Source organism: Leucopleurus acutus (assembly GCF_964270905.1).
Source record: "Leucopleurus acutus genome assembly, chromosome: 6".
Taxonomy (NCBI): Eukaryota; Metazoa; Chordata; class Mammalia; order Artiodactyla; family Delphinidae; genus Leucopleurus; species Leucopleurus acutus.
In genome coordinates this window covers 53,440,999-53,585,177 of record NC_139149.1, presented here as the reverse complement: position 1 = coordinate 53,585,177, position 144,179 = coordinate 53,440,999, and the positions used below count along the sequence as shown (strand labels likewise).

General features: G+C 35.9%; 1 protein-coding gene across 1 annotated transcript; it reads left to right on the top strand.

Annotated features, from left to right (window-relative positions):
• Nucleotides 1–26,764: 26,764 nt before the first annotated feature.
• On the top strand, nucleotides 26,765–114,614 carry SCN7A (sodium voltage-gated channel alpha subunit 7; the record flags this gene model as incomplete). The annotated part of the gene is made up of 25 exons (XM_082841362.1): nucleotides 26,765–26,840; nucleotides 51,738–51,976; nucleotides 57,761–57,873; nucleotides 58,375–58,464; nucleotides 58,834–58,962; nucleotides 60,350–60,441; nucleotides 63,495–63,701; nucleotides 66,023–66,092; nucleotides 68,523–68,664; nucleotides 72,224–72,430; nucleotides 78,411–78,507; nucleotides 79,534–79,772; nucleotides 80,849–81,022; nucleotides 82,792–83,148; nucleotides 86,480–86,917; nucleotides 89,406–89,511; nucleotides 91,053–91,207; nucleotides 93,529–93,702; nucleotides 96,955–97,062; nucleotides 106,675–106,953; nucleotides 107,713–107,766; nucleotides 108,526–108,667; nucleotides 110,202–110,299; nucleotides 110,616–110,886; nucleotides 113,560–114,614. Exons 1-25 carry the CDS (start codon nucleotides 26,831–26,833, stop codon nucleotides 114,612–114,614), a joined length of 5,046 nt encoding a protein of 1,681 aa, XP_082697488.1. The 5' UTR covers nucleotides 26,765–26,830.
• Between the last annotated feature and the right edge of the window lie 29,565 nt (nucleotides 114,615–144,179).

The window sequence follows — 144,179 nt, the reverse complement described above, 5'->3', positions numbered from 1 at the left end:
AAGATAGTGTTCTGTCTGCTTCAGTAGCATTTACAAACCTGAGTCTAAATTTAATGTGGTCCAGGGAAGAGAAAGAAAGTAATACAGATGAAAAAAGAAAAAGACCTCTTTGGAAACAGTTTAAGTTCCTTCCTTATCACTAAAACTATAATACAATGAAAGAGGTTAATATAATCCCTATGGGATATTAAATAGGAAATAAGTTCTGTTAAGGCAGAAGCTGGTCTTTTCTTGGAGAGTAATTTTTAAAATTTGGACCGTAATGTATTTAAACAATTTATAGATTATTTCCCCATTATCTGCCTTATCTGTCCTTCTGCAGATATGTAAATGGAAGTTAGAGAAAAAAATAGAAAAAAACCCTTCATTTTCAAGAAATTTTATAAAAAGTATCTATCTGACCAGCTTCATGATTATATTCTAGTCCAAGTCCTACCATTTCCTATGTAAATTATTATAAGTGTCTAGTTACTGGTGTTTCTTCAAGGCTGTTTCCTACAATCTATCCTACAGATTATTCTTCTTAACACAAGCTGCTTGTACATCATTTTGTTGCTTCAACACCTTAAGTCATACCACTTGACAGACTGATTCATTGGTTAATCATTCTTTCATTCATTAGTTCATTCTACTGATATTTTATTGGCCATTTTCTAGAGTTTATGCTAGACACTGGATGGGGGTGTGTGTGTGTGTGACAAGCACAAAACAATATAAATGCGTGAGTTTTTACAGCCTTTTCCAAGCTCACCACCACTGAGAATTATTTTGTTACTTGAGGGAGACAGTAGCCTACTGCTTACTGATAGACAGTGGACTCAGATTTTCTAAGTTCAGACAGGGCTCAACCATTTATCATCCCTCTGATCTTGATAGATTACTAACTCCTTTGTGCCTCATATCTTTTCCAATAAAATGAGAATTGTTTTAGCCTTTACATAGTGGGGTTTTTGAAGTTTGAGCCAATCCATGTAAAGTACTGAAATCAGCACCTGACACATTAAGAAGCCCTTAGTAGATGTTAACCATTAATATTTCCCAGCCCTCGCTTATTTCTTTAAGGATTTCCTACTAACCAGAGATCCCCATACTTATCCTAATAGTGAGTAAAAGGAAAAGCTGGAGAAGAAGAGTGGCTAGTGGGATTTGCTTTGGCTAAATCACAGGATTTCTCTTGGGAGAGAAAACAGGAAAGAGAAAAGAAACAGAGATGACTAGGAGGTATAAGAAATATTGAAAGTGAAAAAAAATGGGGAAATGATTTTTAAGAACATGCCTTAGTAAGATACTGAGATTTGAGAATTTTTAAGAGAATATAGTAGAGACTAAAATTGCTTTTATTCAGGGTTGCCAGATCATTTTTTCATTCATTTCCATTCAACAAATTATTAATGAGCCAACACTATGTGTCATATCCTGTGCTAGATGGTCATGATAGTCATGAAGAGAAAAAAACAAACTAGGTTTCTGTCTGCATTTAGTTTTTGTAGAAGCAGGATGACAAACATTGAATAATCAGACATGCAGATGTTAAATTTTTAACGTTGTAATTGCTACAATTGTAAAAGTAGAGCAGCTTAATATACTCAGGATTGTCAACGAAGCTTTCCCTGGAATCTGAAGGATGAGTAAGTGAAGTAGTATAGCCTTTTCTAGGAACTAAAGGAAGAAGTGCGGCTGAGGTACATTCAGTGAGGTGGTGCTTGGAGTGAAAGGAGACTGAATGGGTAGAAAGATGTCAGACCATGTGGGGTCCTGAGGATCTTAATAATGATTTTGATCTTGTCTTTAGGAGAAATGGGTTGATATAATCACTTTTACATTGTGAGAGGGTTTTTCTTCAGAGACTGCTTGGAATAGAAGAGGATATATGAATGGGCCAGTAGGTGGCTATTGCATTAGCACTGGTGAGAGCTGATAGTGGCTAGGAACAGCATAGTGATGTCATAAATGTGGAGAGTATATGGATTTAAAAGCTGTTTAAAAGTGTATCAATAGGTTTCACTAATAATGAAGGAGTGGGTGGAGGATCAATAAGAAAGTGCCACGGATGACTCCTAATTTCTGGCTTGGGTAACTAGTTGGACAGACAGCAGCTGTTTCCTGGGAAGACTGGAGGGGACTAGAAACTGTGTAAGATTTATTTTTGACTCATTGAAAACTCTCTCCTCAAAATGAAAGCAGAGTTCATCTAGAATTAAAATCATCACCCTAGAGATGAGTCAAGAGTACTGATTAACTACGAACATATGATATTGAAATTTACTGTTGAAAGGCATGCAAGTTGACCAGACTAGAGTTGTGATTTGGAGGAAAAAGTTTATCCAATCAGAAGATATAAAATATTCTTCACAATGGTTTTTTTCTTTTTTTTTTGGTTTGTTTGTTTTCATTTCACAGAGAAATCCAGGGAAACTTCTCTGTAAGATTGCAAACTAAACAATATTTTCAACCCAACCTGCATGAAAACCCAATTTCTAAACAGTAGGACTCTTCTTGGCTGGAAGGTGATGGTCATTATTATACATGCCTGAATGAATTTAAATCCCTTGCACTGCCTTTCTGGCTGAGGCTGAAGACTTTGGCTACTGCTATAAAATTTGAAAATAGTAAGGGTTGTTTTCTACCAGAAACTGAAGAAGTTCTGTGCAAAGAAGAGGAGAATATGACTTTGTTTAAAAGAACAATATTCTCTTGTTACAGATGAGAGATGGAAACCATTGAAGAAACACAAAAATGCTGTCAATTGTGTGAAGGGTCAGGCACTAGTAGACAATAGTTCAGCAGAGGATGACCTCATTACACTAGAGGTAGTGCAGTAACTTGGATTCATATGCAGAATTTATAACAACTCTTTTAACAAGAAGGGTAGAAATAATCTGCCTATGGGTTTAAAGCGAAGAAGTTCTACTCTGAGTGACAAGTCAAGGAGCCAGTATTTGGAAGATCACTACAAGTTGAACAAGATATGAAGGAATCTTTCTTCAAGAAGAGGTCTGTCTTAATCACACATCTAGCACACGTCTTGATTACTTGGTAAAGTCAGTGAAGAGCGAAGAGAAAAAGGAAGATAATTGTGGCAGGATTCTAGGACTTAGAAAAAAGAAGCAGGCAGATTTGAGGAACTAGATGTCATGCAGGTGAACCTTAACTTCTTGAAGAAAGACATCCCAAGCCCCTCATGGGCTATTTTGCCAATCCCCTCTAAGATCACCAGAGCAAGCCTAAGGCAGAGCTGAAGAAAACATTACTTACAATATTTGTTTCTGAAATCAAGGTTGATTACAAAATGGATTACTATGACCACTTAAAGACCCATGCCCTTACATTTCCCAGAACCCTCCTTGAAAAATGAATGATTTTATTATTAATCTGCTGAGTACACTTGCACATTTCAATTTGGTAGCTATGTGAGTGTTCAAAAACATATGAGTAATGTGTTATGAGCACAAAGGAGTGATTCACCCTGTCTGGACAACTTGTACAAGTTAGCCCCAAGGCTAACTTTAAAAAAAAAAAATTTTAATTGTGGTAAAAAAACCACAAAATTTTTAATTTTTTTTAAATTTTAAATTAAAAAAAATTTAATTGTGGTAAAAAACATAAAATTTACTATCTTAATTTTTAAGTGTATAGGTCAGTAGTGTTAAGTATATTCACATTGTTGCACAAACAGATCTCTGGAACATTTTCATCTTGCAAAACTCAAGCTCTATAACTCATTAAACAACAACTCTCCATTTCCCCCTTCCCTCAGCCCCTGGCAACCACCATTCTACTTTCTGTTTTTATGAATTTAATTACTTTAGGTACTCATGTAAGTGGAATCATACAGTATCTGTCTTTTTGTGACTGGCTTATTTCACTTAGCATAATGTCCTTAGGATTCATCCATGTTGTAGCATGCTTAAGGATTTCCTTCCTTTTTAAGGCTGAATAATATTCCATAGTATATATGTACAACATTTGGTTTATCCTTTTATCTGTTGATGAACATTTGGGTTGCTTCCACTTCTTGGCTATTGTGAATAGTGCTGCAGTGAACACAGGAGTGCAAATACCTTTTTAAGATCCTGCTTTCGATTCTTTTGGATACATACCAAGAAATGGGATTGCTGGATCATATGGCAGTTCTATTTTTAATTTTTTGAGGAACCACCATACTGTTTTCCGTAGCAGTTGAACCACTTTACAATCTCACCGACAGTGCAAAAGGATTCCAATTTCTCCAAGGAGTGTTTTTAAAACTAGATTTTTATTTTTTATTTATTAAAGGTTAATATATATATTAATATTGCACATATATTAATATATCTATAGAAGAGTATATATGTAAGTGTATACCTCAGTGAATTTTCATAACATGGTTATAGTACGACCATACAATCAACACATAGATAAAAATATAGAAAATACCAGCACCCAAGAAGTTCCCTCTGTGCCCCATCTCTGCCACTTTCCCCCAAAGAAACCATTATCCTGACTTTTATCACCATAAATTATTTTGGCAGATTGCAGTGTTTTATAGCAATAGAATCCTAAAGCATGTACTCTTTTGTATATATCATCTTTAGCTGAATATTATGATTTTGAGATTTCATCCAAATTGCTGTATACAGCAGTGATTGGAATATACCATAATATGTATCCATTTGTACTACCTTGATAAAGTATTAATTTAAGGTAGAGACTCAATAAATCAAGGATCCACTGTGTAATCTCTGGGAAATTCATCCTTCCTCCTCCCAAAATAATAACACAATCTATAGTTAATAAAAGGGAAAATAGAAATATTAAAAATGCATTTGATTAATTCATAACAAGTCAAGAAAGAAGAAAAAGGAAATGAGCAAAAGGGAAAAATGGAAAAAAGTAAGCTGATAGATCTAGATCCAAATATACCAGTGATACCATTAAAAGATGAAGATGTTCATTCTGGATCAAAATAGATCTATTTTCTGATTATAATAAACATACTTTAAATGTAAGAAAGGTTGAAAGTAAAATGATATAAAAGATTATGCCATGCAATATCAACCAAAAGAAAGAATGTGTAGTTTTACTAAGGTAATACAAAAATACTAAAAAGCATCACTAGAAATCAAGATGATATTTCATAATGATAAAAGGTTGAACATACTGAGGAGATATCACAATATTATATCTTTGTATACCCAAAATATAGCTTTAAAATATAGAGAGCAAATATTGACAACATCATATGAAAAATACACAAATCCACAATCATAATAGGATATTTTGCCATACCTCTTTCACTAGCTCATAAAAGAAAGCCACAAAAATCAGGAAGCATATAACATATTTGAACAACACTGTTAACAAAAATGACTGACATATAGAACATTCTACCTATTAACAACAGAATACACTTTTCCTCCAAGCGCACATGAAGCATTTAACAAAATAGACCATGTCTTGAATCATAAAGCCCAAGGTTTAAATATCATACAGAATATTTATCTGACCACAATGAAATTAAGCAAGTAGAAAATAAGAAATAACAACAACACAACAACAAAAAGAGATCTCTAACTTTAGTGATTAAATAACACACTTCTAAATAGCCCATTGGACAAATTGTGAAGAAAATCAGGCAATATTTTGAGCTAAATGAAAATGAAAAGAAAACAAACAGAAATTTATAGAATGCAGCTAAAGTGGTGCTATGTGAAATTTATAGACTTAAATGCACATTGTGGAAAGAAGAAAGGCTAAACATTAAGAATTGGAGAGGGCTTCCCTGGTGGCATAGTGGTTGAGAGTCCGCCTGCTGATGCAGGGGACACGGGTTCGTGCCCTGGTCCGGGAGGATCCCACATGCCACGGAGCGGCTGGGCCCGTGAGCCATGGCTGCTGAGCCTGCGCATCCGGAGCCTGTGCTCCGCAGCGGGAGAGGCCACAGCAGTGAGAGGCCTGCGCTATGGCAAAAAAAAAAAAAAAAAAAAGAATTGGAGAATCCATCTAAAGAAGCTAGGAAATAACAGCAAATCAAACCAAAATACAAGAGAAGAAAATAAAGATAAGATGCACAAACAATGAAATAGAAAACGAATTAACAATAGAGGACTCAACAGAACTAAATTTAGTTCTTTAAAAAGACTAAGAAAAAAAATCTTTTTAAATAACAAAACTGATCAAGAAAAAATGAAATTACCAAATCAAGAATTTTAAAAATGGAACATCATTACATATTCTAGTATACAAAGATAAGAGCGAGTATAATGGACAACTCTGTTCCAGTAAGTTAAACATTTAGATGAAGTAGACAAATTTCTTAAAAATGTAATTTTCCAAATTTGTCTTGGGAAGAAATGGAAAATGTGAATAATTCTCTACTTATTTAAAAATTTGAATAAGGCTTTAAAGCCATGGTTTCTCATGTGAACTTTTCTAGATATATACATAAACTCTTTCAGAAAATAGAAAAGTGATTGCTGGTATAAGGTCAGCATAACCATGGATCCAATATCTGACAAGGATATTATAAGAAGGACAAGTTGTATACTAATGTCTCTCATGATCATAGATGCAAAAACCCTAAACAAAATATTAGCGTATCAAATCCAATAATAAGTAAAAAGGATAATATACCATGATCATATATCTTCAAGAATGGAAAGCTGGTGGGACATTAGTAAAGCATTTTATTCTAGACTCCCTTTTCCAAGCCGGGGCTCCTTCTCAGCTGAATTCTGAATGATTTGCCTCTTTTGCTTCTTGATTTTTCCAATTTCCTTTTTTTATATTATCATATTTCCTTTCCCTTGCCTTTCAGAAGTCTTCTTAATCTTAAAGTCTGTAACTGTGCCTACCAACCACAATTCCAAATCTCCTTTAGGAATACTCAGGCAGCCTTGAGTAAACAGTTTCGGGCATACAACTCTCCCTGTTAGAGCAATTTCTGAGTTCCCTAACTCAGCCTGTTCTAGTGAAGTATATTTCTGTATGGCTTCCTATGTTCCCTCCAACTGGAGCTGAACAAACTCATAAACCTTTTGAAACTGGCATTAGGACTGAAATTATGTTATAAACACTGCCCAGCCAGCTACATTGTCTTCAGTAGGTTTACATAGAAAACAGAATCTGAAGTAAAAGCTTATGTGCCTGCTTTTTATTGGTGATTGCAACACCACAGGAGCTGAGGTCTGAGGGACCACAGTCACCCTAAAGCAACTATACTCCGATAAAAATTTTTTTAAAAAAAGCATAAGCAAATAGCTTTTGCTTCAGGTTCTGAGGTTTTAAAGGGGGAGAACAGATATACAGGAGTGAGGCAGCCACAGCTTTGTAACAAGGATAAGTTTTTGTTTTGGCTTGCTGGATGTTTTCATAGAAGCAGTATGGAGCTGCTGCATCTCAAATAGTCCAAACCAGGAGGACATTGAGAGAAAATTTATTCTGGTTCCTTCTGACCCCTTATCTCTCATTGGTCAAAGTTTTCCCCATGGGGGATTAATTTGCCTTCACTTCTAGGTGTCTCACCTGAGTGTCTCAGCTCCCATCAGGAAGCCAAATTCCTCCACCTGTTGCATGGAACTTTTTTTGAGTCAGAGGTAGTGGGATGATTAAGCATCACAAAATTTAGCATTAGATTGTTCTGCTATAGTTGGGACAAGGTCCACCTAAAATCAGTGGATTTACAGTAGCTGGGACCAAAGAATTGGTCTAGGAACTGTAGGTGAGCTTGAGATCTGTGGTGACAGTAAGCGGTGCCCCATATATGCATATAGCCTGACTCTGCCTGTTAAACTCCAGAAGTACATTCCATGCTTCCAGTGTTGCCTTTCTAATGAACAAAATTATTTGCTGGTCTATAATTTGATGCTCAAGAACACTGTTAGATAGACTATCTGATTTTTTGCCTATTCCATACTACTACATTTTTAAAATCTGGGACATACCTCCTAGCAGAGCACCTTCAAGTTAATATCCCCAAGTAATTTATCATTCAAAAAATAAATCACACATTGAAATTCAGAATATATTAATAAGACCAATGCAAATAGCAAGATTTATCAAAACCAGAAATTCTACCCCAACACATTTTGTTTCATATTTTATAGCACTTCTTAGAGTACACTGGCTAGTTGTATTAACCTATCTTGAGTGCCCTATGCACTTCTCAGACACTATAAAACTTGGTGTGGTGACTAAAACTGGATAAAGTTTATAAGATTATAAATAATAGTCTCTGTAAAATGAAATACCTTTAAAAAAGAGTGGAAGCAGAGAATCGGTAGTTAGAAGTAAGGAATAAAAATGATCAATATGCTAGTTGGTTTTCATGTTGTTTAACGCTTCTCTTTTACAGACAAGTTACAATGGAACTGGAAATTATGTTATTACATAAGAGATGGCTACTTCTGTTCCTTTTAGCATCTCCATTAACTGTGTTTAGAAAATGGATTAGAATTTAACTTGTCACTAATGGCTCTTAGTAAAGCTGGGAAAGAGTTGCTTTTTAACACTTTCCATGCAGCAGTCCCAGTGGGCCTGTGAAGAGTATTATATTTTTCCAACGCTTGGCATAATATTCTAAGAAGATGCCAGTGCTTAGCCAAAACAGTTACATTAGGAAAAGTGAATGTCTGAAAGAAGACAGGGCCACTTTTCTTGGGTAAACAGAGCACCCCTAGAAGGGAGCTTGCCTGGTGCTGGGCAGTGATGTGTGTGGGTAGCTGACGGTGAGTGAAGGGTACTGAGTAAAGAAGCTGGCTCCTCCAAGACGGTGCCACTTTTCTTGGGTAAACAGAGCACCCCTAGAAGGGAGGTTGCCTGGTGCTGGGCAGTGATGTGTGTGGGCAGCTGATGGTGAGTGAAGGGTACTTAGTAAAGAAGCTGGCTCCTCCAACTTTTACAAACCACATGTACAAAATAACTCCATTTTTATATTCATGATCCCTGCCAAACTAGTATATCCCACTACTTTAGTATATCTACACTTGTCATCTGGGCTGCAGTTAAAATGTTGATCCCTAGACCTCACTCCATATCTATTAAATTTGCAATAGTTTCTTTAAGCTATTTTTTTTCATGTAAACCAAAGTTTGGGGACTATAAATTGGCTTAGAATATAGAGGTTAAGAGGTTATCCCCTAGGGGTTAAGAACATGGACGCTGGATTAAGTCTACCTGGACTCATTATGTATGTTGAGATGATAATCTTACTTCCTTTATGAGCCTTTAGCTCAGCATATAATGTGTGCTGAATGATGCTGGCTGTAACGACAATTGTCAAAGCATAGCTCCATACTGTCAGTGCCTTTGCCCCTTGTGTGTTACCTTTTAATAAATTTGTTTCCACTTTAATAATACCCTGAATGACCATTTTAAATGGTTTCAAACCTGCAGAATTGGGAGTGTTTTTAACTGAAAAAAAAATTAGTATTCTGCATTTTTCTGGAGTCAAGGGCCTATTTATTACAGTCTAGTTACATCTCTACACATGGGAAAGCATAGAATTACTTAAATAGAAACATCATTGTTCAGCTCTGTTAAATGTCAGTGGAACATAGACTGAGTTGTCCCCAAATAACTGGGACTCAGTAAGCAATTCAGGATTCTTTGAAGTTTCAAAACAAGTGAAGAATAACTTAGGTGGAAGGAAACTGGGTGAGGAATGAGGAGCCCTACTAAAAAGAGAATCTGGGCTATTTTCAAGCAAACAAATTATTGGAGAGTACGATATACTACATTATTCACAAACTCCATTATGCCTCTGACTTCAATAAATAATTGACCCTCCATAAAATGAATACCTACCATAAGTTTCAGTCTGAGCTGAAGAATGTATTGTATATAATGTTCTCAATAAAATTTTCAACTCTAAATGATTTTAACTGATTTAAAGTAAAATGAAACCATGGTGTTTTAGATGCAATTGTGAGTTCTCAGATAATCACAATATTCTTAGTCTCAAGGTTCCCAAAACACCAAGAAATGCCTAAGCAGTAATATATTTCTTACTTATCTTCACACTGTAAATGCATTTTGTTTTCCTTCCCTGCTCTTGGACTATTGAAAATCATTACCATTGCAGCAAAACTAATTTTTGTGCCATTACAAATACTGACATTTATTCTTAATGACTACAAGGGTGGAAGCCAAAAAGCAATTGCAATAGATTATACACAGAAAGTTCTTTTAGTCACAATTATGGTATTTGTGTAAATTCTAAAATCCGTAATTGTGGATGTCTCAAAAGACAAATTCTCAATGATCATTAAAATACAAATAATTTCCTAAAACAAATGTTTTTCTAAAACAGGATCTGGAACTTGCAACTAATTCTGGCCCTCAAAATGTTGTTCTTTTTTCCTAGATCCCAATGTAAATGGTCACCTTTTAGCAGCTACCCTCCCCCAAAATGTAGCAAAAATTTCCTTGCATTCTGAGTCCTTGAAACAAATTATCTTATTAAAATAAAGTTTGAGCACTGATTTCATATAAACTCCCTATGGTCTACCTAGAATTTCAAATGTGGTTCTCTTCTGAAGCACTTTGGTGCTATTATGTTTTACTGAACTGATTGTAAAATCTTCTAATGGCCTTCCTGCCAGCTTACTTGTTTCTCTCTCTTCTTTCCTTACCTTTCCCTTTGCCTGGGTTACGGGAGACTCAGGTATTTAATCAGGAAGAGAATGGGTTCTGAGTTTGTTTTTGTTTTGTCTTTATAAATCAATCCCTATTTCTGAACAAACTTAGCCTGTAGAAAGATAAGCTCCTTGCTCTTATACCTCATGGCCAAATTTCTTATAGAAATTGACAAAGTGACTACTATGGGGTTATTGGAATCGCAACATTGGTCAAAGCTTAGCCACCACTTCTGATGGGAAGTGTTTTTGATCCTTGCCATCTAGATTCGGAACAATTTTTCTTGATCCTCCATAGTACCTTGTATTTGTTCTTTTAATGCAGTTGTATCACATTGTACTGTAAATCCTAACTATTTATCTGTAGTCTCTATTAGGCTATAATTTTCATAAGGGAAAGAAGGGTCTGCCTTGCGCTTAGCACAAAATCTGGCACAAAATTTACCAATATTTGTGTATAAAATTAATAATGCCCTCCCTGTCTGCTTGACTTTAAGGCAATTGAGAAGGAAACTAAGAAGGAAACAGAAGGAAAAGTCCTGAGTGGTGGGCAGGACATTTAGCATCATTATTTACACTGTTATCTTAAATGTCCCTTGTGAAATACATCTTAACTTCTACAATGAGAGATTTGAACTAGAGATCATTGTCAGCTCTGAATGTCTAATAATAATTTTTCTGTTCCTTACAGTTAATTTGAACAAGAGGGGCAAAGGCAAGCTAAATGAATGTGCAGCCTTGCAAATGTGCATGGATGTATTATTAATGAGAGGAAGGGAGGAGGAAAGGAGCAGGGGAAGCAAGGAGAAGAGAGAGCAGACACAGACTTTGAAATTTAGATTTGGGGCAGGAATTATTTCATATATAGCAATTGAATCAGATCAGACATGCCAGGTATAATTATTAATCTCACAAAAATCACAGCTGAAATGAAAATAGATCTGAACCAACACCCTACCTCTGATAAAAAAAAAAAAAGCTTGAATAAAACAATGGGAAAGTTGGGTAGGAGGTAGACTGTGTAGCGTATAAGGCTTAATTTGACCACCAGGGGGCAACAGGGTATTTTCTTATTTAAAATATAATGTATCTAAAGGAAAAACTTAATTTAAAATTGTTTTTCAATCAGTCACTTTTATTCAATGCCCACTGTGTGCAGACCCTTGAAAAATATGTTGAGGAAATCCTTAAGAAATAATGTACACAGTTCATAGGCATTTAAATTGGAATAATTATTAAATCCATCATCAGTTCTATGTTACCTCATTTAAGTCAATGACTCCTAATTCAATTTAAACCAATATGAATGCCTCTTATAACAGCAATCCATAATTTATTTTTTTTAAATTGAGATATCATTGACATATAACATTATGTTAGTTCCAGGTGTACAACAATGATTCAATATATGTATATATTGTGAAATGTTTACCACAATAAATCTAGTTAACATCCATCACCACACACAGTTACAATTCTTTTTCTTCATGAGAACTTTCATGATCTACTCTCTTAGCAACTAAACTATAATTCCTTAAGTGACATTCTACTTTCTTTGTGCAAATGCTCCCTGAATAAATGCCAATAACTAAGGGCTAATTTTCTTCTCCAGTATTCAAACTGCTTCTGCTTCAAATCATAAAAAGGAAAATCTTTGGGGTTTATGTTTTCAGGAAATCATGATCTTTTTCATGTGGAGGAGCACAATCAAAATTTAGACCTGGAAGTAGAAAGAATCATTGAAACCAGCTGTTCTGACCCCCCTTTTTTTCAAATGAAGCAACTGAGAAGAAAAATGTCTTCTCCAAGATCACACTATTTTCTAGCACTGTACTGCCCGGTGTGGTAGCCACTAGCCACGCATCATTCTTTGAGTTTAAATCAATTTTAAGAGAATAAAATTTTGTAAAGCCATTCCTCAGTTTCACCAGCCGTATTTCAAATGCTCAATAGCTCCATATAGCTGATGACTATTGTATTAGGCAGATACGGAACATTTCTATCACTGCAGAGAATTCTTTTGGAGAGCCCTGGATTACAGAAAGAGCTGGAATAAAACCAGGTCTCTTGAGATGATGGGCCAGAGAAATTGAATTAGAAAAGTGTGGGGTGAGCAAACACAAAGAAAACTATAGCTTCCAGAAGGAAATAATACAGCAGAGGTGTTAGGCAGATGGAAACTGAAAAGGGTCCATTAATTCTGACATTTAGCAAATCATTTTTCACAGTTTTATACAGTGCCTGCTAACTTCCCAGAATCCTAATGTAACATGATTTTCCAGAAAGGGAAGACAACTGTCACAAAATGAAATTACTGAAATATAAGACATGATAATACATAATTTCAGTTAATCGGCATTGAAACGTACAATTTTAATTTTTGTAGTGTAAACTTTGCAAAATGCTTGTGAAAATATACACTGAAAGAAAGGTAAACTAATAGAGCAACTTATGGGGACAGCCACCACAGCCTGTGTGTCCTTTGCACAGTACTTTATTCATATAAGAAACTCTAATAGTGACTCTGACAAGAGTATGTCAGTGGGAAATTCCAGAGTAGAATGAAAAAACGAATGGGGAGGAAGTGAGACATCACGTAGAAGCTGTTTTTTAAGGTGATAGAGAAAAGAAAGAAAGAACGGTAGCCTATGGAAGACCAGGAGTTTGTTTCCCTGCACTGTCTACTTTAAGATTAACAAATGACCTTCAGACTGGTTCACAAATCTTATGAAACTAAGTGCAAAACTTTCTAGGTTTATGCATATGTACTTTTTTCTGTAAATGGAGTGTGTAGCATATCTACTGTTTAGTCTAATGAGAGAATTTGAGGATAAAGAAAAAGCAGAAAACTGAGCAAAGTCCCTGAGGAAGGAGGTAACAAAAGGAATCGGGAAGAGAGGGGAAAAGTAGATCTTAAGGAAGAGTAAAAAGTCTCAATTTGGTCATCTTAGGGAAGAAAGGCTGTATATGCAGAGACAGTCTTGAATAATCGTATTGAGAAGTCCTGCAAAACTGTTTACAGAGCTTTAAATTTCTTCTTGGTTTCACCTAGGGGTTCTCCAAATATTTTTGCCTCTACATAGAGAAATGTTTCTGTTAAACAATGTATTACATTTCATGGCAAATGTCTAAAAACACTAATTGTAAACTAATTTATCAACAAATACTAATTAAGCACTTAATATAAGCTGATTACACTCAGTACTATGTTTTAATTTCTTACATATGTTTACTTGTACCAAGGCCAGAACTATGCAAAGAAAGACCACATGCAGTATGACTTTAATAATTTATACATTTAATACACTTGGGAATCTTACCTTTCTTTCCTACTCATCTTGTATAATTTATTTTCTGCCTTTAGCGTGTCCAAAATCCTCATTATACTTTACGTTAAGTAGCCACAGTTCCTAGGAAGCCTGTCTACTTACAATGTGATACTATTTCCTTTAACCTCTCTATATTTATTCTATTCTAAAGTAGGTGTCTGGAAATTGCGTTCTTGTTGTTATTGTTCTGATTGTTCCTTAATAATCTGTAATAAAAAATCTAATAACAATAAAACATAACATTTATTAAGTAGTAACTGTAAGTCAATGAGCTTTATATACATTGTATCATTTAATCACCCCAATGACTTTAGACATTGGTACATTATTATTTTGTTTTACAGATAACATATAGGACAGTTCTTGAATCTCCAGAGCTCATACTGAGACACTGTGGTAAGAACAATACATTCACTGACCCCTTGGGTGTTACATTCTGAGAAGAAGATATAAATTAAACAAGTAGTGACATAATTAATCACTAAATTAGAACCCCATAGCTGGGGTAATTAACTTGATCTGGTAGAAGGCAGCAGAGGGTTTCCTAAGGATTTTTAAAATGAGGGATAAACCATTGAAGGGAAAATAAAGCAAGAGACAAAATGGCTTGACAAACACTGGAGAAGAATCTGACTCAGAAAGAAGAATGAAACAGTAGTTAACTCTTTCAGTTTTCTATAACATGGTTGAAGGAAAAAAAAGTTAATTTATTTGCCATTCATGAACATTTCAGAATGTTGGATTTAGATGATTAGGTATTTACCTTAGCTGATGTTTGTTATGCATTAGAAGAGATGGTGTTGGCAAGATATGAACCCTCCTGTACTATTGGTTCATTCAAGATTTGTTTCCTCCATCACCTGTAATACTGGGGGCATGGGGAGGTCAGGGTCCTGAAGGACAATTACATTCTGTTTCTGGAAGGGATGCAGTTACTTCTGGAAGAGAGTTGCCAGCAGAGGGGATGTTGACTCAAAGTAAAACACACAACTTAAGAGTTGTGAGTTTAAGTTTTATTCAGGGATCTTAGGGAGGACGATAGCCCAGGAGACAACTACTCAGTAGCTCTGAGGAAATTGCTCCCAAGAGGTAGAGAAGAAGCCAGTTTACATATGATTTTTGGCTAGGGAATACATGCAGTCAAGCACACATTTTGGTAAAAGATTACTGCTAGTCACAAAGAACAGATATCTCAAGTTAATGATTTTAGGGCTTTTTGATGTATGGGAAGATGCAAGAATCTGGGTTCATTAAAATTCTTCCTGAGATATACATCTAACTACCTGTGGGACCTGTTTACCCAAAGCACAGAGTGCCTCATCCTGGTTTTCACCCTGAATTCCTCTCAGGGTGTGTTGTTGGTCAGAGACTGCAGTGGCTAACAACTTAATCCTTGTAGAACCTGGTGGTGAACAACACACTTTGTTTTTCTTTGTTTACAGGGGTTTACAAGATGGAGCCTGCAGGTAGACTTCCTTGAATGTGAGAATGGAGTTTGGAAGGATGTGTAGGTGAATTTCTCAGGCTATCGCTATAAATGCAGTATTCACTTAAGAGAAGAGCCAATTGAATATTGGGTGGCTATGTGGAAATTTCTCTCATTTCAGGTGATGTGAAAAGATAGGGATGCCAGCCATCTCTTTGCAGAGTCATCTCTTGAATAGTTGTTTTGTGAAATCTCTCGCTCCAAGTCTGTCTTTTCTTCAGATGGGATAAAGGGATAAAGCAGCAGTCAGGGGGAGAGGTGGGACATTATTTATATCTTCATATTGGTATGATGACTTCCTGGGAAATTATGTATTAACTTTATTTTCAATTAATTTTGTGTTTTATTAAAGTAAAACATAAACATGGATTAAAAAGTTAAATATTCCTAAAAGTCATGTATCAAAACTCTCTCATTTTCTTGACTTTAGACAGGCAACCCTTTAAATCGTTTTAGCTGTTTCATCTATAATCTTCTTCCAAATTTACAAATAGTATGTGGATACTGCTTTTTTTTTTATTCATCAATTTTAGATATTATGTATCACATTTCTACTATGGGAAATTAGCATTTTCCCTCTCTTTCACGCCCTGCCCATGCAAACATCCTGCCAATGTTGCTATATGACATTGATTAGACCCACATTGGTTGCTTTGATAATAAGATTCTGCTAAGTCAAGGAGAGTACCATGATCGTATTTCCTTATATATATGTGATTTTGTTTTTTCTTGGGTTAATATTTAAGTAACTTTTAAATTTTCTTATTTCTTTAACTGTTGACTAAATGTTCTCATACTCGTCAAAATTTCTGTAAACTACCACATGTACCTCCACCTCCAGTCTGAACTGGTCCTCTTGGGGCCTCCAGTGTATCTCTCATTCTGGCACTTTGTTCTATTTTGAAACCCTGTTTATTAGATCCCAGGAACATTTTTGTATTGTTCTCTCCTTGGAAAAATCACATTTTCCAATAATTTCTTAAGTAAGAATACATAGATGGAAAAGTACATGGAAAATAAAGTTTTGAGAACTCCCATGTCTGAAAATTATTTATATAGTTTCTTATATTTACTGATGGCTTAGCTGTGTCTAAAATACTAGATTGGAGTTCATTCTTCTCTAGACATTTGAAACTTACCACCCATTGCCTTCTGGATTCCAATGCAGCAACTGATAAATCCTATATAATTTATAGCCCAATTCTTTGTTGTGTTGTGGTTTTAATCTACAGATTTTATTAGAATTTCAGTAGTTTTTCCACCAATGTCACATTTCTGATTCAGGATACAATCCAGAATTCCACATTATACATACTTGTCAAGCCTCCTTGGTCTCTATATTCTATGACAATCCCTTGGTCTTTCTTTGCCTTTAGTGACTTTGACACCTTTGATGAGTATGGACCAGTTATCTTGTAGATTACCCCTCTATTTGAGTTTTGTGTGTTCTCCTGACTAAATTGAATTTATGAATTTGGGGGCAAAATATTGCATGTCTTATTATTGGTGATATTAATTTTGATCATTTCATTATGTTGGCCTCTGTCAGGATACTCCACTGTAAAGTTGCTAGTTTTTCTTTTGTAATTAATGCCTATTTTGTGGCTAGATTCTTTGAGAATATGGGAATATCCTGTTTCTCATTATAATAATACTTTATTTCTTATACAGCACTTGGGGATTTATAAACAATTTTTTGAAAAGATAATACAGAGAGTCCTATATACCTTCCCCCAGCCCCACAAACATACACACACACACAGTTGCCCCTACTATTTACATCTTACATTAGTATGGCACATTTGTTACCATTAATGAACAAATGTTGATATAATTATTAACTAAAGTCCATAGTTAATTCAAATGTCTTTAGTTTTTAACTTAATATCCTTTTTTTCTGTTCCAGGATCTCACCCAACTTACCATATTTACGTTTAGTTGTCATATCCTTAGGCTTCTTTTGGATGTGACAGTTTCTTAGACTTTTCCTTGTTTTGATGTCCTAAACAGTTTTGAGGAGTACTGGTCAGGTAAATTGTAGGTTGTTCCTCTATTGGAATTTGTCTGATGTTTTCCTCTTAGTCTGTAGGTATGAGATTTGGGAGGAAGATCACAGAGATAAAGTGCTATTTCCATCAAGTCATTTCAAGAGTGCCTACTATCAGCATGATTTATGACGGTTGATGTTGACCTTGATCACCTGGCTGAGGTAGGATTGTCAGGTTTCTACACTGTAAAGTTACTCTTTTTCCCCTTTTCCATACTGTACACTTTGAAAGGAAGAATCTATGTGTAACCCATACTTAAGGGGTAAGGAATAATGCTCCCTCTCCTTCAGTATGGAGAATCTATATAAATTATTTAAAATTCTTCTGCATGGGAGATTTGTCTCTTCTCCCACATTTATTAATTTATTGAATCATCATGAGTATGGGCTCATGGATATTTTATACTTTGGGTTATAATCCAGCACTACTTTACTTATTTTGTTGCTCAAATTGTTCCAGCTTCGGTCATTATTAGCTTTCAGTTGGCTCTCATGTCCCTTTGTTTTGACATGCCCCCATTACTGTGAAGTTTTTTTGAGCTTTCTTACTTTCTGGCACTGCAAGATGCTCCAGACTCATCTTATATTTTTCCTGCCCCAGACCTACAATCAACCATCTCTCAAAGGAATCCTGGTTGATTTTATTGGAGAATGATATTACACCCAAGATTTGGGCAAAAGGTATGTATGTAACTCAATTTTCTTCAGTCTGGGAGCTTTAAAATCTTATCTTTATCTGAAAATTCTAACATTTCATGGTGATTTTCTTTGTCGAGGACCTATTTCCACTTAAACTGCTTGGCCCTTTCTGGGCCCATTCACTTGGGAGACTTGGGTCCTTCAATTCTGAGAAATTTTCTTGTATTATTTATTTGATGATTTACTCTCACTTGCTCTCTATTCTCTCTTTCTGGAAACTGAAGGTTGGACCTTTGGAATTTAGTCTCTTATTTTATCTTTAATATGCTGTTGTCTCTTTCTTTGTGTATACTTGGTCATTTCCACAATTTTATTATACAGACTTTTCCATCATCATCGTCATCATCATCATCATCTATCATAGGTTAAGATTCCAAGAGCTCTTTCATATATTGTTCCTTTAAAAGAGTACATCCTATCTTTGTTCCATGGATATATCACTCACTCTTATTTCCCACGTTAATTATATTTTCTTTGAATTTTCTTCTGTGCCTTACTCTGTCTCTACCTTCACAAAGTTACTCTGTTCAATAGACTTGTTTCAGTTCCTCTCTCCCATGATGAAATCATTCCTCAAATGTCCAGTGATTCTTGTTTAGTGATCACTAAGTAAATAACCAGATACACTATACATTTATACATGTGTTTGAGGGTTGGGGAAGTAAATCTTGTGGACTAGAAGACTTTATTCTAGGATGATCCAGTAATCAGTTAACTATTTTGTTGAAGACATGAATATACCAGTATCAATGGGTCTGTCCTGGGATAGGTCAGATTTTCCAGGAGAAGATCCTAGAATCTCCCTTCTGAAATATAAAATCTGACTACCAGAATACTGGGTGTTGATTAAGGGAAATTACCTGGAGCAAAGGGGAGAGAGTCTCATCATTTAGAATACAAACTTTTATTAAAGGTCTTCTTTTCAGTCTAGCACCTCTCTGTATTCTTCTCTGTGTTTAATATTCCAGATTTCAAGACTTTACAATCCAAATTTTCTAGAGAATGTATTTCCTACCAGGAGTTGAGGAAGGGGCAGTTAGCAGGGTGGGCTAGATTTAGACCTCTGGTGGCCTACAGATTTTCAAACAACTTCCTGTTTTCAGCACACAACCTAGCCCAGTTGCAAGATAACCAGGTCTCCCTAATTCCTGAGATTTTCCTAGCTGCCTGAAGAGATGATTATCTCGACTTTCACCAGTATTACTCTTGATAGGCAAGAAATCTAATGCATTTGAGGAAACAAATTAGAATCTAATACTGTAACTGTTCAAATGGTTGTTCTTCAATCTGAATTTCTTGCCTGGTAATTCTAATTTAGGTGGGGAGAAATGTTTATTGATAAATTTAGTTTTGCTTTTGTAAGTTCTTAAATCTTTAGAAGTTACACATTTTTCTTCTAATTTGCTGTGTGGTGAGGGCATCCAGTCTAATTAGAATGTCAATTGCAGATGCAGACAGGGCATGGCAGAAGTTGCTGATCATCCCCCAATATTCATTCTTACTTTTCTACATTAGTAGAAACCTCAACTTTTGGCTCACAGAATAGACATCAGAATAAACTCGACATTCCCCAGCCTTCCTTGCAGCCAGTTGTGTCTATGGGGTTAAGTTTTGGCCAACACGATATGAACTCAAGAATGTGTAAAGTAAAACTTTTGGATTGTAACCTTTATGGAATGGGCATGAACTCCATTTTCTCTATGCCCTTTTACTGCTACCTGGACTACAAATGTGTTGGTGAGCCATCTTGAATCATGCAAACAATTGTATAATACGGTAGAGATGGCAGATCAACAAAATTGAAAGAGCCTGATTTGGTGATATTTTGTAGCCCTGAACTCCTTATGCCTAGGTTATTAGGTTTGAGAGAAATAAATTTCTACCATGCTTAAGCTACAATTTTTTTAGCTTTTTGTTACAGCAGTCAAATCCTACTTTTACATATGGCATGCATATGTTCAACTGTTTCACATGTGGGCACACAAATTATAATGGAACATTCAGATAAATGGCAACAAATTGTGATTTTGTATTTTTCTCTGTTTTGTGTTTTATTATTTCACTTGAAAATATTCTGGATTTCTGCCAAGACTGGTTAGAAATTACTTGATAGATGAATGTTGGATTCAAAATGCAATGCATTGTGATCAGGAACATTTTGAACACAAACTCCAGATGTGTCTATGATTTGTCTAATCTGATTCTTGGTACCACAGAAAACTATGAAATAAATATAGGCACAAAAGGGTCCACCTTATACTATATGAATGTGTTTTCCAAATGAGAAGTTTGACATATGTTTCCTTGCTGAGTTCCTATATTTAATTTGGCTTTTCACTGATAGTCTTTGTTGACTATGCCTACCTTTGGAATATTTTGGGGAAGAGTCAAACTGGGACATTATGTACATATGCATGTATTCCAAGGAATCTGAGAAATTGGAACTGGTTTAGTAATTTATCAACTGATAATTAAAGCTCTAAAAGAACTTTTGTCCACTTTTTTATAGAGGACCCCAATTGACTCTTACCATCTATGGCCTGTTCCTTCAATTCTGAGAATCCTTAAGAATCAAGACATTTATTTGGTTCCTCTGCAACTGTTTAAACAACTTTTTACAGTTTTATTCACTGTCCAAATTCTTATAGTTCTGGAACTTGGGACAGAATTGAAGACTGTGGCAAGGTTTTCTTGGAACAGTTCTAGGTAATTCAAACATATAGTCAGAACCATAAGTAGAATACTATACAAATAAAAATAATGATAAGAAACTGATATTGGCTTTGCAGCACTGTCTTTTTTTTTCTGGCTGCATTGGTCTTCGTTGCTGCTCATGGGCTTTCTCTAGTGTGGCGAGTGGGGGCTTCTCTTCTTTGCAGTGCACAGGATTCTCATTGCGGTGGCTTTTCTTGTTGCAGAGCACGGGCTCTAGGCTCACAGACTTCAGTAGTTGCAGCACACGGCCTCAGTAGTTACGGCACGTGGGCTCTAGGGCATGTGGGCTTCAGTAGTTGTGGTGTGCAGGCTCAGTAGTTGTGGCTCACGGGCTCTAGATCACAGGCTCAGTAGTTGTGGAGCACAGGCTTAGTTGCTCCATGGCATGTGGGATCTTCCCAGACCAGGGATCAAACCCGTGTCCCCTGCATTGGCAGGTGGGTTCTTAACCACTGCGCCACCAGGGAAGTCCCTGAAATCCTGTTTTGATGTAGGTAGGTGAGGATGATAAAAACTGAAAAGAAAGTATTATTGATGGAATGTTCGTGTCCTCCTCCAAAAAAAAAAAAAATCATATGTTGAAACCCTACTCCCCAATGTGATAGCATTAGGAGACAGGGCCTTTGGGAAGTGATTAGGATTAGATGAGGTCGTAAGGGTGAGCCCTCATGAATGGGTTTAGTGACTTTATAAGAATCATAAGAGACTTTTCTTCTTCTCTCAGTTCTTCACCATGGGAAGATACAATGATAAACCTGCAATCTGCAATCCAACCTGACTACGCTGTCACCTTCCAGCCGCCAAAATTGTGAGAAATAATTTTCTGTTATTTATAAGCCACCAAGTTTCTGTTATTTATAAGCCACCAGTTAGCAGCCCTAACTGACTAAGACAAAAAGGATCATAAGCATTTGCCTGTGATATTATACATGACATGTGGAAAGTTAACTAGCATTTGCTAAAGAAGATATGGTCTTTAAAAAAAACTTTTTTTTCCTTGTGATGAGAACTCTTAGGATTTACTCTTTTTTTAAATTTATTTATTTAGTTTTGGCTGTGTTGGGTCTTCGTTGCTGTGTGTGGGCTTTCTCTAGTTGGAGCGAGCAGGGGCTACTCTTTGTTGCATTGTGCGGACTTTTCACTGCAGTGGCTTCTCTTGTTGCAGAACGTGGGCTCTAGGTGCACGGGCTTCAGTAGTTGTGGCACACGGGTTCAGTAGTTGTGGCTTGCGGGCTCCAGAGTGCAGGCTCAGTAGTTGTGGCACACGGGCTTAGTTCCTCCACAGCATGTGGTATCTTCCTGGACCAGGGCTCGAACCTGTGTCCCCTGCATTAGCAGGTGGATTCTCAACCACTGCACCACCAGGGACGTCCCAATATGAAGTCTTAAAAATCATAAAATTCAAGTGATTCAGAAACATGTTTCTACAATACATTTTATTTTATATTCATCCTTAAAAATATCTAGGCCTGGGGCTTCCCTGGTGGCGCAGTGGTTGAGAGTCCGCCTGCCAATGCAGGGGACACGGGTTCGTGCCCCGGTCCGGGAAGATCCCACATGCCGCGGAGCGGCTGGGCCCGTGAGCCATGGCTGCTGAGCCTGCGCGTCCGGAGCCTGTGCTCCACAACGGGAGAGGCCACAACAGTGAGAGGCCTGCGTACCGCAAAAAAAAAAAAAAAATCTAGGCCTGGATTTTGACAACGATCCCACACCAATGTCTATTTCTTAGTATTGTAGAATAAGATTATAGTTTTTTGGTTGTTTCTTGTTTTGTTTTAATGCTGAGTGTTTTATTTCGCTGAGTGCCTTGGCATTCCCCATAGACAAAATTGGACTTTCTTATTTGTACCACTTCTTTTCAGACAGACCTGTGCTTTGTATCAAGATTCTGTAGCCAGAGGAAATTTTCACATCTGTGTATACAGAAGCATTAAAGTATATAAGTATCATAGATGAAGCAGAATAAAAGCAGATCAACAAACAATTTTCATGTTCTTCATATTACATGTGCCCTATGATCCGTTTCTTTTTTTTTTTTAGAAGATGTTGGGGGTAGGAGTTAATTAATTAATTTATTTATTTTTGCTGTGTTGGGTCTTCGTTTCTGTGCAAGGGCTTTCTCTAGTTGTTGCAAGCGGGGTCCACTCTTCATCGCAGTGCGCGAGCCTCACTATTGCAGCCTCTCTTGCTGTGGAGCACAGGCTCCAGATGCGCAGGCTCAGTAGTTGTGGTTCACGGGCCTAGTTGCTCCGCGGCATGTGGGATCCTCCCAGACCAGGGCTCGAACCCGTGTCCCCTGCATTAACAGGCAGATTCTCAACCACTGCGCTACCAGGGAAGCCCCCTATGATCTGTTTCTATGGTGAATCACCACATTCTTCCAAGAAGCACACAGTGGACTGGGGGCATGCTTGGTGTTCATTCCTTTAACAAATTTACTGGGTACCTACTATATTACAACCTCTGTTCTAAGCACCTTATAACAGGCGATAAACAAGTCTCCCTTGTCATGTAGCATGCATTCTGGTGGTACAAGACAGAAAAAAAAAAAAAGAACAACTGACGTTTAGCAGGTCAGATAAACGTTACAGAGAAAAACAAGCAGTTGCTAGCTATGACAAGATTCAAAATGTGAGTGTGGGAATTAGTAGCTGAGGTAGAGTGGAAAAAAATCATCTATTAGGGAGGAAAGTAGAAACTAGGTTACTGAAATGCTTATCGGTATCCAAATGGATGAGAAAGTTGTTAAGAGTAGAAAGTAGAAAGTTGTAAGAGTCCAGATGGAAGGGAAGACTGTCGACCAGAAAATAAATCCTTAATAAATAAGAATATTTATAAAGTCAGAAGATGAATGCTAGACCAGTAGAAGGAAAGGATGATACAGCTAGTGGACATATGTTCAAAGGAAGGTATGTTTTGATTTGTTTGTATTTTGGGAGAATTGTTTTAAGGTTTTACTGACCTCTGATGTGGTGATATGGAGTCAGAATCAAAACACCAGACCCGTCCACACACCTGACACTGATATATTTGAGGTTAGAAATAAACAACCTCTACTTAAGCAGGCTGCAAGGGAAATAATTCCTCCAGGGGCTTATCTGGTTCAAGTGTAGTGTGATAGAAAAGGTTTCTCTTGATGAGGTAGAGCAAGCAGGTCTAGAGCTTCTGCCTCCTGGGTACATACTTAGGAAACACAGCTTAAAATACATGATTATAAGGTTCTTAAGGCAGAAGCATGGAAAACAAACAGCAAGTGACCCCTCCTACCCACACACTTCCCCAGCCGGGCAACCCAAAAGGGTCTCATAAGCTCTTATTAGGATCATAATAATTGCTAAAATTTGTCAGATTAATTTAGTAATATTATCTAATAGTAGTGACAAAATATTTGCTCCAGAATAAAAACAACAAAAAATTATTGTCCAACTCAGAAGATAAATCCAATATCATTGGTTTCCCTTCCATTTACCACTTGTTTCTATTTTTGGTTTGCACAATGTCTTGGGATTAGTTGCCTGTTATATTTGTTCATTATACAAAGCAGAATTTCTCTTTATTTATGTCAGATATCTTATTTAAACTTTAAAATATTTGATATTTTTAAGTTTGTTAACTTTATATTATGTTATTTCTATTATGTTTGTACAGAAAGATGCATAGAATTTTACTGGGTATGAAGGAATACTCCAAGAAAAGTCCAATGCAATAGACAATCCACTTGTAGGGTTACCTCAAAGTGTGAGCAAGAGAAGCTGGAAATCCACACATTGTCTATTAAAAATAGATCAAGGAGGGGCTTCTCTGGTAGCGCAGTAGTTAAGAGTCTGCTTGCCAATGCAGGGGACACAGGTTCGAGCCCTGGTCTGGGAAGATCCCACATGCTGCGGAGTAACTAAGCCCGTGCGCCACAGCTACTGAGCCTGCTCTCTAGAGCCTGTGAGCCACAACTACTGAGCCTGCGTGCCACAGCTACTGAAGCCTGTGCGCCTAGAGCCCATGCTCTGCAACAAAGAGAAGCCACCACAATGAGAAGCCCGTGCACCACAACAAAGAGTAGCCCCCGCTCGCCGCAACTAGAGAAAGCCCGTGCACAGCAATGAAGACACAGCACAGCCAAAAATAAAAATAAATAAATAAATTTATTAAAAAAAATAGATCAAGTTGATGTTTGACTACAAAATAACGATTATTAATTTTTAGGTATGATAATTGAATTGGGTTGTATTTTTTAGAAGTTCTTATCATTCAGAGACATATATGCTGATTTTTTTTTTGGATAAAATGATATGATATCTGAACTAGTTTTAAATTAACCCAAGGTGAAAGGGTGGGTATAGACAAAATAAAATTGGCTACATGTTGACAATAGTTGAGGCTGAGTGATGAGTACATGGGAGTTTATTATAGTTTCTTTGTATTTTTGTATATGTTTGAAAATTTTCATAACAAATGTTATGATTTAAACAAACAAACAAAATACATGTAACAAGACCTTTTCTGTGAATCATGGATGAAACATGCTGTTTCTGACATGGTTTGCACAGAACTAATGTTAGCTTAGTTCTACTTTATTCTTCTGTCCGATGCCTTGGAATGTAAAATTTGAGCCTTTTATAAATATACATGATTTCTTTTCCCTTTTCCTCATTTTTATTGTCTTTCTGACATGTGTTGTAGGGATCCTTTTTTTTTTTTTTTTGCGGTGCGCGGGCCTCTCACTGTTGTGGTCTCTCCCGTTGCGGAGCACAGGCTCCGGACGCGCAGGCTCAGCAGCCATGGCTCACGGGCCCAGCCGCTCCGCGGCATGTGGGATCTTCCCGGACCGGGGCACGAACCCGTCCGTGTCCCCTGCATCGGCAGGCGGACTCTCAACCACTGCGCCATCAGGGAAGCCCAGGGATCCTTATTTCTGAACAGAATCGGGTTATAAAATGAATGTTCTATGATGTAACAAAATTTTCCAAACTCCCTTTGGGAAAGAAGGTCAAACACTTCCTTCTTTCACCCCCAAACCACCCTGTCGTGCACTAGTTTTCCAAGATATGCATAACTGTTCCTCTGTCTTTGTGTCTCAAATCGCCAGAGTGGGAAAGAAATCCCGAGTGAGAAGGTATAGTGGCTCCAATCCATTCTTTCCTAAACATCTGCACCCCCACCCACCCACACACACCCACACACACGCACCTACAGCACTGTTCAGATTTGAATGCTGCAGGCTAATAATTGCCTCTCACGGCCTCCATGGGGGCAACTAGGCAAGGAGGGAGAGCGAGCTCCTAGACCTAAAGACCTGAGTTTGCTGCCTTGTTCTCTTCCTCTCCCGCTCCTGTCCCTCCTGTTTACGACTCTTCCCCCACCGCCAGCTGCATCCCATCTGCATCCCCGCTCTTCCTCTATTCTCCATTCCTTCCCGCTCCTGCAGTCCTCTCCCCGCTCCCCTCCTCCCCCATCCCGCTCCTCTCGCCCCCTCCCTTCCCAGGCAGCTAGTAGAGGGGACACCGCAGCCGCCGCTGTCTCTGTCAACATCACCCCGCCCACGCCCGGTCTGGAGGCCGAAGTCGCGCACCATCCTGGGGAGGAGGGCGGGGGACAAGGTGGCGTGGCTGGGAGAGGGGAGGGAGGAGTGAGAAGGACTCAGAAATAGCTTCCAGGCGGCGGGCGGAGCTCCACTGCGCACCTGGGCAGGAGGGGTGTTTGGGTCAGCGGCTGAGCAGCCGCCCCAGAAACTCTTTCCAGCCGACAATTCGGTGGGGTCCGTTTACTGCTGAGCTGTCGTGGCCTGGGTGGCATCCGCTGGTGAGGGCCGACGCCAGCCTAGCAACACCTGCTGAGCAACCAGAGCTCAGGAGACCAGAGATCCTGGAGGAAAGAGAAGCCCAGGAGGAGAAAGGGGCTGCAAGGAAGCCCAGCTTCCCTTTAGGTGCTGGTGGAGACCCGTCACATGGTAGCAAGTAAGTGCCTTTTTCTTGCTGAGTGCCCAGTCCTGGGATGGTGATAGCTGTCACCTGCTGCCAGCCTTTCCCACCCACCCTGCCTGCCTCACCCCATACACACCCTTAGGGTCCCCAGTAGGAGATTCTGGACTTGAATTAAGAGAGCTACTTCAAGAGCAGCAACTGTCTGTGAATGTTTGCTCTGCACTGTATGTATGTGTGGTCAGTTTTCTCATCCCACCAGGTAAGCTTATGAAAGCAAGATGCTCTGTTAGTGTAAAATTTCTAAAAACTCTATATGGCAATGACTTTTAGGTTACATGACACAATGATAGAACAGAAGGAATAAAAGCTTATGCAAGATGGAGTATACTTCTTCTAAGGAATCTTATCTTCTACGCCAAGTAACTTAGTGATTTCAAGATTGATGCTTTTCATGTAAGAATCAACAGATAAAATTAGCAGCACAGATGTGATGGGAAATGGTGTGCCAGTTTAAACAGTTGGGCATTTTGGTATTGTTTGGATAACAGGTTTTTGTTTTTGTTTTTCCATTGTTTCGTTCTGTAATATGCATACTTTCTGAAGGTTTTCTTTTAAAAGTGATGATGATGTGATCATTGTGACCGTAGTTTTATGTTGCTTCCAATACTTAGGATATCGGTCTAAGAAGGACAAATGATGAACACATGTGGAATGACACACTAATGGGTTCCTTTCATTAATGGAAATGATGGAGTCAAGTTTGGATACTGGCCAGAAAAATCTCTTGAAATGAGGAGGAGTTTGGGTGGTGCTTTTTGTGGATATTTTTTTCCTGGCTATTGGGTACTCTCTAGCAAAATATAAGGAAGCTGGGCCCTATGATAAACAGAGTCCTGAGCACCATACCTGCTATAACCAGCCCTAATTAAAGTTTCTATAATCCAGCCTCTAGTTTTACAAGTAAAGAAGATAAGGCCCACGAGGAATAATTTGATGATGGTACCTGGCTAATCAATGATGAGCTGGAATTCCAATGAAGAAAACTTTGAATTTTATATGATAAAATGATTTCTGTTTTTGTGAAATTGCAGTTATTGAACTTTTGATTAAGCTTTATTTTTCTTATCTGTAAATGACATAAAAAACTTACAGATCCTGACAAGGACCAAATGACAGAGATTACATGAAGGGTTTTGTAAAGGTAATACCATGTGTAACTATTGCTTATATAAGGAATTGTTCTGTATTTTTATCCACTTCACTCTCTAGCTCTCATTTAAAGTCCACTTCATTATAAGAATAAAAGAGATTTTGACAGACCTCACTAGAATGCACTAGAGGAAGTGAAATTCAAATCCATGTCATGATCTACTGCCACCAGTACAATTTAAAGTATATTCTAACCTGTGAGCCTCCATCCTCACAAAATTGTGTACTTTGGTTAACAATTCATATTTAAACCTTTTGAATATTCTCAAAATATACTTTACTCTCTTTCTCTTTTTAGTTTTAAATTTTGTTTTAGGTATATGCTCTTACTTCCTTGGGATGAAACCATCAGTATATTGGATATTGCTGAATTTATTTGATCCACTAATTAACATAGGAGAAATCAAAGTTTAGGCATAAATATGCTACTCTTGTCTTCTGGGATTTATTAAAATTCTGCACTGAGAGGAGAGGTACTGTGAGCTCCCTTTTTACCATCAATGTATATAAAGCAATAAGAGAAGAATCTAAAATTGGATGTAGGCTCAGGAAAAGGAACCAACAGATTCCAAAGGACATGATACGCATGTTGCTGTGTGTCAGTCTCTACTGCAGAGGGGGCCGAAGAGCTAAGCACCTAGGAACTGGGCATTCTGTCTCACAGCCTCCTGTGGGAAAGGCTCTGGGAGGGTAGTTGATTTACACGCCCACTAATTTTGCACAGGTAGGATGAATACAGGTCTAAAGCACACTGAAAATGGAAACAACAGTATTGTGCTCAATCCCTCACTTAGGGAAGAAGTATCTCAATATGCCCCAGGCCTAGATCTCATTATGACAGTATCTGTAACACAACTGGGGTATTCAGAGACTGACCCACAACCCTAAACTTACCACCATAGACTCTTTCTTGAAAGCTTAAGGTAGAGGCATTAACATAAGAGAGACAGTCTTGATACCTGGAAGTCTGGTCCCATTATTTCTACTAACCCATATCGTGACTGGTCCATTGTAAGAGGACATCTGTAAACTCTGCCCACCCTGACTAGCTATCAGCAATGCACAGTCACCCACCATCATATGATACTAACTTGTATGGACAGGTCTCATTTTTCCCTGAGTTGGTCCCCTTCTCTTCTATTAATGTGGGCTAACCAAGGCCATGCAAGCAAGGTCTCACCTCTGCAACACTGAAAAAGGAAACCTTTAAGGCTGAAGAGAAAGTTTTCATTGGAGAGCTTCTAGGGATGTTTCTTTAGCTCGTCTGTATCTCTTTGCCCAGCTGGGATCATGATTTCCATGTGTTTGTTCATTTATTGTTATTTATAAACCAGGCTTATTCTGGTCATGTGCTATGCTGATAGGGGAACCCCCGTGTCTGGCTAACAGATATCCCTGTTGTATACACAGCACTTCTGACTGGATTGACTCAGCTTTTGCTGACTGAGGATAGCCAACTTTGTTGACAGTTTTGATTGTGGTGACAGCCAGGTGCCAGACTGACTGTATCAGCATCAAACAGGAGCTTGACGAAAATGTTGAAGCCCCACCCAAGGAAATTCTGATTTTAAAAGTCAGAGATTAGTCCAGGGCACTTGGTTTTAAACTGGAACGTAAGAGGATGCTGATTTGAGGGCCATAGTCCCTGGTTGAATATATAGTGTTGAATGGAATATTCCTTCCCTTCTGCTTTAAATGCCAGAGTGAGGCTTCCCATCCACCAGCTTCTCATTCTCTGAGTTCTCCCAGAGGCTGCATGGTCTAAGAACCTAATTATAGGCTATAATGTTGGCACTGGTCCATATCCTGCCTCACCCTAATATGTTTAAAGGCTCCTCTCTAGTTGCTCTTACTCTCCAATTTGAGAAAAACCTGGTGTCTGTGTATTTAGTTCCACATTTGAAAAGCTAGAGTAGTTTTGGGGGTGGTACAAGTAGATCCTGGAAAAACAGACCAACTGTTTAGCTGATCGGGAGCAGAGGTAAATAGCCAATTCTGAGAGGCGTCTAGGGTTCCAGTGAATATGCCAGTCCCGGAATTTTTTTTTAATTTAGCATTCCACAGATTCAGTGTCGTCTAAAGCCATAGGCCAGAAGGTCTCAGGATTGCTGATGAGTATAGAAGTTACATGCATAACAAGCTCCCTTTTGTGTTACTCTAGCAGAGGCAAGAATACATTCCTCCGTCTCGAGCTCTTAAATGGCTTCTGGCCAGATTCCTCCGGTCAAGGGTCTGACTGACTTGGGTCACAAGAATAGTTAGTTCTGGAAAGATTCTGGCCTTTCCCCAACATGCTTATTTTGGTGGGCTGGACAGGCACAGCTTGGAAGTTATTATCATATCCATAGAAACAAGGGACCCTGCTTGTGAACCATAAGGTTGCCATAGGGAAGCTCAAGTGGGCATACTTAAAACTCAGGCAACTTTCCTTCATGTTCTAGAAGCCTTCTCTGCCTCCATTGCCAGTCATAATGGTTCACCCTAGTGAGACTCCATCTCCCATAGACACTTACCATCCTGCATCTTGTCAAAGCATTCAAACATGAACTGACCTTTCCTTGGGCTCATTCTTCGAAATGAATGTGAAAAGAGACCAGGTGTTAAGACTTTGTCACGTGACACTCTTGTCCAGATTTCTTCTCCTCAGTATAAGTCGTACTACTCTGAATGTGTGACATGAACTCCTCCCCCCTAGAAATATGACACAAAGACCTCAGATCCTGATTATGTTAATGAACCATCACTAGAATTTGAGTTTACCAGATTTGGGGGGAGTTCAGTTCTCAAAGGATAACTTTTTACTTGGGGAGAGATAGCACCTGTCCCTTTGGATTTTTGCTGATACTTGTTTATTTCGAAGGCTACTTTCTGAGTTTTTGAATATAGAAGAATGCCTGGAATAAAAAAATTATTAAGGAATAAAATCAAAGTAAAATGGCAATGCATACTTATGTTTTTGAGAAAATTATTAATTTACAGTTTTCTTCTGCAGAATGACATATTCTAGGAACATGTTGGCTGAAATTGTCACAGTGAGGGAGTTGAGTCCAGAATTAAGTGGATATATAGAAGCCAAAATTGGCTGACCTGGTTGCAGAACACAGCTGCAGGCCGAATCCAGGTCCAGGGACAAAGGAGAAAAAGTCAATTAAGCCAGGTGAGATAAACTGTATACCAGAGAGAAGTAAAAGTGTAGGAGTCAGATAATCAAAGCTAAACAGGAAGTAAGCAGTTGAAGTGAAAAAATAATCCAGAAGCAGAAAACCAGGTAGGTTGAAGTCAAGGGGAACAGACACTGCAAAATTCCAGGTGGATTGGCATTATTCTGGTCAATGTGTCCTTTATTCCCAAGCCTTCAGTATGTAAATTTTCTATTTTTGGATTTTAGTAATACAGATACATGGTAAATTATGTTCAAGTAGTATAGAAATACTAACCAGAAAGCAACAGAGTCCTCTGACACCTTTTCAATCCCTCTGTCTAGATATAGCAGTTTACTTCCTTTCAGAGGGAAAACGCCATGCATGTGCTAGCATATAGGCCACTGTGTGTATAATCCTCATAAAACATTTTATTCAAAGCCGCTCTTTGAATGCAATGCAAGATGTTCTCAACATTTTGTTTTTCACTAAATAATTTATTTGGAGAATCATTCCATATGAACACAGAACTCAAACTTTAGCAAAATATTCATAGGGCAGTTTAATTGCAGGGTGAAAGAGTTCATGCAACTTTATTTTAGGAAGTATTGCCAAGCAGTCCTTCAGAAAAAATGCACTTATTTACACTCTTTCCTGAACTATGAGAGAGGGCCCATTACTTCCATATCCTAGCCTGCCAAAGACTGCATCCATTGAGAAGAGTCTGAAGTATGTCTCTAGAGATTTACTGTTAAGATTATTGGTTGTTTTAATCTTATTTATATCTTTCAAAATTTCATGAGACATCTTTCCTTATGCTTCCTAAAAGAAAATGATAATATTTTTGTATCCTTCATAAGAAAAAAGCAATACATCTAATATCATTTGAGTTCTAAACCCTGGAGAAGAAAAAATTATAGAGAACTCTTGGTGAAAAGGCTTTGCATCAGAGAATTTAGCTGTGAGTCGTTACAGAATTGGGTAAGATGAAATATAAGCCATAATATATCTATGTAGTGCAGTCAAGAGGCTCCAATGAACAAAAATATAATCTAAATTGGTTACTTCACTAAAGCAGGTATGGTTCCTACATTCTCAACAATATAGATTCCAGTTAATCATCACATTAGCTCTGTCTCTGTCAGTTATGCATCCAGTACCTTCTAGTCTCCAAATGTTTATCAGCCTTGTTATTACTATCATTACTTTTTTTTTTTTGCAATTATCTGAATGTAATTGGTACAAGAGGCTTGTTGCATTGTCCATGTCCGATAGACAGCATAATTGTTTCAAAATAGCTTGGAAACTAAGTAAGAAGTCATTTTACCCTTTATTTCCTATTTCCTGTCAGAGTGAAATTGACATTTGCTAAGTTATCCTTACTCTATGGATCTACTGTCCTAATTTTTGCTTCATTTTTCTTAACTTATATTATCTTGCTCTATGGCCTACACCTTTGTATACTACCCCAAACCTTTTGGTAAATGTATTAAGAGAATAAATATTTATTATCTGTTATAATAAGTGAACATTTCATAATTCTCTTTGGCAAAGCTACACTAGCATCTGTTTCTCACATCTAAGATCAACTCCAGCTTCCCAGAATGCATATAGGTTGATTATTTAGATGCTGTAGTTTTAATTCCCTAAGGTGCGAAAAATGAAAGTGAGAAGGTGGTGACTGCTCTGGGCAGTCACCTCCTACATGTGCAGAATCTATCTGCACAGTTTGACTGCATTACTGGCAGGCTGTGCTCTGGGAATCAAACTGAGGGGCAAGGGAAGCAATAAGGAATGGGAGAAAGAGGGAGAGGAAAAACATCGACTTCCGGCATCCCCTTTCTTCCCTGACCTTCGTCATCTCTAAGAAATACAGCTGCAGTTGCTGATAGAGAATGCTATCTATACACACAGCCTCTTCCCGGAAACTAAACTACAGAGAGGCCGAGCACTGGCCCACTGATTGAGTGGCTGTCATTCATCATCTAACACAGAAGTTTTTGAAAAGGAAAGAGAATGCCGTTAATAATTAATTCTCAGCAACAGGCATAAACCCAAATTGTCCCCCAGAATGCTGTGACTTATGGTCATGCTACTTAACTATGAGATTGAGTGGGTTGGAAACAAAAGGAAAGAGTGGAAGGAAAAAGCTAGATTCATTATCTTGAGGGAACTGGGAGCAACAGGATAAGGTGGATATCCCAGTTGCATTTTTCATTTCAAATTTTAGACCTGTTTTGCACCAGAACCTCTGTGGCAGAATGGCAACATCTGGTAAGGTCAAGGCACCCACGGAATAAGGAAAATTGTAGAGCTGAGGCAGATAAGGTGCCCAGAGAGGTGAAAAGAATGTGATCTTTTGGAGAAGTGATATTCTAAAGCAAGTATTTGCAATTCTGGTATAAGCTTCGTCTCTCATACTTAGGATATCAGATAAGAGAAACAACGAAAGAAAATGTAATGATGTCTCTGCTTGCTTTTTGAAGGTGGTTGAATGAAACATGGCTATCAGCCAAAGGAATCTTTCTGTCTAGCAGGCTGCATTAGATTTATCCCAAGGGACCCCAGCCCAAGATACTCTGAAATTGTCTGTCTGGGTTGGGCTGCTGACTCCTAGATATTCAACATTAGCGCCAGGAGATTTCTAATATGCAGTCAAGAGCTGGTATAATTCAAATCAGGTGTACTGAGAGGGTTGTCTTTCCCTACAACTCTCAGTACCAGGATATTGATCAGGGGGCCACACCCTATTCCCTTCTCCCTCCTCTCAGAGGCCCCAGGATTCATAAACTGCAGATTTGACGCTATCACATCTAGTCAGCTGCCCAAGGTCTAGTACAATGTCGAAGGTTTTGTGCCCATCTCAAGCTAACCCAGAGCCAGAGTAGGTGCTAATGGTTGGTCTTTTATGACAACTGGTTCAGAGCTCTTCCATCGGACTGAAGATTTAGGAAATGGTTTGTGGTTCTATGAGCTTAGCTCCACTGCTCAGAAGCTGGGCAACAGTAAAGGTCTGAGAAAACTCACAGTCTCTCTGCAGATTAAGAGGATGCTTAAGGAGGTCACCTCTTTGTGAATGGTCCCCAAGAGCTCCAAGGTATAGTTCCAGTTCTGGATTTTTTAAACAGATGTTGAGATCAGGTCTTACATCTCAGGGGAACCAGTTGCATCAAGGACATTAGGACTGAAGATAACTTGTAGAATCTCGTTGAGTGACAGAGCCCCTTTGCATTCCTCTGGGAAGTAGCAATGAGTACTTTTCTTTCACTTGTTAACCCCAAATGAGGCCACTGGCCAGAAATTTTTGGCCAAAGATCTGACAGATTCTTGGGTTCATGAGAAATACAATTCTAGGAAGATCCTGGCTCCTTTAAAACTTGTTCATTTTTTTCAGAGTAACAGGGATAATTCAGAACTCCTAGAGGCCAATTTCACAAAGCAGTAGAAGTTTTGAGAACATCTAGAGAAACTGGGAACATTGAGAGGTTTGGAATGTTGAGTTAGACCACTTTCCCAGACTCACCAGTAGGGAATCAACACATTTGTTGTCTTAGAAGATTCAAGTAGGACTATTTAAGGCAGAATCAGCTTTACCTTTTGTGTTCCTGGCAACCTGGCTTTCTACTGTCTTTATCACTGTCATAGTGGCATTTGTTAGTCAGGTGGGAGACACTCATTGGGATCCTATCCCCAGTGATCTGCATCCCTTCCTAATATTTCAACTGCCACTAAGCTTCCTGTTCATTGTTCTTAGAAAATTTGCAATCAGATGCAGATAGACTTTGTTATCTGACACTGGTTATGATCTTCTAATCCTATTGTGTATGTTGACCGTGTCATTCTGAATCTTACTGTCCTGACTGCTCCCTCCCTCAAGAAGAGGAGGGAAAATCTGACTAACACTGTAGAATCCAGACCCACCAGTGTTGGAAATGATTTTAATTTCAGTCTCTGTTGATCTTGAAACTTAATAATTTTCAGAGATGACCAAGATAACTTGGTTCTTATTTGTTTACAAGTCTGTCTCCCATTGTCCTTAAATCCAGTGACTATGTTTTATTACTATTTCCAGCACTGATACCTAGCACAGTGCTTGACACTTAATATATGCTCCACAAATGATTGCTAAATAAATGAATGTCAAAAGCAAAAACCATGGTTAAACTTATTGCCCTATATTATATATCAAACTGCAATATTTATATATATTTTAAAAATATATCTGAAATTAAAATGCTAAAATATAGAATTATAAATAAAAATAAGTGTATATGATTATAAATATATTTTTGAGAAACTCACTTATTTTATAACCACTTTCTGCAAGATAGCATATTCCAGTAATGTGTTCCAAGGGGTCTCAGATGGGTTAGGACATCTCAGGAAGGATAGAGTTGAGCAATCAGGAAATCTGAAGCCACCAGAAAGTCCAGAACTGGGACCCAAAGTAGGTCAATCCTAAGTTAGTCACACATAGTGAGGAGTGTTAGCCAAAACTGGCTAAACCCTGGGCAGAATACAATTGCAGAAAATGTAAAGACAAGAGCCCAAAATCAAAAGTCATTTAAGTCAGAAAGAGTAAAACAATCTCAGGGGCAAGAAAAAGAGTTGGAATAAAGAAAATGTTAGCACACTGGAGTAAAGAGATGCAAATACAAGAAGAATCCAAGAATATATATTAGTTATGTAGTAAATGGAGTGAAGCCTGAGCCAGTTTTTGGAGGCTAGAACTTATATACCCACAGGAGTACGATGGCTATTTTCATCAGATGTTTGATCTGTCCCGATAGCTGCCTTTCAATCAGTCCTCCCACGTAGAAATATTTCTACCTGTGGGACTTTAAATGGTCAGGCGATAAATGTGACTTGTTTTGAATTATACTTATAATATAAAGAAATATCATCAGCTTCTTCTAAACCTGACAGGAATCTTGGAATCTAAGAGAAGTACATTCTGCCTATTAACCCGGGAGTCATTATTCATCAATCTCAACCCTTTAAGATATATCTCAGGACAAGAAAATAATGGTTGATTATTTTTTTTCATTGAAGGTCTTGGACTGCCACTCATGGCCTATTATTATGGTGTTTACACTTAGCAAGTTAGAGGCAGTTGTTAGAAGAAGAAGCAGATAGAAGCAAGAAACTTGAAAGTAGTAAAAATAAAATCTAAAAATCTGATGATACCATGGACATTTTACAAATGTGACAATCAACAAAAGCTTCTCAAGGGGGGATCTCTTTATAGATCCCTTTGTGGAATGAACTTGCACTTTGGCTCAGAAGGTCCCTGGGTCCTGCAATGCCTGTCCAGGACTCCTGTGCCCATGAGAAAACTATGCCAGGCATTTTCTCAAAGCATCAGGCCTCTGCATGCTCTTCTCAGCAAGTTTCATGGCAATCACTGCAGTCCTTACCAAGTATCTCTGATATGACATTGTAAATTATAAGGAATCAATATACTGGGTACATGTAAAAATTTTTTTTTCCTGGGAATCAAGGTGGATGTGTGGGACAAAATTGAGGCAATGCAAAGGTGGGTATCACTGTAATTATTGCAGTAATGATTTTAATATTATTCAATTTCAATAAACTATCCTGTTTTAGATAGTTGAAAATAAATAAATAAATAAAAGTCTGGGGCTTCCCTGGTGGCGCAGTGGTTGAGAGTCCGCCTGCCGATGCAGGGGACGCGGGTTCGTGCCCCCGTCCGGGAAGATCCCACATGCTGCGGAGCGGCTGGGCCCGTGAGCCATGGCCGCTGAGCCTGCGCGTCCGGAGCCTGTGCTCCGCAACGGGAGAGGCCACAACAGTGAGAGGCCCGCGTACCGCAAAAAAACAAAAACAAAAGTCTGATGATAAATGAGACACAAATAAATAAAGCAGAAGAAAATGTAAAAAGCAGAACTCTTTGAGTTTTAAAAATTATTTAAGGGGCTTCCCTGGTGGCGCAGTGGTTGAGTCCGCCTGCAGATGCAGGGGACAGGGGTTCACACTCCGGTCCGGGAAGATCCCACATGCTGCGGAGCGGCTGGGCCCGTGAGCCATGGCCTCTGAGCCTGTGCATCCGGAGCCTGCGCGTCCGGGAGAGGCCACAACAGTGAGGCCCGCGTACCGCAAAAAAAAAAAAAAAAAAATTATTTAAGTATGTCACAGTATTGCAGCTGATTATTGTAATTGAATACTACTATTACTTTGATTTATCAGTAAGAAATTAAATTATATTTTGCATATTCCCGTTATAAATTCCGAGAAATAAGGCAGTAATTTTAATTAAAAAGATTGTTAAACAAAAAGTATTATGCTTTAAAGGATTAAAAATAACAACTAGTACTTACTGAGTGTGTAATACCTGGCAAGCACTGTTCTAGGTGCTTTATATTTATTAACTCATTCAGTGCTCATATTACCCTATGAAGTGAGTACTCTTATTATTCCCATTTTACAGTTGAGGAAAATGAGGCATGGAGAGGTTAAGTGCCTTGCTCAAGGTCACAGTTACAAAGTTCTAAAGCCCAGATTTGAATCCAGACAAGAGCTCCAAAACCAAACTTTTTTTTCAAATATTTATTATAAAATATTTCAAACATGTAGAAAAATTGACAGAACTGTACAATAGACACCCATACATTCAACACCTAGAATCTTCAATTGTAATTTTATAATATTTACTTTATCACATGTCTGTCTATGCATTACTCAAACCATCAATTAATTCTTCTTATTTTTTGATGCCTTTCAACATAAGTTGCAAATACCATTAGGCCTCACCCATAAACACTTAATAGTTCATATAGTTAACTAGAATTCAGTATTTGTTTATGGGCTTTTTAAAGGTAAAGCCAAGTAAAATCCACAAAACTTAAGGGTATCATTTTATCAGTTTTGACAAACATATATACCTGTGTGCTCCAAACCCTCAGGATGTTGAACATTACTGTCACCTGAGAAAGTTCCATCATTCCTCCAATCTCCCAGTCAGTTCCTACTTCACTCCTAGAAATTAATTTTGTCTGTTCTAGCATTTCATATGAAATGGACCATGTAGTTTGTAATCTTTGGTGTAAGGCTTCTTTCACTTGGCATAATGTTTTTGGACTCTCATTTTTATGTGCATCAGTAGTTCATTCATTTTTATCACAGGATTGTGTTCTGTTGTATAAATATACCACAGTTTTTATTTTTCTATCTAGTCTATGGATGGACAACTGGGCTGCTTCCAATTTTGGGTAATTATGCTTTATATTTTTTATACTCTCCTACATGTTTATCATTTCTCTTTCTCTTCATTCCTTCCTAGAGATCTAAATTTCCATCTGAAACATTTGAAAATATATTTTGCCTTCATTCTTGAAGGGTAATTTTGGTGTATGTGTAATCCCAGCCTTACATTTTTTTTTCTTTCAACAGTTTAAAGATTGTTACATTGTCTTCTGGTTTCTGTTCTTTTAAGACTAGAAGAACAGTGATTATTGTTACCATTGTTTCCTAATATATAATATATTATTTTTTAAAGTGCTTTTACTATTTTGACCATAATATCCCATGTTAATATTTAACTGATATGATTTTAAACATTAATTAGTAGTGATATATAAAATAATTTGCTTTCTAAACTGTTTTTTTCCATCAAAAAGGTTAAGTTTTAGGTAGATCCTTTTCAATAGGCTGTCATTGAAATCAGTCTATGAAGAATTCCACATATTTTGCAAATGCACATAATCGTTTTTATTCTTTTCAGCTATTTATATATCATATAACTATATAACCATATATAGTATGTATATATACACACACTCATATATACACATATATTTAAGTGTATATATAAAACATATACAAACATATACAGTTTAATTTTCTTTATTAAGCTCCAGGTCCAAATTTCCAATTAATCTCTGAATTTTTACTTTTGGATATTTCAGATGGACCTCAAATCCCCAAAATACAAAACATTATCTCTCCCTCCTATAATCTCTAAACTGGTACTTCTCCATATTCCATATTCTCTATATGATATGGTAGTCAGTCATCAAATCCAGATGTTATAGACCTCACTGTCAGAATCTGTGATCTATGCACATAGTTAGAAATCAACTATTATTTTTTTAATTTATAAAGATATTAAGAATCACATCATTTTCTAGTTAACACTTGTCTCTATTTTCAAAATAATTCTATGTGCATATACTTTAAAAAATATATATTTTAGCAGCTGTACTTGAAAAACATGTTAGCTGCTTCTATTCTTAGCTATCAAAATACTACTCTGAACAATCTTGTGCATGTGAATTGGTTTGAGATGTACCCATGAAGTAAGTTCCTGTTGCTCAAATTGCAGGGGTAAGGTATATACATTTTAATTTAGAGAACTAGTATCAGATTACCTTCTAAGAAATTTGTACGAATTTAACTCTACCAAAAAAGTTTATTAGAGTGCTTTATTTCCTCACATCCTAGGCAGGACTTTGCTTTATTAAACTAGGGCTTCTATTTTAAATTATTATAAACATGTTTACTTATGATTTCTTTTATAAGTTTCATAGTTTGGTGTTTTTATAAATTTTATTTTGATTTGAATCATTGAGCCATCTAACTTTTATCTGGATATAAGTGGATGGAGCCAAGGATAATGGGAACTGCCTAATTCTGATCCTTCATATATATACTACACAAGGAATACAGTCCAAAAAAAGAAAAACAAATAAAACTACACAAAACCCACACCATCAGCATAACTAGAAGGCAGAGAATGCCCAAACTTCAAAATGCCTGTAAAGGAAAAGTACAACCAAATTAATTTGCACTCTCTCTGTCATACTCCAAGTCTTTATAGAAAATTGGGTATCAATTTTATTTTAAATGACTGACAGAAAGAGAATGCTCCCCCTAATTGTGAAAATGCTGGGGAAAAAAGCATTTCCACATATTTCCTTGTATAAGCTATTTAATAACCTCTATTTTCCCATTCTGATCTGAAACTACAGTTTTTATGTAGATTCTATATTATACTAATGCTTCAAATTATACTTAATGACAGTAACAAAATCAGTCTCAGGGGAATGAAATCACGTGATAGATTAAAACTCAACTCTTAATAATCTCAAATCTGGGCATCCACAGAAAAAATGGGGGAGGGGTAATGGGGGGGCGAACTAAGTCACAGCCAAGATCAAAGCCAATATCATATGACAGAACCAGTCCAGCTGACATTAATAATACCTCAGCTAAAACCACCAAAAATATAGCTCTAGTCTCTGCTACTGACTCCATTGCTACTATTGCTCCCTCAACTGCTGAAAAGTTGAAGCTTCTGACTCTCTTGCAAATAGGGATTCTCCACTGCCTCTCTTATTTTGTGTCATTAAATTCATATTAGAAATCTTGAGCTAATGTCTTTGATTGGCTCAGCCAAGGTCATGTGGTCACTTCCTAGATCCATAAGATCCTGGAAAAGTCATTATCTGGTCTTTTTCACTTGTATTGCAGGAGGTCTCCCACCATGATTCATACAGTAACAAATTCCCTAAATCTATGTACAGGGTCACCATGCTAGGCAGCACCTCCTCCTTCCAAATTAATGTCCACTATGCTTGCTCACCTTCTATTTTACAAAATTTTACAAAATATTTGATTTTGACAACACTTAAACAAAGAAAATTTCTAGACAATCCCATCTGACATCAACCTGTTAGCTACTCAGTGAAGCAAGTTATCCTAGTAAGCCCATTGGTTTTTGGATATCTCTAAAGTAGCCATAGAGAGGTATCAATTGCTTACACTTGTCTTAAAATTTTACAGCTTGTAAGCACTTTTGTGGTATAGTTTAGAGGTACCCAAATTTAGATTTAGGCACAACTGTGCTAGCATCTATCTTCACTACCTATCTAGCTGTACAATGATAAAGTCATGAAACTCATCAATCTCTCTCTCCTCATTTGTAAAATGGTGATCACAAGGGTAATACATGAAAATATGATGTAATAGAGTTAGAAACATCTAGTCGAGTGCCTTGAAATGGTACTCACTCAGCAAGTGTTACTATAACTATAATTGCCATATTTATTACAGTAAATATTGGCTCATACTCAATTGCTTAAAGTCTGTTTTAAGGAGAATTTTTTTTTTCTAAGAATGCACCTCTTAATAGCACTTCTGAGTGCTTCAGAGAGGAAGACTGAAGAATTCTGTCTGGTGAGAGCCATGTGGCTGATAAAGTCTTGGTGCTCTGGCCAGATGTCAGGCCTGAGCCTTGGAGGTGGGAGAGCTGAGTTCAGGATATTGGACCACCAGAGACCTCCCAACCCATGTAATATCAATCAGTGAGAGCTCTCCCAGAGATCTCTCTCTCAACGCTAAGACCCAGCTCCACTCAAAGACACCCCATGCCAAACAACTAGCAAGACAGGAACATAACCACACCCATTAGCAGAGAGGCTGCCTAAAATCATAATAAGTTCACAAACACCCCAAAACACACCACTGGGCTCAGTCCTGCCCACCAGAAAGATAAGATCCAGCCTCATCCACCAGAATGCAGGCACCAGTCCCCTCCACCAGAAAGCCTACACAAGCCACTGAACCAACCCTACCCACTGGGGGAAGACACCAAAAACAGCAGGAATTACAAACCTGAAGCCTGCAAAAAGGAGACCCCAAACACAGTAAGTTAAGCAAAATAAGAAGTAACAGGAATAGGCAGCAGATGAAGGAGCAAGGTAAAAACCCACCAGACCAAACAAATGAAGAGGAAATAGCAGTCTACCTAAAAAAGAATTCAGAACAATGATAGTAAAGATGATCCAAAATCTTTGAAATAGAATGGAGAAAATAAAAGAAATGTTTAACAAGGACCTAGAAGAACTAAAGAGCAAACAAACAATGATGAACAGCACAATAAATGAAATTTAAAATTCTCTAGAAGGGATCAATAGCAGAATAACTGAGGCAGAAGAAAGGATAAGTGACCTGGAAGATAAAATAGTGGAAATAACTACTGCAGAGAAGAATAAAGAAAAAAGAATGAAAAGAATTGAGGACAGTCTCAGAGACCACTGGGACAACATTAAATGCACCAATATCTGAATTCTAGGGATCTCAGAAGAAGAAGAGAAAAAGAAAGGGGCTGAGAAAATATTTGAACAGATTATAGTTGAAAACTTCCCTAGCATGGGAAAGGAAATAGTAAATCAAGTGCAGGAGTGCAGAGAGTCCCATAGAGGATAAATCCAAGGAGAAACATGCCAAGACACATATTAATCAAACTATAAAAAATTAAATACAAAGAAAAAATATTAAAAGCAAATAACATACAAGGGAATCCCCATAAGGTTAACAGCAGATCTTTCAGCAGAAACTCTGCAAGCCAGAAGGGAGTGGCAGGACATGTTTAAAGTGATTAACAGGACATGATTAAAAGGAAAAACCTACAACCAAGATTACTCTACCAGCAAGGATCTCATTCAGATTTGATGGAGAAATTGAAGCCTTTGCAGAGAAGCAAAAGCTAAAGGGATTCAGCACCATGAAACCAGTTTTACAACAAATGCTAAAGGAACTTCTCTAGGCAGGAAACACAAGAGAAGGAAAAGACCTACAATAACAAACCCCTCAAAATTAAGAAAATGGTAATAGGAACACACATATCGATAACTACCTTAAATGTAAATGGATTAAATGCTCCAACCAAAAGACATAGACTAGCTGAATGGTTACAGAAACAAGACCTGTATATATGCTGTCTACAAGAGACCCACTGCAGACCCACTGCAGACCTAGGTCTGCAGACCCACTGCAGACACATACAGACTGAAAGTGAAGGGATGAAAAAAATATTCCATGCAAATAGAAATCAAAAGGAAGCTGGAGTAGCAATTCTCATATCAGACAAAATAGATTTAAAGTAAAGACTATTACAAGAGACCAAGAAGGACACTACATAATGATCAAGGGATCATTCCAAGAAGAAGATATAACAATTGTAAATATTTATGCACCCAACATAGGAGCACCTCAATACGCAAGGCAAATGCTAACAGCCATAAAAGGGGAAATTGACAGTTACACAAACATAGTAGGGGACTTTAATACCCCACTTTCATCAATGGACAGATCAACCAAAATGAAACTAAATAAGGAAACACAAGCTTTAAATGACACGTTAAACAACATGGACTTAATTGATATTTATAGGACATTCCATTCAAAAACAACAGAATACACTTTCTTCTCAAGTGCTTATGGAACATTCTCCAGGATAGATCATATCTTGGGTCACAAATCAAGCCTTGGTAAATTTAAGAAAATTGAAATCGTATCAAGCATCTTTTCCAACCACAGTGCTATGAGACTAGATATCAATTATAGGGAAAAAACTGTAAAAAATACAAACACATGAAGGCTAAACAATACGCTACTAAATAACCAAGAGATCACTGAAGACATCAAAGAGGAAATCAAAAAATACCTAGAAAAAATTACAATGAAAACATGACAGCACAAAACCTATGGGATGCAGCAAAAGCAGCTCTAAGAGGGAAGTTTATAGCAATACAATCCTACCTCTAAAAACAAGAAAAATCTCAAATAAACAACCTAACCATACACCTAAAGCAATTGAAGAAAGAAGACCAAAAAATACCCCAAAGTTAGCAGAAGGAAAGAAAACATAAAGTTAGAGCAGAAATAAATGAAAAAGAAATGAAGAAAACAATAACAAATATCAATACAACTTAAAGCTGGTTCCTTGAGAAGATAAACAAAATTGATAAGCCATTAGCCAGACTCTAAGAAAAAAAGTGAAAACTCTCAAATAAACAGAATTAGAAATGAAAAAGGAGAAGTAACAACTGACACTGCAGAAATACAAAGGATCATGAGAGATTACTACAAGCAACTCTATGCTAATAAATTGGACAACCTGGAAGAAATGGACAAATACTGAGAAAAGCACAACCTTCTGAGACTGAACCAGGAAGAAATAGAAAATATAAACAGACAAATCACAAGCACTGAAATTGAGACTGTGATTAAAAATCTTCCAACAAACAAAAGCCCAGGACCAGATGGCTTCACAGGCGAATTCTAACAAACATTTAGAGAAGAGCTGACACCTATCCTTCTCAAACACTTCCAAAATATAGCAGAGGGAGGAGCACTCCCAAACTCATTCTATGAGGACACCATCACCCTGATACCAAAACCAGACAAAGATGTCACAAAAAGAGACTACTACAGGCCAATACCACTGATGAACATAGATGTGAAAATCCTCAATAAAATACTAGCAAACAGAATCCAGCAGCACATTAAAAGGATCATACACCATGATCAAGTGTATTCCTTTTATCCCAGGAATGCAAGGATTCTTCAATATAGGCAAATCAATCAGTGTGATACACCATAATAACAAATTGAAGGATAAAAACCATATGAACATCTCAATAGATGCAGAAAAAGCTTTTCACAAAATTCAACACCTATTTATGATAAAACCTTTCCAGAAAGTAGGCATAGAGAGAACTTACCTCAAAAGAATAAAGGCCATATATGACAAACCCACAGCTAACATCGTTCTCAATGGTTAAAAACTGAAACAATTTCCATTAAGATCAGGAACAAAACAAGGTTGCCCACTCTCACAACTATTATTCAACATAATCTTGGAAGTTTTAGCCACCGCATTCAGAGAAGAAAAATAAATTAAAGGAATCCAAATCGGAAAAGAAGTAATACTGTCACTGTTTGCAGATGACATGATGCTATACACAGAGAATCCCTAAAGATGCCACCAGAAAGCTACTAGAGCTAATCAATGAATCTGGTAAAGTAGCAGGATACCAAATTAATGCACAGAAATCTCTTTCATTCCTATACACTAATGGTGAAAAATCTGAAGGTGAAATTAAGGAAACACTCCTATTTACCATTGCAACAAAAAGAATAAAATACCTAGGTATAAACCTACTTAAGGAGACAAAAAACCTGTATGCAGAAAACTATAAGACACTGATGAAAGAAACTAAACATGATACAAACAGATGGAGAGATATACCATGTTCTTGGATTGGAAGAATCAACATTGTGAAAAAGACTGTACTACCCAAAGCAATCAACAGATTCAATGCAATCCCTATCAAACTACCAATGGCATTTTTCACAGAACTAGAATAAAAAAATTTCACAATTTGTATGGAAATACAAAATACCCTGAATAGCCAAAGCAATCTTGAGGGAAAAAAAAGGAGCTGGAGGAATCAGGCTCCCAGACTTCAGAGTATACTACAAAGCTACAGTAATCAAGACAGTATGGTACTGGCACAAAAACAGAAATATAGATCAATGGAACAGGATAGAAAGCACAGAGATAAACCCATGCACATAGGGTCACCTTACCTTTGATAAAGGAGGCAAGACTACACAATGGAAAAAAGACAGCTGCTTCAATAAGTGGTGCTGGGAAAAGTGGACATGTACCTGTAAAAGAATGAAATTAGAACACTCCCTAACACCATACAGAAATAAACCACAAATGGATTAAAGACCTAAATGTAAGACCAGACACTATAAAACTCTTAGAGGAAAACTTAGGCAGAGCACTCTATGACATAAATCACAGCAAGATCCTTTTTGATCCACCTCCTAGGGAAATGGAAATAAAAATAAACAAATGGGACCTAATGAAACTTAAAAGCTTTTGCACAGCAAAGGAAACCATAAACAAGATGAAAAAACAACCCTCAGAATGGGAGAAAATATTTGCAAATGAAGCAACTGACAAAGGATTAATCTCCAAAATATACAAGCAGCTCATGCAGCTCAATATGAAAAAGCAAACAACGCAATCCAAAAAAGGACAGAAGACCTAAATAGACATTTCTCCAAAGAAGATATACAGATTGCCAACAAACACATGAAAGGGTGCTCAACCTCACTAATCATGAGAGAAATGCAAATCAAAACAGTGAAGTATCACCTCAAACCGATCAGAATGGCCATCATCAAAAAATCTAGAAACAATAAAGGCTGGAGAGGTGTGGAGAAAAGGGAACTCTCGTGCACTGTTGGTGGGCATGTAAATTGATACAGCCACTATGGAGAACAGTATGGTGGTTCCTTAAGAAACTGAAAATAGGACTACCATAGGACCCAGTAATCCCACTACTGGGCATATACCCTGAGAAAAGCATAATTCAAAAAAAGTCATGTACCACAATGTTCATTGCAGCATTATTTACAATAACCAGGATATGGAAACAACCTAAGTGTCCATCGACAGATGAATGGATAAAGAAGATGTGGCACATATATACAATGGAATATTACTCAGCCATAAAAAGAAATGAAATTGAGTTATTTGTCATGAGGTGGATGGACCTAGAGTCTGTCATACAGAGTGAAGTAAGTCAGAAAGAGAAAAGCAAATACCATATGCTAACATATATATGGAATCAAAATAAAAGTGTTTCTGAAGAACATAGGGGCAGGACAGGAATAAAGACACATATGTAGAGAATGGAGTTGAGGACACAGAGAGAGGGAAGGATAAGCTGGGAAGATGTGAGAGTGTGGCACTGACATATGTACACTACCAACCGTAAAATAGATAGCTAGTGGGAAGCAGCCGCATAGCACAGGGAGATCAGCTCGGTGCTTTGTGACCACCTAGAGGGGTGGGTTAGGGAGGGTGGAGGGAGATGCAAGAGGAAGGGGATATGGGGATATATGTATAGCTGATTCACTTTGTTATACAGCAGAAACTAACACAACAATGTAAAGCAATTATACTCCAATAAAGCTGTTAAAAAAAAAAAAGATCTTTTCTCCATACTGATGCTGGTACTGCTCCTTTCATCTAATGACCAAGAGAAATGGCTTGCACTTTAATCAACAATATAAAATATTATTACACTTGGAACTTGTTAGAGTCCAAACCTGAGTTGACTGATACAATTTTTGCCAAAATCTTACTTCAGCTATTCAGTTTTTTAGAAAGGTGGTCTAATGGCTAGATTAACTATTAATCTTTCTATATTTTTCAGGCATTAGTGCTATATTAAGATCACTCACCAGAAAACGTAGGGCCTGCACCATATTTCATAAATTCCCCACAGAAATGCTTTTACTGAATTATGATTTAATGATTAATAATTTACCATCTGTACTCAGCCATCTAAAAGTCAGATGCAAGCCAGTTTTATCTGATTAAGTGCTTGCATTTCTTTGTCATACCACAGAAGACAAGGCCCACTACCCATTTATTCACCTAGTCAACAACGGGAGTAGTTTCATTCAACATCAAAATCATGACTAAAGAAGTCTTTGGGGACAAATGACTGGATTGGGAGAGAGAATTAGCACTGATAAAGTCAGTACTGTGTAGCAGGCTTTCTGTATATGGTCTGGTTTAATGTTTGTGACCCAGTGTGATATATGGGGGTTCCAAAATTTACCCAGGCTATGTTATTAAGATCTCATAGCTAGTAGGTGGCAGGCTGAGTAATCAAAGACTGTTGTGCTGTGAAGTGATAACAGAAAGGAAAAGAAGATTATATTTGGTCTATACAGTAAGAAGACTGGCTGGCAAATTAAATTTTGAGGTTTCAATGGATGGTGTTCAAAAATATTTTCATTAATGGTGGCATCTTTGCAATAAGGTTGCAACCTCCCTTTGTATCTACTTTTAAGGACACTTTTTTTACACACATATACTTAACAATGATTTTTAGCAGTTAGAATGGATCACTAAAAATATAAAAAAGCACTTTTACTGTAATATGAAGAGATATATGTTAAAAATGCTTTTGATTTTGTTAACTCAATTATTTTTAATTCAGTGCTGCATAGGTTTAGTTTAGCTAATATTTAGCCTAAACTTTTAGGTCATGTGATACTCTGTGAATATTCAAAGATTTTAGGATTGCAAAGTTCTAAAAGTACAAGGTCACCATCAATCATATTTGGATCCATTTAAATTATTCTAACTGTTAATAAGTCCATGCTTCCACATTGCTAGTCAGAGGGAAGGATTAATGTCCAAGTCAACTTATTCCATTTTTCAATGGCTATTTAGAAAGTGCTTTATTATCTTGAGCCAAATCTATTCTGGCTTCAGCTCATTGCTCCTAGTTCATCTTATTTTTTAAAAGTAATACTTAAATCTAATTTCTCTTCTACATAAAATCATTCAGATACTTGGACACAATAATGTTCTACTTCAGTCTCTTCTGCTTCAACTAATATATCCTCTATTATTTTAACTGGTCTGTAGATGGCATGATTTGAGTTTTATCATATGCTGATCCCATTTGAAGACCCTCCAGTTGACATGCATGCCTTTTAAGAGTGGTCATGGAATACAGCAGAAGAGAGAGAAATTGCCTCCTTCATCTTCCTTCAATACCAATAAAGGTTATATTAGCTTTCTTGGCAGACACAAGTCAGTATTGATTTATATTGCACTTACTATTAAGTAAACCCCCTTGGCAGTTTTCTCTGCTGTAAAAACGTACTGACTGCACTTGTGCAGATTGGTTGTTTTGGTCCAAATTTCAAAACCTTACATGCATTCCTACTATACTATTATTCTGTTAGATTCGACCAATCATTCTAAGATATAAAATCATATCACAGTTAAAATTTTATGTTTAGGGCTTCCCTGGTGGTGCAGTGGTTAAGAATCTGCCTGCCAATGCAGGGGACATGGGTTGGAGCCCTGGTCCAGGAAGATCCCACATGCCGCGGAGCAACTAAGCCTGTGCGCCACAACTACTGAGCCTGCGCTCTAGAGCCCACGAGCCACAACTACTGAGCCCGAGTGCCACAACTACTGAAGCCTGCACGCCTAGAGCCCGTGCTCTGCAATGAGAAGCCACCCAATGAGAAGCCCACGCACCGCAACGAAGAGTAGCCCCCGCTCTCCGCTACTAGAGAAAAGCCCACGCGCAGCAACAAAGACGCAACACAGCCAAAAAATTAAAATAAATTAATTAATTTTTAAAAATTTATGTGTAGTTTGAACCTATTATGTGCCAATCACCGCCCTAGGCATTTTCATTCATATTATTTTATTTTATCTTTATTTAACCCGAGTAGGAACCCCAATTTTATGATTGACAGGTTCAAGAATATAAGTAATTTAACTGAGACCTCTAAGAATATTAATAACAGAATTTAGGATTTGATTGTAAGTCTAATTCCAAAGTTTGTGATTTCGTTTATACTAGCCTATAACCATGAATTGTTAAGAATCTATTCAAGGAACTCCATGTAAGGAGTACAATTTTGAAAGCTCATTAAATATTTTAAGGGAAGAAGATGATATATGTAAGTAAGAGCAAACTTCAGTTGTCTGTAGCTTGTCTCCATAAATTGTACTTATTCAAAGCATTTTGACTCCCCTCAATAAAATTTGATATGTGAGGTATTCCTATACATGCATTTGTATGTGTGTATGGTGTACATAAATAATTCTTAATACTCCTTTAATAAGTGTTAGTTTTGTGCATGATATTGAAGCAAGATATTTGAAAAATAAGTAAATTTTATGATGAGCAATTGTTAGTTTTTATTAGTCTGGAAAGAGAGTTCCAAGTAGATATATGCTGACATTCCTATTCCATATTTCTCTCTTTAAAACTGCTTCACACACATCCTGCAGCATCCCTTGAGGGTCTTGGGCATAAGCTGCCATTGCTATTGTGAAAATGTCCCTCTCTCTGGTCACAAATAACTGAACCAAGAGGAAATAAATCCATAGGCTGGGCTAGTCAATTAGAGTATCTTTTAATTTACATTTTTGGAGGTAGAGGTTATAGGCATATGGTGGGAACTTAAACTGAAATATCAAAGTTGAGGCAGGCGATGGCGTTTTGTTCTACGTGCATTCTTAGAAGTAAGCATAGGAAGCCATTCTTTAGATAGAATGCAGTAGAAATTAAAAGAAAAGAAAAGCCGAGAAAACTGTGATGCCATGAACGGCATAAGGAGTTACCCTAGTAATTATTTTCCATTTTTATTTTTCAGGGTACAGAAATGGACTATGTGTCCTCTCCTTGGATGTCTACAAGACTGCCATTTGTGTATTTTAAATCTCTCTCACACACCTCTTATTTAACCTATTAGGAGTCTGATTCTCACAATGATTGGTACTCCATTATGATTAACGAACATATTTTTTCTTACTTTCCATTAATAGCAAGTAATGGATTCAACTATTAAACAACTCAATTTTACCCAGTAGTGGAAAATTCTGGATTAGCATATATGTGTGTATACATATGTGTGTGATTTCTGTCTTAGGAAAATATTATAGAAGAAATTCAGCTAAGGCCAACACTATTACAGACAAAATATACATATAGAAAATGCTACAGTATCAAGTACAAAATTTCTTATCCTTAATTGCAATAATAAAATTACAAAGGGTGTTAAGGAGAATGTATAACGAATAATCAGTCAGTTGTCACTGAGCAGGATCATTTGAAGTGTAGGTTTTGACAGAAATTGGACTGGGAAAAACCAACAAAAGAACATAATTTTATGAGAGGAAAGAACCAGGTTCATAAATGGAGAATTGATGCATGAAATTTTATTTAATGAAGACTAATTGAGTGACCCATAGGACGACTTGAAGTAGATAAAGACTAGAATTGAGAGAAACCTGTAAAGACTACTAGAGCAATCCAGAGATAGAATTACAAAGATGACTATCTTGATGTAGGTATATGAACAGTGGATAATATTTAAATACCTAATGGAAAATAATTGTAAGAAAATTATTTTTTTCAGAGGAATTAATGACAAAGAAAAACATTTCATGAGTAACTTTCAAGGCAATAAGTTTATATGTGTGTTTTTGTTTTTACAATGGCTAGAAGGTAAAAGAGTGATTCTAGTCTTGGGGAAAAACAACAAACTTTGCTTTTACTTGTTAAATTGCTGTTATTGGTGGATTGCCACATAGATGACTGAGGGAAGGGAGTGTTTGGGGAAATGTACTTGGTAAATACCCATGTACGGTAGTTAAAATTCTGTGTTTGCCTATGTATTTACCAAACAGATGGATATAACTAGGGGAAAAGCAGAACTTTAAAGGATATCAAAGTTAAAATTTCAGAGGAAAAACTAAGTCAAAGGAATTAATCAGAGCTATAGGAAGAGATAAAGAAGAGGGGGCCCCCAGAGCCAATGTAAACTGAGTTTAGAGAAGGAAAGTCTAGTCAGTAGTTAAATACAGCTGAGAGTGAAATAATTGGATTTGGCCTTCCAACAATCTCTAGCCACTTTAGAACTCTTTCATTACAAGGGAGAAACTGAAAGGCAGATTTCAGTAAAAGAAAGAAGATTCAATGGATGAATAAATGAAATAGAATGAGTTATTTGTGAAATTACAAATTAAGTCTAATATTAAGTGAAACAAAACCAAGTTTAATGACTCAGATTTCTCTAAAGCTCAGGAATTTTCTTTGAATGCTTTTATTCAGTTTGCTCTTCTCTTTTATTCCTATCCTAGACTTTTAAAATTTTAAATTTTTCTTTATATACACAAATCTTATCTAGAACTGAAGAAAATACTTTTCAGGTGCAAAATTGGAAATGGCTTCCCCAGAACGTAAGGGCCTTGTCCCCTTCACCAGAGAGTCTCTTGAAGTTATGGAACAGCACAGTGCTAAAAAACGCAGTGAGGAACACAAAGAAGATTTAAAGCCAAACACTGACTTGGAAGCTGGAAAAGAGCTGCCATTTGTTTATGGAAATCTTCCTAGAGCAATGGTGTCAGAGCCATTGGAAGATGTGGACCCATACTACAAGAATAAAATGGTAAGGATTAATTAAACTTATTATGACTATATTTTTATTCATTTTCCAGACATGTGAAAAATGTAATTGAGATAGGATGAAAGAAGATGGAAGAATAAGTGAAGAGGTAATTTTAAGTTATAGAAAACTGGATAAGAAATTTCACACATATTTGAGATTTTTATCAAAACCGAATATTTGCCTGGTAGGTTAGTTTGTTTAGGGTTACTTTACTTTGTATGTAACAGGCTATACTGTTATGCCTTGATGTAAATGATTTCTTTTATGTGAGCATAATGATTGGCTACTTAAGATTACTGATTTTAAAATAACTATCATGTAAAATTTCCATACTATGTACAGCAATTTCAACTGTTCAACTTGATGAGCTTACCCGGTAGTTAGGAAAATAAAGCCAATGTATATTTCATTCATAAATTTTATTCATTCATACAGTCACAGCCTCTCTATCCAGAGAATGATTTGAGGAACTTACTAAATATTTTGAACAATCCAAAAAGAAGCACAAAATGATAAAAATAAAAATAATTATGCTTAGAAAAGACAGATCTGTGTAGACTGACAAAGCTGGAAGAGTCTCTACTAAGAAAATAGAATTTGAGTTATAGCTTGGAGAACACTTCACATTTTTACAAGGCAAAGGGAAGCTCTTCAATGAACAGTCAGTCAATAGCAGATATTAATTCTGGAATAGGGAAGAGACAGGCTGATGATAGAACTAGAACCCTGTAGCTGTGTTGCAGATTGTAGGAAATAAGATGAGATAACAGAGATGGCAACATGGCTTTAATGTGGTGGCCAAAATACTGGTGTAATGAATGCAGTGTTTAAGTAAGATTAATCTAGAGATTCCTAAATTACTATTGCATGGAAGAGATAGGGTCAGAAAGATGAAAGTAGAGAGAAAACAATTGAGGCCTGAAGTCAAGAGGTCTGGATTATAGGAGTGTCTTGGAGAGACAGGTAACACACCCGAGACGAAATAGCAGGATTTGAAGACTGATTAATAATGCCAAGGTTTCCAGCTTGAAAGAATAGAAGTGCTTCTGACAAAAATGAAGTAACTATAAAGAAAGATCAAATTTGGGAGAGATGAGGATTAGTCCCATTGTAGACAAATGTAATTTGATATTCTTTTAGCGTGTTCAGTGATTTTACCAAATGGGTGAAATGGAAATGAATCACTTTCTGGACAGAAGGCAAAGTGAGAATTTTGTATAATCACAACTCTTTTGAATACTTTGCATGGTGGAAGCGTATTGACAATTTATAGTATAAATGTATATATATTTTTTTTAACATCTTTATTGGAGTATAATTGCTTTACAATGGTATGTTAGTTTCAGCTTCACAACAAAATGAATCAGTTATATATATACATATATTCCCATATCTCTTCCCGCTTGCGTCTCCCTCCCTCCCACCCTCCCTATCCCACCCCTCCAGGCGGTCACAAAGCACCGAGCTGATCTCCCTGTGCTATGCGGCTGCTTCCCACTAGCTATCTACCTTACGTTTGGTAGTGTATATATGTCAATGTCTCTTTATCGCTTTGTCACCGTTTACCCTTCCCCCTCCCCATAGCCTCAAGTCCATTCTCTAGTAAGTCTGTGTCTTTATTCCTGTTTCACCCCTAGGTTTTTCATGACATTTTTTTTTTAATTCCATATATATGTGTTAGCATACGGTATTTGTCTCTCTCTTTCTGACTTACTTCACTCTGTATGACAGACTCTAGGTCTATCCACCTCATTACAAATAGCTCAATTTCGTCTCTTTTTATGGCTGAGTAATATTCCATTGTATATATGTGCCACATCTTCTTTATCCATTCATCCGATGATGGACACTTAGGTTGTTTCCATCTCTGGGCTATTGTAAATAGAGCTGCAATGAACATTTTGGTACATGACTCTTTTTGAATTATGGTTTTCTCAGGGTATATGCCCAGTAGTGGAATTGCTGGGTCATATGGTAGTTCTATTTGTAGCTTTATTCCAGGAATGCAAGGATTCTTCAATATACGCAAATCTATCAATGTGATAAACCATATTAACAAACTGAAGGAGAAAAACCATATGATCATCTCAATAGATGCAGAGAAAGCTTTTGACAAAATTCAACACCCATTTATGATAAAAACCCTGCAGAAAGTAGGCATAGAGGGAACTTTCCTCAACATAATAAAGGCCATATATGACAAGCCCACAGCAAACATCATCCTCAATGGTGAAAAACTGAAAGCATTTCCACTAAGATCAGGAACAAGACAAGGTTGCCCACTCTCACCACTCTTATTCAACATAGTTTTGGAAGTTTTAGCCACAACAATCAGAGAAGAAAAGGAAATAAAAGGAATCCAAATCGGAAAAGAAGAAGTAAAGCTGTCACTGTTTGCAGATGACATGATCCTATACATAGAGAACCCTAAAGATGCTACCAGAAAACTACTAGAGCTAATCAATGAATTTGGTAAAGTGGCAGGATACAAAATTAATGCACAGAAATCTCTGGCATTCCTATATACTAATGATGAAAAATCTGAAAGTGAAATCAAGAAAACACTCCCATTTACCATTGCAACAAAAAGAATAAAATATCTAGGAATAAACCTACCTAAGGAGACAAAAGATCTGTATGCAGAAAATTATAAGACACTGATGAAAGAAATTAAAGATGATACAAATAGATGGAGAGATATACCATGTTCTTGGATTGGAAAAATCAACATTGTGAAAATGACTCTACTACCGAAAGCAATCTATAGATTCAATGCAATCCCTATCAAACTACCACTGGCATTTTTCACAGAACTAGAACAAAAAATTTTGCAATTTGTATGGAAACACAAAAGACCCCGAATAGCCAAAGCAATCTTGAGAACGAAAGAAGGAACTGGAGGAATCAGGCTCCCAGACTTCAGACTATACTACAAAGCTACAGTTATCAAGACGGTATGGTACTGGCACAAAAACAGAAAGATAGATCAATGGAACAGGATAGAAAGCCCAGAGATAAACCCACGCACATATGGTCACCTTATCTTTGACAAAGGAGGCAGAAATGTACAGTGGAGAAAGGACAGCCTATTCAATAAGTGGTGCTGGGAAAACTGGACAGCTACATGTAAAAGTATGAAATTAGATCACTCCCTAACACCGTACACAAAAATAAGCTCAAAATGGATTAAAGACCTAAATGTAAGGCCAGAAACTATCAAACTCTTAGAGGAAAACATAGGCAGAACACTCTATGACATAAATCACAGCAAGGTCCTTTTTGACCCACCTCCTAGAGAAATGGAAATAAAAAGAAGAGTAAACAAATGGGACCTAATGAAACTTAAAAGCTTTTGCGCAGCAAAGGAAACCATAAAGAAGACCAAAAGACAACCCTCAGAATGGGAGAAAATATTTGCAAATGAAGCAACTGACAAAGGATTGATCTCCAAAATTTATAAGCAGCTCATGCAGCTTAATAACAAAAAAACAAACAACCCAATCCAAAAATGGGCAGAAGACCTAAATAGACATTTCTCCAAAGAAGATATACAGAGTGCCAACAAACACATGAAAGAATGCTCAACATCACTAATCATGAGAGAAATGCAAATCAAAACTACAATGAGATATCATCTCACACCAGTCAGAATGGCCATCATCAAAAAATCTAGAAACAATAAATGCTGGAGAGGGTGTGGAGAAAAGGGAACCCTCTTACACTGTTGGTGGGAATGTAAATTGATACAGCCACTGTGGAGAACAGTATGGAGGTTCCTTAAAAAGCTATAAATGTATATATTAACAAAAGACTCCAGTATCCCTGGTAGACTCCATGGGCATTATGCATCATTCGCTATAAAACACCTATAAAACCTTAAGAACATTTTAGTGAAAATGTAAGTCCTCATCTCAATTATCTCCGCTTTCACTTTTGCTATGCTTAAGTCATTAACAGTTGATATAACAGTAACCTTAAAGGTAACTCTATTATAGCAGAGTTCTGAGTTCTTTGTAGTGTTTACAGACGTGACAGACAAATCTAGGTGTGTTAGTGAAGACAAAATCAAAGATTTTGAAAAAAACCAAAAACGGTAAGGATACCTTAGTATAAAAAGTATTGTTATTAGTGATAACACAAAGATACTAAAAATTTTAATTATATTTAGTTTACTCTGTTAAAGATGGCATACAAATAAATAATTCTAAAATGAAATTAACAATTTCAGCACTTAAACATTAACTAGAAAATTATTCTATCTGGATCTACTCATTCCTTCACAAAGACATAAGTTGGTTGGCTACATCCTGTGTGAAGTTTGAAATTGTTTTGGAAAATACATGGAAAGCACATTTTAAACAATCAGATTTATTTTATTTGGCCCTTTTTACTTTCTTTTTGCTTTTAAAATGGAAAGAGGGACAATAACTACAATCAGGCCAAAATACACACAAATTGTATGTTGGAGAAGTGTTCCATTGAGGAAAATCAGAGCACAGTTTGTTTTCCATTTAGAATAGGTATTCATAAAATATCAATGAATATATATTTGTATATATAGACAAATATAAATACCAATGTATAGTCACATATACACTTCTGTATAATTATATATTAAATATAATATATATTTTAGTATATTATAATATATTTTATCACATTGCATTATACACTATACATTACTGTTACATAACTGTTACATTATACTCTATATAATGTTTACTATGTGTAATATAGTTATGCACACACCACAACAAATGAATTTTCCAAATGGGCATGTATATATAGTAAAAGTGCACATATGTATGTGTGTATATACTTATGTGTGTGTGTATATATATATACAGACATACACACATACATATACACTTTTACTGTGTATCCATATTTTACACACATATACATATACACACATATACATAAGTCCTTTTTAAAATGTTTCTGATTTTTCCCTTTTTTGGTTTAATATTTCTATATGCCAACATATTAGTTTTACATGATATAAACTTGTTTTAAATATGTTTATGTCGGGCCTTCCCTGGTGGCGCAGTGGTTGAGAGTTCGCCTGCCGATGCGGGGGACACGGGTTCGTGCCCCGGTTCGGGATGATCCCACATGTCGCGGAGCGGCTGGGCCCATGAGCCATGGCCGCTGAGCCTGCGCGTCCAGGGCCTGTGCTCTGCAACGGGAGAGGCCACAACAGTGAGAGGCCCGTGTACCGCAAAAAAAAAAAAAAAAAAAAAAAAGAAAATATATATATATATATATATGTTTATGTCATTGATAATTTACAAGTGGGGTTTTATACCGTAGGTAATTACTAATGATTAATGTAATGTTTGAGTGCATTCGGTCACTTTTACTACTATAATCCCATACCTTATTTGCTTCAAAATAAAATTAACTTATTTTACATTCATTGAATTTTAGTATGCTTAAATGCATACCCATGAGCCATCTGGATATAGATTTCTTTCTATTACATTAGTTTTGCAGGAAGACTTGAGGATTGGTGTGTGGCAAACAGTTTTCTTAGGTAGAACACTGTTTAAAAAAAAGTGATAGATAAGGCTAAATATAAGTAAAAATAGTTTAAAGAAAACTTTCCATTTGATTTAGTCTGTAAAAGGATATCAAAATGTAAGAAGTATAACTGTTAGACTTCATGACAAATGATCATTGGCAATATGCTTCATAATTGATGAGATCATAATTTCTCAGTTCTAATTTCAGTTGATGTTCTTTATTTTCATTTCACTTGATGTTCTTCTTTTCCTCTTACAGACTTTCATAGTATTAAATAAAAAGAGAACAGTATTCAGATTCAGTGCCACCTGGTGTACATTGTCTCCTTTCAATTCAGTTAGAAGAACAGCCATTAAGATTTTGGTACATCCATATCCTTTTCTGTTGGTTTTAAACTGTACTAATATCAAATGCAACTATTCTATTCAGATATTGCTGCAGTCTTTTTCTCTTTTTAATTTTCATTTTAGGTCATACTGAAATCTTGATTATAACTGCACTGTGTTCCATATTTGAAAGTACATTTAAAATATATTTTCTAGGGACTTTCCTGGTGGTCCAGCAGTTAAGACTCCGCACTTCCACTGCAGGGGGCTCGGGTTCGATCCCTGGTCAGGGAACTAAGATCCCACATGCCTCGTGGCCAAAAATATATATATATATATATATGTATAGTTTTCTTTTCTAGTACACACAACAGTAGTAAATGTTAACAAATCTTAGTAATCCTCATTGTTTTCAATATGAGGAGTATTTTTTTTGACATTTGAGAAACTATGTGATCTCATATGTGTAAATACATATAAACAGATTATAGAAACATGTATTTCCAATATTATTTTTATTAACATTATTCCTTGACGATAACTTACCTTTTTCCGACTGTTAATTTTAATTAGCATCCTGATTGACTGCATATTTATGTCCATGACTGATTTGCCAAAATGGGGGCCAGCATTACAGTAAGTTATATAATTTTATTATGTATAATTGCATATATGATTATATTTTATATTTAATACATTGTGTTACAGTACATTATATATTATATAATATAACAAATTAATATTTTTAATATATAATTTACATTGTACGTAATATAATATTTATACACATTCCACAATTAATTGATAGTCAAATTTCATGGTTAATGCTGTAAGACATAGCCCACTCTAGAAGCCCTAACTAAAGCTCTATCCTATGGTCGTCTGGTTGATTGGTTGGTTGGTTGCTTGGTTGCCAGATAATTATCCTCGACATAGTTCTTCAGAGTTGACGATGTATTAGTCTCACTTTTAATATGAAGTTATTATATGAAAACTTTTCTGCAGGAATACTTTGCTTGGAATTTATACATTTGAAATACTTGTAAAACTCATTGCAAGAGGCATCTGGGCAGGATCTTTTTATTTCTTTGGTGATCCATGGAACTGGCTCGATTTCAGTGTAACTTTGTTTGAGTGAGTATTTCTTTTAAGTTGCAAACATCTTAATACCTTGCTAAGAAAATGCTTTTCATAAAGAAACATTGAGGATGATAAAGTTTTCTGCCTGCAAAAATTCTGTGAGTAAAGAATAATTCATAAATCATAGCCATAATGAGCTCCCTCAGGCAGCTCCAACTGAACTAATCCTTAGAATATGCATTTAAAATGAAAGGAGTGGGATATTATCTCTGTAATCTACCCAAAGCAAAAACAATAGATTGAATTTTTGCATTTGAAGTGATTATTTTCAGTGAACAGAAAATCTCCTGGGAGTTTAAGAGAGGATCCTGACGTATTTGATTCTTCTCTAATCTGCATTGCTTAAAAACAGTAAATATTCTAGTTATCAGAATAAGATATTTTATATGCACACATTTTTCTAGAATGATACATTAAGTTCTAATAATTTACATGTGTATTGATTTATTTAATCCTTCTACTTAGTGTACTCTATTTTATGGCTAAAGAAATTGTCACTGGCATCAAACTTCTGTTAAAATAATTTAAAATAATACTCTATTTGTGGACTTGGGGTCAATTTTTTTGAAAAAGAAATAACCTTTATAAAGAACATAATTAGTTTCTGCCATGTTGTAAGCAGTCAAAAAATAGTAGCTAATATCATTGAAATTATTATCACTACTACTTCTACTATTACTATTATTATTTCTGCTCTTGCCATTGCTATTAGCTAACACTTAGGTAACACAGCTAACATTTAGCCCTTAGTATGTGCCAGATGCTTTGCCATGAACTTTATATATATTAACTTATTTAATCCCCCCAAATCCTCAGAATTAGGAAGTATTATTATCCTTACTTTACGTTTGAGGAAACTAAGGCAAGAAAGATTAAGTAATTTAAATAGTGGAGCCTGTATTTCTACATGGTCAGTCTGGCTACAGAGTCTGTATCCTTAACCAATATACACCTTTACTTCTGCTGTCATCACCATCACCATTCTCATCATCATCATCACCTCATCACCATCATTATCATCACCAGAAGTTTAAATACTTCAATTTTATTCCTTTAAAAAACTGTGGATTTCCTTATTTTTAACTATCTCTTCACCAATTAGATTCAAAGTATTTATGAACATAATATAGAGTATTTGATATGGAATTATGACTACTCAGAGTGTCAAGCTTTTATAAACTCTCATAATTTGTTTGTAGATTAATATTTACTTGGATACCTTGCACTATAGCAGTCTTTCCCTTCCAATCAATAATAAAACTGTCTGCAAAATGCAATAATGAAAGCAAGTGAAACATTTGGATATATGGTTTTAAAAATAAGTTTCAAATAGTATAAAGAGCCAATATGACTTCTAAATGACTCCAATTTAATCCCACAGGCATATATCAAGATATTCACCTCCAAACTTCATTTCAATATTTCGAATTACAAGAAATTTGAGAATTTTGAAAATTATTCCTTTAAACCAAGGTAAGAAAAGGCATTGAGTTCTTCATTTTGTTTCATGTACTTCTGTGTATTCATCTGAACACCCCTATTATTGCTTGAAGAAATGTTAAATTGAACAGTGTTTCAGATTTGGAATAAATGAATTATCTGATTTTCAAATTTATTTCAGTCACTCCTGGAACGGCAAGAAAGAAATATCACATTTTTTACTAATTTGAAGTGGGTTCAAAGCTTTTGATAATAAAATATAGAGCTCAATCAAAATATATTATTTTTCTATTTTTTTCTTTTTTACTTATTCTTATGTCTTAAATATGAACTTATAAAATTGTCCTTAGACTTCTGAGAGAGATAGCAGTTTAGACAGATATCTAATCTGTCCTCTTCTTTTCCTCACTGTGTCTAAAAACCAGTTGAAATGAACAAAGCAATATAAAATAAGATAAATTTCCTTTTGCTGTCAGTGCTTAGATAGGATGCATTCCACATGCCACAAAGTTTAAGAAGATTCTGCTAAATAAAGTGGAGCTGTGACCACATTGATGGAAGAAGCTGACAACTAATTTACACCTCCTATTCCAGAAAGAGTCTTAGAGAAGCCTACCAATACCTTCTGATTTGTTGTTCTGAATGAATAAAAACAATCAGCTAGGAAAACTTGACCCTGAGTTTTTTTTTGGCTTCTATGAGTCAGAGGTATTATGAAATAGTTGAACGAATAAACCCACGGGCAAGTGTGATAATACCAAAAATAAGATCTACAGGCAACTTTAATCCACTGGAACACCATGAAAAAGGCCAGACATATTGCATACTCTGTACTTGGAGAACAGGCTGGGCAAAACAGCAAAAAAAGATTGGAGAAATATGGTAATGGATGCCTAACCTTGTGGATATACTGAAAGATTAAATAGTACACATTAAACAGGTGAATTGTATGGTTTATAAATTATATCTCTTATTTTTCTTCTAATACATTGGCAATGATATTTTTTTTAAATGTCCTAGCTTTAGTGAAGGCCTGACTATATATTTATAGTCTCTGGTTTATGCATTGGTTCAACATCTCAACAATTTGAACGTATGAATCGATACTTAAATATGGTCATATATTTTGATACAGAAATTCCATTTCTAATGTAATACTTTAAAAAGACTTGCATATGGCAAAAAAAATTAATAGTATTATTCCAGGTGGCAAAAGTAGCTATAAATATGTATTTCAGTATGATAGCAATTAAAATTGTATATCTACTCTAGATATCACATTTCTTTAACCACAGGAATAACTTTATTTCAATCCTATTCTATTACACTCAAGAAATCTAATCATCTGAGGAGGTCATTTAAAAAATAGATTTTCAATTCTCACAATGAAATAGGTATCACTATACCCATTTAAAAAATAATAAAACAAGCATAGAAATGTTGGTAACTTACTCAGCGTCACAGAGCTAGTATATTCTCATCCATTGTTGAGCTGAGTAGCTATTAGGATCATAAATTTAAACAGACCAACAAATAAAAAAGGAGCAAGGGAAAAAGAGAAGGAAGGAAGGAGGGAACTAACGAAGGAAGGATGGAAAGAAGAAAGGAAGCAAGGGAGGAAGGAAGGCTTATAGTAGTTTCATCAATGAAATTTAATTATGGGGTTTTTGTTGTTGTATCTTCTTGTTTTCTATGTTTTCAAAATTGAGCATGTATTATTTAATAATTAGAAAAATGAATGTTCTTAAATAAATCTAGCTTTAAAGTTGAATTCTCGATTAGTAAGTATTCTGATATAAATACAGCCACATATAATCACAGTTATGTGTTATTCTCATTTCTAATCATTAAAAGTTTTTCATGTTTTACTTAATCAGCTCCAAAAATTGAGTTCTTAAAAAGTTAATGAGATAGTCACTATGGAGAACAGTATGGAGGTTCCTTAAAAAACTAAAAATAGAACTACCATATGAACCAGCAAGCCCACTACTGGGCATATACCCTGAGAAAACCATAATTCAAAAAGAGTCATGTACCAAAATGTTCACTGCAGCTCTATTTACAATAGCCAGGACATGGAAGTAACCTAAGTGTCCATCAACAGATGAATGGATAAAGAAGATGTGGCACATATATACAATGGAATATTACTCAGCCATAAAAAGAAATGAAATTGAGTTATTTGTAGTGAGGTGGATGGACCTAGAGTCTGTCATACAGAGTGAAGTAAGTCAGAAAGAGAAAAACAAATACCATATGCTAACACATATATATGGAATCTAAGAAAAAAAAAATCGTCATGAAGAACCTAGGGGCAAGATGGGAATAAAGACACAGACCTGCTAGAGAATGGACTTGAGGATATGGAGAGGGGGAACGGTAAGCTGTGACAAAGTGAGAGAGTGGCATGGACATATATACACTACCAAAAGTAAAATAGATAGCTAGTGGGAAGCAGCCGCATAGCAAGGGAGATCAGCTCAGTGATTTGTGACCACCTAGAGGGGTGGGATAGGGAGGGTGGGAGGGAGGGAGATGCAAGAGGGAAGAGATATGGGGATATATGTATAAGTATAACTGATTCACTTTGTTATAAAGCAGAAACTAACACACCATTGTAAAGCAATTATACTCCAATAAAGATGTTTTAAAAAAAAAGTTAATGAAAGAATGTATAGAATACCGCTATTTCAAACTATTTCTTGTTTCAACATTTGCAACTCATGTTGATTTTTAACTCTACGCCTTTACCTATGCTTATAAATAATGGTGATTAGTTTGAAAAGCAATAGCCAAGAGAGAAGGCCTGTTCTTTATGTAGTAAAGAGAAACAAACAAATAACTAATTTAAAAATACTAAGTTAGGTCTAAATTATTGCCAGGTATAATAAATTAGCAATCATACAGAAACCTCAAAGTTAAGGGTTTTATTCATTTTAGTCATTGGACCTAGATAATGGTGAACTAAATTATAAAACACAAAGCTATTGATTTCGATGGCATCTGCATTTGCCATGGGAGAAGTTGGCTAATCCTGCTTTACTAAGATATTTTATTTTATCGAAAACAAACCTTTCTCTTTTCAGGTCTGAAGTCTTTTGTAGGGATCCTGATCCATTGTTTGAAGAAACTCACTGGGGTCATTATCCTAACTCTCTTCTTTCTGAGCATATTTTCTCTAATTGGGATGGAGCTCTTCATGGGCAACCTGAAGCATAAATGTTTGCGATGGCCCCAAGAAAATGAAACTGAAACACTGCACAACAGAACTGGAAACCCTTATTATATTCAAGGTAAGAATCCCTTGCATCTATATCCAAAAAATTAAAACTTTTCTTACTGGCAAAACATTCTTCACAGAAATATTGAACATTCAATTTCAGAACAAATTTTACTTCAGAACAACCTTCATATAAATGCCATAACTATGCTCAAGTACTAATTTGGATCAGTTTCCTTTATCAGGATAATAAAGTTCCAAGTCTTCAGACAGTTTAATCAGGGAAACCTAAGTTTGGAATTGCTAAAACTTGCAAGTTTTATCCTTTCATAAATAAATAAATATGACCAAAGTCTTAATTGCAATTTTATCAGAGTACAATCCTCATGATACTACCTTTCTTCGATAAAGTTGTTTAAAATTTAAATGTAAGTCTACACATTAGAAACTTTGGGGTGATCATATAAATCAAAAAATGACCTACAATATAGAAATTCTTACTATTGTTGTATTTCAATTGCTGCTGCTTATTTTAAATGCTTTGAGTTATACTTTGATGAATAATGAAAATATTTTAGGCTAACAGAAATAATGTCAAACAAGTATTGCTTAGTCCTTATACATAAGTAATTCACATGCCTGATCACATATCTTCACCATAATCCTGCAGAGAAGACATGAATAACCCCTGTTACCAACAGGGAAACAGAAGTAAAGAGAAATTTTGTGAATGTTCTAGCATACTATAACCACTCGGTGGCAAAACTAGGATTCTAGCCAAGCTCCATCTGGCTTTAAAACCCATTCCATTTTCACCAGGCCATACTCTCTTGTTAGATTTTTCCCTCATATTAAAATCATCATCTCCTTTCTGACAGTATTTAGAAAAAACCAAAAGCATATTGTTCAACTAATAAAAATAAAATATTGTTTAACCTTAAGTAGTCCTTCTACCTTAATTTTATTTATACTTTGGATTTAATAAGTTCTAAAACAAATCTTTTTTTTTTTTTTAACATCTTTATTGGGGTATAATTGCTTTACAATGGTGTGTTAGTTTCTGCTTTATAACAAAGTGAATCAGTCATACATAAACATATGTTCCCATATGTCTTCCCTGTCTAAAACAAATCTTAATAAATTTTACTCTTTGGTTTATCCCATAATATGATTATGATGCAAGTAATGCAAAATTATTAGTATATATGTGAAATGTTTCCTTATTATGTAGGTCTATTTCATGGTCTTAATTCTAGTGATAAGAACAATAGGAGATGGATGTTAAATCTTAGATTCCAAATGAAATCCCCTTTAGCTTCTTTGATGTTGTAATAAAAATATGCTAATTACTAAAAATTTTGCTACTTCACTGGTTATTGCTAAGAAAATAGAGTCCAAGTTCTTTTCTTTGTTAATGTATATTACAATGAAATCATTTTAAAGATTATCACTTTCATATTTGTCCAATTCTAGTCATTCCATTTTCTCAAATAGCATGTTAGGAATTGCTGGAAATATATTTGCAAAACATTATTTAACCTAATTTCCATGTCATAGTCCTTGTATTTAGAAGAGCACTTGGGACTGCTCAGTTCTAACGTCAAATTTCATTTGTTTTTTGACAGTCACTCAAAAGTTTTGATTAATGGTTCCTAACTATGATTTTTTAATTCTTCTAAAATTATTTTAGGTGACAAATTAAAGTGACATTTTCTGAGATTGGTGTAATTCAATTTTGTATACACACGCACACACACACACACACTCACCAGGACTGATCTCATGGGTTTGATTTGTGTGATTTGAATTCAGAACCTAAAAAGCAATGCTACTAAGCATGTATGTTCCCAACCCTGGTAACTGATATCTATAAATACACAATTTACATTTTGATTGATAGCAGATAAAAATACCTGGATGAATTCTATGGGCTATGACTCAGATTAGCTCAGATTATGATTGAAACTAGGTGATATCAGGACAAGTAATTAGGCGGCACTGGACACTCATTGTAGAAAAGTAAGCTGCAAAGTGGGAAGAGAATGGAAATTAAACCCAGAGACAGAAAACTCTGGCCTTCTGTTCAGGAAGATCATCAGGAATAAATCCTGGAAGGAATAATCCTCAGTCTTCAAATAGATTAGTCTTGGGAATTTTTCTTTCAGGGTCTGGTCATACCTGGCTGGAGTAGGTGGATTGCCAGAGGTCTTTTGGCCTGTACACTGGATGCTAGGACAGCCTCCTAGATTTAAAAGAAAAGCGGGGGAGGCAGGCTCTATGCTCCTTCCTTCTCACTGTACAGAAGTATGTTCATCTGTACAGATTTAATTGGGTTTCAGATATGCTGTCCACTCAAGATTAGATATGGAATATTATTTCTTTCCTATTTTTCAGAAACAGAAAACTTTTATTATTTGGAAGGAGAAAGATATGCTCTTCTTTGTGGCAACAGAACAGATGCTGGGTAAGTGGTATTAATGTTTTCTTCTATTGTAACCAGAAGTGAGGTCTGGCTGTTCAACGCTCAAAAGCCGGTAAAAAGCCCAGGTTGGTGGAAAGGAAAGTTTGCTTTATTTTGGGTACCAGCAACCGTGAGCAGGGAGTGGGGTGGGGAGAGGGCGGAAGCCTGTGTCCAATGGCCGACTCTGACCCTACCGCCCTGACAATCAGGGAGCAAGAGCTTTTATAGATGGAGGGAGGGGGCTACAGGCAGGAACAGCGCAGTCAGCTCTGACAGACATCTTGATATTGGTCATCGGTGGTCTGACCAGCATCATCTTGATTGTTTTAAGTACAGTTAATCTTCAGTTCCAGGGTCGGTTTGTTCCCATTTCCTTGAGGCCAGTTCTTGGAATTATGGCAGCTCATGTCACGGCTACAGTCTGGTCTTCATGTAGTTAACTTCTTCCACCTGGTGGGGATTTCAGCATCTATAGACAGCTCACAGGATATGGCTCAGAATATTATCTGTAGCCCTTGAGAAGGAACTAAAGGTCCTTGACTATGTTTAATGACTAAACTATTATTATTTGGTCTCCTTTGACTGTTTTCCTTTGTTTCTACTTTTTCTCACTTCTCCGATTAAACTTATTCTTTGGTTAAAGTTTTTCCACAGACAAAAGTCAGGATGAGGACATGGGAGAGCAAGGACCATAGGGTCCTGCTCTGTTTCAGTATCCCTGATCAATAGTATTTATTTAATGATTATTGCTTTTATTAATGGTTCCCATTTGATTACATAATCTCATTTTACCATCAAAACCATGCTGAGAAGTGTACAGTATGGAATACTATTAATCTGATTTTACAGAAAAAAGTATAATGGATAGACTAGCTAAATGGTTTATTCAAGGTCAAGAAGTTAGTAAATGGAAGAGCTGGGACTTAAATAAGAATCTGATTTTCTGTTTTCAGTGTGCCCCAGAGCTAATAGGAATTATCAAGAAAGACAATATAATCTGTTCTTCAGCCCGAAGACTTTGAAGAAAAAAAAATTAAAGATACGATGTTATTTCACTTATTTTATGGCTTGTATGTCTTTAATGAATATAATTTACATTAATCACAAGCTGATTGCTCTTAAAAACAGTACTTATAAATAATTCTTCAGTGAGATGACAAAACTCTCAAGTTTTATTGTCCTATAATTTCAGATGAAGAGATAAGAAGGTAGAAATAGAGTGCTTCTCAGCAGTACTATGACTCAATTCCTTATGTTACTTCCCTAAGCCGGGATGACTTGACACCCATTTGTAAAGTCAGCTCTTTCTTAGAGGCTCTGGGCACAGATTGACAAAAAAGCACACGGGAGAGGGGAACATGAGTTATGTAGTTTAGTTGTATTAAGGTGATTTAGACATATTGTTGCTTACTCAACTCTTTTTGCCACCCTACTTCTGGGCTTCCTTTCTGTTTTCAAGTCCAGACTGTGATTTCATCGCATCGTTTCTGCCCCATCCCACTCAAGCTAACCCTTTCAATGGACATTCCAAATTAAATTTGACCTGAAATGCATGTTGGAGATATCTGGTCATGGATAGACAGAATCACAATGATATAGTATGTCAAGGCCAGAAGAGAAAGTCATACAGCGTTTCACCTGCAGCCATCATACTTTGCTGCATGGTAAACTATCCTAAAAGTTGGTGCTTTAAGACAAGAACAAAAATTCATTTGTTCAGATTCTGTAGGTCAGCAATTTAACAAGCCTCAACACACAAGTACTTTTTAAACCTCTGTTTGCATCACAATTGTTAACCATTAACAAGTATGCAAAACAAGTCACATGGCCAAAGTTCCAATAATGTAGGAGGAACTACAGAAAGTTGTGGATGGAGGAAGCATGATTTATTGGGCCACTACTGTCATAATGGACCACAACACCCAAGCCCCAGTAGGTAAAAGTATGAAGACTCCATGAAAGGAAATGAAATAAATATTTAATCATCTTTCTACCAAACTTCCAGTTCTGCTTATAAATTATTGATAATAAAATTTTTCTCACCCTTGAATAATGGGATGTAAGGGTTTGAGATGATATCATTTAAAAATTAAACCCTAAACTACTACAGTTTTATTTTTATCAGTGTTATTTTCCGTCAGTTATACTTTCACTTTGATACTGGGTAGTAAAGAAATCTTCAACAAAAGGCTTAGCAAAAACCATTTGTGAGGCCCTGTTGTCTTTTAGTTTAATTAACACTGTTCACTTATATCAACTTAAAATCTAACTCATATGCAGCTTTTTCCGCCGGGAATTGTTTGGGAGAAGACTACTTCCTGTGGAAGAGGGAGCCCTTTATTATTCGTGGGCAGATGTTCTGTATTTATGATTTGACCATAATCTGAAAGTCACCTAAGAGTAAACGGTGTTTCTTTTCTGTATCTTAATTAGTCAGTGTCCTGAAGGATATGTGTGTGTAAAAGCTGGTGTAAATCCTGATTATGGCTACACAAATTTTGACAGTTTTGGCTGGACCTTATTAGCCCTATTTCGGTTAATGATGCAGGATTACCCTGAAGCACTTTATCACCAGGTAAGAACACAGAGAATCTGTACTGCACAGAAAAATGGTGCCATGCTCCTCCTTTCTGAAATAATGATCAAATATAATACACTGTATTAAATTTTTATGTGAAGAAGAATTTGAGGACAGAAGAAAAGAGGATGAGAATTACCTAATGTCAAACTGTATGTTAAAACTGAGCCCAAGTCTGTGTTCTTATGTATGGTATTGATATCTTATTTAATCTTTGAAACAATCCTACAAGGATATAAATACGTATATGCGCTTTTTTATGAAGACCCTAAGATCAGAGCATTTAGGTAATCTCCCCAAAGTTAAAACACATGTATCTGCCAGAGATCACTATACTGCTCTGTGGTCTCAGACGTTTGACATTAACTAAGTAAAGAGCATTTCTAAGTACTAATTCTTTAGACAAAAAAATTGAACCTATGAGATTACCATGTATTAAGAAATTATTTGTTGAATGCCCACAATGTACTCCTTCTCTTTAATTCTCTATTTCTTCTCATTCTCCTTTAATATTCAATCAGGCTCCAGTTGTAATAGCAGAAAGCCTGCTGTTATGAGACTTGAAATCAAAATGCTGAGAGTCCTCCTTTATAACTGATGATTTGTGTGCCATAGTGTCTCAGAAGGATATAATACGTGCTCATTAAAATAGAGATTCAATTTTTCTTTTAAGAAAAGTTCCAGTATAGTGGAATATGCAGTGTCATTTCAGCAGCATAGTTAATATCGAAGGATATTAGATAAAATAAGTAAATTACTTTAAATTCCAAAAGTATTTACAGTTGAAAAAGAGCACTCTTTTTAAACACACACACCATACTTTTTATGATTGAATAAATTATGGTGTGTGTGTATGTGTGTTTACAGGCCATTAATAATGATAAGGATAATATAATATATTTTTGGCACAAAGATTCATAATATATTATTAAATGAAAATCAAGTAAACCAAACATGCTTTTAGTATAATTATATTTCTAGTAAAAGTACATGAAAATATTACAAGTGATTTTTTTCTTTATGTAAACTATATTTTTCTAATTTTGTAAGAGTAGTTATATTGTTATTTCCCAAAATTTTGACAAGCATCAATGCCTCCACCACAACACTGTAAACTTCTCATTTCTAAAATAATCTCATCATGTTATTCTCCTTCTAACAATCCTTCAGTGATTTCCAAATTTCTGTGAGATGAAGTTCAAAGTCCATATGCATTGTCCATAGTGCCCTTTAAAATCTAGTCTCAGCATTTGTTGCCAGATTCATTTCCCAAAATATCCCAATATATACTCTCTGCTTTATTTCAGTCAAAAAGATTTGCTGTTTCCTAAATGACCTTTTCCTGTAATTTCTTGTTTCAGTGTGTACAAATTCAAGTTTCTTCCATCTTCAGTCTCATGCCTCAGATTTTTGCCTCCAAGCTATATTTCTTTTTTGAGCTTTTCCCCAACCTCTTCTTTTAGAGCTGGACATATTCTACATCAGAATTCCATGGTACCCTGTAATTGCCTCAGGTAGTGCTTATTTTAATTGCTTGTTCAGCATTTCCTCCCACTAGGAGATGCACTACCTAAGAAGAAGTATTTGGTCTTATTTTAATTTTTGTATTCTCAGCATCTAACACATAGAAATGTTTGATGAAGTTTTAATAAACAAAAATATAAGTAAATATTCATGGGTTATGTTACTTTATATAATAGTGAACGTCTTGCCTTTTTTTTTACAGCTTTCAAAGTGCGTTAGCTAATTTTCTTGGTAACATTGGTCTAAAGGAAATCCTCTCATACAACCAGTGAAATGAGAAATCAGTTTGGGAGTGCCCTGGTGCTGGAGTCTTACAGGACCTTCATCATTATTGTACTCTAAATTTTTATTGACTAGTGTAGATAAGGTGTGCTTTGATTTGGACTTGGTTTTTACTCTGAGCATTGCCCTACTGAACTAGACTGACTGTGGCTAGGGAAATTTGGTAATTATTCCCAAAGAGTACAGCTCATGTTTTAGAGGATATCATTCTCCGTTCATTCAACAAATATTTATTTGACCCAAGTACTCTTTGATACAGCATCAGTACGGAAATGAACAAAGCAGATTGTCAGTCCTCATGGAATGGAGTTATGTTTAGCAATAGTTAACGTAATGCATACTTGCCATGAGCTAAGATCGTCTCATACGTTGTTTCATTTGATTTTCATAACAAATCTATGACAAAGGGGTATAATTAACCCCTATTTCCTGCTAAAATATAATAGAACTAGAATTTGTATACTTTTCCATTCTAATAAGATTGTATACTTTTATTCTCCATCAGCTTCATATAGGGGAAAGAGCAAAAGTTTTGAATTCAGGCATTCCCCCACAGTTATGAGATCTTTGCCTGTCTAATTTTCATCTCTTTTCTATGTGGTAAATACTACACGAATGTTTTGCCCAGAATTAATAAAATAATAACCATAAAGTATTTATTAATATACATGTCCTGCAGTGTACTCCATGATATCTATTACTAACTCCTGAATATACTGTAAATGACAGCCATTTAGTAGGAAAAATATTTAACCACATCCTAAATAGCTGACTCACTGGGATAATCAAGTTTATTAAAAATACCTTTAAAGAAAAACATACTATAGATTAATAAGAAATTATTTCTGACTAAATGTTAGAAGGTCATATTAATTTGTAAACATTCTTAACTCTGTTATATCAACACAATATTTTCTGTAAATACCTGTCTATTGATTCAAATGAATACTTAAAAATTAAAACTATTCCCATTTGTTTTCTTGAAATTTGTTCATATACTTTTAATCAATGAAGATAAATCAGTGGACTATATTTTAGATTTGTCATATCTACTTATAAATTTAAAAGTTTTCTGATATATCTTAGGTAATTATTATGAAATAAAAGCTAGTCAATGCGCAGTTTGGAAATCTACAGTTTTGTATTTTTCCATCCACAAATGACTTCATATAAGTGAATGATATAACTTTCCTTTGTGATTTGTCTAGAGGTTCATCAACAAAGCAGGTATTCCGACAGATATAGAAATATTCCTGTTCCTCACCCCTTTGAATAGACCTGATTTTGTACCTCGTTGTGATGTTTCCATAAAGTTCAGAGGAAAGTAATCTCCAAACAGTCATTCTTTGACTTTATTACACTTCGTATAGTTAACGATTCTACTTCAAAGTAAATAATCTTTCATATTTAGACTGTCCAGCTTTCTTTATTGAAAGATGACAGTTTTTTCCTTTCAACATGTTTACTCTGTTAATGAAGACATAAAAGTCAGATGTTCAGCCTGAATTAATTAAATTACTAAATTCTTCCCTGGTTTTGTACCATATATTTTGTACCTTACATATATGTCTAAATTGAAGAGCTTTCATTTATTTCTCCAGGTAGAGCCAGTACTTAAGCTGTCTTGTGATTACATTCCACTTATAACTAAATTATTTTCATAACAAAATTTCATTTTTCATTTTAAAATAACAGATTGCAGGAAGACAAATAACGTTTCCTCTCTGTCCTGTTTTCCACCTTTCCTTAGATCCTTTATGCTTCTGGGAAGGTCTACATGATATTTTTTGTTGTGATAAGTTTTTGGTTTGCCTTTTATATGGCAAGTTTGTTCTTAGGCATACTTGCTATCTCCTGTGAAGAAGAAAAGCAGAGAGCTGCTGAAAAAGCTAAGAAGATTGAGCCGGAGCTTCAGCAGGCTTTAACGGAACTTCAAGAAGGAAATAAAGCAGCAGAGGTACAGATTTTTTAAATGCTTTTTTGGAGTCAGAGTTTATCTTCTTGGAGCATATTGTCTTCTAATAGATGCTCAATATCTGTGTGTGGTACATAATAAGATCATAAGTGATTTTAATAGGAGGGCTCACTTTTGCTACATAACATTCTTTCCTGAGTGTGGTGTGGTAAGAGTGACCAACATGTTTAAGATTTTGTTTTTGCTCCAAAATGCATACTACTACTGCTGATAAACTATGGATATATTATACATTTTTTTGAACTTGACTTCTCTTAATGCAGGTATAATTTATTAATTTAAACTTGCTTCAGACAGCACATCAGAATTAGCTTTGGAAAATTTCAGTGTTCAACTCAAAAGTGACAGTGCCTTCCATAATTTAGAAATCAGAAAGGACTAAAAGCATGGATCGAAGAATAGTACTGAAGTTGTAAAAAGAGGAAAAAATTTTACTTTATTGACTTTCTAACTCGTTCAAGAGGAAATGCACTGTGCATCCTGACCTAAGGAGTTATTTTACCTGTGGAATAATTAAATCCATGATCAGTAAAATTTAATACAGTTTTACTCTAATTTTCAATGACCTTAGTCTTGTGTTTGAATATATTTTCAGATGTTTAGCCTCATAGCAAAAGATTTTGCCCACGAATCTAAAAGTATTGACAGAAGTAACATTAAAGAAGTTGTAGAAAATTATCTTTAAAAATCTAAATTGTGCCATAAGTGTGCAGAAAAGAAGAACAGGACCTAGGAAAGCAACCAGAAGTAGCTTTCTTATATTCCACAGGACCTAGCTAGCTCACACCTCCTCTTAGGTTTAGAGAGGGATAGGTTTAGCTCAGTCTCCTAATATCCCTACCCAGAAGCTGTCAAGGTGTGCAGTGGGCAGAAGCCAAAGCAGCCTAAGGGGGACGGAACCCATGCCTCTTCTGAGGTGTTGCTCCCTTCCTCTGTGTTGTGAGCAGTCCCCCTGCCAAGAAGCTTGTTCTTTGGAGGGTGCTTGGCCCAAAGTGATCACAAGCAGTCCAGTGCTCCCACCCCACTGGCCTAGTTACAGGACCCTCACTTGCGGGAGGGGGGCCATGCCCTGCCTTCTTTTCCATCCTTCTGGAATATTTATTTTTGCACTCTTAACACTTGCTAATAAAGATTGTCTACACGGGAAAAATACTCGAACTATATTTTCTAGTAGATGTAAAAAGGACAGATTGACGGAGCAAACAAAAGATAGAAAGGGGCTATATCCAGGATCCTCTCACATAAAAAGATAAAAAGAGCTGAGGAAAAGTAAAGAGCAAAAGATTCACTCCGGCATGTGTAGTATGACTGGCTAAGAAGTTCATTAATACCAAAGGCCCCTGCTGGGCCAAAAAGAGGAAAATGTTAACTTCCCTGTTATATAACCCTTTCATTAAGTTGTCATCAGTAAAGAAGCTCTAGAAAAGTCATTCCACTACAAAGTGGGGTCTGAATGATATGATATAGGATCATACCAAATGACAAGTTATTGATAGATATGTGTATCTATGAGGTTTCAATGCATACAATTGAAAAATGAATCAATTACATACGGTATGAAGAAAACATGTATAAAAAGAAGCTATCAAATATAGCCATCATATCACCCATGAGGAAGTCACAGAAGAACAAATTACAAAAGCTTTCTGTCTCTAGAAATGAGTCTGAGGTCCTTCAGATTGAATGATTGTAGTCTGAATGATATGTTGAATGTGTAATTTGTTTTGAAGTGGCATTTCAAATCTCAAGGGCTACACACAAATGCATTCAAGAGCACAATACTTCTCTTATTCCAGATGAGATGCCCTATTAGCTCTGCTTATGAAGAACTTAGATTATTCCCTAATTTCCCAATATCTCCATTCCTTTGGCTATTTGGATCACATAAAGCCTTTCTGGTTTTAATTAAATTCTTTCAATTATAAAAGGTTTCTGTTCCTGGAAGAGTACTAGAACATTTTGTCATGCGAAAGTTTTCTGGGAAAATGAGAATAAAAGTTATTTTCACAAGATGTGCTTTCTTTTCCTTTTTTATTTATACATAAGAAAACACTGGACAGTGAAGAATTTAAAATGGAACATACTGAGGACCCTTTAGATGACCAACCTGATTTAACCCTAGACAGATTCTAATTCCAATGTTGGAATTACTGGGAAATTACATATGTGTTTCATATTCTCACATTATAAGAAAACAGTAGATCATATTGGCTAAAATTAGAGTTTTGCAGTCAGATAAATATAGATTTAAGTCCATTTTAGCCACTTAATAGATGTATGATATTTGCCAAGCCTGTTAACCTTTCTAAACTTCAGCTTCTTTATCTGTAAGGTGTGTATTAGAATATCTGTGTCATAGGTTGTTGTGAGATTCAAATTAAATAAATGTTTGTAAAGCACTTAGCACTGCTTAGAATATACTAAGCAACTGAAAAAATGGTAATGGCTAATTATAGGAAAGACAAGAAGACAACTGCAAGAAGGCACTGTCGTCCATATGGAGAATACTTGTCAATATAAAATTCTTTAAGTCTTTGACTATGTCCCCCTTTTAGGGATAATTAAAGTAATAATAATAATAATGATAATAATAGTATATAATGTTTATTGAGTGTCAACTATGTGCCAGACACATAATTAGTGTCTTCACAAATTCTCAAATTTAATCTTTATTGAGAAGTTCCAGTTACAAAGTTTGATCTATATTTATTGGTAATTGATTTCTCAACACTGAGAAAGAGAACCCATTTTTCATCACTTTACCATCATTGTTGTGGAGAATCAACACTGAAACAATATTATTTCATCAGTTACACAGTTTGTAGGTGAAACTTTCTTATGAATTGTCAGTTATTGGCAAAACCTTAGAAAAGAATGATTTATACAACTGTAGGAATATAAATATTAAAAAAATTTTGCCCATCTAAACTGATATCCTTACAGTTCACCTGTATAATTAAACATTATTGACAATATTCTGTATGTTAGGCATTGTATTAAGCATTGGAGATTTTAAAATTAATAAATATAAATACAGTGTCTATCATCATGAAGCTAATGGTCTAATGGGGAGATAAACTATAAAAATAAATGGTAACTTTAGGACCACCAGACATTATGTTTCCTTATGTTATGAAATAGGAAACATAAAACACCACAATATATTCTTGCCAAAATCCACGCTAAGTCTAATATGCCTCTAGATCTAACCGTCTTTTTCCAGAGACTATAGGAGAGAGAAGAATGCATTAAATTAAACTAAAAAGACATAATCTGCCAAATTAAGAATGTGGAAAATTCTACAATATAAGTGATTCAGTGTCTTTAACAAATCACACAGGCTAAATAAATTTAAAAGCATGATAATCAGTAGAACTGCAAACCAAAAAAAAATGTATATCATTTTGTATTTTGATTGGAACAAGTCAACTATAATAGAATGTTTCTGAGAAATGAAAGAAAATTGAGCATGGTCTGGGTCTTGGATAATATTAAGGAATTAATAATTTTGCTGACTGTGATAATGGTGTTGTGGTTATCTTTTTAAAAAGCTTATTCTGAAATTTTATGATATTTGAAATTTGATTTAAAATACTTCAGGAAAAAAGTAGGGTGAGTAATACATGAAAAATGGAAAGTATAATGTCATTAATGGTTGAAGCAACCTATTGGGTACCTGGTGAGTATTATTCTCCACTAAAAAAATTAAATGAAAATATGGGAAGTGCTATAAAAGTGAGAAACTTAGTGCTTTGAAAACTTGTAATAAAGAATTTCTCTGAGTCAGAAAAGGTTTTTATTGAGGACTTGGCACTTGAACTGAGATCTGAAGAATGAGTCCGTTCTATCTGGCGGGACGGAACAGGATGAGTCAGAGGATTAAAAAGGCCAGTGGAGTTGCAGTAGAGAGAGGAAGTCTGGGTCCAAGATGAACACTTCAGGTGTTCATTGCTAAATGCCAGGAGTATGACTGGGTTCTTCCTTTTTCATATCTCCCCTCCAGAGAAAATTGAAACCAGCAGTGAGAAGAATCCTAGCCCGTTCTTCCAGTTTAATTTTAATGCTGGATTGTCTAAAATTCAGGCATATATCCTTATTAGCTCTTAAACTTCCAAAAAGAAGATTTTTGAGTCATAATCCTTTCAATTTACATTGTAAACTATGTGTATCCTTAGGAGTTGGCTAACGTATGGGCACTTATTGAGAAGTTCAATTGAGATAATTACTAGACTGATATGTGGTTTGTTGATTTTGTATCCTAAAACATATCCATAGTTCAAGCCAAATCAGTAATGAGCATTGACTGTCTCAACAATAACGTTATCACTCTCCCCGCTCCACTGCTCCCCCCATCACAGATGATGATCTTAACTGGATTGCTCTTTGTTGTAAATTCATCAAACATTGTCACCGTCACTACCACAAGCAGCTCTATGAGAAGTAATTCCTCGGTATTAAGAATATAGTGGAGGATATCGTTCACGATATGACAAAGTCTCATCTTTATGAAGAAACACCTGGGAAATTCCTATCAGACTTTAATAACAAAAATTATAGTTCTGTCAGTTTTTAACTCATGGAAGTTTGGAATTATATAAATGATCACATATTTTATGTAGCCTTCTAAGTCAGCAAAGAAAATACTTTCTGGAATAAGCATTGGTTTAAATAAATAAATTAGCTTCACATCCTGAGCTTTTGCTTACTTTTTCAGTTTAAAAAAAAAAAGTGAGGCAACAGAGATCTGTAGACCTAAAGAATCTGTCATTTTCCTGATGGAACTCAGTATGTAGTACAGTTGGTTTTTACCTCCTCTAGCTCTAGTATTTAAATTAGAAGGACTTGACTCCTACTGAGTGAGATGAATATGATGATTCCCTTGACATCTACTCTGGGACTTCAGATAGACCACAGCAGAACCTGCCAGCCAGGGTGTTCTGGGTATGGGTTTTCAGTGAGCCTCAACCATGAATCCCCTCAGTGTTAGGGCAGCAGCAGGCCCATGCCAGTTATCTCTATTCAAAAGCTGCCTCACCTATTTAAATTTATTTACTATTTATTTCACCTATTAGGCTCACCTATTTACCAAATTAACAAGCATACAAATATTATTATTCTTTGTGTGTGCCAAGTGTAAAAACTGTTGGGGGCTCTATGGTGCAATGTCATCTACCCATTGCCAGTTTCTTACTGTTTAAATTCAAATACAAAATTTTTACATGGTCACTAGAAACATCTGGGGCCATACTTGTGATAATCATGAATGTGTAGAACTTGTAACATCTGCATCGAAGCCGAGGAGTTTTGAGTGCCTTTCCAATGCAAGGGTTCTTTTTAACTCGGTAACCACATCAGCAAAACAGAGGGTGTCTTAAAACCATTACTCAAGGGTCATGAGGGACAGAAAGAAGTGATTCGTTTTTGGAAGTATCAAATATGTTCTAACCAAAAATATCCTTTAAAATTCATTCTATTACCTGATATTACATGAGACATGTTTCATCATCTCAACACCAAATAATTGATTTTATCAAGAGAGTTTACAAAGTCGTAGTTAACATATCATCAAGTAAAAAATGTAAGGTGTTAGAGAAATGTAAGGTGTTATTGTCCAGTAGCATGTTTGCCAACTGCATATTCCACAATAATTCTAAACTGTACACTGAATTCTTTGTCAAATATGGGTAATACCACTATCATTCTCTGATTTTCTCCTTTTATAGTTGACCTCATAATATAAAATGATTTTGTTGAGTTGCAAGTAGTACACATTCATTTTCCAAATAATCCTAAGTCAGTTTAATAATATCTATAGTGTAAAGAGTGGCAAATTATGGAACACAGAAAGGCTTTTTGAAGAAAGAATCAGCATTTTAAAGAAGGTTATAAGCCGTCTTATAGTTATTGTCTTAGATATACAAAGGGGAGAAGCCAGTATCAGACTCATCAAATTTCTTTTTAGACCAAGACTACAGAAATAGAAATGAAGAAAAGATCATCAACTTCTATGATTACTTCTTTGGATATGTTGGATGATGCTACTATCAGACATAAAGAAGGTAAAGTAAAAAATATTTAGACACTATGGAAGGTACCATTCATATGATTCACTTTTTTAAAAAATTATTTATTTATTTATTTATTTTTTGGCTGTGTTGGTTCTTTGTTGCTGCCCGCGGGCTTTCTCTAGTTGCAGCGAGCGGGGGCTACTCTTCGTTGTGGTGCGTGAGCTTCTCATTGTGGTGGCTTCTCTTTGTTGTGGAGCATGGGCTCTAGGTGCACAGCCTTCAGTAGTTGTGGCACAGAGGCTCAGTAGTTGTGGCACATGGGCTTAGTTGCTCTGTGGCATGTGGGATCTTCCCAGACCAGGGCTCAAACCCGTGTCTCCTGCATTGGCAGGAGGATTCTTAACCACTGCGCCACCAGGGAAGTCCCCATATGATTCACTTTTAAGGAAATCCTCCAATTTCTTCAGAATTTTAGATGATAGTAACTAAAATTTAAGGAATAACATGAGACTATTAGGATAAACAATACTTTAAAATTTCATAAGCATAGTGTTTTAAACACTGGAAAAGGAACCAAAGAGTACCAAGGTATTTTCTTTGTTTAACACTGAAAACAACATGAAGTATTACCTTGTAACTACAAATACAGTTTGGTGTATATAACATTAACCTATTAAGGTCCTTTTTATACTTGTCTCTGCTTTTTAAATCTATATAACTAGTAATCATTATTATAGACAATATTGAAAGACGTTATTTTGTAAAGCATGTAAATCTAAAATTATAAATATACTCTCAGTTATATTCCATATTTGTTTTTCTTGAGAGGTACTCCTATGTTTTGATTCTAATATGTAATTTGTCTCATTTTCATTTGTCTAACTTGAAAGCATGAACAAAATAGAAGAAATTTACTTTGCTCAGATTTTTATTAATACAAAATATTTCTATTTGCTAATACAAAATCAGAAGTCTAGTTTCAAACCTCCCTTTGCATGCAAAAGTCAAAAATTTCTACTAGTTAGAGCTTAAATAAACAATTAGCTAATGCATAACTTTTCTATTCTTTCATTTCAGAACTTAGAAAATCCAGGAAGAGATGCCCATTTTGTTGGTATAGGTTTGCTAAAACTTTCTTGATCTGGAATTGTTCTCCTTGTTGGTTAAAGTTGAAAGAGTTTGTCCATATCATTATAATGGACCCATTTACCGATCTTTTCCTTACCATATGCATAATTCTAAATGTATATTTTTTGGCCTTAGAACACTACCCAATGAGTTTAGAAACCAACAATATTCTCAACATTGAAAACCAGGTAAGGTTCTCATTGTACATTATTTTCTTTTGCAATTTCAACTTTTCTTTAGTCATCATTATCCCTGCTATTTTATTTTATAACTCTAAAATGTTGCAAATGCATTATATGAGTATGAGATGAAGTACTGCGTTCATGCTTTCTCACCTCACCTCCCCCAGCCCTGCTTTGTAAATATTCTTATCATTGAATAGATTTATAGCTAGAGTCCGTTTAAATTTAATACTTCTAGCTAGCTGCATGGCAGTCAGGTTAAGTAGAAATTATTTATTTCCTCTTCTTTCTCAAATATCCCCTCTTTTGGTATGGTAGCCCCTAGATCAAGGTAGGGCAGAGGTAAAATAGCAGACACAAGTCCTTCACTGACACCTGAATTTTGAATTCTGTTACAACTGCACCTAATCTTAGACTGGAGCTTATCCTTTTGGCAAGGTATTTTTGAGATTCGCCCATCTTTTCTTTCCACATACAATACAAAAGACAAAGATTTCTATGAGTTTAAAAACAAGTCACATTCAAGCAAATATATATTGTTTAATTTCGTTTGCTTTTATTGTTGTTTAGTTTGCTTTTATTGTTGTTTAGTTACTTGATACTAATACAAACAGCCAACTGCTACCAATTTTGAACTATACATTTACTTGATACCAAAACAGTAATTTAGTTAGTTCTGCCAGTGTAGTTTTCAAAGGACAATTTCCATGGGTTTGCTTTTTTTCTGGATCATATATCCTTTTGAAAAATTTCTTTTACAGTTTTAAAAATTAAATATCTTAATATGTACTCTTTAGCCCAAAAGGAACTATTCAAAATGAAAAGATTTTCACTCTCAAATATTCTTTTGTTTTCTTCCAGGATGACTTTTATTAAAGTAATTGAAGATTACACGATGTTTGACATTAGATTGTCAAACAAAACCTATGAGCCTGTACTTGTAATACAGACTCTGAAACCAATCAGATCTTGACAGAGGAAATATGAAAAAGGTGGCAGTGAAAATTTACAGTTTCTGCATGTGAGGGTTCTGATAGAGCTACTGGAATCATATTCTCATCTCTATGTTTTGTTTTATTTAGGTGTTTACTGGAATTTTCACAGCAGAAATGATTTTTAAAATAATTGCCATGCATCCATATGGGTATTTCCAAGTAGGCTGGAACAATTATGATAGCCTAATTGTGTTCCATGGTTTAGTAGAACTTTATGTAACACATTGTCATGGACTGGCTGTTTTACGATCATTCAGGGTGGTAAGTAGAATCCAAGACCTAAATTTTATTTTATAAAAATTCATCTCAGTTTCCTCAGACGTGAAGTGGGAAGAATAGTAATACTTATCCTTTTGGTATACTGAAGGTAGTAAATGAACTAATTCATATGTAACAAGCTTAGAAAGTAACCCAGAAAAGAGTAAGTAGTCTCCAATGCTGTTGTTTGGCTCAGGCATTAAAGGAAATACGCCATATATACAGCAAATTTGAGATACAGTTTTAGAAAAAAGGGTCAGGAATACTGGGTCAGTTTTGAGAAGCAGGATAATAAAGAGTCCCAGAAGCTGAATGCCAGTGTGTAACTAAAGAATCAGGTGAGTATTTCTAAATGTAGGATAGAAAACTTTGTAAAAGAAGAACGGTCAGGCCAATAAAATGTTATTAGAAAATTATCAAGTCAGAATCACTATATGCCTGCAATGTAGGTGGTAGTAAAAGCATCAGAAAACTAGGCAAAGAAATAATGTTATTAGAATGATATTTATAGAAATGTTGGGCATTTGATAAATAATATATTGTCTCATTCTTGGTAACAAGTTGAAGGAATGTAGCAGATATCAAGAACAACTAAGTAGATTTGATCTTATCCAAATAATTCTTCAGAATCCTATCTTAAATCTTTATCCATAGGCTTGTCTAATGAGTAAGAGAAAAATATAAAAGCTGTATTTATCAAATTTATGGATGAAACAAGACTGGGAAATACAGACAATGTAATAAAAGGTAGTATCAAAATATCTGAAAGACTAGTAATGGACTGAATCTAAGATGATTACGTTTATTTATTTATTTTTTGGCTGTGTTGGGTCTTCGTTTCTGTGCGAGGGCTTTCTCTAGTTGCGGCAAGCAGGGACCACTCTTCATCACGGTGCATGGGCCTTTCTCTATAGCGGCCTCTCTAGTTGCGGAGCACAAGCTCCAGACGCGCAGGCTCAGTAGTTGTGGCTCACGGGCCTAATTGCTCCGCGGCATGTGGGATCTTCCCAGACCAGGGCTCGAACCCGTGTCCCCTGCATTGGCAAGCAGATTCTCAACCACTACGCCACCAGGGAAGCCCTAAGATGATTAAGTTTTACATGGATAAATGTTAAGTCCTACCCCTGAGTCCAGAAAGCCAACTATATACCAGAAAATGTTGAGGAAGGTATAGCACATATAAAAATAATATATGGATTTTAGATGACCCAAATATTAAGGTGATTTTGTGCCATATAAATAAAATTTTTTTAATCTGGTGAAAAGAAATGAAATATTCAGACTAAACCTAGCATGTTATGTTTGGTCTTCCATGTTATTTTTAAAGGTAAATACACAATAGAACTGTCAATGGAATTCAGTGGAAACTGAAGACTTTTCCAGCATCATCTATATGTCAAAATGTGGGAAAATATTCAATACACTGTGAAAAACAAAACAAAGAATGGATACTTGCTTTACCAGATATTAAAACATAAAACTAGAATAATTATAATAGTGTAATATTGAATGGGAATTGACAGATCAATAGAAGAAAATATACATGGATTTACAGTAATAAACTATAGAATATGTAAGATGTATTAAGAATTATACATAAACTGAATTTTCAGTGCTTAGTATTAATAATGCTCAAAACTGAATATTACATTAAAGACTACATATGTATATGTGTATAATGCTGATAAAAAATTTTAATGTACATCGTAATGAATAGTGACCAGATTTTTTGTTGTTTTTTTCTTATTCTGGGTTTTACATTGCTCTATCAGTTGCGAATTTTCAAATTGGGGAGATATTGGCCAACTTTCAAGATTTTGCTGCTGACTCTTGGTAACTCAGTGATGGCCCTGAAAGACTTGGTCCTGCTGTTGTTCACATTCATATTCTTTTCTGCTGTGCTTGGCCTGAAGCTGTTTGGTTCAAATTACAAAATATACGTCTGCAACATAGATGAAGACTGTCAACTTCCACGCTGGCACATGCATGATTTCCTCCACTCCTTCCTGAATGTATTCCGGATTCTCTGTGGAGAGTGGATAGAAACTTTATGGGATTGCTTTAAGGTAGCAGGCCAATTCAGTTGTATTCCTTTTTACATGATGGTGATTTTAGTTGGAAACTTATTGGTAAGTAATCCATGCTTTAAAATTTTCCTTGAAAAACTGATGTATTGTAGTCTGGCATTTTCACAATGTGGACTTATGGAAGCCAGTGGTCTATAACCGTGCTATCTGATATGGTGGCCTCTAGCCACATGTGGCCATTGATCAGTTAAAATATGAGTGGTCCACTTTGAGATGTGTCATAAGTGTAAAATACCCACTGAATTTGAAGTCTTACCTCCCAAAAAAGAATGTAAATGATTTCATTAATAATTTTTATATCGAATGTATTTTAATTATAGTATTTTGATACATTTAGTTGAATAAAATATATTAGTAAAATTAATTTCACCTGTTTTTGTTTACACTTTTAGTGTGCCTACTGGAAAATTGCATATGTGATATGCATCATATCTCCATTGGATAGCACTGGTTATAACCTGCTACTCAAAGTAGCTTTGGTTTTATGGGAGATAGTTATTAATGAAGACTCTCAGATCCCATCCCAGACCTGTGGAATCAGAATCTATATTTTAACAATATCCCCAAGTGATCTGTATGCACATTAAATTTTAAGAAGCACTTAAATGTAGCACTGGTTGTCAAATTTGACTGCACGTTGGAATTACCAGGGGAACTAATAAAAATAAACTAATGTCTTGGATTCATTCCCAGAGATTCTGATTTTATTGGTATGTGGACATAACCTGGTCATCACGATTTTTTTTAAATCCTCATTTGATTAAATTGTGCAGCAAAGTTGGAAAACCACTGATCTATAAAACTGTTATGCATTAACTAAGAGGAAGTACTTTCACTTTTAAATTTCCAGTAATTGGAGTGATATTACCTTTTACTTCTTCAAGAAAAAAATGGCTTATAAGACAAAATTCTTCTTACAGGAAAAAAAAAGAGATTCAGTATTTACGTTTTATTCCTAAGTCATAGAGGTCAAGCACATCTCCCAAAAGGTGGGGAAAAAAATCACAGGTTAGACTCCATTGTATCAGCACATTTCCTCATTGCTTCTGTTTACCCTGGGCATACTCCTGTCATATGCACACATTGACATTATGTTTAATTGTTCATGTACTTGTCTATCTTCCTTATTAAACTGTAGGCTCCATGAAGGAAGGGATCATGAGTCCTCCTATTAATCTTTTAGGAGACTAGGCTATTTTTAATTCAGAGCGCACTTAAACAAAGCAGTAGCATTTTACAGTGTTATAAAGTTCTTTCTTTAGATCACAGTTCCAGAGCATTTTGAACTTGATTTTCAGCCTTTTAACGCTCTTACTGTATGTATATATATATATATATATATATATATATATATATAGGGGGAAGTGTGTGTGTGTCTAAGATATAAGAAATCTTACATTGTAAGCTCTTAAATATACAGTTGCTGTAGCATAATTTTTCCTTCTCCAAATCCTGACACAAAAATCTATTCTTTCATTCATTCCATACTTAATTAATTTTTCAACAAATATTTTTTATCATGTACTTTGTGCCTAGCATTGTGCTGGTTGTCTATTTAAGAGAAAACATGGTTTCTACTCATATGAAGCTTATAGTCATGAAATTCTTACTAAACACCCTTTTCATTTTTCTCACTGTGGACAATACTTAACCAAACAAAGGAAAAAAAAACAACCAACTACCTTAAATTATACTTGGTCTTTCCCTTTGTCCTTTGAGAATGATAGAGATGCTAATAGTCTAGTTCCTACAAGGGCCATGGAGCCCCTGCCCAGATTATCTGTAAGTAAGCCTTAATATCAAAATGGGACACTAGTGGGAGAAAACCAAACTATTCTGGGGATATTGGCATTCAATTACTGTCTTTTCAGTTTTTTTTTTTCCATTGAGATTCTGTAATTGTAGGTTATAGAAAATATATGTTAGTTGTTCAGATGATCTTACCTGCAAGAAATTTCCAGTGCTGAGCCATCTTATACCCTCTGTTTTATTGCTACACCAAAACTATGGTTACGATTAAGATGATTTATTTGATGACTTTATTAACTGCAACAATATTTTGATTTTTCCATGAGTGAGTCTCATTTGAGCTTTCTCTATTCCTAAGTGTTAAAAAATATCTGGCTATTGAGAAGTAAAAGTAATTCATTAGAAATGAACACGATTTGGTGGGTACTTCATAATATTTTAGGTGTATATGTGCATGAGAAACAGTAATTATCAGAGTGCTTGAGAATTCACCTCTTCACATAGATCCAAAATTCTGAAAGATATTTTAACAAATGAATGCTGCAGATCTTCATATACTTAGCTATTTTATTTTATGTACACATAAATTTTCAGTATAAGTATTTTTAAAAGTAGATCTTAATATATGAAGAAATCAGAAATACAAGCAGGAAAATGTTATGTAAGTTATATACATATTATTACACATAATGTGTAACATTTGAACCTTTCCCTTTAAAACTAATAGGTAAAGCATAAAGTAAATTAAATCTTCAAAAACTCAAATATCTGAAGAGAGGAGAGAAAACTGCCAGAATAGACAAAATGCTCAAATTACTACTTTAAGTCTAAGAGAATAATCAATATAAATCTCCAACACTAGAATCTAAAATTATAATCTATACCCTACAACAACAAACAAAATAAAAATCTGATTCTCTGGAAAATGTACATGCCTTGATCTTATTTCTCAGTGATAGTAAAGGTCGAAATACACACTATCCTCGAATTCAAAATAACTTGCAAATATTAGGAATGATTCTTCCATCACTCATCTCTTTCTTATTTGACCAAATTTATTATCACAGAGAATCAATTAACCTACCCAATCCCTGTGCTTGCACGTCACAAGGAAAGTTAGATGTGGGCTTCAGAACCAGGGATAGCTCTCTCCCCATGAGATTCCTCATGGGTTTGCAGACCCATGAAGATGTCATTACACATCTTCCTGGGTTAGGGCTAAAGTGAAGTCAGCCACCTGGAGTAGCAAATCATTTTCTCACTTTGGGAGAGTTAGCCTGGCTTAGTGAGAAAAACAAACTTTGGAATAAGACAGACTTATGTTCAACCTGTGTGATCTTTGATACTTAGCATCTGTAAGTTTTGTGGTTTTCATCTGTAAAAGAGAAACAAATGATATTTCATAGAATATTGTGACCTTGAGATGAGTTCTGGCTATACAAACCACTAGCACAGCACCTGGCCCACTGTAGATGAGCAAAAACTGAATAGCCTAAATAGCATTGTAGTGTGTATGCTGTTTTCAAATCTCAGGTCTGCTTTTTTAAAAGATTATTTTGTTGTTGTTGTTTGAAAGGAAACAAAAAAATGAGATGCATTTAACCTCATTTACTTCCTCATTCAGATACTTTACCTGTTTCTGGCATTGGTCAGCTCATTTAGTTCATACAAGGCTGCAACAACTGAAGAGAATGATGAAGCAAAAAATCTCCAGCGTGCAATGGCGAGGATTAAAAAAGGAATAAATTATGTGCTTTCTAAAATATTATGCAAAAACCAAAATGTTCCAGAGGAAACAATGGACAATGTAAGTGATATATATGTTAAAGAGAATATTTCTGACCATACTCTCTCTGAATTGAGCAACACCCAAGATTTCCTCAAGGATAAGGAAAAAAGCAGTGGCACAGAGAAAAACACAATGACCGAAAATGGGAGTCAGTCACTTATCCCCAGTCCCAGTGTCTCAGAAACTGTACCGATTGCGTCAGAAGAATCTGATATAGAAAATCTGAACAATAAGGAGATTCAGAGCAAGTCAGGTGATGGAAGCAGCAAAGAAGTAAGTTGTTTTAATATCATGATTTCTTATTGTTGATTGATGGCATTGTTGATAAGGAAGTGAAGCAGTGCTGAAGTTCCTGAGTTAGATTACCCATTCAATCCTAGCTATAGCATTCCTTGCTCCTGATTTTCTGCTGCTGATCAAGTTTCTTAAACTTTCTAAGCTTCAGTTTCCTCGTCTGTAAATGAGTATAAACTTGTATCTATTTCTTAGAGGAGATAGAAAAGAAAGATTGAGAAAAATAGTTCAATAGTGCATAGAATAATGCCCATATATAGTAAGCACTTAGTAAACAATAGATAATATAATTATAATAGTCTGTCCATTAATAAGCAAGCAGCATGGGGTGATGAAAAGCATATTGAAGAAAACTACATTTTTAAAATCTATGTGTGTTATTGGAGAAATCACCAAACTCTCCTGGACTTTATCATATTTAAAATATAAGATGGGACTAGAAGAGTGCTAAGTTACTTTCTTGCTTGCTAAAATTTTAAGATTCTTGTCAGTTCATTTCTGCAACGTATTATAGCATATATAATTGAGCTGGACTAAAAGAACAAAGGAAAAAACCACCAGTTTGAATTGTGAACATTTTGCAACTTTATAAACACAGGGTGGTGGGGGAGAAGGGTCATATTCAAAGAAGGGCAGATACTGCTGTTCACTTAGCTTTTAAAATGTATACCCTACGGGATACAGTCTTACTGTCTTCATTTGCGAGCAGCATAATGTGTTAGTAGGAGCTATCATTTAATTCAAAGCTACATCTATAGAGATCACATCTGCACTGTGAGCCACTTGCATTGGACCTCACTAGAGAATCGTTTTAGTTCATTCACTGGCATGGGGAAGGGCAGAGAATATCTTTTTCCAGGTCCCCATAGTCTCTGACACCATCTTATCTCCCAGACCTCTTCTGGCTTGGCAGCCACTCTCTGCAATAACTTATCAAATTGGCCTTCTAAAAGGAATTAAGTTTCAATTATTCAAAGTCCTTCTAGTTTCTAGTGCAGGCATCTTTGTTTCCGAGAATCATTTTCACTCCTTGTCACACCCCATATTCTCAGGTTCATTTTCCTTTAATTAATACCATTATTAGAAAATGAAAAGTATTCTTCTCCAGCACACTTCTATATCTTCACTTAAATATTTATGAATATTTATAGAGTGCTAGCTGATTTTATTTAAATTATAACAATACTATAAGGCATGTACTACCATCCATTTCTCAGTAAAATTACTATTTATCATAGCACATCATGTGGAAATGGGAAACTTCTTGCCAATCTCATTAGAAAGTTGGAGATATGAAAATACATAGGAAAGATGGAAATTAATATAACTGTAAATGTTGAAGTTTCAGAAGTTGTCATTTAAGCTGCATAATTATTTGGTCTTGTTGATTGGTTAACTACTCAAAGAAGATTTATTCATTTATATATTTATAACACTTTCCAGATTATGTAGCCCAAGAGTGCTTAGGATGTTGATATACCAAAAGCCAAAGATGAAATATAAAATTACACGTGATCTGATAATTCAGAGATTCATACTCTCTTTGGTATTTAAACTTTCATATTTTATTACAAATATGTAACTATATAAATTTCATAAAAGCATAAAATTTAAATCAGATTTTGAAACTTGTTTTTTCATAATGTAGCAATATATATTGGCCATTAAATAATCTTTTACTAAAATGATTTATAACTTTGAATCTTAATTGATTTATTTATAAATTTAGAATAAAAGTACTCACACAGTTTTGGGAAAATGTCATCAAATAATTTATGTGCAAGGGTTTTCCAAACTCTAATAAAGCATTTAAATATAAAATGTATAATTTTCAATCATTGAATGCTCAAACATGATATAATATTAATTTATTTATTGTCTACTCCCAAATCAGTGCATTGCTATACCCTTATTTTATCAATAATAAAGAGAATACAAAGGGAAATGAAATAATTTTTCAAGAGATTTGCTTATTTAAGAGTAATATCCTGCTGTATATTTTATTTTTTTAATTGAGCACCATGATGTCTTACAATTGACCGTATATGGTTTAAAGCAAACAAAACTTCTAATTTTATTTCCTTGATGCTTACTGTGCAAAAGACAAAGAGGTAGAACAAAATATTTATAATTTTCTTTTTTGTATACTCTACCTAGATCTTTCCTTTCAGAAATTTGAGATAGCCTGCACATCTTTTAGGAGAACAGTGTTATAAACTATATGTTAATTTTAATCTAAAAATCATTTTATCTTAAGTTAATTTTTTAAATATTTTTTAAAAAATTCAATTCCCAGAGATATGTATGCATTTTAATATCAATTATGAAATTGGCCTGAAGTCTTTTATGCCTGACAGTAGTCTTTCTGTACATAATTTTTCTTTTTTCTGAAAATAAAATAAACTTTAACTACAGTGAGTAAATGAAAGTTTAATCACAACTTTCTTGGTGGGATTTTACTTTTCAGAAGGTAAAGCAATCTAGCTCATCTGAATGCAGTACGGTTGATATTTCTATCTCTGAAGAAGAAGAAATGGTCTATGAACGTGGAAAGCCAAAGCGTCTTAAAAACGGTAAGAAAAAAATTAATTCCTTTGAAAATTGTATTGAAATTAGACTAAATTTCTCTTAACCTAAATAATACTATTGAATATACTTTTAATTTTAAAGAGTTTATTAATTTGACTAAGGAATACACACACATGAACATGTTTGTGTGCATGCACATGTACACATGCCCATATGAATCCTGATAGAAACTTATAATAAATATCTAAGAAAAAGTCAGTATTTGGAAAAGAGAGGAAGGACCTACATCCTAGGGAGTCTAATGAAGTAGTTAAGAGTGTTGGTTCTGAAATCAGACAGCCTGAGTTCATATGCCAGCCCACCATTTACAAGCTTTTACTTACCCTCTCTCTGGCTCATTTCCCAACATGTAAAATGAGAATAATAATAAGACTTCATGGGATTATTAAAAAGATTAAATTAGTGTACGTGTGTATGTTTTTATAACTCGTGGAATGGGGTCAATATTTAAAATACTCATAGGAAAACAAATCACCTGATGGTCATGTATTTTTATATACCACATGAATATTAAGAAATGTATGGGGCTTCTGTCAGTTGACCGACTCACTAGATATGTAGCATGCAACCCTCAATGACTTATAATTCAAATTAGTTTCCTAACAAGATTAACAAATAACTGTAGGTTCTGAACATTTGAAATCACTGGAAATCATCAAAATGGTAATTGCTAAATGTTCAAATTCCTATATTCAAAAATAAGAATCCGCTCTTGGTAGCTTGAGTTATAGCACTTGTATCATACAAGACCAGGGAGGAAACATTTTCTATATTTTTCTGACCAAAGATGTATAAATTGACTCTAGGTAAAATTTTATAAAATTCTAAAATGTGTCTCTTTAAACTCCACCCACCTCCATTCTTCACTCTCTTACCTGTTAATCATACCCTTCTCAAGCCTCACGTTTTCCTTATGCTAACTCTCTTGACGAGAAGGTAGAATTCAACCTCACACACCAGTACCCTACCCACAAATTACTCCAAGCTTAGCTCCTTAAAGAGTCTCAATCAAAATTTCCATTCCCATGCCACCTAAGAGCTGGGATCAATTTAATTTACTTAACTGATATTATACCTCTTACCATGTCATAAATATTTGTATATTTAAATGGAAATGCTTGTTATGCTATGTGAATCTTCAGAGAATGACTTTTCAGGCATTATACAAAAATGTAGTAATCAGAAGATGGTGTGTGTGTGTCTTGTGTGTATGCATGTGTGTGTTTTGTAGGAGTGGGGGTGAGTTCTATTCTCAGACTCTGTCCAGCAGGGTAAGAGGATGTTCTAAGTCATCTCTTCCTTTCACAATTTCTTTCCTCCTACTGTTACCAAACTCACAAGCTAAGTTTTTTCTTTTTTTCCTCAGTGATTGCAGTGGTCACTACAATAGAGATAAAAATCAAATACTTATGTCAGAAACCACCTATATTAGACTCTGTAAATAAATACTTGCCAAAACATTTGGAATGTTTACTTTTTCATGAGTTTTCTAGATTTCTGTTCTTAATAGTTTCATTCTTGACAGGTTATGGACGAAGATCTTCATCTGCTCAAATCAGCAGAGACTACAGGAAAAGAAAAATTTGGCAGAACATAAGGAAAACTTGCTGCAAGATAGTAGAAAACAGTTGTTTTAAGTGTTTCATTGGCCTTGTCACTCTGCTCAGCACAGGTGCTCTGGTAAGTGAGAGTTCATATTTTTATGGAAAAAAAAATGCATCATGAGTCTACATTCATGAAGTCACCATGCCAAATCATTTTTCCGCAGAATACTTATTATAGCACAAAATTTCATATTCTAGGATTTTAGTTTTGGAAGACATACATTACAGTTTCTCAGAAAGTCTGTATATGCCTCATTCAATATTAAATAAATAATATAATTTCAAAATATATGAATGATAGCAGGAAAAAAGAATGTTAATAAATACCCAATTTTTCTTAATTTAATAAAGTTTAATAAAATGCACATATTGTGCTAGTACTTTGTTACCCGTTCCATTGGAAAGAGAAATATTGCATTTACTTTTTTGTAAAATTAATTAATTAATTTTTGGCTGCGTTGGGTCTTCATTGCTGCACGTGGGCTTTCTCTCTAGTTGCGGCGAGCAGGGGTTACCCTTCATTGTGGAGCGTGGGCTTCTCATTGTGGTGGCTTCTCTTTGTTGCGGGCTCTAGGCGCATGGGCTCAGGAGTTGTGTCTCGAGGGCTCTAGAGCACAGGCTCAGCAGTTGTGACGTGTGGGCTTAGTCGCTCCGCGGCAAGTGGGATCTTCCTGGACCAGGGCCCGAACCCGTGTCTCCTGCATTGGCAGGAGGATTCTTAACCACTGTGCCACCAGGGAAGTCCCTGCACATACTTTTAAGAACCTTTGAACTGCAAATATATTTACCCATTGACCCAAGAATCTTGATTCAGGGAAATTATTTTAAAATCTTCACACACATTAAATGCATTTACAAGGCTATGCACTGAAGAATTTTTTGTAATAGCAAAAGATTGAAAAACGAAAAGAAACCATATTAGGTGACTGTTTAAATATGCTATGGTACAGTCATCCAATGGGATACTGTGCAGTTACCTAGAAAATGCAAGAGCTGTCTGCATGCTGATATTGCAATTCCCCAAGATATGGTAATAAGTGAAAAAAAGAAAGAATAAAGTGTACAGCATGCTACATTTTATGTAAGAAAGGGAGAAAAATAGAACACATATTGATATTTGCTTGTGTTTGATTAAAGAAGATCAAAGAATGATACACAAGAAATAGTTAATCATGAGATGCACCAAACAGAGTCATGGTTGGGAACCAGACTTTGTACTGCAAATATTTTTAAAGTAAACTTTATACTGACATTTAGCACACATACTGAAAAGCAAGAAAATCTTAAATGTATAGCATAAAAGATTTTCACCAAGTGTATGTACCTATGTAACCATCACTTGGCTTGAGAAATAGAATGCTACCAGGGCTCCAGAACCATACTCTGACCCTAACAGTTACTTCTTCATTCCATGTGGATAGCCAGTATGTGGACTTCAACTGCCACAGATTGGTTTTGCCTATGTTTTAATTGAAATAGAGACTTCTGTATATCTTTTTATATTATTTCACATTATATACCTATTCAGTAAGTAAATACATGTAATGAATAAAGTCCTTTAAAATAACTTTGGATGATATTTATAATCTGCTTTTATAAACACTTCTACTCCATAATTCGTTCAATTGAGTCAGCAATTCTCTTATTTTATATTTACTTTTATTTAATAGGTTTTTAAGAGTCACACCATTATTTACCAAAGATTATTTTCATCCTTGTTTAATCTTTGACCTCAAATACACTTTGAAACAAGTCTGCCTGAGGTTATTGATATTTTATTGCCATTTTTACAGTGATAAAAAAATACTATGAAATTGCTTTGAATGACATTATCAGAATTTGCTTCCTTCACAGTAAAATTGAGGTTGATCTATTAAAACTAAGAAATTTTAGAAAAACATTATAAGTTTATTTCATATTCATGTGTTTCCAATGGTTGATCTGACAAACTCTGTGACTTTTTCATGTAATAGCAGCATGGATTTCTGAAAACACAGGTTTGGGGGGTTTTGTTTCTTTGTTTGTTTATCTCTGCTCCTTTAATCTCAATAGCATATATCTATGAGATGGCTATGTGGAATTAGAGACAAGAACCAGGTCAGATGTGACTAAAGATTCCACCTCTTAAGTTTGATTAATTGATTTGAGAGAGGCTTTTCAGATCACTAATTAGAACACAATTTGGAGGTTCTGGAATCAATGAATGATGTCTGCTACAGGGATGGGATCAGAAAACAGATGTGGATTGTGTGAATAAATCCAAACCAAGTGAACAAGCCCTTGAGACTACAACCTATGACAATGCTCACCATCTAGAGATGGGATTTCATTCCCCTCTGTGCCAAAAGAGCTTATAGAAATTACATGTACACTAATCCTAAAATTTTTTACCCACAGGCTTTTGAAGATATATATATTGATCAGAGGAAGACTATTAAAATCTTATTAGAATATGGTGACATGATCTTCACTTACATCTTTATTCTGGAAATGCTTCTAAAGTGGATGGCATACGGTTTTAAAGCCTATTTCACTAATGGCTGGTACCAACTAGACTTCATGGTTGTTATTGTACGTATTTTAAAGAAAAAATTGAAAGGCTATTTGATTTACTCTTCCTTCTTTACTCTGACTTACTCTTCCATTTACTTATGTCTTTCTTTTCCCTCTCTATATACATTTTCAGTCACCAACATCCCATATTTCTTCATATGTAATGCTTCACATCCATCCTTTTCTTTTCATTCTAAAATTTTAACAGTTCAGTACTTAACTCCTGATTCTTCTAATCATTGCCTATAAACCTGCTGCTAATTAGAATAGTCTTATTGCAGAATATCTTGAAAATATCAGCATTCTAAAATATTTAGATGGGTTCTACCTTTAAATCATACATTTAAAATTAGACTACTTATCATAACCTTCACCAGTACCACACTGATCCAAGCTACCAGAACTGCCCATTTGTATCACTGCAGTAGATTCCAAGCTGAGATCCTTGCTTCCACCACTGCATGCCTTTGTTCTACTCTCCACATAGCAACCACATATGTTGTACTGTTGTAAAATGAAACTCAGCTCAAGTCACTTTTCTTGAAATCCTCCAATAAACACCCCTCACTCATAGTAAAAGCTACAGTCTTTGCAATCAAAGGCCTACAAGTCTCTACATGATCCAGTCTTATGTCCTGGCTCTCTCCCTTTCCCCCATCCTGGTCTATATACTGCTCCACCAGCACCGGAATTCTTGAAGTTCAAAAACCGTGCCAAAATTACTTCTATCTTAGTGCCTTTGCACTTATTCTTCCTTCCACCTGAAATTTTTGCTGGCTCACCTCATTTATGTCTGCTGAAAAGAAAGTGTTGAAGTTAGGTCTTTCTGCATTACCATATTTAAAACTGCAACCACTACAATACTCCTTTGTGCTTTCTCTGCTTTCTTCATTTCCTATTAATATTATATGGGGTTGGCCAAAAAGTTACTTCGGTTTTAAGTAAAAATAAAAGACACATTTTTCATTTTCACCAAGAACTTTATTGAACAACATATTCACCCTTCTGTTCCACTACTTTCTACCGTTTTTCAGGCAACTTCATAATTCCATCTTCCCAAAACTTTTATCTTTTTGAGCAAAGAACTCTTCTAGGTGCCTTTTATAGTCTTCCAGGGAACTGAAATATTTTCCATTAAGAGAATTTTGTAAAGACCAAAATAAATGGAAATCCAAAGGTGCAGTGTCTGGTGAATATAGCGGATGAATCAGAACTTCCCAGCCAAACCATAATAGTTTTTGTCTGGTCATCAAAGAAACATGTGGTCTTGCATTAAACTCATGGAAGATTATGCGTTTTTTGTTGACTAATTCCGGATGCTTTTTGCTGAGTGCTGCTTTCAGTTGGTCTAATTGGGAGGAGTACTTGTTGGAATTAATCGTTTGGTTTCCCAGAAGGAGCTCATAATAGAGGACTCCCTTCCAATCCCACCATATACACAACATCACCTTCTTTGGATGAAGACTGGCCTTTGGTGTGGTTGGTGGTGGTTCATTTCACTTGCCCCACGATCTCCTCCATTCCACGTTATTGTACAGTAGCCACTTTTCATCGCCTGTCAGAATTTTTTTAAAAAAACAGAATGTCTTCATTACATTTAAGTAGAGAATCGCATGCAGAAATACGGTCAAGAAGGTTTTTTTCGCTTAACTTATGTGGAACCCAAACATCAAAGCGATGAACATAACCAAGCTGGTGCAAATGATTTTCAGTGTTTGATTTGGATATTTTGAGTATGCCAGCTATCTCCCACATGGTATAACGCTGATTGTTCTCAATTAATGTCTCAATTTGACACTATCAACTTCATCTGGTCTACCCAACCATGGAACATCATCCAGCGAGAAATCTCCAGCACGCAAAACACTTTTGACACATTTGACCAGTCACAGCACCTTCTTCAAAAACTGCTAAATCTTTTTTTGCATTTCAGTTGCGTTTTTACCTTTCTTGAAATAAGAAAGCATAATATGCTGAAAATGTTGCTTCTTTTTTTCCATCTTCAATATTAAAATGGTTACACAAAAATTCACCAATTTTGATAAGTTTTTAAAAAATGCACACAGATATGACAGCTGTCACAATACAATCTAACAAAATTGTTTCAAATGAAGTTAAAGACAACTAAGTGCTACTAGAGCCATCTTACAGAAAAAAACCAAACAAACCTTTTGGCCAGCCCAATATAATTTACTCACTGATTTTGCTTACTGAAAGATAAGCTCCATTAAGGCAAAATAGTTTCTCAGTTTGGTTCTCTCCTTATCCTATAAAATTGTTATCCTAGAACAATTCATGTCACATATTAGGTGCTCAATAATTTTTGTTGAATGCACAAATGTCTCCCTATTCTACAAACAATGATTGAAACTTCTCAGTCTTTAAATAATGACTTACAATATCTGAACTTTGTCTTCTAAATTAATTCTTGCAATTAACCTTCTACTTCAACCAAACCATACTACACCTGCAACCCACCTTCCTGTTTCCTGGTATTGTTCTTTTGAGTCCACATCCCTCCATGCTTATATAAATGATACCCTTACTTCAAAGTCCACTTCAAGATAATCTCTTTAGCATGGGGTAAAGGAGAGTAATTTTTTTCATTTATATTGCCTTGAAAATACAGAAAATATGAAGATACAACAAAAGTTAATCATAACTATACCACCTTGCTCAATCTCCGTTAATTTTTTAGAATTTGAATCATATTTATACATATATGTTTAGTTTAAAAAATCACCTTAGAATCTTGCTATATTTTTTGGTAATTAGTACTTGGACTTAACAGTATTCATTTCCTTCTTTATGCCTCTTCTCTGAAATCCTATTTTTTATATCATCTTAACCATCTTCATATTTAGATTCATATGTAACTATATTCCGAATTTTGTTTTAATGAATACATTGTGTACTATTACTATATTGCAAATAATCATGTAACTGATTCTTAATTTAATTTAAAAATAAAAAGTGGATATAAATATTAAGCCTTGACCATAAAGAATCTCAAATATACAAACTTTTATCTCGATAGCATATATTCCTATTACCAGAAAATAGTTTTATCTTTCTTTAAGTGATTTTAACACAGAATGATTTTCTTATATCTTTCTGTAGGTCATCATTAAGATATATTGAAATGTATATTAAAATATTTCATAAATTTCTTAGTAGGCTTTGACTGTATCTTTTCCATAATAAAAGTTTTTTACACATTGTTTTGATTAAAGTTAAAATTAAATTCTATTCACTTTTTGATATACCCAGGTGTTTTGTCTTAGCTTAATAGGCAAATCTCGGGAAGAACTAAAACCACTTATTTCCATTAAATTCCTTCGAGCACTCAGAGTTCTATCTCAATTTGAAAGAATGAAGGTAAGAGAAAAGTTTCTAATCTGTAGGTTTTTATTTAGGATTAATAAATCTCCATAAATTAACAATCATGTTGTCTTCACATTTGTATCTTTAACAATATTAATACAGAAGTCTTACATATTACTAATTAAAAATACAGAAGAAAAGTTTATTAGTTATGCTTATTAACATTTTAGGCCTTTATTGCTCATAAGATATGAAAACTAATAAAGATAAGCAAAAAATTAATAGTTGAGAGAGAAAAAAGTAATAACCCACTGATACATAGAAGTATTAATGAAATGATGTCCATGTTAAAAATATAACTGATAGGAAATGAAATGTTGATCAGTTAGCTAACTTTTTTAAATTATAAGGACATCATACACACTTATTAATTTACCAAATGAAATAACAGTTTGAGTTTTAAAATAAATTCACTTTTAAGTCACACGTCACAAATTATGAATTCTTGCCAGTCTTCTCTCTCTCACTCCCATGTTAAAACTTCTTCTGAACAATGTGAGGGAAACTAATAGGTTGCACCATATAAAATGGCCAATGTTCAATCTTTGGGCCTATAATGGAAGTCCCATATGACTCAACCTAGAAGAAAAAGCAGAGTCTATGACCACCACAATTAGTATAATTATATAGCTATACAATGATCAATTATATGCAGAAATGGGAGAGTAGTATTTTACCTTTTATTTTGTAATCATACATTTATATTTCCTTACATTTGTCATTTACATGGATTATTTAACATTAGCCTGCCTCTTTGACTAATACTATGGAATATCATATATCCAATGTAGGTGGAAACAATAAGAAACTTATTTATGTTTAAGCTGCATTGTTTTTATAGTTGATACATTGTATGTTACATTTAAACTGCCATTCATTAAGAAACTCAATACTTAAATTCCTTCCACTTGGTTAAAAAATAGATATTTATTTTTATTTCAAATTTTGAGTGATTATTATAAATCTAAACAGAAATATAAGTAATTTTAAAAATGTGTTTTACCTAAAACATACTTCCAAAATTTTAATAGTACCATCTTTATATGATTCAATATAATATGATTATGTGATACACAGTTGTGTATACATGTGTATATGTTTTAAGTATGTTAATTATATTTTAATATATATGCAAATGCATGATTGACAATATTTTTGTAATTAATATGAATCTGTGACTGGTCAACCTATTCTCCAAATACATTTGATGTGCTAATGTTGGGAAAGAAATATTTGATCATGTAGCAAATACAGAAAAATTCCAGTTATCGTACACCTAGAAAACAAAAATTTTGAATATTAATTGTAATTTACATTATGACTTACGAAACACTTTATTAACAACTTTATGGAAGTCCACAAGGTGGTGATATTCCCCATTGCTTTTAAACCAAAACAAGGAGGAAAATAAGCTGAAAAGGAGAAAATGATTGAAAAGATCTGTAAGATTCAGGAATGACAATACAGCCAAATTTCTAGCATAAATTCAGTTTAGTGATAAGATAATTTCATAGTATATTCTAGGGCTATAAACTACACATGGCCTATTAAAACATAAGGGCTGTGGGTAAGGGAAATGGAGAAATGTTGATCAAAGGGTCCAAACTTTCATTTATAAGATGAATAAGTTCTGGGGATCTAGTGTACAGTATGGTGACTACAGTTAGTAATACTGCATTGTATATTCGAAATTTTCTAAGAGAGTAGATCTTAAATGTTTCTCACCACATACCCGAAAAGATAATTATGTGAAGTGATGGATGTGTTAATTAGCTTGATTGTAGGAATCATTTCACAATTTATACATATATCAGGACATCACCTTGTACATCTTAAATTTACACAATTTTTGTAAATTATACCTAAGTAAAGCAAAACACATGTACAGATATACACTAACACACAAAAATTAGATAATGAATGTAACTAGACTACTTTCCCTTATTTTAAAAAACGTTCTGGCATAATATCAGCATTTCTTCATCCTAATAAATTTAGATACAAAGAGGAAAAAAAGTGTCAAAATCAGCAAGTTTTCTGCCCTTGATTCACAGAAAAGTAGGAAGCGATTTGCTAGGGAAGCTGCCTCTCAGAAATCAAGTGCTGTTACTATTTGATGCCATTCATTAATTAGAACGGCAATGAGACAGTAGCCATGGACAATTCGAGGTCAGGTAAATAATTATGTTTAGGTCAAGGTCAGATCCAGATCTTAATCTTCATCTCATCCTCTGGAAGTTCTGTAGCTGAATTAACTGAGTATATAAGGAAGCTAAGTGATTACAAAATTAATGTTTTATGTATTTAATAAGCTTCAGGTGCTCTTACTATTTAAATATTTGTTTCAACCATATCTATTGCTTTTATTCTTACATTTGTGTGTATTTTCTAATAGACATAGCATTTTTTTCATCAGAAGCATCAGTGGGCCTTTCAAAATATCTAAATGTCAACAAAGGATCTGTGACTTAGTTTTAGAAGTAAAACTAAATGTAATTAAAAGCATACTTAAAAATCAAAATATTAATTCAAGGACAGAAATCTAAGGAATATAAGAAAGAAAGTATAGGCAAAAGGCTCCGTATCCAGTAATGGCTGAGGGAAGGGAAGGTTAGAATGGTAGAAAAGAGAAGGTTCCCTCAGGGAAAAAAAGAGAGAGAGAAAGAAGTGAGGGTGGGGAAAAGGAGTCAAAGTATAAATGATAAAGGAAAGATAAAGAGGTAGCAAAGATTGAAAATATTTTATTGGGTATAGCCACTGGTTTACATTCACCATAACAGCTTTAGTGGACTGATAATAAAATTCTGAATGTATCAATAATATTTAAAGAATGAAGGAACTGAGGAAATGGAGACAGTGATCATAGATTATTGTTATATTTAAGTTTAGGTGGTAGATTCATTTCCCAAATGTCCCACTCTGGAGTAGGTCACTAGAGACAGTGGTTCAGAGAGGAGATCTATGATTTTGAGAGGCACAGCTGCACATTCAGTGTTTCTTGACACAATCGCTTGCCTTGGCTTCAAGAATCTACAATCTCTACAATCTCTTGGTCTTCCTCTTATTTTCCCTCCACTTCTTCACCATCTCCTTTATAGGCTAATCCTCCCTGAAGTTAGAATCCCCAAGATTAGATCCAGGCTTATTTCACTCTCATTTTATATGCTTTCTAAATAATCTCATACATATACACAGGTTCATTTGTCTTGCCCATTTCTGGCACAATAGAGAAAATGGAAAAACGAGTTAAATAAGTGAAATAATTATGTATTCTAGTATTTATACCAATCAGCCCTGTTGTCTTTTAATATTTTTAGTACAAAAATTTTGAGAATATCTGGATTTTTAATATATATTTTTTAACATCTTTATTGGAGTATAATTGCTTTACAATGGTGTGTTAGTTTCTGCTTTATAACAAAGTGAATCAGCTCTATGCATAAATATACCCCCATATCTCCTCCCTCTTCAACCTCCCTCCCACCCTCTCTATCCCACCCCTCTAGGTGGTCACAAAGCACCGAGCTGACCTCCCTGTGCTCTGCGGCTGCTTCCCATTAGCTATCTATTTTACATTTGGTAGTGTATATATGTCCATGCCACTGTCTCACTTTGTCCCATCTTACCCTTACCCCTCCCCGTGTCCTCAAGTCCGTTCTCTATGTCTATGTTTTTATTCCTGTCCTGCCCCTAGGTTCATCAGAACCTTTTTTTTTTTTTTAGATTCCATATATATGTGTTAGTGTACGGTATTTGTTTTTCTCTTTCTGACTTACATCACTCTGTATGACAGACTCTAGGTCCATCCAGCACACTACAAATAACGCAGTTTCGTTTCTTTTTATGACTGAGTAATATTCCATTGTATATATGTGCCACATCTTCTATATCCATTCATCTGTCGATGGACACTTCAGTTGCTTCCATGTCCTGGCTATTGTAAATAGTGCTGCAATGAACATTGTAGTACATGACTCTTTTTTGAATTGTGGTTTTCTCAGGGTATATGCCCAGTAGTGGGATAGCTGGGTCCTATGGTAGTTCTATTTTTAGTTTTTTAAGGAACCTCCATACTGTCCTCCATAGTGGCTGTATCAATTTACATTCCCACCAACAATGCAAGATGTTGCCCTTTTCTCCACACCCTCTCCAGCCTTTATTGTTTGTAGATTTTTGATGATGGCCATTCTGATTGGTGTGAGGTGATACCTCATTGTAGTCTTGATTTGCATTTCTCTCATGATTAGTGATGTTGAGCATCCTTTCATGTGTTTGTTGGCAATTTGTGTACCTTCTTTGTGAAATGTCTATTTAGATCTTCTGCCCATTTTTGGATTGGGTTGTTTGTTTTTTTGATATTGAGCTGCATGAGCTGCTTGTATATTTTGGAGATTAATCCCTTGTCAGTTGCTTCACTTGCAAATATTTTCTCCCATTCTGAGGGTTGCCTTTTGTCTTGTTTATGGTTTCCTTTGCTGTGCAAAAACCTTTGTTTCATTAGGTCCCATTTGTTTATTTTTGTTTTTATTTCCGTTTCTCTAGGAGGTGGGTCAAAAAGGATCTTGCTGTGATTTATTTCATAGAGTGTTCTGCCTATGTTTTCCTCTAAGAGTTTTAGTATCCAGCCTTACATTTAGGTCTTTAATCCATTTTGAGTTTATTTTTGTTTATGGTGTTAGGGACTGTTCTAATTTCATTATTTTACATGTAGCTATCCAGTTTTCTCAGCACCACTTATTGAAGAGGCTGTCTTTTCTCCATTGTATATTCTTGACTCCTTTATCAAAGATAAGGTGACCCTATGTGCATGGGATTATCTCTGGGCTTTCTACCCTGTCCCATTGATCTATTTTTCTGGTTTTGAGCCAGTACAATATTGTCTTGATTACAGTAACTTTGTAGTATAGTCTGAAGTCCGGGAGCCTGATTCCTCCAGCTCTATTTTTCTTTCTGAAGATTGCTTTGGCTGTTCGGAGTCTTTTCTGTTTCCATACAAATTGTGAAGTTTTTTGTTCTCATTCTGTGAAAAATGCCAATGGTAGTTTGATAGTGTTTGCAGTGAATCTGTAGATTGCTTTGGGTAGTGGAGTCATTTTCACAATCTTGATTCTTCCAATCCAACAACATAGTGTATCTCTCCATCTGTTTGTACCATCTTTAATTTCTTTCATTGGCATCTATAGTTTTCTGCATACAGGTCTTTTGTCTCCTTAGGTAGGTTTATTCCTAGGTATTTTATCTTTTTGTTGCAATGGTAAGTGGGAGTGTTTCTGTAATTTCTCTTTCAGATTTTTCATCATTAGTGTATAGGAATGAAAGAGATTTCTGTGCATTAATTTGGTATCCTGCTACTTTACCAAATTCATTGATTAGCTCTAGAAGTTTTCTGGTAGCATCTTTCTCTATGTATAGTATCATGTCATCTGCAAACAGTGACAGTTTTGCTTCTTCTTTTCCGATTTGGATTCCTTTTACTTCTTTTTCTTCTGTGATTGGTGTGGCTAAACCTTCCAAAACATTGAATAATAATGGTGAGAGTGGGCAACATTGTCTTGTTCCTGAACTTAGAAGAAATGCTTCCAGTTTTTCACCTTTGTGAACAATGTTTGCTGTGGGTTGGTCATATAATGGCCTTTATTATGTTGAGGTAAGTTCCCTCTATGTCTACTTTCTGGAGGATTTTCATCATAAATGGGTGTTGAATTTTGTCGAAAATTTTTTCTGCATCCATTGAGATTATCATATTGTTTTTCTCCTTCAGTTTGTTAATGTCGTGTGTCACATTGATTGATTTGTGTATATTGAAGAATCCTTGCATTCCTGGGATAAACCCCACTTGATCATGGTGTATGATCCCTTTAATGTGCTGTTGGATTCTGTTTGCTAGTGTTTTGTTGAGGAGTTTTTCATCTATGTTCATCAGTGATACTGGCCTGTAGGTTTTTTGTGTGTGTGTGACTCCTTTGTCTGGTGTTGGTATCAGGGTGATGGTGGCCTCATAGAATGAGTTTGGGAGTGTTCCTCCCTCTGCTATATTTTGGAAAAGTTTGAGAAGGATAGCTGTTAGCTCTTCTCTAAATGTTTGATAGAATTTGCCTGTGAAACTGTCTGGTCCTGGGCTTGGTTATTGGAAGATTTTTAAACACAGTTTCAATTTCAGTGCTTGTGATTGGTCTGTTCATATTTTCTATTTCTTCCTGGTTGAGTCTTGGAAGGTTGTGCTTTTCTAAGAATTCATCCATTTCTTCCAGGTTGTTCATTTTATTGACATATAGTTGCTTGTAGTAATCTCTTATGATCATTTGTATTTCTGTTGTTACTTGTCCTTTTTCATTTCTAATTCTGCTGATTTGAGTCTTTTCCCTTTTTTCTTGATGAGTCTGGCTAATGGTTTATCAATTTTGTTTATCTTCTCAAAGAACCAGGTTTAAGTTTTATTGATCTTTGCCATTGTGTCCTTCATTTCTTTTTCATTTATTTCTGCTGATTTTTATGATTTCTTTCCTTCTGCTAACTTTGGGGGTTTTTTATTCTTCTTTCTCTAATTGCTTTAGTTGTAAGGTTAAGTTGCTTATTTGAGATTTTTCTTGTTTCTTGAAGTAGGATTATATTGCTATAAACTTCCCTCTTAGAACTGCTTTGGCTGCATCGCATAGGTTTTGGGCTGTTGTGTTTTCATTGTCATTTGTTTATAGGTATTTTTTGATTTCCTCTTGATTTCTTCACTGATCTCTTGGTTATTTAGTACTCTATTGTTTAGCCTCCATGTGTCTGTATTTTTTTTCCTGTAATTGATATCTAGTCTCATAGCATTGTGGTTGGAAAAGATACTTGACACGATTTCAATTTTCTTAAATTTACCAAGGCTTGACTTGTGACCCAAGATATGATCTATCCTGGAGAATGTTCCATAAGCACTTGAGAAGAAAGTGTATTCTGTTGTTTTTGGATGGAATATCCTATAAATATCAATTAAGTCCATCTTGTTTAATGTCTCATTTAAAGCTTGTGTTTCCTTATTTTCATTTTGGATGATCTGTCCATTGGTAAATGTGGGGTGTTATAGTCCCCTACTATGATTGCGTTACTGTCGATTTCCCCTTTTATGGCTGTTAGCATTTGCCTTGCGTATTGAGGTGCTCCTATGTTGGATGCATAAATATTTACAATTGTTATATCTTCTTCTTGGATTGAACCCTTAATCATTATGTAGTGTCCTTCTTTGTCTCTTGGAATAGTCTTTATTTTAAAGTCTATTTTGTCTGATATGAGAATTACTACTTCAGCTTTCTTTTGATTTCCATTTGCATGGAATATCTTTTTCCATCCCCTCACTTTCAGTCTGTATGTGTCCCTAGGTCTGAAGTGGATCTCTTGTAGACAGCATATGTACAAGTCTTGTTTTTGTATCCGTTCAGCCAGCCTATGTCTTTTGGTTGGAGCATTTAATCCTTTTACATTTAAGGTAATTATTGACATATATGTTCTTATTACCATTTTCTTAATTGTTTTGGGTGTGTTTGTTTGTTTTTTGTTTTGTTTTTTGTTTTTTTGAGGTATGCGGGCCTCTCACTGTTGTGGCCTCTCCCGTTGCGGAGCACAGGCTCCAGATGCGCAGGCTCAGCGGCCATGGCTCATGGGCCTAGCCACTCCACGGCATGTGGGATCTTCCCAGACCGGGGCACGAACCTGTGTCCCCTGCATCGGCAGGTGGACTCTCAACCACTGCACCACCAGAGAAGCCCTGTATTTAATTTTTGATAATTTGATTAACATGTGTCTTGGCATGTTTCTCCTTGGATTTATCCTGTATGGTACTCTCTGCACTTCCTGGACTTGAGTGACAATTTCGTTCCCTGTATTAGGGAAGTTTTCAACTATAATCTCTTCAAATATTTTCTCAGTCCCTTTCTTTTTTTCTTCTTCTTCTAGGACCCCTATAATTCAAATGTTGGTGCATTTAATTTTGTCCCAGAAGTATCTGTGACTGTCCTCAATTCTTTTCATTCTTTTTTCTTTATTCTGCTCTGTAGTTATTTCCACTATTTTATATTCCAGGTTACTTATCCATTCTTCTGTCTCAGTGATTCTGCTATTGATTCTTTCTAGAGAATTTGTAATTTCATTTATTGTGTTGTTCATCACTGTTTGTTTGCTCTTTAGTTCTTCTAGGTCCTTGTTAAACATTTCATGTATTTTCTCTATTCTATTTCCAAGATTTTGGATCATCTTTACTATCTTTACTCTGAATTCTTTTTCAGGTAGACTGCCTATTTCCTCTTCATTTGTTTTGTCTGGTGGGTTTTTACTTTGCTCCTTCATCTGCTGAGTATTTCTCTGTCTTCTCATTTTGCTTAACTTACTGTGTTTGGGGTCTCCTTTTCACAGGGTTCAGGTTTGTAGGTCCGGTTGTTTTTGATGTCTACCCCAAGTGGGTGAGGTTGGTTCAGTGGATTGTGTAGGCTTCCTGATGGAGGGAACTGGTGCCTGTGTTTTGGTGGATGAGGCTGGATCTTGTCTTTCTGATGGGCAGAAACAAATCTGTTGTTGTGTTTTGGGGTTTCTGTGAACTTATTATGATTTTAGGCAGCCTCTCTGCTAATGGGTGGGGTTGTATTTCTGTCTTGCTAGTTGTTTGGCATGTGGTGTCCAGCAGTGGAGCTTCCTGGTTGTTGAGGGGAGCTGGGTCTTAGCATTGAGATGGAGATCTTTGGGAGACATCTCACCAACTGATATTATGTGGGGCCAGGAGGTCTCTGGTAATCCATTGTCCTGAACCACTTTCAATGCTCAGGCCTGACACCCAGCCGGAGCACCACGACCCTGTCAGCCACACTGTATTCAAAATGTGATCTTAAGACCAGCACATGGTTATCATGTGGCAGCTTGTTAAAACTCGAACATTTCTTTCTTTTCTTCTCTTTTCTTTTCTTTTCTTTTCGTTTCTTCTCTTCTCTTCTTTTCTTTTCTCTTCTCTCTCTCTCTTTCTTTCATCAACCACTCTGATTTTTTAGTTCTACTGCAGGCATTTTACTCCTCACATTTAATAAACCAGGACCTCGCTTCTTCCCTTCCAAGGGTCGTGTTGGGTGAAGCTGTGCTGGGCTGACCTGGTTGGGGTTCAGAAGCCCCCAGGACCTATTATATTCTTCCAGCCTCTCTCTAATTCTTAGAAATCCAGCCCCCTCAACCTGTCTGCCACTCCCTCAAGGCAGGCCTATCTTCTAAAGCTAAGACATTTCCTTTCTCCTCCACAGTTAAAACTTTCCAGAAAGATCAGTAATCTGAGGCTGGTATCATCTAATTAGCACTGAAATTGCTCAGGCAGGAGGCAGCAGGATAGTCTGGGCAGGTGTGGGTGGTGAGGTAACTTGGGGTGCACTGAGGCTGACACTAGAGCACAGGCTCATGGCCTTTAATATATATTTTTAATTGAAATTTGTTTTTTAGGTTATTCAAATACCAGATGTGATCTATTAAATCTTTAAAGATGGTCTTTTTTGTTGTTATTTCAATATGACATTACATTAATAAATATTTCCAATTTAATTAAAACACTTTCACATTTCTTACCTAAAGTTTACATGTTTGTTTTTTATATGCCAGGTGGTAGTGAGAGCTTTGGTAAAAACAACTTTACCCACATGGAATGTGTTACTGGTCTGCCTTATGATCTGGCTGGCTTTTAGCATCATAGGAGTACACTTATTTGCTGGCACATTCTATGAATGCATTGACCCAACAAGTGGAGAAAGGTTTCCTATATCTGAAGTCATGAATAGAAGTCAATGTGAAAGCCTTGTGTTTAATGAATCCATGGCATGGGAGAATGCAAAACTGAACTTTGATAATGTTGGAATCAGTTTCCTTTCACTGCTTCAAGTAGTAAGTACATGTTTGAATTTGTGAATTACATGTTCATTCATATTGTATGTGAACATAAAGGACAAAATGTGGGTGCTTAATAAAGTTGGTTTTAAATTATTTTAGCAATTATTAGTTAGTAGATACATGTTATGGGACATACTATACTAAGCTCATTTAGAAAGACAAAAGTCCTTGCTCTGTTGGGAGAAGGAAGTGGAAGTAAAGGTAGGACTAACGGAGGAAATGACAGGTACTGGCCAAAGCTATTTCCTCCACCACTGATGAGATAATAGGTTCACAATTTTTGATCTAACTCAGATTACTGCTATTTTGTTTCTACTTAGTGCTTTGAGGAATGGCTACTTGGTCCCCCAATATCTAGCAGATATAAGGTGGTGAATAATTCCTGTCTTACCTCTGTCATAGTAAAGCACACATACAGCAGTTACAACTAACTATGACACTTGGGCAGCGTGTATTTATTTACCATTTATCTATCTATCTAACCAGTGCTCTCTCTCTCTCTTTTTATTAATACTATCTTAAAATATTTTAAGTTATTAACTACAATTAAGCTAAGTAGTTTTAAATAGTTGTTAATAGACAGTATAAATGTAAAAATGAAAGTGGTAAAGATCTCAATTACACAGTATATTGAAGTGTGGTCAGCCTTACTAATCAAATGCTTTACTGTATCAATAACAGATTGAGTTTTAATTTCTATTTGCCACAAAGCATAAGATTTCCATAAAAATTAAATACATGCCATTTTTACAGGCCACATTTAATGGATGGATCACTATTATGAATTCAGCAGTTGATTCTATTGGTGTAAGTACAATATAATCCTAGAGCCACTGTTAAGGTTCACACAAAGTCATTTTTGCAATTCAAGGACAGGACACAAGCAATAATTGAGTAATTAACATGGTAAAAGCAAATGCTTATGCTAGATAGAAATTAAATACATTTCAGATTGAATATTTCATGAACAATGAACTCCTTCCAGGATTATATACAATGGTTGAGGCCAAACAGACCCATTTGAAGGATTATCATAACAATGATTAAGCCAATGCAATAAACTTTAAAATTCAAATAAAAGCCATGATATCTCTTCACCAAAGACCAAGGAGGAAATACTGCCTCAAGTATCACTGTTGTATTTTTTTTGTCATAAATTATTTTCTAAGTCTTAAAAGGTCAGTATAAATATTTTGCTTATTTTCTCACTTTTTATTTTATTTTTAAAAACAATTTTTTCAGAGAAATTTTAGATCTACAGCAAAATTGAGAGGGAGGTACAGAGATTTCCCATATACCCCTGCTCTCACACATGCACACCTCTCCGTTATTGACGTTCCTCACCACAGTGCTGCATTTTTTACCAAAGACGAACCTACATTGACACATCATAATCACCCAATGTTCATAGTTCATAGGGTTCACTCAGTGTTGTACATTCTATGGGTTTGGACAAATGTATAATAACATATACCCTTCGTTATAATATCATACAGAGTATTTTCACTGCCCTAAAAGTCCTCTATGTTCTGCCTTATTTCGCTTATTTTTTAACTTAACTTTTAGGTAGATATGCAGCCTAATTTTGAAGACAACATCTACATGTGTTGTTACTTTATTGACTTCATTATCATTGGATTATTTCTTCCTCTGAGTATGTTGATTGGTGCTATTATTGCTAATTTCAACAAACATAAAGTAAAGATAAGTATAAATATTCTTTGTTCATCAATGTCCGAGGGGAAAAAAATGTCCTGCTTCAAATAATTGGTTTTGGATCCAGCTTAATATTGTTTTTATTTGGTACTTATCTTTAAAAAAATGATTGATGTTCCTGCAGATTGATGGATATTGCTGAAATGTTCACTTTTACATTGTTTTCTATATTTAAATAAGCACAGACAAGATTAAAAGTTAAAAATTACAAATGTTTCTCTATATGGGTTTGTAAATAATGACATGCTGAAAAATAACATTGTTATGCATCTGCACAAATATCTGAAGATGTTCAAGAAAAATAAACCACACTTTTTTACTCTCTGATATACTCAAAGCTTTCAGAGTCATAACCAGCAGAGACATCTTTGTCGGTAGAAATAGCTTTTTCTGCTAGAAGTAGAGTCATAAATCCTAACTACATGACCTAAATAGGAGTGCTCGAAACAAATAAGAGAGAATTCGGAGGCAGAATTGAACAACCCATGTTTGGTGCCATCTCCACACAAAGACTCCCTTCAGGGCTTCTATTAATACAAATGTCTCAAAAGTCATATAAGTTCACTTATTTTAACCTCAGGGCCCTACTTTCTATTAGGTGTAGGAATGCCTTATGGTAAATCAAAGAAAAGAAGAGTTTAATCTTGAAATTCCATCTTTGGCCATGTCATCAAAGTTTAACCACATGCAGAATCTGGTAAACAAACCACTCTGAGTCTGCACTAATTAGATGGGATTAGAAAGATCAGTGGTCAAATGAAATCTTCATTGGATTGGATGCTTCATCTTCCTAGGGATTTCAACCTAATGGGATGATATCCTAGGATTTGCTTCTGGACTTCAAACTGATGACCCCTGTCAATTTTAAGTGAGCAAGTCCTGCCATGGGCAGTAACAATTCCTAATTCCTAGATTAACACATTAAATGTTCACCTCTTATTCACTTTGCATATTCTGTATAAGATACTGAAATTAGCACTAGAAACACAAAGATGAATAATCCCTAGAAGGTTCAATGAAGAGGTAAGCACTGGTGCTTTTTGAATAATAGTGAAAAGTATCTTCTAATAGTATTTGGAAAATTAAGTAACGTATGAACATATAAAAACACATATATAACCAATTATATTTTTTCCTGATTATTAAAAGGTACAAACCAGCTTTACCTTTAGCTTTTTAGTTCAACTTTTCTTAGTCACCTTTCCAGATATCCTCTGCTGTTTCTCCTTTGTCTCTAACAAGAGGTGGGCCTCAGTAACTAAAAAGTTAAAATAGAGTTGACTACCCACAGGAAAGTTCATCAAAAGATAATTATCAATCATTTCCAGTGTATACTCTGTGTTTTGTATGAATTTTTGTGCAGAAGGTCAGACATGTTTAAACATGATTTAGTTCATTGCAGTTAAGCCTTTTTTAAAGGATTAAATCAATAATTGCCAAGCTTTCGAAAATGCATATAAATGTAAGATGAAATTTGGATTAAATATGATTTTAATATCTTTTTCTTTCCTTTATTTACCTGGGAGGCTCAAATATCTTTATAACAGTAAAACAGAAGAAACAATACCATGCACTGAAGAAGCTGATGTGTGAAGTCTCTCAAAAACCAGTACCTCGCCCAGGAGTAAGGAAATATCTAGATTTTTTTTTTAAGTTCTGAAAAAGTTTCCTTTATATATTCTCTCTTACAAATGAAGATGTGTTTTTAAAATTCTTAACAACAAATGCTTTTGACAAAATTTTTAAAATATAGTCTTTGAAAGAGCTTTTGATGGTCTTTCTGTTTGCTTTTATTCTGTGCTATAGTTATTGCTTGGTAAAAACTTAGTCTTCAGTTATTTTCCTATTTATGCTGGGAGGGAAGCTGTAAATCTAAAGACAATATGTCTGTATAAATATCTTATTAATAAAAATATTACACCTTTTTTCTTTACACACAGAACAAGTTCCAAGGATTTGTCTTTGACTTGGTAACAAATCAAGTTTTTAATGTCATCATCATGGTTCTTATATTTTTCCAAGCAATAACCATTATGATACAAAGTGATGAACAGAACCCCAAAATTGACATTGCTGTCTACTGGATTAACTCAGTTTTTGTTACACTGTACACTGGAGAATGTGTACTAAAGCTCATCGTTTTCCATTGTAACTATTTCACCAATGGATGGAACCTTTTTGATTTTATGGTGGTTGTTTTCTCTATGACAGGTAAGATTTTGTTTAGTCAAATTTTCATTTGTAATAATATTAATTCAGGCAAGCTCTTAGAGTAAATATCTCCTGAGATATAGTCTCTTAATAAGCAAAACAGGTAGGGATCCTTTTTATTTCCAGCAGGAATGCCTTACATTTTTACATTCATACATGTACACATGCCTGACAGATATAAGATATTAAAAATACTTTCTGAATTAATACATAGCCTTTACTTCACAGACCACCAGATAAATGCTTAATTACCCCTTCAGTATATCACATACATTATTTTTCTAAGATGACACTAGAAGGACCTTTATGTCTTAGCATGATATAACCTTTCAAACTCACTATTGTTCCCTTTCCTCTAATCTCTAAAACTGTTTGCTACTTTCACAACACTAGAGTTTTAGGGTTTAATGAATTTGTTACAAGTTTTCTCTTACTCTGGAGATCCCAGTCCTTTATTTAACAAATATACTTGATTACCCTCTTTTTGAATATATGTTATGCTGTGTGCAAAGAATTCAGTTACAAACAAAGTAGGCATAATTCCTGTATATACATAGTTTATAATCTATCAAGGGATGCAGATAATTAAACAGTACATGTTAATGTTGTGCTATTAAGGTTATGATAAGGGAAGAAGCATGGGGTGCCACAACAGCACAACAGAGCAAGGAGCACCTAATCAGTAAGTAGAGATCAGAGAAAACTTCACGTAAGAAGCAAAAATCTAAATAGAGACCCATTGGATAAGGAGGTAGCCAAGAATCTAAGATAAAAGTGTTTTAGGCAGAGAAAAGTTTGTTTATTGTCTGCCTCCCATAAGACACATACTATAATGTTATCTCCATAAGAGTAGAAACAATATTTAATGTTATTGTCAAGTACTATTCTATGCAGTCAGTAGTGAAAAATGTAGATAAACTGCTCAGTTGTGCTCCCAGAAAATTCATTCATCAGCTGGTAGTAGAGGCAGTGCAGCTAATATTGATAGACAAGTACAAGAAGCTTGCTAGAAAAGTATGTAAAGTCAGGAAAGGGCTGATAGGAAGAAAACAGAGGAAAACAGAATTAAAGAGCCCCATGAGACTGAAATGAGAGTTACTGAATCAGACATCTAGAAGGAGAGGAAATTGCAGTCCGAGATAAAGATGTTTGAATTTGAGATCTCAGAAAGTCAGGTATCCTGGGTGCAGAATGTGGCCATAGATGGGTGTGTCTACAGTAAAATGATGGAGATTATTAAAATTTAAGAAAGCCAAATACTGGAGGGCTAGCCTTTCAATGGGTTGTTGATGGTAGGTGCTGGGGTGGAAAGGGTGACAGTGAGCCATGTACCAAAGTCTCCAATGAATATGAGTGAAGGAGAATGAATAGATCATAGACCCAAGGAATGGTAGGAGATGGTATAGTTGAATGTCATGGTCCACAAACTCAAAAATTTCTTTTTTGTTTATAAAATTAATGTGAAGGAAAAGTATCTGAAAATCACATTGGAAAGAGGGAAAGATGCTTGTTTGTTCCATCTTTCTACCCTGAGAAATGTGGAATGGGAAAGAGTGAGTTATCTGTGCTTGAGAGTGTTGCAAGGGAAATAGTGTCCTCAAGATAGAGTCAGATTTTAGATAAGAAAGGAAGTGAAGAAAATTTAGTGATGAAGAAGTAAAAATGTGTTTATAATTAAGTAGGGAAACCTCCTGCATAATGGAAGGGTTTGAGAGATTGAGGAGAAATGAAAATTTGAGTCAGAGTAGAAAGTTCACTAAAGCACTGTGGAAATGAGGGTATATGTAAGATAGAACGTCAGAGAGAATGCCATCATTGACAGTGACCAAATTAACAGAAATGTGAGACATGATCCTTCCAGATTCAGCAAACATACCATCTCATTTAGAAGTTTCATGGGATTTTCCCCTTCTCCACCTTCTCAACTCAGAATGAACCACACCCTCTCCAGTACTTTCAGAGAGCATCCCTTATGTTTTTTATGGTAATTATAATTTCACCTTGCTCTATAGTTATATATCTCCCTCTCATAGTGCCGTCATCCTCCCACCATTGCCAGAAAGAAAAGTTCTTGGCGAAGACTCATTTATTCAATTCACATTTAAAGCTCCTAAGGTCCCAGATACTATTTATGAAGTCAATAAATCAAATTATAATCTGTGATCACTGAATACAAAATATTTTTTAAACTGTGTTTATCCACTAGGTCTTTCTGCCTCGCATTATAGTTAGTTTAAATATCTACCGCTACTCCCTAGATTATAGGGTCTTTGAGGATAGGAGTCATGTCACTCATCTCCGCATATTTTCTTGACACCTTTATGAGGTATCCAATAAAGGTTGGGTTGAATTAAATTTCTTGATCTAACTGCAATCAGGAAAAAAAATATGACTACTGTCCTATGTTATGAATTCATGCCATCTGTGACTCCAGAAGTGCTTGATCTGTAATACTCTGAAAATGATGGTAGAAATAATTCTCTTCCAAATTTTGTTAGACACTCTGAGCATTGCCACAATTAGTATTTGGCTAACCCAGACTTTCAATATGTGCTAAATGTTATACGGGAAGGATTAATTACCTTAACATATAGAAGAAAACCAAAGAAATGTAAAATAATTTATATTCCTCTAAATAATTGTATTGCCTGCTTTATCTTTTCCTACACCAAGGACTATTTCTGCCTCTGATGGTGGGATATTACCTTGTACCTCCTTCCCTTGTGCAACTGATACTTCTCTCACGGATCATCCACATCCTGCGTCCTGAGAAAGGACCAAAGGTGTTCCATGATTTGTTGCTTCCTTTGGTGCTGTCCCTCCCCGCATTGTTGAACATCAGTCTCCTCATCTTCCTGATCATGTTCGTCTACGCCATCTTTGGAATGTACAATTTTGCCTATGTTAAAAAGGAAGCTGGAATTAATGATGTGTCCAACTTTGAAACCTTTGGCAGCAGTATGCTCTGTCTTTTCCAAGTTACAATATTTGCTGGTTGGGATGGGATGCTCAATGCAATTTTCAACAGTAAATGGTCTGACTGTGATCCTGATAAAATTAACCCTGGGACTCAGGTTAGAGGAGACTGTGGTAACCCCTTTGTTGGGATTGTTTATTTTGTCAGTTACATCCTCATATCATGGCTGATCATTGTAAACATGTACATTGTTGTTGTCATGGAGTTTTTAAATATTGCTTCTAAGAAAAAAGCCAAGACATTGAGTGAAGATGATTTTAGGAAATTTTTTCAGGTATGGAAGAGGTTTGATCCTGATAGAACCCAGTATATAGACTCTAGCAAGCTTTCAGACTTTGCAGCTGCTCTTCATCCTCCTCTTTTCATGGCAAAACCAAACAAGGGCCAGATCGTTGCCATGGATCTTCCCATGGCTGTCGGGGACAGAGTTCATTGCCTTGACATCCTACTCGCTTTAACAAAGCGAGTTATGAGTCAAGATGTAAGCATGGAGAAAGTTCTTTCAGAGATGGAATCTGGATTTATGTTAGCCAACCCTTTTAAGATCACATATGAGCCAATTACAACTACTCTGAAACGAAAACAAGAGGCAGTCTCAGCAACCATCATTCAGCGTGCTTATAAAAGTTACCGTTTGAGGCAAAATGACAAGAAAACATCAGATATTCATATGATAGATGGAGACGTGGAAGTTCAGGCTATCAAAGAAGGTTCATATTTTGACAAAACTGAAGGAAAGTCAACTATTTAAAGCCAGATCTAATCCCACTCACTACCTTTTCACCTTCTTTACATATTCCCCAAATGTTAAAAGTTTAGATCAGAAATAAACGCAAAGATCAGAGAAACTAAAGATTTCACTTAAAAATCAATTGTTTACAACCCATGGAAGATAAGCTTGTGCTCACAAGATCCCACATCCAATTCACTTTTACCCCTGTATATTCAGTCTGACCAAGACAACCCCTTGATATTACTGCAGAGTTAAATGGGGTTAAAACTGTTGTTTAATAATCCATTACTTGTTTTCTCTATATGGCTTATATGGAGTGTGCTTCTTCTGGAGGGTTGGGGGAGGCAGTAGCAGAAATTAGTAGCCAAAGGAGCTTACTTATACATTTTATGTCTACTTTAACTTGATGGGATTCAAGTCACTACTAATGGGACTTAATTACAAATAAACAAGTACTTTCTTAAAGTGGGATGGTATTTTAAAAAATAGCACAATGCTACAGCCCATTAAATCATAAACTTGCCTAGGCCGATGCCAATCAGGGGAAGAGGAAAGGCAGTTCTTAGAAAGTGTCTCTGAGATTAATCAAAGAGACTCTTGGGCTGATTCAAACCACTTTTGAAAAAGATTGATTAGAGCCTAGGTTTTGTTTTTGATTGTTTTGGTTTTATTTATTTTTGGTTTGTGAATTAATGTTGTTTCATTGTTCTTGGATTCCTGTTTTCTCATCTTTTTGGCTAGTTCCAGCTAAGGACCATTCTCTCTTTAAGAGAATGAGTTCCTAGAACAATCAGCATAAAGGGAGCTACAGCTATAGCCTACATTTTCTAAGTTTTCTCATTTCTCGTTGGGAAACTGTGGCCACTTTGTAGTACTTTTCACTGCACTTCATGGATTTTTATAACTTTCAGAAAGAAAATGATAACTAAAACTGTGGACTCTGAACTAGGAGATCAAAGTGTGAGTTTGCTGTTCGTGGTGTTTTATAACATCCGTGTATGCAACTTAGTTTCCACTTTCACATTTATCTTTCCAAGTTTTCTGTTTTGTGTTTATTTCATCACATACATAATTACTATGTAAAATGTTTTATGTTTGAAAAACTTTAAAATCCTAAGCATTAATTTCCACTAGTAAGATAGGCACAAATTGTTGTTTTGATGTAATCATAAAATGCAGTCGCTTGCATCCCTGTAGTTTGAGATTCAGATATTTATTCTATTTGTGTGATGATTGATTTCAGTGTGCCTACAAAGCCCTAAAGGATTCAGAAGGAAAATATGTATACTGATGACTTAATGAAAAGCTTTAAATATGTTGTATGACATTCCATATCACTTAAATATCAGTAATTGTATTTTATTATGAATGCATGATCTTGATTGAGCCTTAACTATTATAATCTATTTCTGCTCCTCAGAAATATATTAACCTGACCAAGATGCCTTTGGGGGATCCCCTAAGCAAATGTAATTTCAGAGTTCTGTTTCTTACTATAAATGTTGCTTCCCTCTCTCCTGCTGTTCTCCATCATGTGATGGGGACCAGTGAGGAAGCAGTGTTAATTTGGTGACATGGTGACAGCTGGTGCTTTATTTAAGCTTCTCAATTTTCTATTTCTTGGAAATGCTTTAATGTGGAAACTGCTTCAAATATTTAAACTGAATCTAAGCTTGCTTCTGTAAATTCCATAAAGACTATGAACTGATTTTAGTTCGAAAATGATATCTTTTAATTGTAAATCGTGTTTGCCACTAACCTTCCGAAAGCTATGTAAAGAATTATTTTTAACAAATCTTACAACATATTTTACTTTTTAGATACTAAAGAAAATAGTAAATACAACTTGTTAACCAAGGTAAGCTTTGGTTCTTTTTCTTTCGTAAATTAGGTTGGCAACTTTGTGTAATAAGAACTTTTTGAAAATGAGCCTTACATTAAAGCTTATTCATTCAGGTTCAAAGTTCGAAACTGGAAATATTTTTGCTTCGTTTGGATTAACTTAATTTTGTAAAATAAATATTAGTAAGCTTACCAGAGATCCTTACAAACTGAAAAATGTAAAAAGCACTCCTCTTAGCAAAATCCGAAGTTTACTGGATATATCTCCATATTTTTAGAAGTTGCTATACAGAAGATAATGCTGAAATTAAATTTATTGTTATGCTAATATTTATCAATACCTGCTTCTTTAAAAATTTTCTTTCTGCTTCTTTAATAAATATAATTCACTTTAATATGGTTTTTAAAATGTTGGAAAAAGCTACAATTTATTGAGCAGACTGTTAAGCCCAGCCTTGTGCTAAGTATTTACCATGCATGAACTCAGCATTCACAACTCATGAACCAATGATAATTCTCATTTTATAGATGAAAAAACTCAGGCTTAGAAGGGTTATAAGGGCTTTTATATGACACAGAACTTGTAATTAACATGGCCAGGAATGCAAACCAGGGCTAGTTTCAGAGCCTGAATAGTAAACCACTCTGTATGACACCTGTCTAGTAATAAATGACCTGGGTAAAGACAAAGGAAGTTTAAGATAAATTATATTTTTGTGCAGAGATAAGGAATCTTTTTCCCTCCCTCTCCTCTCGCCCTCTCCCCCACCCCTCTCTCTCCCTCTCTCTCTCTCCCTTTCTCCCTCTCTCCTTCTCTCCCCAACATCCAGCCCCCCACCACCACTACCCACACCCCACCCCCGTGGAAGGAATTTTAAAAGTCATGACCACTTCTGGAAAAAGGAAAGGCACAAGGGATGAAACTATAGAAGTTTTTTTCATTCAATTCATTATTCATTCAATTCATTATTGAATGCTAGATACTAGAGATAAACCCAGAGCCTGGATAGATATACATACATATACACATAGATACATACAAAGATAAATATGAAACTAAAGAATTTATTGGCTGCCCGGGGAAACATAACTATTCAGCTGGATATATAATATATGGTAAGTTTTATACTATTTCATATAACCTGTAATATATATATACAGGAAGGAATGATGGATTCTACATTAGAAATTACAGGTGATATTAATAAAATGAGCCCCTGAAGAAAAAGAAAGATTTTATCAGTTAGAGAAAAAGGTAACTGTATTCAACACAGAGACACTTTTAAGGAGAGGAGTTCGTCATGGAGATGAGACCTAGGTTTCCAGCTACTAGTTCTTCAAGCTAGACAATAAAGAGAGAGAGGAATCAACAATAGGATAAAATTTTCACAGCAGAGATGGAATAGAAACTGGAGCAGAATTACTCTGGGCACTCTGAATCCCTTCCCAGACATGCTTTATTTTGCCCTTTGGTTCTTGAACCCTCTCCTCCTTTAACTGCTCCTTTCAATAAATTCCAGGTCCACATGCTCAACTCTAACACTCAATAACATGCCCAGTGAATGACTGAGGCTTCACTCTACCGGTGGGGATTTTCCTCTTTATGTTAGGTAACCTAAAACTGTCAGGGTCAGACACTTACTCTTCTCCTCATCTGCAAGTGAACCTCTTATCTTCACTGACTTCAAAATTACAAATTAGCTCACAGGATTTTCTCTCAACTCCAGCTATCTACTCTATTAACCATCCAGGTGGCACAACACCCCTACTCCTGGATTCTAGTCTAAACCACATGAAGGTAACATCTTCAAATGACCCATAAATTCAGGGTCCCCATTCATACAAAATTTCATCACCATTCTTCCCTTCTTTTCTTCTTACTATCTTTCATAAAAAACTGTTGAGCATCTCCTAGGCACAGTAATTTAGAGATAAAGTTGTCTTTATCCTTAAAAAGGTATTAGTCAAGGTTCTCCAGAGAAACAGAACTAATAGGATACATAGAGATATATAAGAGGAGATTTATTATTATGGGAATTGGCTCACACAATTATAGAATCTGAGATATGCCATGTGCAAGCTTGAGAACCAGGAAAGATGGCAGTACAGTTCTGTCCACATCCAAAGGCCTGAGAACAAGGAGAGCCATGGGGTAGCTCACAGTCCAAGGCCAAAGGCCTAAGAACTGGGGAGGGACACTGGTGTAAGTCCTAAAATCTGAATCTAAAGGCCCTGGAACCAGGAGCTCCAATGTCCAAGTGCAGGAGAATATAGATGTCCCAGCTCAAGAACAGAGAGAGAATTCATCCTTCCTCCACCTTTTTGTTCTATTTGGACCTTAAATGGACTGGATGATGCCTGCCCATTGTTGAGGGAAATCTTCCTTGTTTTCATTCTTTTACTTCCAATAGACATATGTCACTGAATTTGAAGTGGGCTTCTTATAATCACTATATGGTTGGGTCACATTTTTTAATCTACTTTTTACTGGTATATTTAGATCAATTACATTTAAGGTAATTATTGATATGTTAACATTTAAGGTTGTCATTTATTATTTGTTTTTTATTTGTTTCCTCCAGTCTCATTTCTCTGGTTCTCTTTTCTTACCTTCCTGCACAATTCTGAACATATTTTAGGATTCCATCTGGATTTATTCATAGTGCTTTTAAGTGTATCTCTTTGTATATTTTTGGTACTGCTTGTTCTGAGTATTACTATATCCACTTATCTATATATATATCAATCTACAAATTATACAGTCTAATATAAAGCATTTTACCACTTTTAGTGAAGTATGGAAACCTCACTCTCATTTGTCTCTTTCTTCCCTATTTGAAAATATTATTGTCTTGGGAATCAGAAGGCACTGCAATTTTTGCTCCAGTCATCAAATATGGTTTTGAAACTCATAAAGAAGAGGACAGTCCCTTGTATGAGTCCATATTTCTGCTCTTTGCATTATTTCTTTCTTCCTGATGATCCATCATTCCTTCTTTTATCAATTATTTTCTGTTTGAAGAATTTTGCTTCGCCAATCTTTAAAAGTAAGAGAGTTTATTTCTCTTTAATATTTTTATATTTAATATATATTTATTGCAAGTTGAAATGATAGTGTTTTGATATATTGGGTTAAACAGAATATATTACTAAATTTTTAGAAAGACTATGTCCGCTAGTAACAAATTCTTCTAGCTTTTCTTCCTCTGAGAATTGAGAATGTTTTTATTTCTCTTTCATTCCTGAAGGATAAATTCATAGGATATAGAATTTGTGGTTGACAGTTTTTTGCCTGAAGAATATTGTGCCATTTCTGGCTTCCATAACCTCACATAAGAAATCCATTGTCATTTGCATTGGTATTCATTCCACTGTAGGTAAAATGTCATCTCCTTACAGCTGCTTTCAATAATTTTTAGTTTTCAAATTTTTTAATTGGGTGCAGCTTTGGCATGGATTTCTTTGTGTTTATCCTGTTTGGTATCTACTCAGCTTCTTGGAACTGTAGATTTGTGTCTTTCACCAAATTTATGACATCTTCAGCCAATACTTCTTCAAACAATTTTTCAGCCTCGCTTTTTTCTCCTTTCCTTCTGAGATAGTAATGACATGATGGATGACTCTTTTGTTATTGTCTCACAGGTACCTGAGGCTCTGTTCATTTTTTTTTTTTTTTACCATCTTTTTTCTATCTGTTGTTCAGATTGGGTGAATTGTATTGTTCTCTGCTTAAGTTCACTGATTTTCTCCTTCATCATCTTCACTCTACTGTTGAACCCATCTATTGAGTTTTTTATTTCTGTTATTGTATTTTTCAGTTCTATAATTCCACTGTTTTTTTCTTATAGAATCTATTTCTTTGCAGTGATTTTCTGGTTTTTAATTTGTTTCAAGAGAATTTGAAATTCATTGTTGAAGCATTGTTATAGTGGATGTTTTAAAAGTATTTCTCAGATAATTCCAGTATCTGACTCATCTCAGGATTAGTGTCAACAAGTTGTCTTTTGTCCTTCAACTTGTGATTTTTCTTAGTTCTTGGTATGTTGGCTACTCTTTTAAAATCATACTCTGGATATTTTGTCTATATTAGGAGATACTGGACCCTACTTAAATCTTTTATTTTAGCAGTTAATCACACTGTTTAGGTTTAGCATATAGGTCTTGGTCTATTTTTGCAGGCTATGTTTCTCATAGTAGTTTAATTTCAGAGCCTTGGAGGTGTTATTTTGGTTTTCCTTGTTTATCTGATGTGGCTTGGGCTGCCACTGGTCCCTGCTGGACTGAAAGAGGTTTCCATAGGCCAAGCAACCTGGCTTTTCTCAGAGGGAGGTCCGGGAATGAGGAAGGATCCCTCTACTAACAGCTCATGAGGACAAGGAGAATTTCTGGACCAGGCTACTTGTGCCTGCATCCTCCTTGCTGGCTCCTCCCAACCATTCAGGTGTCTCTGGGCAGAGAAGGAAAGTCTCTGCATCTCCCAGATTACTGGGTTTAATTTTCACTCTTTATGGCTGCAACTTCTGTAACTGACACTTTGTTATAGCTACATCTAGTCTCTAGGGAACTTCTTGTAACCATGCCTCCTGCACCCTGATCCCCAACACCCACCACACCTTCAGGCCTAGAAGCAAAATCCCTTGACTTCCCTTTAAACTTTGTCCATACATTTTATGAGCTCAACTCTCCACAAATTATCCCTGATCCATACACCACCTAAACTTTTGGCCTTTTATAGTTCTTGAAACTGAAAGAACTCAAATTCTACCTCCTGTAATAATTGACCTCAAAGTAAGCTTAAATCTTATTCTCTCTCTCTTTTTTTAAATTTTTTAAATTTAACTTTATTTTTTTGAAAAAGTAAAGGCAAGAAAAATGGAAGGAAGAAAAGAAGGAAATGAGGGAGGGAGGGAGAGAGGAAGAAAAGAAGGAAGGAAGGAAGAGTACATCCTATGATACTTGTATTTTGCTGAGTGTTAACAAGCTTGGAACCACAGCTGAATTGATTGCTCAGAACAACAGAGAAACTATATGGCTCTGAGAACATGGGAGGTAGGAGAGGAAACTTGGTTATAGAAGAGCTGGGCAAGCAACGTTTGGGAAGAAGTGACCTGTGTGGTGAGACTTGTAGAGTGAATTGTTTAGATCTTTTCACCTCCCTGGTGGCCCCGATTTGAAAGAAGCACTCCTGATTTCCATCTGGGAGAACCTTTTTTTCTAGTCTGAAGAAAGGAAATTCACCTTTCCCCTGTGCTTTGTCAAGATGTTTTGTTTCTATCTGAAAATTACCTAAAACCTATAAGCTTTCCTAAAGATCCAGGCTTTTCAAAAGCAAAGTCCAGAGTACTTAGAAGCTATTTGTCTTTTCTGCCTTGACAAATAATTGGCTGGGTTTAGAAAGAACAAATCAGTTCTCTTCCTAAATGTGTGGAAATTGAGGGAGGGCAGAAGCAAAGGTTAAAAGGGTGAAAAAAAATCTGAACTGATATCAAATAATATCTGAAAATATGCAAAATAGTGTATTCCAACCGTACACTGACTTTCACTTTTTGCTTAGGATTCTCTCCAATAATCCTAAACAAGTGAATTGGAAGGAAATTATCGTAAACTCATAAAATAGTGCTTTCTGATCATTGGGTACATCATACTGTTTCAGTACATGAAAGAGCTATCCTTTTTTTTTGCTGAATAATCCTTTTTGTGTTAAAATTCTTATAGCATAGACTGTCTCATATATGCCAAAAAACCAGTCTGTTCTTATTTCCAAGTAGTATATTTAGGTACAAAAACCAAGTAAAATACAGACTTTCTGACCTCAAGAAGTTGACATCTAGGTGGGGCAACAGACCATTAATAAAATGATATAAAAATAATTAAAGGTGGTATATGCTGCAACTCAGATTACTAATGGAAGTAAATGTACCACAGCTACTAAATTGATTATCACCATAGGACTTGATCTGGCCTTTGATCACACACTAGCAGTATGAACACAATTAGGAAAAACAGTATTTTCACAAGTTTCAGCCCAATTCTTCTTCTTCTCTTGCTTCAACTCCCAATTACTTGAAGTTCTTCTGCTCAGAAAATCACATCTTTGCTGCCACAACCCAGCCTGAGCACTTGAAAATCCATCACCAAGAATACTGTCTTAATTCTCTCCAAGCTTCCAGTCCATCCAGCAGAAACAGAGATAGCAGCCTCCTTTCCAAATGGGCACCATACTCTCATCCTGATGAGAAAACTACAGAAAATTCAAGGCACGACAGTGAAAACTGTTCAATAAGTTCCTTTTAATAAGGGTAAGATTTAGATAAAGGCTAATTTTCTAACTAGGTCTCATGGTTAAGCAGACTCTTAGTATGTTACAAAGACTCTTTGTTTCCCCCAAACTTGTTCTCCCATCCTTACGTGGTAATAGCATTCCTGATTCTTAGCTAGATGACATGGCCTTCTGGAATAAATACTATACTTTATAACCTTTTTTTTTTTTTCAATTAAGGCTGTCCATGTAACTAAATTCTATCATTTTTAACTTTCTTTCCACTGACCAGAACATGGATGAAGAGGCAGGGCATCTGTTATGAAACAAGGGAGACCAACAATCAATGAATGCTAAGCAATGTTAGAAGGGTCTGGTTCAGATAATCATACTTTATGATTAAAGTATAATCATATTTTATGATTAAAGTAGGGAACAGTCAGATCACATTGTGTCTCCTTTACCTAAGCTATGAAGAAAAATACGAACACTGAGGGATGAACCAAACCTCTTTCCAAAATTTCCGGGCAAAGGTCCAAATCTTTAAAAAAAAAAATCACACCATTATAGCAGAATCATATTCTCTAGAGCTTAAAACTGAAAAATTGTTATACAGTAGTGCAGTAGAGAGCATAGAACTCTAATATAATATCCCATTATAATTGTCTCTTTTTTAGCCATATGGGTATTACAGGCAGTAATTTCCAACCCTGCACTGACTTTCACTTTTTGCTTAGGATTCTCTCCAATAATCCTAAACAAGTGAATTGGAAGGAAACTATCATAAACTCATAAAATAGTGTTTTTCGATCATTGGGTACATCATACTGTTTCAGTACATGAAAGAGCTATCTTTTTTTTTTTGCTGAATAATTATTTCTTTCGAATTGTTCTATCAACCATGCTTGACAGTTATGGTGAAGGAAAGTATTTATTCTCTCAACTGAGCGAAGCTTTTAGATCAAGGAGAAGCACTGCCATATTTAGGAAAAGCAAGGCTCTGCAGTAGTAGCATCAGTTTGATTAAAGGAGATGTGTTGATTTATTTTCTTTTACATCCCAAAGAGTGACTAAGAATCATCTCTAAGATGTCTCTTTTTCTCCTGAACCTTAAATTATTAAACGTATTTCGCTGTCCTCACCTTGCTTTCTGCAGAAGAAAGCACTGCATCCTTCCAGTGCACACAAAGATTCTACTGCAGTGCAACCCAAGAAAAACCAGCCAAGGTCTGCTGAGGATCTCTGCTGCTGCAGCATTTGATACACACAGGAAAAGTCTCATGAATAATGCACAGTTATAAACAGGTAGCCATATCAAGATCTCTTCACTTAATTCTATTCCCAAACACACTCCAAGGAAAGTAACTGGATACCTTCATTAACGATTGATCTGTACAGGAAGAAAGTATGATTAAAAGCTTTCAAGACATCGATTGCATGTGCATTAGCTTGCATTGACCTGCATTGTTTTCTACTGAAAACCCAAGCAAATTGTAGCAATAATCAGAATTGTAGTGCTAAACAGAAATATAAAATATTTTAAAACCACAAGTATGAAAATCCAGAACAGTTCACCCACTGCAGAGTATGTAAGAAGCAAAAGCAGCTTGTCATGAGGTCACCTTATAACTGGGTAAGTGCTTGCGAGGCAGCATGAAGTGTTGATGTGCTACCAATGGAACAGCTTGTAGGATATGAATCCACTCTAGTCCATTTTCTTAACACCAATGACAAGAAATGCCAGGAGGCTCTAAACACCTTCCTGGAACAGCCATCATTAATCTCTAATATGATCACATTACTTTTTTATTATTTTAGATGAAAAAAACAGTGGGCACTTTTTTTTTTTTTGCCCAATTAGAGACTATGTGTTAAACCTACAACATAACAGCCTTTGTGCATTCACCTCAATTTGCCAGAATTATCAACACAATTGGCTGAGGTTGATTGCTGCTCTTGGTGGAGGGAGGGAGGATGGCCCCCACGGCCAAGTCATACACTACAAATATAAGCCTCTCTACTCTTTTACACAAATCTTCTTTAACAAGAAGATGGAAATGTGTTACACTATTCTAACTAGACTATAAATTATTATTATTATAGTAAGCATTTATAGGTATTTTTAAGACAGCACTCAAATAATTTCTGTATGTTTTGTTTTGCTTTATATTGTTTTATGTCAGTGGCTCTTATGTTATCAGTTGAGTCCTATATAAGGTTAACTGTATATGATTAACTTTTTCTCTTTGAAATTGTAAAGTAGAGTAACTCATCTAGGCGGTCCGGAGATTCTATGTTGCTGACTGTGGTAGGAAGTTTTGTTTATATCATTACTCTGTTATGGTTATGTTCTCCATATCTTAGTTACTTCAAGATATCTGTGTTGATTTAATGCATGAAAATTAAATATGCTAATGTGGGAGAGAAAAAATCAAATTCTAAGCTGTCATTAATATGAGGTGCAGTCACTGGGGAAGAGGGCTTTATTTAAGGTTACTTAAAATTAAAGTCAGGATCTTCTGCCTATATTTAAAAAAGATTGATGTGGGAATTGCCATCTCATTGTAAATAACTAGAAAACTTGACAAAATGTAGGAAACAAATATTTTTAGACATTGAACAGTAGTCAGCACAAGATTATGAAATCTGACAGAATGGGTCCTGAGACAACTAAGTTTCAGGATCTCTGCCCTTTGTCAAAGGCTGCTCCAGACCTGACTTAAATACACTTTAACACAGGCCTCACAAAGGCTAAACAAATCTGAAAGGAATTTAAGTGCATGCCATGCTTAAGGAATACAGTAAAATGCAGCACTCAGTACTATAAAATCCACAATGTCCAGTAACCAATCAAAACTTTCAGAAAATGGAATAAGCAGGAAAATGTGACTCTTAAGCAGAAGTAAAAAGAAACAGATTCAGTTATGATATTAATTATGAAATAAGCAGAACAGGATATTAAAATAGCTATTCTGAATATTATAACCATGGACAAGGTTATAAAGGAACACATGAAGTAATAAGGAGAGAAATTAAAATTATAAACAATTATCCTAATAGAAGTCCTAGGGATGAACAAAAATCATCTGAAATGAAAAGTAAACCAGATGGGTTTAACTGCACATTAGAAACTGCAGTAGAAAAGATCAGTGAACTTGAAAATGTGGAATAAAAACTATGCAAATTTAGAGAGAAAAAAAATTAGAGTCTCAGTAACCTATGGGCCGATATCTAACAATCTTATATATGTGTAATCTTGCCAAAACAAAGATAAATACTTTTTATTTATTGGAGTATAATTGCTTTACAATGGTGTGTTCGTTTCTGCTTTATAACAAAGTGAATCAGATAAATACTTTTTAACACAAACAAAAGATAAGAAAATTTATCACCAGTGTTGCTGCACTACAAGGTCAAAGGAAGTTCTTCAGGTGGAAAGCAAATGATATCAGATTGAAATGTGGATTTAAACAATGGAATGAAAAGCACTAGAAATTGTAAACATGTGAATAAATATGAAAGACATATTTTCTCATCTTTAATATTTTTAAGTTGACTGTATAAAGCAAGATAATAATGTATGTTTTTTATAATTTGTTTGTAAACATGTATAAAAAATGCCTAACAACATGGCAAAAAGGACAAGATTAAAGAAATAGAAGTATTTTGGAATAGGTGTTATACTGTATACATGAAGTGGTATATTATTTGAAGTTAGACTTCGATAAGTTAAAGAAGCACATTCTAAATTATAGAATAACCATTTAAAAATATAAAACAAAGAGAATGTTAATAAGCCAAAAAAGGGGACAAATGGAAACTTTCAAAGTGCTAAAATAATTTTTTAAAAGAATGAAAACTTGAAAAACAAATACAGACAAACAAAAGATGGAACAAATAGAAAGCATAGTAAGACAGCAATATCATTGATATAAATTCAACCATTATCAATAATTACATAAAGTGTAAATGATCTAAACACTCCACTTAAAAGACAAACATGTCAAATAGAATTTAAAAATTACCAAACCCACAGTATGGAGGTTCCTTAAAAAACTACAAATAGAACTACCATATGACCCAGCAATCCCACTACTGGGCATATACCCTGAGAAAACCATAATTCAAAAAAGAGTCATGTACCAAAATGTTCATTGCAGCTACATTTACAATAGCCCGGAGATGGAAACAACCTAAGTGCCCATCATCGGATGAATGGATAAAGAAGATGTGGCACATATATACAATGGAATATTACTCAGCCATAAAAAGAAACGAAATTGAGCTATTTGTAATGAGGTGGATGGACCTGGAGTCTGTCATACAGAGTGAAGTAAGTCAGAAAGATAGAGACAGGTACCGTATGCTAACACATATATATGGAATTTAAGAAAAAAAATGTCATGAAGAACCTAGGGGTAAGACAGGAATAAAGACACAGACCTACTGGAGAACGGACTTGAGGATATGGGGAGGGGGAAGGGTGAGCTGTGACAGGGCGAGAGAGAGGCATGGACATATATACACTACCAAACGTAAGGTAGATAGCTAGTGGGAAGCAGCCGCATGGCACAGGGATATCGGCTTGGTGCTTTGTGACAGCCTGGAGGGGTGGGATAGGGAGGGTGGGAGGGAGGGAGATGCAGGAGGGAAGAGATATGGGAACATATGTATATGTATAACTGATTCAGTTTGTTATAAAGCAGAAGCTAACACACCATCGTAAAGCAATTATACCCCAATAAAGATGTTAAAAAAAAAAAGACACAGACCTACTAGAGAATGGACTTGAGAATATAGGGAGGGGGAAGGGTAAGCTGTGACGAGGCGAGAGAGTGGCATGGACATATATACAGTACCAAGCGTAAGATAGCTAGCTAGTGGGAGGCAGCCGCATAGCACAGGGAGATCAGCTTGGTGCTTTGTGACCACCTGGAGGGGTGGGATAGGGAGGGTGGGAGGGAGGGAGATGCAGGAGGGAGGAGATGTGGGAACATATGTATATGTATAGCTGATTTACTTTGTTATAAAGCAGAAACTAACACACACTAACACACTAACAACACATAGTTGTAAAGCAACTATACTCTAATAAAGATGTTTAAAAAAAAAAGGTAATCTCTTCAACAAACAATGCTGGAATAGCTGATCATTCACAGGCAAAAAAATGAATCTAGACACAGACCTTACACCCTTCACAAAAAAAACTCAAAGTTGTTTACAGACTTAAATGTAAAATGCAAAATTATAAAACTTTTAGAAGATAACATAGGAGAAAACCCAGATGACCTTGGGTATGGTGATGCCTTTTTGGATACAACATCAAAGACACAGTCCATGAAAAAAAAGAATTGATAAGCTGGACTTCATTAAAAGTAAAAACTTCTACTCTGCCAAAGATAATATCAACAGAATTAGAAGATAAGTACAGAGTGGAAGAAAATATTTGCAAAAGACATATCATCTGATAAAGGACTGTTATCCAAAATGTACAAAGAACTTTTAAAATGCAACAGTTAGAAAACAAACAACCCTATTTAAAAATGAGCCAAAGACCTTAACAGCTACCTCACTGAAGAAGATATACAGCTGTCTAATAAGAATATGAAAAGATGCTCTACATAATATGGCAACAGGAAAATGCAAATTAAAATAACAATGAGATATCACTACACACCTATTAAGGCCAAAATCTGTAATACTGACCACACCAAATGCTAATGAGAATGTGGAACAACAGGAACTCTCATTCATTGCTGGCGGAAATGCAAAATGGTGCAGCCACTTTGGAAGACAGTTTGGCAGTTTCTTACAAAACAACACTTACTCTTAGCATATGATTGAGCAATTGCCCTCCTTGATATTACCCAAAAGAGCTGAAAATTTATGTTCACACGAAAACCTGCATACAGACATTATAGCAGTTTTACTAATAATTGCCAAAACTTGGAAGCAACCAAGATATCTTTCAGCAGATGAATAGATAAATAAACCAAGGTACGTCCACACAATGGAATATTAGTGCTGAAAAGAAATGAGCTATCAAGCCATGAAAAGACATGGAGAAAATTTAAATTCATATCATTAAGTGAAAGAACCAGTCTGAAAAGGTACATAATACTGTATGATTCAAACTATATGACATTCTGGAAAAGGCAAAACTATGGAGACAATAAAAAGATCAATGGTTGCCAAGGGCGGAGGGGGAGAGGGAAGAGATGAAGAAGCAGAGCATAGAAAATTTTTAGGGCAGTGAAAATACTCTGTAAGTTAGTTTAATGATGGACATATGTAATTATACAATTGTCCAATATCCCATAGAATGTACAACACTAAGAGTGAACTCTAAGGTAAACTATGGACTTTGAGCGATTATGATGAATTAATGTAAGTTCATCCTTGGTAAAAAATAAACCATTCGGGTGAGTGATGTTGATAATGTGGAAGGCTGGGCATGCATGGGGGCAGGGGGTATATGAGAAAGCTCTGTACCTCCCTTTCAGATTTGTTGTAAACCCAAAACTTCCCTAAAAAAATAAAGTAAAACAAAAATAGAAGAAAAAGAAAACAGTGTAAAAGATTTTTATGACTTTCTAAAACACTTGACATATTTTGAACACCAGGTGGCAGTAGATATAGCATTTATCAAAATGAATGCGTGAGGAGGAAACAGTTTGTGTATGCAAATCAATAGTATATACAGAATGTCCACTGTATGCAGCATGCTAGAATTTGACTGAGGTACCTCTGAAGGAATGAGTCATAATCCAGTGCTGTAAGGATAACTTCACATTTGAGTTTATGGCTTTTATTCAATTAATCCTCATTTGATTATTTCTCTTAACTTGTAACAATAGACACTAATTAGCCATTTTGATAACATCTCCCAAAAGTAGCCATCATAGAGAAAATATGAATACTGAATACATGCTGCTTACAAACAACAATTCCCCAGTAGGTAACATGTTTCAATGAAAAAATATTCGATTTAAATTTGACTTAGAAAAACTACCCATATTCATTTAAAAGAAACAAATCTAAAAGGTTAGCAAAGAAAGGATCTTAAAAATAATTAGTACAAGCCTTCCTATTTAGAGAGGAGAAAAGTGAAATACACAGAGATTAGGAGACTTGTGCAATGAATGACACAGTCATAATTGGTAGGTCCGGAAATGGCTTCTGTATTCTCTCCACTATAATACAATGCAATTGAACTTCTCTGACTTGTTTGATTTCAGTTAACATGTTTATTTGTAAATAAATGAACTACTGAGAGATTTACTTTATGTTTATATTGTTCTTCTACATTACAATTACCAACTTTATTTTCAATTCATAATTATAATGTAGCCTGGCCAATTTTTCTTAATTGTAATTTTATGTTTCTTAATGTGTATACTGTCTTTATAAGACATAGAATAGCCATTTCCCTGTGGGATTAGTATCTCTTGGTGCTTAAGCACCGACTCCAGAGCCTGATTACCTAGGCTGACACCTTGGCCCTTCCACATATTAGCTGGGTGACCTTGGGAAAGTTAATTAACCTCTCACATTTAAATGTTCTTACCTGCAAAAATGGGGATGATAATACTACTTACTTCCACGAGTTGTTGTATGGATTAAATGGGTTAAACAAGTAGAGTTTTAAAAACAATGTCTACTACGTATTAAAAAGTAAACAAGTGTTATTAATCTCACTAGCAAGGACAAAAATAATTTTAAGTGTGAAACCTAACTACTTTCCTGAATTTTTTATAAAAATATACTGACCATTTTAAAAAACATAGTATTATTTACCATTCAGTCTATCTTCACTACATTTACATAATGATGCACTCCCAAAATATTTTTGGAATAGGTAGCTATTTTAGACATTGCTTAAACAGGATTCAAATTTAAAATTTACCATATCCTAGTCATCATTAACACAAATACATTCGGTTTTAAAGAAAATCTGGTTTCCTTTTTCTTTTTTTTTTGATCTTTCCTCACTGCTAGAAATTTTGAGTCTATTTACTGAATTGCTTAAAACACAGCGAAGTAAACCTTTTTTTAATTGTCAAAACTCCCCACTACAATGATAATCTGATCATTTGAAAATCTGTGATTTCAAAGATAAACCTTAACTAATTAGTATTTACATGATAAAAAGTTGCAGTGTGGGAATCTTTAAACAACAAACTCAGTGCTTAGAACAGGGGGTCTATAAATAGCAAACAAGTCCTTGCAAATGTATCTCAGACCCTTTGAATGCTGGGCTCCTGGAGACCTCCCCAGGCTGACCCCTCTCTTAGGTCTTTCTAAATCACTCAGAACTTCTGATCCATTAACTGGGAACATTCATTCCATTGTTTCTTCTTTCTCGAATATCCCATCCCATCTTTGCTTTAACATCTCGTACTCTGGCAAAATTCAGTTATTACCACATCCTAGACTACACGTTCGAATTTGCCAACAGTCTACTTCTGACAACAATCAAAACAACCACCAAAAAAATGCCTATATAAACTCCACTTATGTAAACTCCATTTAATGTTGCATAATGGAAGTTTCAATTTAGTAAAGATACCGGAGTTAATACATTTAAATAGCTGTTACCATCTTTAAAGTAGCAGCTTGGGAAGTTACATCTTGATTTCGCTAATGATAATTGCTGAAATATTTTTAAATTTTTCTTTTGGAACTATCTTCAAGGCCTGTTTTATATATCTTTAATGGACAAAAATTTCTAAACCTTGAGACTGAACTTAATAAATATAAATATTAATATAATATGTTAGGTAAATCCAATATATTAAAATACTTATTGCGAAGTTAAATATGGTCACAACTTTGAATTATTATAACGGCAAAAAATTATGCATTACTATTTTATTGTTTCAAATAATATTATATTTGTTTACACAGACAAAAGTCTGGAAAGACAGTGGTCAACCTCTTAAATAAAACAGTTCGTACATGAAATTCAGGATTACAGGACTCATTACTTTTCTATTTTGCGTAAACATATTGTAAGGCCAACTGGCCCGAGGCAGGGGAACACAATCAGATTCACAGGTTGCATCAGACCGAAATTCTCCGGGCCACCCAGTTCCAGAAACTGCCCTGGAGACATTCCGGACCACCCAGTTCCAGGAACTGACCTGGGGACTTTGAACCCAGCCCAGCCTTCCCGCCTTTCGAGGGGCGGGACTAACGGTCCCCCAGGATACCCGAAAAGACCACCAAATAAGGAATACCCTGTGCCCTGGCAGATTCACCACACCCCTTTCCCTTCCTTCCCTATAAAATCTTGCCCAACCCTCGCCCGGGAGCGACTTCTCTGGCCCCTTTCTCTCGGATCAGTGAACCTCGCCCGGGAGCGCTCCCTAATAAAGCTCACTTGAAGCTTTCCTCTGTTTCGCGGTGCCGTTTGTTAAGATCCGACCTTACGCATATGTATTCCTTAAATATTCTTCCAAGTGAGTACTACTTTTAAATAGCATGGATTTTCAATTTCTTATTTTGTATTTTTCACATCTAGAAGTTCAGTTTTGGGGTTTTTTATATCTTCTATTTCCCTCTCTTCATCGTGCTCAGATTTTTCTCTACTGTCTTGGGCATTCAAAACACACATAATATGCAATCTAATGTCCTAATCTGTTAATTCCACCGTCTTCGCCATTTCTGGGTCTGTTCCCAGAAATGACTTTTTTTTTTTTTTTTTTCCCAGAAATGACTTTTAATCGACTTGTCTCCTGGCTATAGTTCGTATTTTCCTTCTTTGCAAGTGTGGTAATTTTTTTTAAATGGATGCCAATCAGTGATAATTTTATGTTTTCAGGTCCTTCAGAAATGTTGAATTTTATTCTGGTTAGCAATTAAGCAAGTTGAAACCGGTTGGATTCTTTTGTCTTGCTTTTAAGCTTTGTTGCTGTAAATCCAGAGCAACTTTAAAGTTAATTTAGCCCCACTACTAAGACAATATCCTTTTAAGGATTCTACCAATATCTCACATGTGACGAGATCTTTCCACTTTGGCTGGGGGGAATACAATTTCTAGCCCTGCGTGAGGTCCAGGAATTTTTTGACATGCTGTTTGCCATTAGTTCTTTCCCTGGCCTTAGGTATGTCTGTTCTCACACAATGGCACATCAGGATCAACCAGAAAAGGTGAGGGTCTCCTCTGCAGGTCCCTGGCATACTCTCTATGCAGTTCCCTTCTCTCTGGTTCTCTAGACCACAGATTCCAGCTGCCTCAGCCTCTTAAACTCTAGTTTCTGTCTTCTCAACTCAGGGAGGTTGTGGAGCTCTTTTGGGGTTTTCCTCTTTCTTTGCTTCAGTCTGAAAACCAATTTCATGTAGTAAACTGGGACGATCACCAACTCACCTTGTTTATTTCCTTTCTCTCAGGGTTCACAGTTTTGCATATCATGTTGCCCCAATGTCTAAAAGCAAAGGTTTCATATATTGTGTAACCTTGTCTAGTTTAAGGCTTCTGCAGGAAGGGGACTTGGATAACAGTGGTTTTGATCAAGAACAATTCCAAAGAAAGCACATCATTAACAAAAGCATTGCTCCTGCTCCGGTAAAGGACCCATCCGTGGGCTGTTTGACCTTGTGAGAGGAATTCTTCATGAATAATTGATCAATCAATATATTTACTGAGCATCTACTACATGCAAAACAAAACACATTTATTTTTCTTTACATGAGTTTACTGGCACAACGGCCAAGACCATGTCAAATTAGATCAGTAAACACTCTGATGTTGATACATTTTTAGGAAACTGCTTTTCTTCTGTTGTTTCATTATGCATAATTTGTCCATCTTATCACTTCAGCTTATGTCTGATAATCTTCCTTGTTTATTGCACCATGTTTTAATTATAGCTCTAGTTCTTTTAAATCCTACTTTGAAACTCTACTTTTGAACCCTACTTTAAAATAATTAATTAATTAATTAATTAATTAATTTTTGGCTGCATTGGGTCTTTGTTGCTGCACGCGGGCTTTCTCTAGTTGCGGGGATCAGGGGCCGCTCTTTGTTGCGGTGCACAGGCTTCTCATTGCGGTGGCTTCTCTTGCTGTAGGAGGAAGAGCTTCTCTTGCTGGAGCACAGGCTGTAGGGCGCGCAGGCTTCAGGAGTTGTGGCACACGGGCTCAGTAGTTGTGGCTCACGGGCTGTAGAGCGCAGGCTCAGTAGTTGTGACACACGGGCTTAGTTGCTCTGCGGCAAGTGGGATCTTCCAGGACCAGGGCTCGAACCTGTGTCCCCCGCATTGGCAGGCGGATTCTTAACCACTGCACCACCAGGAAAGTCCCTGAACCCTACTTAAAAAAAAACCTTATTTATTTGGTTGCACCAGGTCTTAGTGTGGCAGGTGGGTTCCTTAGTTGAGGCACACAGGCTCCTTAGTTATGTCTCCAGGGCTCCTTAGTTGCAGCACATGGGCTCCTTAGTAGTGGCATGCGGACTCTTAGTTGTGGCATACACGTGGGAGCTAGTTCCCTGACCAGGGATCGAACCCAGGACCCCTGCATTGGGAGCATGGAGTCTTATGCAGTGTGCCACCAGGGAAGTCCTGAACCCTACATTTTAGCTGTGTATACACAAAAACTTATAGCTCTATTCCTCCATTTTCACAACAGTGTAATTGTTTTTCCTCAAATTAGAACACTGCCATGTAGCAGATGTTAGAAGATAAATAGATATTTCTAATCCTATTTAATGAGAAAACTCTGCCAGTACTGTATTGCTTAGTTTATTGTCTCATATGACTGCCTATCTACCTCTTTTCCAGAAACTTCTGTAGTTTTGAAAATTGGAGTGGCAATTGTGGAAAAGATAGATGTGTGGATTTCCATGTTACTACCAAGTAAAAAAAAATTCTTCATTCTTGTTCTGGTTTTGAAGTATAATATTAGTCAATTTCAAAGTATAAACATCCCTACTTTTTTCTACCCAAATTATAGAATATCAGTTGTGAATAGTCCAAGAATTTATTGGTTGTTGGCTGGCTCAACTGGGTTCTCTGCCTCCCATAATTCAAGCCTACCCTTTAACCTTCTCAATGGCACTATCTACTTATGTCTACATGTGACACCATCACTTAGTGTTTGGTGAATTCTTAGGGGTATTTAGTGTAATATTCAATAGGAGACTCAGAGAGTCTTTTTCTGAATTTAAACAGAGACAAAAAATCCCAGCACTGCCAAAAGAGCAATAAAAACACAGACAGCATAGACTAAAGGCAACAGATTACAAATTCTTGCAAGACTGAAAATGGTACATAAAGTAAATAGATGGATGGTAAATAAATAGTTGGGAGATGAAAGAGAATTAGAAAAAATAATGAATAATGTACACCATGCTTTGCCAATGAATTCACAGGTAAAATCCCACCAGGGACCCCTCAGACAAACCAAGGAGGTTTTATTTTCGAAGACCCCTAATAAGAACCTAGGTATATTGAACAGATTTTTAGAGTGGCAAAGCATGGTATATATTATTTATTATTTTCTTAGTGGCAGGGGGAGAGGGATACCAAATCCCTTTCCTACCACACAGGTGGGAAAAAATTTTGGTCATTAAGAAAACCTGCTACACTTCATCGAACCAATGGATCACCCAGCCTAGTATCTCATCACTATCCCAAGTGAAGTTTTCTGGGTGGTCCTACATGATATTAACCACCAGAAGTGACTCTAATTTCCTATAATTCCATATGGTGCCATCATTTTCCAATTCCTCTTGACTCTATTTTTGTCTTCATTTTTCACCATCTCTAGGAATAACAAATCCAGTAAACTCACTCTATACTGTATTTTATAATATGGTACTTTGATTTGTTCTTGATTGTTTCTTTAAAGCTTTGAGTATTTTGGAATTTGATCAAATCTGTGTTAATCATATTAATAAATTTTATAATTTCAGAGGCACTGATCAGTTTTTCTTTGTCTTAATCAGCTAGAGCCTTAATGTTCTAATTTATCTTCTTAAGGAAAAAATAACATGGATTTGAAATTCTGTGGGTTCTAATTATTCTGAATGTCATATGGATTATTCCCTAATGAAATGGAGACAGCTGTAAGGGAAAGGGTTGATTGAGCTCATCTTACATCTCAGTGACTGTGCATCAGACAATTTAGTTGAAGGGAGACTCCACTTCAAGGTGGTAAGAAAAGACAGTGGCTTTACTGCATCTAATAAAAAAGGCTGTGTCTCCTAGTACAGTTAATTCTTCTTCTTATGTCTGCAAACAATGAAGGAAGAGAAAGTGACTTGGCCATGACATGGCATTGAGAATTAGGTCCCAGTGACCCAGTTCACTCTTCAGTGGAAAGCCTCAGAAACTGACAGTTTCCTTCCTTCAACAGCACATCTTACAAATCAAGAATGTTAAGGTCCAAAGCCCCAGGGCAAATCTCAGAAGCTCAGTAAGCGGCCCAGAAAGGTAAACCCTGGGACTTGGTATCCTGTGTGTTTACCACTAAGTATCATTTCCATAATAGGAGTGGAAGCAAATTACACTATAGCTGCAAATGCCCATCATTCATATTTGTACAGCTAAGTGATCTGTCCATTTTATAAGGCCGGGATCCGGAAGTCTACCCTGCCTCAACGTCTTAATCCTTCGATTTTTCCCCTTGGTGGAAACTTCCTGTTTCTCTTTGAGAAAGATAATTCTATCCTGTTTTCATCGCCTTCCTCCCAGCAGGCTGCTGTAGAAAACACGCGCGCGCGCACACACACATCGCACAAAATGATTTATAAAGATTTCTTTTCACAGTTGCTCCTACCCAGCTCTGAAAGTCAGAACCTATATGACTGATGGTGTAACCAGATGAGCGGGTCCCAGGTCCGGGAAGGCAAGTCCCCTCTGCCCCAGGTCCCCCTCTCCACCCACGGCGACTTGGGCTCCTCTCTCCGCCTTTGAAAGAAAATGCATTCTTTGCTTCCCTGGAAGACTTGGCAACCCGATCGATCTATCATAAAAAAGAAAAGAAAAATCGCAGCCTAGAGACAGGTTTAGCGCGCCACCAACCCAGCCTCCGTGGGCAAAGTCCCAGGGAAGGAACCGATTCCCAGTATTGAATCCTCGGAGCCCAGGGCCCAGGAGACAATGGCTGGGCCTTTGCCATAGGTCCCCACCTCCTCTGCCCGTAGTTCTCTCCAGCTCCCCGTCAAGCCGCAGTAAGTGACTTCTCGGAAATCTCAGCAGATTCTGCTGAGCAGGAAGGGAGGAAGGGGTGATGGGGGCGGAGTGAGGTAAGGGAAGGGCTCTTCTGGCTCCTGGACACACACGCGCGCGCCCCACCCAATGGGGTAGGTGAGGGTGCTCGGTCTTGCCATCCCCTCCTCTGCCTTCTACTAGCGCACAGTAGAGCGACTGCAGCATCTCCAATACCTCGCCGGCTGGGTCCCCGCCCCGCGCCCCCTGCGGGAGTGGAGGGCGGCGGGGAGCGAGGTTGGGGAAAGGGCGGGGAGCGAGGAGGGGCCGGAGAACCGGGGCGGGGCCGCTGCTTCCCTGGGCGCGACCCGGAAGGAGGGGCGCAGTCTCCCGGCTGGCCCTTGCCCGCACTGCTGCGTCCGGTGTCTGGTTTCCAATTCCGCGGGCTCGGCCGGCTGGGGCTGGGTGCCAGCGGCGGGTAGTGGCAGGCGCCCGCTGAGCAACAGGAGCCCAGAGAAAGAGGGAGCGGCAGCGGCAGCGGCAGCGGAGGGGACGCCGCGGGAGAGAGGCCGGGAGCGAGGAAGGGTCCCTGAAGCCCGCCCCCTACCCGGCGCCAGACTCTGCGTGCGCACTGGGTGAGCATGGTCGGCGGGCAAGGTTGCAAGTAAGTGCCTTTTCTCTTGTTCCTCCGGTATGGCGGGGAGGGAAACCGCCAGTCTCTCGCCAGTGCTCGCCTCGACCGCCACACCCACCTGTGCCTGATTTCACATCTGTCGTGTTTTGGCCGACCGGTGTTAACGCCACCTGGAAAGTAGAGGGGAGAAGTTAGGCGAGGAGGTGCCAGCGACTGGACAAAGAGGAGCTGGAAAGGCAACCGGTCCTTTGCCAGTTTTGACGGTGTGGATTTCAGGTTCAGAAAATGTGGAAAGGCAAGGCAGCTAGCTGCACCTCATGGTTTACTATTATTTCTTTCTGTCTACGCTAGCTGAGTCGTTGGATGGGTTTCGGTTCCAGGGGTAGGTCTATTCTTTACGAGCAAAAAGCATGTGTTCTTTTTCCCATCTGCAAATGTGAGCGTGCAGAACCAACAGAGCTGACACTACCTGTGGAGACGGCGAGGATGCGCCGAACCCCTTCGGAGCACACAAACACAAATGATTGACGGGACTGCTTAGCCCCATTTCTCGACGCAGTTTTTTTTTTTCAAACGAATGTGCATTTTATAGTGAAATTCAGATGAGATTCAGAATCATTTTAACTTTTTATCGGCTTCAGCTGAAACCGTCATTTAGTTTTAGAAGAAAATAGTTGTTTTCGTCACTTCTATTAAAGACAAAAGATTAAAGCGAGATTAACATACTAGAAACTTCAGCGCCAACTTTTGTGATTACAGCAAACATATTTCTCATTATTTTAGTGTTTTTTTATTACAGTTGTTGCATTCAAAATAATTTATATCTCCTCTGAAGCTAAGAGCAATTTTTATGTGAGAGAAGCTTAGGGGAGGTTTTAAAAAGCTCATTTCAATAAGATAAAGACCAAATCAACATAGGCTTTTAAAAGAATGATGGATTTTCAGTTGTTGAGTGTGAAGTCAGTGCTAGAAGGTTCAGGTTTTTTTCAGAAACACAATGTTCTTTTCTATTTCTCATGCTTCTCTATGGGCAGGAGAAAGGTATTGTCTTTCTTTGGTAATTTAAAATATATATTTATGATTTTTGCTTTAATATCAATGAAACCTATCTATATATAATCTGCAAACCAAGTCCAATTATTAAACAGTCCATTTTATTGAAAAGTCTTTAACTTATTTTTCCATCATTTAAAACAATTTAAACTAGAATTCACTTTTTTAGAAACTATGTTAAGTAGGACCTTTAACAAATTTTATTATCTGAAAGCCTTATCTGAGCCCTATGTGTGGAATGATCATGATTGCTAGAACAGCTTATTTACAACAAAATGCTAGACAAAATATGGCATTTGATATAATGAAGGATGTGCCCTGTATCAGGCAACCGACAGTAGTTTTGCTTAAGGTACGTTTTTGTATTTTGTAGCTGTTTAAAGTACCTCTTTATTTAGAGGTCCCCTTTTGAACGTGAACCATTGTGCAATCGTGGGACACCATGACATCTTCTTATAAAAGCCGGGTATATGGTTTGCCATGATTCCTATGGTGCAGGGCAGGGCTTACAGGGTACCTGATGCTTCTATGGAAGAAAGATGAGTCAGGTCTGGCTCTCTGCCAAGAGCATCCTCCTGCCTCTGTGACTCTCTGGACCAGGAGAGACTGGTCCAGGAGGACCAGGAGCCCTCCTGTGGTAGTGCTTCTGTGATTTTGCTACCTGTTGCTGAGAAGAGTTTTGGCAGCAAAGAAAATGTAAGAAATTCAGAGGTGGAATCATTGGGGTCCTATTCACCTTATTTAATGTGACCAACCAACTTTCTCTGTGGCAAGGAAAAAGAACAGAATCTTGCATTTTTCATGAATAATAAAAATTAATATTTACCTAATGTCTCTTCCTGTTAGACATGTGAAAGAGTGTGAAGTACTGGGAAGAATTATATGTTATTTTTCTAACCCTGTAAAGGAACTTAAAGTTTATTAATATGAATGGGTCATTCTTAACGTCATAGTGGTAATAATTTATGATTTTCCCTAAAACTCTTGTCTCAGATCCTTTTCCCCAGTCTTTGTCATCTGGATTAATGGTTCCACCATCCACCAAGTGTTGATTGCTTTCTGTTCCTCATCACGGCATTTTATCCCTAATCAGTCCATGTTTAGATCTCTCAATCTTATCTCCCAAACGCATCTCTGTTCAATTATATTTCTCAGCTGTACCTCTTCCACTTTGTTTTCTATATCTACCCTGCCACCAAATTAGTGGCATCATCATAATTTTCCTGGATTCCTGCTACAGCCTTCACATTAACCTACCTCCATAGTTCGCTCCCTTGTGATTCACTCTCCGTACAAAGCAATGCCATTATGCCTCTCCTTAAGAACATTCAGTGGCTCATAACTACATAGAAAAAAGAAATAAATGCAGAAACACAAAACGATTAATAACAAATTCCTTCTGGTAGCCTACAGCTCACTCTCTGATCTGGCCCTCCGCTACAATCTCCCTGAGTGCATCTCCCACTCATTTATATGCTCCAGCCACCCTGGTCTTTTTTTTTTTTTTTTTAATTTATTTATTTTTGGCTGTGGTGGGTCTTCATTGCTGTGCGTGGGCTTTCTCTAGTTGTGATGAGCGGGGGTTGCTCTTTGTTGCAGTGCATGGGCTTCTCATTGCGGGGGCTTCTCTTGTTGCAGAGCACGGGCTCTAGACACGTAGGCTTCAGTAGTTGTGGCACATGGGCTCAGTAGTTGCAGCTCGTGGGCTCTAGAGCGCAGGCTTGGTAGTTGTGGTGCACAGGCTTAGTTGCTGGGAGGCATGTGGGATCTTCCAGGATCAGGGCTTGAACCCGTGTCCTCTGCATTGGCAGGCAGATTCTTAAGCACTGCGCTACCAGGGAAGTCCCCACCCTGGTCTTTTAGTACCTGAAACACAAACAATTTCACTCCCTAGGCCTCTTCAAGTGTTCCCAGTGCCTGGACTATTCCTTCCTCTCTTTAAATGCCTAGCTCCTTTGCAAACTTTAAACTTCAGCTCAAAGGTCTCTGCGTCACAGAGCTCATTCTTGATCACCTTGTCAAAAGTAAGCTGTTATCTGTTAGTTTCTGTCTTGCTTCCTTGTTTTCTTCCTCCATAGTGCTTATTACAGCATGTGGGTATTTTGTGGATTTTGTGGATTTGTGGATTTTTTGGATTTGTGTATCGAGTGCTCCAAATGAACGGCCACTGCTTCCATAACAGTACCTACAATGAAGCAGTAAGGGTTTCCTAGATATTTATGTAAATAATTAAGTACAAAGATTAAGACTTATTTCATCATAGAGTGCACTAACCTTGCAAACTTACGCATTTTAGGATTCAATTTCTTTTTTATTTGTTGAGCATTGGGTGTATTTACACTCAGTACTATGATTGTGAGGAGGTAAAGTTAAAATATCCTGAGATGTATTCCCATCTCTCAGCAGTGTAGGCATTAAGGTATTCAAAGGGAAGTAGACTGTAACACACCCTTAGAAAGGCAGTGACCATAACTGGATTAAAATGTATTTTGAAGAAACATTGGAGTGCATAAGCCAATGACTTCATGACTTTAGTGTAAGTGATTCCTAATATACAATGATGACCTTATTAGGTTTAAATCTGTATGTTTTACCAAAATTTGAGAGTCGCTTAATAATCACTAAATTTAAAATCATGTTTTGTAATAAATATGGCCACTTGAGTGGGCTCAGTTGATGGAAGTATGGTCAACAGGTGCCAACATGATCCAAATTGGTGTTTACTCCAGACTCAAGGGGCAAATTATCTCACAAATGCAAAGTGTTCACTAGGGAAGGCTCAGAGAGACACTGTGGACTAATACAGGAAAGTCCATCACTATTATTGGGGAAGGGGAGTGGGCTCAAAATTCACGTTGGTGAATGATAGCATCATACTTACACTAGAATGTATACACACACACACACACACACTCTTTTTTTTTTTTGAATTTAATTTAATTTATTTTTTCATACAGCAGGTTCCTATTAGTCATCCATTTTATACACATCAGTGTATACATGTCAATTGCAAACTCCCAATTCATCACACCACCACCCCACCCCTCGCTGCTTTCCCTCCTTGGTGTCCATACCTTTGTTCTCTACATCTGTGTCTCAACTTCTGCCCTGCAAACCATTTCATCTGTACCATTTTTCTAGCTTCCACATATATGCGTTAATATACAATATTTGTTTTTCTCTTTCTGACTTACTTCACTCTGTATGACAGTCTCTAGATCCATCCATGTCTCTACAAATGACCCAATTTCGTTCCTTTTTATGGCTGAGTAATATTCCATCGTATATATGTACCACATCTTCTTTATCCATTCGTCTGTTGATGGGCATATAGGTTGCTTCCATGACCTGGCTATTGTAAATAGTGCTGCAATGAACATTGGGGTGCATGTGTCTTTTTGAATTATGGTTTTCTCTGGGTATATGCCCAGTAGTGGGATTGCTGGGTCATATGGTAATTCTATGTTTATTTTTTTAAGGAACCTCCATACTGTTCTCCTTAGTGGCTGTATCAATTTACATTCCCAGCAACAGTGCAAGAGGGTTCCCTTTTCTCCACTCCCTCTCCAGCATTTGTTGCTTGTAGATTTTCTGATGATGCCCATTCTAACTGGTGTGAGGTGATACCTCATTGTAGTTTTGATTTGCGTTTCTCTAATAATTAATGATGTTGAGCAGCTTTTCATGTGCTTCTTGGCCATCTGTATGTCTTCTTTGGAGAAATGTCTATTTACTTCTGCCCGTTTTTGGATTGGGTTGTTTGTTTCTTTAATATTGAGCTGCATGAGCTGTTTATATAATTTGGAGATTAATCCTTTGTCCATTGATTCGTTTGCAAATATTTTCTCCCATTCTGAGGGTTGTCTTTTCATCTTGTTTATGGTTTCCTTTGCTGTGCAAAAGCTTTTAAGTTTCATTAGGTCCCATTTGTTTATTTTTGATTTTATTTCCATTGCTCTAGGAGGTGGATCAAAAAATGTCTTGCTGTGATTTATGTCAAAGAGTGTTCTTCCTATGTTTTCCTCTAAGAGTTTTATAGTGTCTGGCCTTACATTTAGGTCTCCAATCCATTTTGAGTTTATTTTTGTGTGTGGTGTTAGGGATTGTTCTAATTTCATTCTTTTACATGTAGCTCTCCAGTTTTCCCAGCACCACTTATTGAAGAGACTATCTTTTCTCCATTGTATATCCTTGCCTCCTTTGTCATAGATTAGCTGACCATAGGTGCGTGGGTTTATCTCTGGGCTTTCTATCTTGTTCCCTTGATCTGTGTTTCTGTTTTTGTGCCAGTACCATATCGTCTTGATTACTGTAGCTTTGTAGTATAGTCTGAAGTCAGGGAATCTGATTCCTCCAGTTTCGTTTTTTTCCTTCAAGACTGCTTTGGCTGTTCTGGGTCTTTCGTGTCTCCATACAAGTTTTAAGATTTTTTGTTCTAGTTCCGTAAAAAATGCCATTGGTAATTTGATAGGGCTTGCATTGAATCTGTAGATTGCTTTGGGTAGTATAGTCATTTTCACAATATTGATTCTTCCAATCCAAGAACATGGTATATTTCTCCATCTGTTGGTATCATCTTTAATTTCTTTCATCAGGGTCTTATAGTTTTCTGCATACAGGTCTTTTATCTCCCTAGGTAGGTTTATTCCTAGGTATTTTATTCTTTTCCTTGCGGTGGTAAATGGGAGTGTTTCCTTAATTTCTGTTTCATATTTTTCATCATTAGTGTATAGGAATGCAAGAGATTTCTATGCATTAATTTTGTATCCTGCAACTTTACCAAATTCATTGATTAGCTCTAGTAGTTTTCTGGTGGCATCTTTAGGATTCTCTATGTATAGTATCATGTCACCTGCAAACAGTGACAGTTTTACTTCTTCTTTTCCAATTTGTCTTCCTTTGATTTCTTTTTCTTCTCTGATTGACATGGCTAGGACTTCCAAAACTATGTTGAATAATAATGGTGAGAGTGGGCAACATTGTCTTGTTCCTGATCTTAGAGGAAATGCTTTCAGTTTTTCACCATTGAGAATGATGTTTGCTCTGGGTTTGTCATATATGGCCTTTATTATGTTGAGGGAGGTTCCCTCTATGCCTTATTTCTGGAGAGTTTTTATCATAAATGGGTGTTGAATTTTGTCAAAAGCTTTTTCTGCATCTATTGAGATGATCTGTGGTTTTTATTCTTCAATTTGTTAATATGGTGTATCACATTGATTGATTTCGTTTATTGAAGAATCCTTGCATTCCTGGGATAAATCCCACTTGATCATGGTATATGATCCTTTTAATGTGTTGTTCGATTCTGTTTGCTAGTATTTTGTTGAGGATTTTTGCATCTATATTCATTAGTTATATTGGTCTGTAATTTTCTTTTTTTGTAGTATCTTTGTCTGGTTTTGGTATCCTCATAGGGTGATGGTGGCCTCATAGAATGAGTTTGGGAGTGTTCCTTCCTCTGCAATTTTTTGGAAGAGTTTGAGAAGGATGGGTGTTAGCTCTTCTCTAAATGTTTGACAGAATTCACCTGTGAAGCCATCTGGTCCTGGGCTTTTGTTTGTTGGAAGACTTTTAATCACAGTTTCAATTTCATTACTTGTAATTGGTCTGTTCATATTTTCTATTTCTTCCTGGTTCAGTCT